The sequence below is a fragment of the Sorex araneus genome, chromosome 2 (assembly GCF_027595985.1).
Source record: "Sorex araneus isolate mSorAra2 chromosome 2, mSorAra2.pri, whole genome shotgun sequence".
Lineage (NCBI taxonomy): Eukaryota > Metazoa > Chordata > Mammalia > Eulipotyphla > Soricidae > Sorex > Sorex araneus.
In genome coordinates this window covers 375,048,729-375,192,907 of record NC_073303.1, presented here as the reverse complement: position 1 = coordinate 375,192,907, position 144,179 = coordinate 375,048,729, and positions in this window count along the sequence as shown.

Genomic DNA, 144,179 nt, shown 5'->3' with positions numbered 1-144,179 from the left:
ATCAAGAAAAGGGGGGGTGGGGGAGGGGCTTCTCCATTCAAGACTGGATATGTGTGGCATGCTTCTGCTCCAGCTGGGAATGCTGTTCTGATCACCTGAGACTTTGCTCAGGTGGCTACATCCTGGTGACTCCGAGAGACACTAAGTCAGAAAGCGTCTCAGTACCAGAATCTGCCAAAGAGTGAATACTGGCAGCTGGGAGGTTCTGAATTCAATGCTTTATTTCACTCCAGGGAAATTTGAGTGAACATATAGACCTAACACCTTTGATCTTCCCATTTAGGAACTTGACTTTCTTTTCTCTTTCTTAAGTCATAATTGTTGGTAAGATTTTGTAGTATCTTCAAAAGTATCATGTTCATTTCAGATTACTTGGGTACTTTTACACTTGCTCATATGAATATTGTTTTCATGATCCAATTTTATAAACAATGATTATATTTTGGGTAGGGGGTCTTTTGTTTTTGCTGATTAATCACTTTTTCTTCTTTCTTTTTTTCTGCTTTTTGGGTCACAACTAGCGATGCACAAGGATTAGTTCTGGCTCATGCACTCAGGAATTACTCCTGGCAGTGCTCGGGGGGCCACATGGGATGCTGGGAATCGAACCCGGGTCGGCCAAGTGCAAGGCAAACGCTCTACCCGCTGTGCTATTGCTCCAGCCCTGAATCACTTCTTATTCTTAGTAATTATTTGGTTTTTGTCTGTTGATTTTTAACACAAATCTTGAACACAGATTTTAAAAGGCTGATGTTTTTGTTGTGGTGGTGGTGGTGGTGCTTTGTGGCCAGCCCTGTACAGCTGTGGGAATACTCTTGGTTCTGCTCTCAGAAATCATTCCTGGAGGTGCTCAGGGGGCCATATGGAATGCCAGGGATCAAACCTAGGTCAGCTGTGTGCAAGGCAAGCGCCTTACCTGCTGTATTATCTCTCTGGCCCTGGATATGTTTTACAAACCCAAAAACTACAAAGTCAAGAGCCCAGCTTCTAGAATTAATGGGTGTTAAAGTTTGATTTTCAGTTACTTTCGTGGTTATTTCATAATATACACTAACACATTTATAATATCACTCACCTTTCATATGTATCTGGTGTTGATATTCTTCAAGAATAAACAAGTTTGAATTAGGTGCAACACAGATTAATATGATACTCTGACGGTCTCTAAATACTCAAAGCTCTTTGACTTTTATCATTTATGTCATTGCTTCCCTGGCTGTTGTGGGTTGAAACACAGCCCCAGGTCTTTTTTGCAGAAATCCCCACTGCCCTAGGACTCAAACTGTGCGTGCTTTTGGAGATAGGATTTTTGAAGTGGCAACAAGTTAAAATAAGATTATCCGGGTGGACTCTTGTTAGAAAAACTGCCATAGTTATGAGAAGGAAATTTAGACGCAAACATGAGCGGAAGGAAGATGTGGAGACAGAGCCGGCAGTATAGGGAGCGTGGGCAGGGACTCAAAAAAAATTTAAAAATCAACACTGCATCTCAGATCTCTAGGTTCTAAAGAGAAAGGGTGTTCGTGCTGTTTAAGGTGCCCAATGGCCCAGTCCTTTGTGAGGGAGCCTGGCCAGCTAACCAGAGTATTCATATTAATAAATGTGCGTGCATATAGATGGCTTAGCTAATTTATATCATTGCACATTATTATTATTATTTGAGATAGATATAGCTTAAGTAGTGCATAATATTGCTAATAATTAAGTAAATACTAAGTTTGACAGGTATATATGTTGACATATATTTATGATCCACATTCGCACATACCTACTGTATGTGTAGATACACACACACACACACACACACACACACACACACACACACACTTCTTTTCTTTTATCTTTCCTCGCCCCAGAATGTCTTTCTATTTCTTCTCCTCCCCGGGTAGAAGTCTGTTCTTAACCCTTTCCAAAAATAGCTGAGTGGCTGATATGCTGTGCATTCTTTTATCTCTCGAGCATCTGCCTTTCTTCGTGGCAAGTGAAGAATGACTTGGGGGTTATCTTAGAGATTCGCATATTTCAGAGCTAGATCTCTGTAGTCTCCAATTTACAGGGTGCAAAATGAAGTGCAATGCCACTTTGAATATTTTTTTCCGTGTCTACCTTCTCTCTGCCTAAAACTTGTAAAATCTCTTTCATCCTTAAACTACAAGATCATCTATAATCTGCTTTATGTACTTTCTGATAAGAAAGATGACCTAGAGTGAGTGCTATTAAATTTATTAATAAGAGAAGTGGGGGTTTTGATGGTTACGTCCATTTGTTTAGCTTTTGCTCTGTGCATATGTCTTTTATTTATTTTTTGTGTGTCATTTAATATTCTTTTCCTAGACTTGCACAGTGGTTCTTCTCTTGTTTGTTTTTGATTTTCATGTTCAGGCCATCTCTGAAGGTGCTCAGGGCTTCCTGCAAGCTCTGCGCTCATAGATCCTCCTGGCAGGGCTCAGGTAACCATCTGGGCTACGGTGGATTAATCTATTGCAATATCTTTCTGGTCTTGCTTCTTTCATTCTTTCCTCTCCTTTTTTTCCAATTCTTTACACTTTTGTTTTCTTCTCCTAGATATTCCTTGCGGGGTTGGAGTGATAGCACAGCCGGTAGGGCATTTGCCTTGCATGTGTTTGATTCCCAGCATCCCATATGGTCCTATGGTCCCTGAGCACTGCCAGGAGTAATTCCTGAGTGCAGAGCTAGGAGTAACCCCCGAGCATCACCGGGTGTGACCCAAAAAGCCAATATATATATATATATATATATATATATATATATATATATATCACTTGCATTTGGTCTTCTGGAACATAAACTCATACATCCTCAGTCATTTTGCTTTCTTAACTCAATCTCTATTGAAATATTCACATTTTTGACACTATTATCTAATATAAAGTACTTTCCTTTACTCAAATCATTCAAGTGAACGTTTGTAAATCTCATTTCTAGCCCATGAGAGAGTATGTACAAGGTATTAAGCAATCAAGCTATTAGTAATGTTTTATTATTAAAACATTTTAGAATTTGAACCACATCATCTCAATGAAAAAGTTTAACTTAAAAATTCATAACGAATCAGCATGCTCCTGAACATGTCATACTCACTCATACTTGGGATAATGGTGTGGAACTCTTGAAACACACTTGGTGTAGTAGCTCTGCAATATAAAATAACAACTCAGTACTACTGTCAGCTAGGAGACCTCAAAAATATTAAGAGCAAAGGAATTAGTAACAAAATAAAAGCCAAAAATGTAATTCAAGAACAAAATTAGTGGTCGTCACAGAGAGTCCGCCTTCGTGTTCGACCAGCGGCCCCCATCTCTAGCTAAGCAATGTTTCTTACTGAGTTGGGAGGTTTGGGATAGCAGCGGGCAGTTGGGCTATGCCTGGCTGTGCTCAGACTTTTCTCCTGGTTCTGTGCTCAGGGGTAACGGCTGGTGCTCAAGGAACATAAGCAATGCTGGGACTAGAACCAGGGAAGGTCACCCGAGAGCAAAAGGTCACTCAAGAGCTCTGTACGGTTGATGAATGCAGTAGATGTGAGGGATCCCACAATCTCCACGCAGCCCCTCTGAGCCCACAATACGCATGAGAACCCTCAGAACTGGGAAAGGAGTGGGAAGCCCCAGGGAGGCTGGGATGACACATGCCCAGGGCTGGCTTCCCTGGCAGACTCGCAGACACTGCACTTGCAGACCTGTCTTGTCTGCGAGACTTTTGTGATGCTCTTATCTTGACTCTAATAGCTTCTTAAAAAATCTTTGATGCTAACTCTTATGATGTTCAGCTGCTTCTGTTTTTTCAAAAACACCATTAATCGCTGCCACTCACATTTCATCTCTGAAACCTAATTTGCTGGAGAAATAGCATGAGCATCAGAGCAAGACAAAATATAACTTTGATGAGCCTCAGTTTTTTTGCAGTTAACAAAGGTGAATATCAATAACTCAGAGATTACTATTAATAGTAGGTGATATGACATTCTGGCACATTGCCATTATATAGTTTATCTGGAATGAATAGCATTTTTTATTGGCATTCATTTAGTTTTTGCTATTCTGTTTTAAAGTAGTTTGTTTTTAAGTATAATGGTCTATTCTTTCAAATTTATAGCTTTTTGTCTGTTTTTATTTGTTCATTTGTTTTGGGTCCACATCCAGAAGTGGGTTTACTCCTGGCTCTGTGCTCAGGGAATCACTCCTGACAGTGCTTAGGAACAAGAGATGGTGCAGGGGATTAAACCCAGGTTGGCTACCTGCAAGGCAAGCACCTTAATTGCTGTGCTCTCTCTCTCATCCTATTCTTTCCAAATTATAGGCATACTATATGTTGACTCATTCACACATGTGTACACACACACACACACACACACACACACACACACACACACACACACCCTAACCTCATCTCCATGCATCACAGCTATTCTCAGCATGTTCCAACGACCCGAACAGATAAACTGCTTTATCTAAGGAGTTTATATCTTATTTCCATCTGATGATAAGTCAAAGGTAAAACTTATTAATTATAGTCAAAATGATTTCTCTGGTTGATTAACAGATATTGTATATGTTGACCTTGGGTAGAGTGTTTTTTATATAGCTCTTTCCAACATTACTATATTAAATGAAACTTTTCCTTTTATAGCTCACTATAGACCTATGCTACTCTTATAAAAACAATGTATCCAATATAAGGGTTGACCTGAATTTGATTAGAACAATGGGATTCAAAGTTACTTTCTTTTAGGTTCTTCTTTCCATAACCTATCAGCTCTATAGACTGGAAAGATTTGGATTTTCTTTATATTCTCTGATCTTGAGTCTTTCATTTGGGTAAAATTAAGTTGAGCATCCATCAGAAACAAAAGGTTCTATATATTGGTCTTATAATTCACACAGGTGAACAACGATAGCTCATAAAAGTGCAAACACCACAGTACACATCATCTCACCTATAACTGGAATTATGACAAATGATTTGAAAAACTATTTAGAGTATAGAGGAGGAAGAATATTCACTTTCCAAATTTATTGAACATTTCAATAGCTATTTAAATTCCATCCATTCTTGTGCTTGTAGGGGAACCATATAGTATGCGACTTTGAACATATACTATCATCTCAGTAAAGAGACTCAATGAGTGTAAATAAGGCAAAGTTAGTGGGTCAAAAAAAGAACAGTAGTTGTAGAAGGTATTTCTATCACAGTTTAATTAGTTGATCATTTTACGACATTTTAAAAACAAAAATATTCATTCTAAATAAAGAAAAATTTTAACGTGTTATAATTTGCCTGGCAAAATTTGGGAGAAATCTAGGCAATCCGATAGGGTAGAAATTCTCATTTGCAAGAGGAAAAAAAATTGTAATCATAAAAAAGCTTTCATTTGGGCTGGAGGAATAGTGTAGCAGGTAAGAGGTTACCTTGCAGGCAGGCAGGGTCGGTCCCTGAAACCACAGATGGTCGCCAGAGCACTGTCAGGAGTGGTCCCTGAGCACAGAGCCAGGAGGAAGCCCTAGACACTGCCAACTGGTCCAAAACAAACAAACCCAAAAGGTCTAATTAGTGATGCTCCTCCTTGAGGAGCATTTGTGGAGTGTGTTGGGGGAAAACAGATAGAACCTTTCCCTCCTTCGGTGACAGGTTCTGTGGCTTAATGAGTCATGGGAGATTTCACAGACCACCGTGACAGGGACCAGGCCAGGCTCTGGTCAGTTCTGACTCACAGAGGCAATTTCTCACCAAGGTTCCATGAACCCCAGTGATTCATCAGCGTCTTCCCTCTTCCGTCCCTCTCATTACCACGGCAATCCACGCCACCAAAGGAGAGTCAGACAAGGTGTCAGAATTTATCTTTCTTCTTTCCCCTCAAATTAAATATCAGTTGGAACAGGTTTCTGTCAGACACAGGTAAATATCAAGTGTACCATATGACATTTAATTTAGGAAACAGAAAGGAAAACAGGATAATTGGAAAACATCTATGGAAGTATCAGACCATTCCATTTATTCTGCATTTGTGCCACGATGGCAGCTCCCTCACAGATAATTAGAGAAAGAGCAATTTCAAAGTTTGCTGCTTTCCTGAGTTCACTTCAATGCTGTTTGAATATTAGATCTCCTTAAGATTAATTTTAGGCCTTCATCATACGGGTTCTCTGAAATTGAGAGGTTAAAAATAGTTTATACAGCAATAATAAGAGATAAAAGTGAAAGGCAAGGGAATCACAAAAGAGGAGGGTAGATTTTTTTAAAGATAAAAAAAATGTGGGGTCAGAGTCATAGTACAGTGGGGAGGGCGTTTGCCTTGCACGTGGCAGACCCAGGTTCAATTCCCGGCATTCCATATGGTCCCCCCAGCACCGTCAGTAGTAATTTCTGAGTGCAGAGCCAGGAGTAACCCCTGAGCATTGCTGGGTGTGACCCCAGAAAGCAGAAAAATAAATAAATAAAATAAAATAAAAGATAAAAAGAATGTCAAAAATGATGACTTGAAAAGTAAAATTCAGAACTGTTTCATTAAATTTATGCCATACTTTATATCTCATAAACTGACCATGGAGCCATGAGATTTATAATCTGAATCTGATTAAATTCAAGATAATGTCAAATGTCTCAGTGAACTCAAGAGAAAAAAGGTGTTTAACATCAATTAACGTAAAATTCTAAGCTTTCAAAGAACCAAAAAGGATTGATAGAAATAAATAACATTCAGTCACAAATCCTGAAAACACTGAAGTCTTTATAACAACTAGTTTTCAAAACCAGTAAAACACTAAATGAATCACCAACCAGCCATTGTTTGAAAACCATACTAAAAAAAATTGCTTTGGTCAAGGATATAATTAAGGTTTAATAGACTGTTGAAACTAATTTTTAATGTTCTATTCAAATGAAGGAACACTATATAAAACTTTTATTGGCCATATATCCTTAGTTTTATTAAGATCAATACCTAGGTCGCAGGTGGGATGCTGGACCCCATCAGTGGTGTAAGGGTCCCATGGCTTAGAGATATGGGGGCAGAGAGCCCAAAACCTCAAGATGGAAACCCCCGGAAGTGCCTGGGAGAGTCAGGACTGATGAAAGATTCTGCTGACCCCGCATGGTAGAGACTTCACGTTTCACCAGCCCCACAAAGCAGCCTTTATCATTCTACAGAGCAAGGGTGATGATCAGAAATGCTCCCCAAAACCCGATTTCTCAGGGAGCCAGAAATCTCCTGCGCCAGCTAGGAACAGTTGTAACCTATTGAGTGTTCTTAGGGTGTTAGTGCTTCACGTATCATCTTCTGAGGAAACCCCATCTAAATGTGGCATCACTTCTCTGGGGGAGAGGCAGGGGCCAACCTGGTGATGCTCCGGGGTTACTCCTGGCTCTGCACTCAGGCATCACTCATGGCAGTGCTCAGGGGACCTTATGGGATGCCTGATGCACCCCATCAGCTGCGTGCAAGGCAAGCGCCGGACCTGCTGTATTATCTCTCCACCCCCTATTCTCGACTTTGGAGCCTGCGGTTCTTATTTTTTTCTTTCTTTCTTCTTGAAGCAAAATCGTTTCATAGCAAGAAATTTACTTGGGGAAATGTTGGGAGAGAGAAAGAGAGAACGTGGGTTTCTCCAGAGTGGAGTCGAAGAAGAGGATAAGGTTATGTGCAATTTCTCCCAATTGTTTTGGACCAGAATTCTCTGCATACAAATAATAATGATATTGATAATAATGATGATGATCATTAATAATAATGATTACTAATGATCTGGGTGCTGTCACAGAGGCAGCCTTGGACTCTCGGTGGTCCTTTTTCTGTTCTTATCATGACCTTTGCATTCTCTCTGATTTATCCGATTCTTCCCTGTGCATCCTTGCCCGGGTGGTGCTCAGCGCTGGCATCTCCATAGACCTCAGTATTTGCATCTCAAAGAGATGTGCTTCTCCTGCCTCTGGGCTGTTTCGGGGCTAGGTGATTTCTTATCTCTTTTGAGTTTTATTATTTCTCCCCAACTTCTTACCCTGGTCCTTCTTATCTCTCTACCTGCAACACTGTCCCCTGCAGATTTACTGCGGTAATTACCTTCCTCAAGAATAGAAATACACTCGTCATTAACTAAAATACATTCCAGTGAAGGAAGATGAAAGGTTGTTATTCCCAATAGAAGGAAAATGATCATAAACAAACAATAACCAAATAAAATGATCAGTTCCAGAAGTTTCTTCCCTTTTCTCTTTTCTTTTCTGGTTTATAGGCCATATCCAGTCATGCTCAGGGCTTACTCCTGGCTCTGTGCTCAAGGGTTTGTCCTGTTGGTGCTCAGGGGACCATAAGCAGTAACTGGGTTTGAACTGAGGTTTGCCATGTGCAAAGCAAGTGCCTTAACCATGGAATTACCTCTCCAATCACCAGGAGTTAATTTTCATAAAAGAATGATCTAGTTATCAAATACAGATTTATTATAAATAAAAGAGAAATGGGGGAGTTGAAGTCCATCTATATTTTAAATGAATAAAACAGTTTTTATAGAAAGTTATCCTGAACAACTTCAAGCGATTCCGTGATTAACATAGCACCATTCACGGGGCCAAGATTACAGCTGTAAATAAAACAGGGCTTGGAACTGCTGCCTTTTTATTTGGTTTGTTTTTGTTTGTAGTTTGGGGGCCACATCCAGCGGTTATTCCTCCTGGCTGGACACTGAAGGCCTGTAAGGATGGAGGGAAAGGAAAGTGTATTCCCAGGAATGACCCACCTTGCAGACCAAGGAATTTCTCCTGGATCTTCCCCATTCGAAGCCTTCACTCAGCCTGTTGCCTTCTCTCCCGGGTCCCTCCTCTTTCTAAACTGCAATCAAGAACCCAACGAGATAGTATAGCAGACAGGGCTCTTGCCTTGCAGGCCTCAGACCCAAATTTTATCCCAGCATCCATATGGTTCTCTGAGCACTGCCAGGAGTGATCCCTGAGTGCAAAACTGGTAGCAAGCCCAGAACTTTGCTGGGTGTGATCCCAAACCCAATATATAAATAAAGGCATTCTGAAGGAATAAACGATTTGCCTGACATAAAAATTGTCCTAGAATTATTTCCCAGTCAGGAGCTGATAAGATCAAAAAAATATCCGGTATCAGATAACAGAGAACATAAAAATGAAAAATTCTAACTATTTTATATGGTAAAGGTGTTTTTTTATGCCAACCTGGGTAAAACAGTAAGAAACAAAGCTAAGGAAAATTGACAATAACAATATGTATCTGAAGGCTAACCTTGTCTGTCTCGTGTATAATCTTATCTGAATAGTGTCTGTCTCTAAAAACCTAGTGTCTGTTACTTTTAAAGTCTCATTCTGGCCACCCCCATTCTGGACTGAGAAATTAGTAAATGTTATTCCGATGGAGACTTCACATTGACTTGGCAATGAAAAGCCAAATACACACAAATATCCTCACAAATATCCTTTCAATTATTGAAAGACAACCGCATACTGTATTTACACCAAGGAAACATTCTTCCAAGAGACTTTGCATCTTAAGGGAGTTCTAGAAGATGAGGACACATTGGCTAAAGCCAGGATTTATTCCTTGGTATGTATATTTGACAATGACTTCCTAACTTGCCATTTTTCAGGGGTTTCTGTTTCACAAACCTGATTTTATTCCCTAACTGTGCCGTGTCTCCCTTACACTCCCGACAAGATCCCCGTAGCTCAATTTAGCTGGAGTTGACTATAAATGTTTTAAATTGCTTCAGAGATGACTCAAAGGACTAGAGTGTATGCTTTGCATACTGGACTCTGGGTTTACATCCCAGTACCTCATGGTTACCTGAGCACTGCTGGATGAGCCCTCCCACAAAATAACACTATAATTCTCCTAAATAAAATGCTGACAATTAAATAGAATATGAGTACAAATTATAAAATATTTCCCATGCTTTCTTTATCCAAGACATTTAGTTAAGCATTAATATTTGGAAAAATCCTCTCCATCATTCCAGTAGATGATACACAGATATTTCAATAAAGAAAATCTAATTGCTAGGGTCATTAAGTATACATTTACTAAAAACTTAATAATAGAATATAGTTTTTGGAACACAAAGAGGGTCTCTTGTAAATTGTTTTATGTTTCCCTAATTTTTTAAAACATAAAACAAATCTATTCTTATTGCAAATAATCCAAAACATGAATAGGAAATTATGAAAAATAAATAATTCATATTTCCTTACACAGCTGGAAAACATTTATGCTAATGTCAGTACCTTAAAGATCACATTGGTATCACAGTGTAATGTTCTTAGGAGCTGAAATCAAGATAACCAGAAGTTCCTGATTGTAGGAAAAGCACTTGTGTTTCCAACTGTGCTTCCCACTCTAGCTACATTGGATGGTCATTTGAATTTTGCAACAAGCCATTTAATTGACATCTAATTCCTCAAACAGTCCATGTTGGACGTTTCTATGACCCTGAGTCTCACACATCCCTGACATCTCCTTGGCTCATTGTTTCCTTTAGGCATTCACTTCCGGTGGTCTTCGGCCGCCAGGAGTTCTGCTTGGGGTGGGGAGGGAAGCTGGAGTCCATCCCCTCCGAGGGGCCCCGGGGAAGACAGCTGAAGACAACTGGAACCTAGCTATAGCCATGCTGGAGGCCCCTCTCCACACGTTCGGACAGGCCTCATGCATGAAGGAACCAGCAGAGGAACCCAGGTGTGTGTAACCCCATCAATGGCCAACATCCAGAGAGAGACTTAAAAGCAAGCTCTCAGAAGAGAGTGATGCAGAGAGTCTCTTGCCCGCATGCCTGGCTGTCTTCCCTGGGGCCCCTCAGAGGGGATGGGTTCCAGCTTCCCTCCCCACCCCAAGCAGAGCTCCCGGTGGCCGAAGACCACCGGAACCTAGCTACAGCCATGCTGGAGGCTCCTCTCCACACGTTCGTACAGGCCTCATGCATGAAGGTACCGGCAGAGGAACCCAGGTGTGTGTAATCCCATCAACGGCCAACATCCAGAGAGAGACTTAAAAGCAAGCTCCCAGAAGCGATATCTTGTAGCCTACTTCTCCCTCTGGGAGAAACTGGCAATCTTCTGAGAGTTTCCTGCCCACATGGGACAGCCTTGCAAGCTTCCTGTGGTGTATTCATATGCTAAATCCAGTAACAAGCTGGATCTCATTCCCCTGACCCTGAAAGAGCCTCCAGTGCAACATCTTTAGGAGGGCTGAGTCGAGATAGACTTCTAAGATCTCAGGGAAAGGACAAAATGAGATGTTACTGAGCCCGCCCGAGAAATTGGTGATTAACGGGATTTCGTGATCATGATCGTGAGGCATTCACTTGTTTATTCTACAAATATTTTCAGAGCACTTGAAATGGGGCAAGCTCTTCTAGACCCTAGGAATAACAGTGGAAAATAAGACTTACGGGAATTCCTTAATTGTGGGATGGATGTTTTAGAGAAAAAATAGAGTCTAAACACCAAAATAATTAAAAGATTCGATGTTTTCAATGGCAAAATGCACAATTTAAATAGGAGACAAAACATTATTTAAAATATTTCTTTTAATCTTCATTGGATTTGCTAGATGGTCTTGGTGCAGACATGAAGTAGGTATTTATGAGATTATAGAGGAGAAATTCGGCTCACAGAGAGTAAATAGCTGCTCTGAGTACTTAACTAGTTGAAAGGTAAGGGGCAATGTGGTCCTTGGAAACCAGGTATTACAAAGCAGGTACAAATAGGTGTTGCCCCTATTTTTCACAAAGTATTGTTTCTAAAGAACAAATTTAAACATCATTTAGAGCAAGGGGGTGTATCATATTTTAAGAGTTATAAAGACATTTTGTTTTTGTCTACAGGACATAAAATACTATGTACAGTGAAGTTTGGATTTTTTTATTGAAAATATGGACAGCAGCTGTGTATAATACAACCTGTCCAATTTACAGATACTCTTTCTTCACAGATGGCATTTCTATAATATTATTTTAAAATTTCAACAACACCCTCTTCCTCAGATCTCAACTAAAATAATATATTTTCTGGAGGCTGTGTTTGACATCTCTGTGCTGTCAAAGTCACTAATTTCTTTATGTTGTATAATAAAAACATAACAGCTATTCTTGAAGCACGCACAGACATCTAGTGTAATCATTGACTTGACATCCAATGTAATAAAATAAGCTTTCCATTATGGCGATGACAATGTCTAATTTTCTTTTTAATTTCCAGGTTAGCATAATAATTTGAATGAAAATACAGAGAATGAATCAATGTAATAATACAGTTTATGACCAATAAGATAACAAATATCTTATGTGACTATAAAATAGAGGTAAGAACCAGAATTTCTAAGATTAAATATTGAGTTTTTATTTTTCCTTTTGCATGTGTTATTGAACTTTGACAAAAACATAAAGTGGGCAAAGGGATTTGACTTTCTGGGACATTGTTGAGTGTCATACATGAATTCTCCCTAAGGAACAAATGATTCTTGCAAATATTTTTAAGAGATTATAATTTCCTTGAGTTTCACTGGTTTCGTGGCAAGAAAGTTAAGCTTAAAAAAAGGAGAAAATGAGTGAGATGTGTTTGTAATATCAGCAGAATGCAGGAAATCTTGTCTGTCAAGGGATAAAGAAAATCAATAGAAGAAGGTCTCAGCAGCTCCTGGAAGAAAATAACATAAAGTATATCAGAAATCGTCTTCATGACTGAAGACACCGTAACATAAGGGGTCAGGAACTGAAAATTCGAGTTAAAGTAAAAAAAAAACCACAATCTTACAAGTATCACTAATTCCTGAGATCCAGGACAGAGATGTCAAAAGCCATGTTTTTCAAAAGGAATGCTTGTGACCTAGTGGTGCCAGGCAAGCATTGATTAGCAGATATTGGAAGGGTTTAAGTATATACATGTTAATTTATGTCAGATGATTAATATATTAGCTACATATGTATGACAGGACAGCAAGAAAGGGAAAAAATTGAAGAAATAGGGACTCAGCAAAATACAGATAAAAGCATGGTGAGAGAAAGAGAAAGAAGAGAGGGAGAATCAAAGAGAGGGAGATTATCTTTAATCCAAAGAGAGGGAGATTGTCTTTAATCCTCATTCATTTATTAGACTTTGATTCCTTCCCTCCCTTCCCTTACCTGACTGCCCCCGTGAACCTGAGCACAGGTCATTTCTGGCTGACACTGATTTCTTGTTTTTTTCCTTTTCTTCAATCTTGTGAACTTAATCAATACATTTTGCTTCTGCCCAAATCCTCAACCTTCATGTTTTCCAACTCTTGGCAATTCGGTTTCTCTTTTAAGTTCAATGAAACCATTTTCATAGGCCACAGATGATGTATTAATTTCAGTGTCCTGATTAAGATGTGACCAGGAAGAGGATTCGATATATCATTGATTAGAGTTTTTGTTTTAATTAGATAAATCCATAAACAGCATCAGTTGCCATGAGGCAGTGATTTTCCCAGTCAGTGGTATTTCTGGCGAGGGCCAGAGTCTTCTCCCTAATTGATCCTCCTCTGGCAAGAATTCTCCCCTCGGCTTTCTGGATGCTGCACCGGAGGAGGTGTGCAGAGTGCAAGCAGCAGGAACTCTTTCTTAGCAACTCCTGCTTGATGTAATTTATTGGAAAGATCTTGAGAGCTCACGGAACTCTGGGAGAATTGAGACTGGGTAGGAATTTAGATGATAAGGGAGCACGAAGCACATCACTGCCCCAAGTGAAAACAGGAAGTATTTCCTCATCCCGCTCGCGCCTAGATTAATGACCTTCCTTTGGTTTTAGCAACATTAGTTCAAGATTTAATGTTCTGCCATGAATGTGGCTCGGGCTACCTCAGCTTGACGCCTTCCCTTTCTCGGTGTTAAGGATGACCTCACCCTTTCATTCTACAGGGGAAGTGAGACATTTAGATTCACGCATGGAATAAATAGAGAGTACTCTACACATAGGCACAGACACACAGACACACTGACACACACACACACACACACACGGTGCTCGCTCTTTTGAGTGGAAAATGAACATTGAGCAGGAAGAGACAAATCCTTCAGACACCAAAAAGTTTCCTTCTAATATTTTCCCAAGAAAAACTTGACCCGAGTCAAGGCAAAATGTCACAAAATGAGTTTTTGAGTGAGTCTAATGGTCTTGGATCTGTACGTGCAGGCTCCTTGGTCAGGTTAGAGGCCTAGAGAAAAGACGTCGTACCTTGGCATCAATATACTGATGGAAGTGGAGAGGTCACACTCTGCACAGTGAATGAGAAGGAAGACAAATACCGCACAGGCGCACCAAGAGGAGGGAAATAACGGGGCAAAGGGAACAGACTGTCTACGTCCTTAGAATCTGACTAGCACTGGGGCTACTAAGGTCGAGAGTTGAGGGCCACGGTGGGCTGGCGGGAGGCAGATTCACAGGCTGGTGGTAGACAAAGTGTCATACGTTGATCCGTAACAAACACATGTGTACACTTTTGTGAACCAATAATATCTCAATAAAAAATGATACAACTAAAAGTGAAACATAAATAAAATCCCCTTGTGACCCCTACAGATTTGGGAGAGCCCCACGCTGTCACACGTGACATGGGGGGAGGAGTCACTCGGGCATGTGTGACGCCTGCACTGAGGCAGACACGTGTCCTGCTCTGTGTCCCACACGGGGGTCGCCACTATATCTCTCCTCAGCCAGGCTTTGACAAGCGCATCCCAGACACGGCTGATGCTCCGGTGAGGCCCATCTTCCTCCCCCATTAAGAGTGCCTTGTGGGGCTGGAGCGGTAGCACAGCGGGTAGGGCGTTTGCCTTGCACGTGGCCGACCTGGGTTCGATCCCCAGCATCCCATATGGTCCCCTGAGCACCACCAGGAGTAATTCCTGAGCGCAGAGCCAGGAGTCAGTCCTGAGCATCGCCGGGTGTGACCCAAAAAGCAAAAAAAAAAAAAAAAGAGTGCCTTGTGCTGGTGGCTCTGTTTCTTGGCCCCTGAGCGTGGACGCTTACGGACGGAGAGCTAGGAGCGACTACCCAACAGTCGGCTTTCATTCCCAACTATCCATGCTATTCCAGTGTTTTCTTTCCCTTTTCTGCTTCTATCACGTGTGCTTCCAACTCAGTGCATTCTGGCAGCGCAGGCAGGTGGGCTTAACATCCTCTAAACGCAAAGGGAAGGCAGAAGAGACTATGAGTCATGACTGCTCACTCTATTTTTATTATTTATTCATTTTAATGTCTTATTGAATCACCAGATTCAATAGACACATAGAACATTACGAAGCTGCTCATGATTGGGTTTTAGTCATACACTGTTCCAACACTCACCCCTGCACCAGTGTAATTTCCCAGCACCAATGTCCCCAGTTTTCATCCCATCCCCTGTCCCCGACAAACACCCCCCACCCCCACCTGCCTCTATTGCAGGCGCCTCCCCCGTCGCTTCTTTCTCTCTATCACTTTAGGTGATACGGTTTGCAATACAGATGTTTAAGAGTTATCATGTACATCCCTTTACCTGCTTTCAGCATCATGAGTGTTCACTTCATCCAGCTTTCTCCTTAAGTGAACCCTAAAATCTTACTACAAAGGTGATATTTCTTGGCCAATACCTTCATTTGTTTATTATATACCTGCTGTTTCTTTACATCATCCTAAAGTTTTAAGTAGGCTAATTTGGGGTGAATGAAGGTTTTCGTGGGCCCTACCATATAGATTAGTCCTGTTCAGAGCTCAAAGAGATCTTGTGTAGGAAACTAGAAAAATAGTGCCTCGTTCTTTTGTTGTTGTTGTTGTTCTTCAGAAGCCTCTGGGAGGAGCCACTAAGAATCTGACCCAACGGACTGGACTCTTGCTCTGGTGGGTGAATGGTTCTTATGCATCCTTACTTTGGTCAGTGATGAGGGATTAGTAACTTCACCGAGTAACTCCCTGGACTGTTTGTATTTTTGTGTGTATGTGTGTGTTTGTGTGTGTATGTGTGTGAAGTCAGGTTATTCATGACCCTCTTAATAATTCTCATTGACCAGTACCTCCCCTCAATGTTTAATTATTTCTAGAAAATTTAGTTTTTAATCATAGAAACAAGGTAAGTGTAGCATGGATATTTGAAAACAGGCAAAAGAAAAAAATGCGTTAACACTTGTACATTTGGGAAAATTTCAAAGGAAAGGGTATGAAATCATTAGTGACACAGATACTATCTGTGTGATCAGAGGAGAGCTTGGATAATGGCATTTCCAGACTTTCAAGGATAGATTAAAGAACACAAAATGTGCCAAAGTCGAATAGTAATGAACTCTCCAAGGATAAGTGGACTTCAGTGGTGGTGACGGTAGTGGGAGTGCACATCTATCTTCTTCCTATTGTATTTTTACTGTATTCAAAGTTATACTTGTTAGTGGATGTTTTTCATTTTAATTAGCAGCTGGAGCATTCTGTCATATAAACATTTATTTTACGAAAATTTCATTCGATGAATAAATAGAGATATTCAACATTTGAGCATTAGATACTGGATAATTATTTCTTCTTTTTGTGTGTGTGTGGTGGATTGGACCACAGCTGATAGTATTCAGGGTTTGCTCATGGCTCTGTGCTCAGAGATCATACCTCAAAGTCTTGGGGGAACCATGTGGGTGCCAGTGATGGAACCAGGTCAACCACATAAAGGAAATGCCCTTCCCACTGTATTAGCACTCTGGTCCTATGGATAATTCTTAACCTAGATGCTTTATTTTATAACAGATAAAAGAATCATTTACTTGTACTAAATATTTAAGCCTCCTTTGAAGGTTATTTCTGAAAGCCCATTACTGCTTTCTTTAAGAGAGCAGTGAATTGTGAATGCGTTTAGCCTTGTTGTTCTTCCAGTAAAAATATGATTAAAAGGAGTTAGGCATTTCATCTTTTGGTTTTATGATGAACATTAGGATTTAGTTTTTTTTTTGAGTAGTGTGAAAATAGAAAATAAATTCTCCAGGCCACCTTTCCTTTTAAAAAATCATTCCTACAATTCCTTCTTTGTGTACGGGCTCAATATGAACTGGACAGGGCATGTCACACAACAGATGTTAGAACACAGATGAGATGACCGGATGATAGAATTGTGGGGGTGTCAGGATAAGTGTTTTGTGGAAGATAGACTGTTTCAGATCGGACAAAAGTGTGAGTTAGGTAATCATAAGGATAAAATTCCCAATGTTAGGTGCCCATTTCAAATAGTATTTTCAACTATCCCTCAACTAGATCTCTTTGATCTAATCCCTCTTATATCAGAGCCCCACAAGAAGAAAACCCCACTTCTTCCCCAAAGGTTTTATAATTGAGTCAGGATATTTAATTTGGAAAAAACATTTGGGTGCATGAAATTCTTCACAGCAGCCTTTTGATCATGTGTCTGACCATATTGAAAGCAAACACTGCACCCTATTTTTAACCATCTTATGTATTTGAAATGAAAAAAAGAATTACTTTCAAATTATGATTATATATGATGAATAAGGGTCCTGAGACAATGTTGGGGTGACATTGGTGATCTCTTTCATTTCATCTTGGCCTTGCAAGCAGAACTCTGTGGGAAGAGCAACATGAAAGGCACATTATTATTTCATTTCTACTGTGCTTCTCTGGTAGATCATCCTGAGTGCTCTCCAAAGAGTGAAGAATTATCTTCAACTCAGGAAACTCTGAAGATATTTTGAATAAAAGATATATGCAAGGCAGCAAAAAGTGTAAACCTGATGGGCAAATAATACATGAAAATAGAACAAAGGTTATGATAGTATCATTTGGATAGGAAACATCTGTAGGAGATCAGGATTTTAGGATGAAGGAATGGAACTTATGAATATGAAATTTGAGGAGCCTACAATAACAGTTCATGTGTCAGAAGCCACAAGAACGAGCGAGAATACATAGTGTATGCATACTGCTTGTTCATGCAGGGCTTTTGGCTTTCTTACCTATTGGCTCCGTGGGTCACCTGCCTGGGTTTTATCTCTCTTAGACCCTGTGATACTCTCCTGAGAGGTGGTACTCAGTGGTCTAATTAAATACCCCTGGTCATGGGAGGTCTTGACCATGCAGTCAAGAAATCCATAGTCGGGCTGGAGAGATAGCACAGTGGGTAGGGCATTTGCCTTGCATGCGGCCGACCCGGATTCAATTCCTAGCATCCCATATGGTCCCCCGAGCACCGCCAGGAGTAATTCCTGAGTGCATGAACCAGGAGTAACCCCTGTGCATTGCATGGTATGACCCAAAAAGCAAAAAAAAAAAAAGAAAAAAGAAAAAGAAAGAAACCCATAGTAACTTTATTCAACAATTACCAAAGGTTGAGATTTCTATAGTAATGAAACTTGTTCAATCTTTGGCAAGCTTCAAGTCTATTTGCTTTCAACACACTCCATATGAAATTAATTATGCACCAAGTTCTGAAACCTGGTGAATCTCCTTTAATTTACACAACTTTGTATATGCACAACTTTCTGCCCCAGAGCAGGATGGCAGTGCCTTTGAGGTCCTATGGAATATTCGATAATATAAGAGGAAGGAGACAAGTTTATTGAGACTGGTACTATTGGGCTGAATCTTAGAAATCCAGGTCTTAGATTTATTGTTTTTCTGGTTATACATGTAGTTGTCTTGGCAAATCCTATAAAACCGGAAGCTACTGCCCTCTCAGTCATTCTAAGGGCAGTCCCTTCCAGAGAGCTTTCTTTAGTAAAATCCTATTCGCATTAGGTTTTCTCATACTCTACTTTCAAAAGCACTAAAAAGTAGTCAGTATATGTCTGTATATGCCACTGTTGTGAGTGTTCCAAACCTCTTGGCTATTGACTTACGGGAGGTAAATATTCTATTTTCAAATTCTCTATTTAACCCTATTAATCAGAAATTCATTAATTCATTTAAACTGTCTCCTAACGCTCTAATTTGTCTTGTCCCGCATCCAACATATTTTAATTTCTGATCACTTCTCACATGCAAGAATAATTTCCTCTCTCCCTATAACCAGTTAGACAAGCTGTTTAGAAGGCTGACTCTAGGCAGAAGTCATTTTGAAAAAGAAAATGATTGTTTTTAGATAAGTCAACTATGCTCAAATAATAATTAAGGAATGACTGTGTATCATAAACATGTTGCCAGTTTAAAATGTATCTGCATTAGTAAGGTCCCAAGGCTGATATTCAAGTATGCAAAACAGAAAAGTGATACATTAATTTGTATAAATTGTATTCCTATTGAAATATTCTATAATTTCTTTTATTTAGATCCTAAATGTGATGACTAGTGCCTCCCTATATGCATGAACTATGGGAAGACAGATAAATTGGTTTTGCAATTTGCCCTTCAAGATATAAATATTGATTAACAAGTTCACCTAATACTTACTTTGGCATAGCATTTACCCTGCACCTGTACTTTGCCATGTCTTAGGAAGACCTTGGGAAGGAAAGACCCGAAGCAAGGTCTGATAGGAGGTGAACGACGAACTGATGAGAACACAGAAGGGCACATATCTACAAGACCAGAGAAGTTTGGTGATAAAGATTCACACAGGATGGTTGACATGAAAAGCACAGCAGTAGATGTGAGCAGTGGGAAGTTTCGAAGGGCACTTGCCTTGCACACGGCCAATGTGGATTCTATCCCCGGCCCCCACCCAGACCCCTGAGCCGACCAGGAATAACCTTTGAGCACAGAGCTATGAGTAAGCCCTGACACTGTCATATGTGTCTCCCACCATCCCTCCCCCAAATAAATAAAAACTCAAAAACCTTCCAATACTTATCTTGAATTTAGAATAAATTCAAATTCTTTCTCTGGGCTCTCCAAAGCCTTTTGTGTTAACTGGTGTGGCCATCTTTCATTATCAAAGGCAGTCGTCTCATCTCATGTACTGCCAGAGGAAATGTGGTTAATTAACACTGGGAGAAAGTGTTGGAGCAAGCAGTCTGGCCGCACCGGCTAAAATTAAAATGACAAAACTTTGACCCAGGACTTCATGTATGGAAAGGTAGACATGATGGAACTGGTCCTAACAGTTATCTACCAGGGTGTCAATCCATCTGTTCTTTGTTGTAGTTGAAATCAATTAAGCAAACAAAGAAACCCTGCAAACAATCTTCTGTTCATTTGGCTGGTTGTTTGATTGGGGGCTGCAGCGCTTTGGCGGGAGTGTTCTCTGCCCGGGCGTGGGTTGCTCTGAGCACCCAGGTGTGCTTTGGGTACGCTCAGCCACTGTGCGGCCTCTCGAGCTTCTAAATCAATCTTAATGTTCATCAGTTTGTAAAAGACTCTAGGGTATTATTCTAAGGAAATTGATTATGCCGATTCCTAAAATGTCTTTGCGATTGATTCAAGATGAATTTGTGTAGGTGTCCGAGGACGAACTTGTCAGGGTAGAAATTGGATGCTTTGGTAGACCGGTGCTGTCCCGCTAGACGAGATAAATCTCTCTGACTCATCCATTAACACTAGAAATATCATTTCCACCATCATTTTTTTCTAGAACTCTCTGCCTAGCTGAAGGGATCCTAAACTGAAGAAAGGTGATGTGCGTTTCAGCCTGAGTGCACTCCAGACTCATTTCCATTCTGTTTTGAAGCAAAAAGGAAAGAAAGCAAAAAAAAGAGAACAAGAAGAAAATAGAGAAAGAGGAGGAAAAAAACCTCAGAATTGATTCATTTTCAGAGGAAGAACAGGAAGAGATTCAGAGAATGAACATTATTGAACAATACATCCTGTAAAGTACAAGTAAGACATATTGCTTATGTAGCACTGTAGCACTGTCTTCCCTGTTCAACTATTTGCTCCAGTGGGCACCAGTAACGTCTCCATTGTGAGACTTGTTGTTACTTTTTTTTTTTCTTTTTGGGTCACACCTGACAATACTCACAGGTTATTCCTGGCTCTGCACTCAGGAATTACTCCTTCCTGGTGGTGCTCAGGGGACCATATGGAATGCTGGGAATTGAACCCGGGTCGGCTGCGTGCAAGGCAAATGCCCCACCCACTGTGCTATCACTCCAGCCCCTGTTACTGTTTTTTCTTTTTAATTATTTTTATATTTTTTATTTGCGAATCACTCTGAGGTACAGTTACAAGCTTATGAACATTAGTGTTTGCATTTCAGTTATACAGTGATCATTTACTCATCCCTCCAGCAATGTCATTCTCCTCCACCAATGTTCCCAGTACCCCACCTCCTTATTTGATATGCTTTTGACATATCAAATATGCCACGTGTAGCTTGCTAGGCTCTGCCATGTGGGTGGGATAACTTTTGGACTCTCCGAGAAGGACGAAGGAATCGAACCCGGGTCAGCTGTGTGCAAGGCAAACACCCTAACCGCTGTGCTATTGCTCCAGTCCATTGTTTACATAGAAACTCAAAAGAAGGAAAGTTAAAGGCAGTTTAAACTTAGCACACTTTGAATTATTTCTAAGTAAATGAAGCCAGGGCTACAGTTTATACAAAAAAAAATAATTACAGTTGGGGCCAGAGAGGTAGTTCAAATAAGTAGGTATTTACCTTGCACACAGCAGGTCCAGGTTCAATTCCCGGCATCCATATGGTCCTATCAGCCCTGCCAGGAATGATTTCTGACTTCAGAAGTGGGCGTGATCCCTGAGCACATTTGGGTGTGGCCCCCAAACAAAAATAAATAAATAAGAATAATTGAAGTGTATTATGCACAAGTATGCAAATATCCCATATATGATCTTGGCTGTCAGTAACATTGTTCCTGTTTTTATAAATCTGAATATCTGTGACAAAATTTCATTTGAGCATTGAGCCAGTGATCCTGATCTGATAATTTTCTACTGGCAGAGTGCATACTAAGATTGAACTTGGAGTTTAGAAGATTACCATAGGAAATCTGAAAACGAAAGGCAGGGATACGGTAGATCCTTATTTAATCAACAGAGTTTGAAAAGTCAGGTCAGAATTGCAGCTCAGATTGAATTCTGCAATCGAGTTCTCTGTCAGCTCTGGTTGGAGGCTAAGGGAAGCCTCTGGCAATATTTGTTCTGACAATTTTCTGAGGTTTCAGTTGATGTTTAAGCTGGAAAAGTTCAACTCTCTCCAGACTTTTCGAAAGTCAACTTGGTCTTTGCTTACAGATCTATCTTTATATTTCATGAGCAAGTTTTCAATGTAATCTTTAGGAAATAACCACTCTACTTACAGTTGGACTTCTGAATTTCAGGTGAAGGATAAGTTTCCTTTGAATCAGAAACATTACGGAATGTATTAATGAAATCTGAACACTGAATTTTAGACACATAAAAATGTTTACATGCAGATGAATGCAGTGAATAGGAGAAGTACTAGAATTCCATTCTGGAACTATCCTTTTTGGCTAAAAACATTGATTCAGGGGAAAAGAAAACTGCGCACTATTTTCTTGAAAAAAAAATTGAGAAAAAAGAAAGACTTAGAAGACACTTGCACTAATATGGTGAAAACAACTGGCCTCTGGTTGCTGATTGTAATTTCTTTAATGTAAAAACTGTTAGAAACCTCCTCAAAGAATAGTATCAAAACTATTAGAGTTAATTAATTCAGAAAATTTGCATAAGATAAAATCAACATACAAGGGCAGAGCAATAGTACAGTGGTTAGGGTGCTCTCCTTGCAGTCTACCCAAATTTGATGCTGATCACCCCATATGGTCCCCTGAGCCCCACCAGAAGTGATCCCTAAGCCTAAGGCCAGTCCCCAAGCCAAAAAAAAATCCGAACAAAATCAATATCAAAAAACCACTGCTGCATTTCTATGAACGAACACAAACTATATCAAAGGAAATTAAAACACCAGTCTTTATCGCAACATCACACACATACTCACACACAGGAAAAAACTTCGTGGAGAAAATGGAAGACTTCAATACTAAAAGCTATAAACACTAATGAGAAAATTTTATAATATATACATAAAAGAAAGATTTTATTTTCATTAATCAGAATAGTTAATATTTCAAAATGTTTATAGTAGTCATAGTAATGGGCAGATTCAATGCAGTCTCCATCAAGGTGTTAATCAATTTGTTACAGAAATAGAAAAATATCTCCTAAAGTTTGCACAAAACCACAGAAGGCCCAGAATAGTCAAAGCAGTAAAACAAACAAATAATGCTGCAGGCATTTTATATCCCTATTTCAAAATATTTGGGAAAGCCACAGTAGTTAAAATAGTGATGTGTTGACATTAAGACAAATACAGAGACTTCAATAGACTAGAATATAAATAAGCTACATGTATATGATTGATTGAATTTTGGTTATGATGCAATGAATATAAAAGTAATAGTAAAGTCTCTTCAATAACTGGAGTTGGGAAGACAAGATATATATATATTTATATGTATATTTGTATAGATCTATATATACACAAAAGACAAAAAAATTGGTCTTTCTTTTATGTCATCAAAAAAAGTAACTCAAAATAGATCAAAGACTTAAACCTAAGACCTGAAATTATAAAAAAATCCTAAGAAAAACTTCATTTTATTGATCTTGGAAATGATTTTTTGCATATAATACCAAAGGCACAAGAAACAAAAACTCAAAAGAGGATAAGCAGAACTATCTCCAACTAATAGTCTTTTTGTATGATAAAGTGAATTATTTAAAAAGTGAAAAGACACTGGAAGTTTGATAAAATATATGTGAGCTATTTATCTGATATGGAGTTGATTTTCAAAATATATAAGAACTTATACCTCAGTAGCAATAAGAATCAAAATCTCTGCATATGGACAAGAAGCTGAAATTAACCTTCCCCCCCACCCAGAAAACATGCAAATTACCAGCAAAGTATATGAATAGGTACTTAATTGCATTAATTCTCTGGGAAACACAACTCAAAACTATAAGGTCTGATACTTTTTAGATATTTTTGCACTGTAAAGATTTTTCAAAAAACAAAGGTTATTTTCAAAAACCAAAGGTCAAGACTGACAAGACTGTGAAGAAAAGGGAGCATGTGAATATTGTTTGTGAGAACATAGAATTACGTATCACAGTGGAAACCAGTGTTTAGTTTTCGCAAAAAATTCAAAATAAAAACTACGAAATGATTAAGCAAATTTAGTGTACTCTAATTTATTTACATATTCTTTGTAGTATTTACAGTGACCAACATACAAAGAAAAATCCAAATATTTATTATTTTCCAATATTTTCCATACACACATATCACCAATATTTTCCATACACACATATCACCAATATTTTTATTGGAAAAATTTTTATTGGAAAATATTTTATTATTTTCCAATATTTTCCATACACACATATCACCAATATTTTCCATACAGACATATCACTAAGAAAATGTGATATGTATGTGTGTATATGTGTGCATATTTATATTTGTGTATATGAGACATACGCATGCATATGTACATATATATGCACATGATGGGATATTATTATCTGTGGAGAGTCTACCATTGTGTATGCCAGTGTGAGTCAACAAGGACAGTGATATGAATAAATTGAATGTTATTGTTTGCATACCATGGTACCTATGATACAAGGTATATGTACTTGCAGGTTTAATTAAGTGGCTGAGTACATCTTATGTTAGACAGTCTTACCAAAAGTAAAAGAGCAAAAGGGAAGTTTGAAAATGATGGGAACCCTGATCACCTGGTTGCTATAGCATCATGAATATGCATAGGTTCAAATCCATCAAACTATGTGCATTCAAGAGGGGCAGGTTTTCTGTACAGCAATTATGATAATTGACGGAAGAGTCAAAGTTCGGGCTGGAGATAAGACAGTGAATAGGGCGCTTGCCTTGCAAGCAGCTAACCTGGGTTCAATCTCAGGCATCCCGTGTGATCCCCAAAGCCCACCAGGACTGATGGCTGAGCTCAGAGATAGCAGCAAACCCTGGCTCTTCCGGGTACGGCCACAAAACAGCTACAAAAAAAGGCAACGTCTTGTTTATTCATTTTAAGGTAGCAAGGCTTTGAAAGGGGACAGGGCATTTTGTCTTCAGAATGTTGGCCTCTAAACCTCTGGAAACAATACTTTAAAGTACTGACCGCCTTTAAGCAAAGAAGGAAGACAGGGCAAATTGAGCTCAGATCTGGATAGACCAGGGCATGAGATATACCTAGAGAAAACAAACCTTTTAAACAAAGGTTCACCCCAAACAGCTTTGAAAGGAGCCAACAGCAAGTACCAACTGTACAGGGAAATAGTAAGAAAACAATTTCCAGTGCATAAAATAAGGTATTTAATGGAGGAAAGCACTCAATTCTAGAAAAATAAATATAAGATCATTTTATATATGTTAAGGAGGAAAGAAACAAAGTTAAAAATAAGGTTGATTACTTGGGAGTCCAATTGCACCCTCTTGAAAGAAATAGGGCAATGGCCTATAATTAAGCATGAAAGGCGCGTTCCATGACTGCAGAGATAAAAGACTACATAAATTCATGCTTCACTGCTTGGAACATTTGAAATATGGCTAAAATGAATATATATTAGAGAAGACATCTCGATGTTTTTTTAGATATAGTTTTCAAATGGATTGAAAGCAGCTTCAGCCCACACACCTATCTGTTTCCAAGTAAAGGGATGAAGAACTGTTAAGAGGAAGTCCATTTCCTAGAATTCATTATCCTATCATAAAGAGAAGTGGAATCAGCCACCATGGTCCAGGAGTTTTTGGAAAGGTATCCCCTTCATAAATGACCTGCTAACTGGTTATTCATCCCAGGGGAATTTCTAGAAATCCAAGAAGCTATTCCACATCAGTTAGCATATGAGATAGGATGTGGATGCATAAAATTAAGTTTTCTTTCAGATTTAATGATTGTGTGGCACAAAAGGGAAAGCTTGGTAGAGTCAATATTCCTAAATAAGTTCAGCTCCACAGTGACTGGGTTCTGAGTCACAGAAATAGGTTGACTGGTTTTCTGACCAGGGGGATTCCCTAGTGATTATCCCCACAGAGTTTCCCTCACTTGTTTTCTGCTCTAGATTTTGGGGGCATAATGAACCAAGCTCTAGGAAAATAATTTTTCCTGGGATCTCAGTTTTAAGGGGTAACAATTGTCTGTTTTTCTTCTGAGCTTATGGGTATGGAGACAGAGATTGGCAATATTTGACGTATTGACAAATCTTTTATTGTGCTTTGAACATGTAATTTTAAAAAAAAAATAATTTCTTTGGGGGCTGGAGAGATAGTATGATGGGCGGGGTGCTTGCTGAGGATAGTAGTGGAGGTGCTGAAGTAAACTTTGGGCTGAGATAAAGATGAAAATGTGACACCAAGACTGAAGATGATTGCGGGAATGATGACAACCCTCAGCACGAGACATCTATACCATGCCAAGGAATCTTCCAAGTAAAAACACTCATACACCAGCGTATCCCAAGGAACTCATGCTGGTGATCTGCTCAGTGTTAGGTGAGGGGACTAGGAGACAGGTGAGGGGACTGGGAGACAAGGAGGAGTGATGTGATAGTTGCCTGAGGTCAAGGGACTCTGACGCAGCTCTTTCTCCCAGAGTCCACAGGGTCACTCTGCCACTGTTATGACCAGTCTTCTTAGGAATTATTGCACTCCTCTCATTAATTACTCCATATCATTCATTGTTTGCAGGAAACTGATTTACCCAAAGTCAGACCAGACACATTTGCTGATGTGCATGGACATTTTCAAACCTGTAACTCCATTACGGGATCCCCTCCACTCCCTCCCACATCCCGGGGGAAAATATTGCCAAAGCGGGAATTTTATAACTAAGAGTGCTGTGGACTTCCTCATTCCAGTGCCGCCCCAAAACCAAGACATGCTGATCACAGAGTCCTTGAACAAGTCATGCTATATTCAAGGTACATTGAAGGCACCTAAAATAATGGGCTCCAGCAGCCAAGAAGGGGGATAGCCAGGTAGTACTGAGTGATATGTGAATGCAAAGGACATTCTTTAATAACATTTTGAGGAATAAAAGCAAACATATCACTGAATTTGTGTTTAATCTAAGTATGCACACATTCTTATTGTCCCCTGTGTATCTGTGCAGAGACCATATGCATGTGTGATCACATCTCCATATGTCAGCATGTAGCTCTACAATAGACACATCCATAGTTGGTGGTATCAGCATGGATTAAAAGATTATAACATTGGATAATGCAGAATAAAGGATATTTTTATTTCTGTTGGTTTACCTAGCTATGGAAGCTTGTTCCCTGGTATGCAAAGATTAAAATAAGATAATGAGGAAGATTTAAAAAAGTGTTTCCTAATAAGTAATAAATACGAAATGATTGCACATTTGCAGTTGATATAAAACTACCTAGGTGGAACCATAGAAAATTATGCATCTCTATACCAAGTACATTGAGTATAAAGTTAACTTGTTTCAGTTTTAATATTTCATGGTGCTGAGGATCAAACCCAGCACCTCAAGTGTGTAGGGGTAATGGCTCTCTTACTACTGAGCTACATTCTCTGCCCCATTAAATAATTTTTGAATGGGTAAAGTGGACTAAGCAAAAGTAACCTCAAAAATTTAACCCGGAAGCTGGCTTTTGTAGGGGCAAACAAAATAAAATACTCGAAACAAAATCCAATTTTCATATTGTGCCAAGTACTTAGTGGCCCATAATGAGGAGCTAATAAATTTCAGTATTGCGCCAGTTCTATTTACAAGTTGCTATAAAACCTTTATTATGAGAGCTGGAAAGGACATCATTTCAAGTTCAAAACCAGGGGGAGGAGATAAAAGAAGAACATCCAGGGAAAAGGAGCCCACGAAGCAGGTTTATGAGCCTCTGCAGAGCCTGGCTGCACGCTTAGCCTCAGTGTTGGGCATGATTTGCCCAGTTTCCCAAGGGCTTCTTTTTAGGAAAGTTGGAATTCCCCACTCCCCCATTAAAGGGTCTGAGGCCACCCAGGGCCCAGAGAGTCGAGTGGAGTCCCCGAGTCAGACTTGCTTTCCGGTTGGCTGAGCGGTGTGCGACCCGTCTGGGGGTACACACTCTCCTCAGCCCTTTCCCCAGCTTTCCTGTGGTAAATGCTTCCACTACCCCATAAGGCCTTGACCCAGTTTCTCCCCTGCCCTTTTTCCTTCACTGTGCTTGCTCCTGGAAGGGTTCACTCACCGGAACTAACCAAGACCTTGCTGGGGACTTGAAGCTAAGGAGAGAAGGAAGAAAGATCTGAGTGCCCAGGACAACGAGAAACCGAATGCGTGTGGAAAAAGGTTTGGAGGAAAATGATTTAGTTGTGCAATGTGTGTCACTGTATTACTGTATCACTGTCATCCCATTGCTCATAGACTTTCTTGAGCGGGCACCAGTAACGACTCCATTGTGAGACTTGTTGTTACTGTTTTGGCATATCGAATACTCCACGGGTAGCTTGCCAGGCTCTGCCACACAGGCGAGATATTCTCTGTTAGCTTCCCAGGCTCTCCGAGAGGGATGGAGGAATCGAACCCGGGTCAGCTGCATGCAAGGCAAACGCCCTACCTGCTGTGCTATCACTCCAGCCCTTTTGAAGAATAAATTAGGAAAACCTAAGTTCTTAACCATCAGGATAATTTTCTGCAGCACAGAAAATCTGCTTGCTCATACCGCCCCATTTAACACTGCAGCAAGAGATGTGAAGGTAAGTAAGGAGCTGTAGCTTCAGGAAAGAAAGAACGACTCGGGCTGGCCAGAGTGCACTGAGCAAGGCGCTGGCATTTCGGTGGCTGAATTCCAGCATTGACTGTCAGCCTTGGGGTCCCCTAAGAGCCACAGAAATGATCCCTGAGTTGTATAGAAAGAATCAGCCCAGAACAATGTTGGGTGTGACCAAAAATCAAAACAAAAAAAGAAAGAGCAAACTCACCCTGGGGATTCTCCACTCAGCGTCGTGGGGAGCTTTTCATCCCCTCCAGAGGAGTGCCGGGGACCACCGTCCCTTCCAGCGGAGGCCTCTCTGCACCTTTGCCTTGTCTGGATGTCTCAGTTTGGGCTTGTCAGGAGGGGGCCTGAAAAGGGGCCCGTCTGTGGGAGCCGTGCACTTGGGGGTGTCCCGAGGGCAAATGGTCACGCGTGCCTGTGCTGTGGTGTTGTGTGTGTGTGGGTGGCGGAGAGGGGGCTGTTGAGACACAAATCTGAACAGTGGAAGCGGGTTTGCAAGACACGGAAGCTTAGCGCACCCTCCCCTCCCCCATCCCCATGGTGTTGGGAGGGACCTTGGGGCTTGGGGGTGGGCGGAGAGAAGTGATGGCAACGAGGAGCCCCCGAGGGACTGTGCCCCCAGGACAGAGGCCCGGGGACGCCCTTGCCCGTGCTCCCTGTGAGGCTGCGGCAAGGGGCAGCTGCCCACGCGGGGGCCTTCCCGGGCACTCTGTGTCCCAGGTCACGCCTCCCCCAGCCCAGAGTGCAGCATGGACAAAGGGCAGCTTTGCTCAGTGGCTTGTCACGAGCTCGGCGGGAGCCCGGAGCCAGAGAAGCACCATGACCTGGGGCAGGAAAGGCCCCCCCAAAAAAGAGACAGGTGTGCCAGGCCAGCGTGGGGGGGGCAATGGTCAGTGCCAAGGAGACGCAGACACCTGCATTTGCTCTGAGCGCCCCAGTTAAGGGACAGCCGGCTGCCGGCTCTGAGAGCGTCTGCACCCGGGGTGGGAGGGGTCCTCATACGGCCAGCTGCTGGGGCAGGTGGGGAAGAGGGGCCGGAGGTGGGGGTTGCTGGTTCAGAGGACTTGATCTTGGCAACAGGGTGTCCTGGGGTCTGGTCCCTGAGCAGAGCCGATGGGACTGCTAGTGTCAGAACTAAACCAGTGTAGTTTGCAGCTGTCGGTGAGAGCCAGTCCTGGCAAGGGCATCAACTGAGTCTCTCTCTCTCTCTCTCTCTCTCTCTCTCTCTCTCTCTCTATCTATCTATCTATCTATCTATCTATCTATCTATCTATCTATCTATCTATCTATCTATCTATCTCTATCTCTCTCCCTATCTATCTATCTATCTACCTATCTCTATCTCTCTCCCTATCTATCTATCTATCTATCTATCTATCTATCTATCTATCTATCTACCTATCTCTATCTCTCTCCCTATCTATCTATCTATCTATCTATCTATCTATCTATCTATCTATATCTCTCTGTCTCTGTCTCTCTCCCTTTCTCTTTTTCTCTCTCTCTCTCTCACTCTCCCTTTATCTCTCGTAACCATCCACCACCCATTTATTTGCCTCTATCATCTATCCCTCCATCTCTCCATCATCTCTCCATTTCTCTGTCCATTCATCTACCTACCTAGGATGAATCTGTAATAGGAACGTTTAAAGGTCTCACTGAATTTTCAACTCTGAACCGTTAGGGAGTCTATCTCAATTACTTGGGCAAATTATAAAACCCAATCAACTCTTGGGGTCGGAAGTATAGTTCAGAGCTATAGCACTTACTTGCTCTAAAGGGTCAGCACTTGATTCCTGATACCACACAAAGCAAGCCAAAACAAACCAAAAAAACCCCAAACCGACCAACCGAACCAACAAAACACCCAAAACAAAATTATTTCAACAAGATCTTATTTGTAACACTCATTCTACTAAACGCCAAGCCAATAATTTATCCCAGTAACTACTGTTCTCACATTTACCTTATGTTCAGCCATAGGCTTGGAAACATTTTACGTTTAGCCTGATTCATGAGCACTGCTTTTGAATGTCATCATGTTTCCTTTCAGTGAAGCACGCACAAAGCGCTGTTGAGTTCAGTTCAGTGACAGCCCCTAACTTTTTCCCCCTAAACACCCACTAAGTTCCACTGATACAACTATAGGAAACAGTCATAATTATAATCACCATTATAGGAAATTCTCAGAATCTTGGTAGGAAACACTGATACCCAAACCCAGCAAGTTTCATAAAGCGTATTGGGAAAACGTCCGGAGTGCTATTTTCTGAGCTTGCCCATTGGCTAGTTCAACATCTCCCCACCAAGTAGCAATCAGAGTCAGGGGGCTTGAGGCACCGTCGCGATGTTTGGAGTGGGGGAGAGCAGTTAGCCTCGGCGAGCAAGAGAACATGCCGTCGATCAGTCATCCCTGTGGGGTTTTAGTTTTCAGAGTTGCGCCATGCTGGAATCCCCTAAACTGTCTGGATGAAACATGAGCTAGGAGGAATGTGTGGAAACAAGAATCAAAGCCAGACTGAGATGGTCCGGGCAATCGCTTACCGAGTGAGTCCCTACTCCCTTCCTCAGACGGCAATTGGCGTGTCTCTGTCTTCTAATGTTTCAGAAATGACTCATCTCGGAGAAGTCACCTGCCCACCAGTGACCTTGCTAAAAGGAAAAAAAAAAGGCAAAAAGAGCATCTACCTTGTTAGGTTGCTGTTTTGTTTTTTTACATTCGGTAATTTTTTTGAGTTTTAGTTTTTGGGTCACACCCAGTCAGTGATGCTCAGGGATTACTCCTGGCTTTGTGCTCAGGAATTAGCAGGCCATACGGGATTCTGGAGATCAAACCTGGGTAGGGCATGTGCAAGGCCAATGCCTCACCCACGTTACTCTCTCTTTAGCCGCTATCTCATTAGTTTTATCATAAGAATTGAATAAGAGATGCAAAAATTTAAAACTCACCATAGTGCTTAAAACGTAGTAATACTTTAGTAGAGGTAATTGACTAAAGGAAGAAATTACCATAGAAATAGGCTATTCTCAGTTGCTAGAAAAATGGGGTCAGAGGTTCATAATCTCACCCAAGTTCACTCAGATCTGTAGGGCATAGCTGAAGTTCAAACAGATGTGGTTCTGACTCCGCCTTTGGGACACAGCAGTATTTATTCTCCAGTCATCTTCACTACTCTTGTTTCCGGTTTCATAGAATCAGGCTCTCCCCGAAGTGATGGAAGAAAAGGTGTGCAACTCTGCGTGAGTTACTTGTTCATGGATTTCACAGTTAGTTAAATATTGGGTTCTGCTTACCTAGTTTTAAGTGCTATGTGTGTGTTTCTTCCCAGCAGAGGTATCACCTGCGATTCACCATTACAGTCTTTACCTGGTGAAATAAATGGGCTGCAGAGATCTTCATAGTCATCATTTTTTACCGATTTAAATTATGATGTGAGGTGAGAAAGATCCCATCGACAGCCCTCTCCGTGGCTGGGCATCACAGATGCTCTTCAAGTATCAAACAGTCTTTACCAACCAAGGAATAAAATATTGTATAAACAACATGCACTGGAAACCGGACACTTTTTAAATAAAAAAAATTCAGATTTTATATGACAATTTTCAAAGGCAGAATATTTTAAAATAAATTCAAATTCTAAAGAGAACTTGATTATTCTGTTCTATTTCTAATCACAAGTGTGGCACCAAGCCTGATACATATTTTTCATCATCGGCATAGGTTTTTTTGTCACTTTGCAGAGAACCCGATTATTTCCTCAACAGTTTGTAGCCATCCTTACCCCTGACCACAGGGAACTCAGCCCACTCTGGCTATAGGAAGTGCTCTTCTTGGGTGTACCCTTTAACTGCATTTTTCATTTGCTAAAGTACTAAAAGGAGCAAATGAAATACCTCTTTGAAGTTAGAAGTAAAATTCAGTTTTACAGAACAGTAACATGAAGCTGTTTTCCCCAAGGGCTTTGGGGATTTGCATGAAAAAGTACATGTCAGGTTGTATTTTTTCTTTTCCTTCTTTTTTATTTTTTCTTCTCTATTCTTTTTTCAGCTGCAATGGTGGTGCTCAGGACTTGCTCATGGCTCTGCACTCATGGTGGTGCTCTCAGAGGGCCACAGAGAATGCTGGGAAGCTAACCTGGTTCAGCTGCCCGCAAGGTGTGTGACCACCCCCCTGTACTACCTCCTCAACTCCATTTTGTACTTTGTATTTTTATTTCATAGATTTCTCTTTTGAATCTAGAGAGGAAAAGTCAGTGATCAAGTGACATGGTCATTGCTCAAGAAAAAGAGAAAAGGCAGCTGGAATAGAGAAGGGATCACTAAGAAATTGATGGCTGGAGGAATCAGTCCGAATGGGAGATGTGTGCCGAAAGTAGATAATGGACCAAACATGATGACCTCTCAGTGTCTGTATTACAAACCATAATGCCCAAAAGTAGAGAGAGAGTATGGGGAATATTGTCTGCCATGGAGGCAGGGGGAGGGTGGGAAAGGGAGGGTATACTGGGGATATTGGTGGTGGGGAATGTTCACTGGTGGAGGGATGGGTGTTTGATCATTGTGTGATCTCAAACATGAAAGCTTGGAACTGTATCTCATGGTGATTCAATAAAATCACCGTATCGCTGTCATCCCCTTGCTCATCTATTTGCTGGAGCGGGCACCAGTAATATTTCCATTGTGAGACTTGTTACTGTTTTTCGCATATCGAATATGCCACAGGGAGCTTGCCAGGCTCTGCTCTGCGGGCGAGATAATCCGGGTAGCAAAATAAAAATAAAATAAAATAAAATGGAAAAGAAAAGAAGGAGGGGTAGCAAATGACCTGCCTTGCCCTGTGGGCTGCAAATTCCAGCTCCAAGGCCACCACATGCTGGACACTCTGCTGCCTCAGGTCTTCAGCATCACGACCAAGTCTGAGCTGTGAAGGGTCAGGAGCGTGGAGCACTATGAGCCAAGGTTGAGCCCCGCAGCGACTCGGACACCCAGTGACCACGTCAGCCGGAACGGACCCAAGACGACAAATAAAGCTGCGTGATGCTCGATCAGTGACCGTGTGTGAGAGCCCCGCTGTGTTTGCCCCTGGGAAACGCCAGGGTCAAGGACCACAACCAGCTGTGAGGGGGAGCATCACAGCAGAGCGTGGAACTGAACCATTCAACATCGGAACAATCACTGTATCACTGTGATCCCGTTGTTCATTGATTTGTTCGAGCGGGCACCAGTAATGTCTCCATTGTGAGACTTGTAACTTGCCAGGCTCTGCCCTGCGGTCGGGATACTCTTGGAGGCTTGGCGGGCTCTTCCATAGGAATGAAGGAATTGAACCTGGGTCGGTCTCACGCAAGGCAAGCACCCTACCTGTGGTGCTATGCTCCAGCCCAAGGCAATAAATACACTTAACATTTATACCATTTAATAATTCCTTTGATTTCTCTATTCTAAAACTCATGTCAACTTTATATAAGGAGTTTCATTTCTTTCAAGGCATTACTTTTTATATTTAAAGTATTTTACTTGCATTAACATAAGTAAAAAGATGATAAAAAAATCCTTACGTCATGCATGTTTTTAAGGAGAATACATCCAGTGTTTCACCACTCTATTAAGAATAAGAGTCTTTGCCTGCTCTTAGCAGATAGATGCTCCCCATGCCCCTTCTAGAAGTTTCTTTCTCTTGCTAATGTACTGAAAGTTGAGTTTGTGGAAAAAAATCATTTCCACATTAGTTGTTTTAGGTGTAGGTAGTATTGCTCAGGCTGTCTTTAGTTTTCACAGTTGAATTTCATGAAGCTTCAAAGGAAAGTCTAGCCATTTTCACTATACATTTTTGAGAAATAGAAGGATTACTTTCCGATTTGCTCTGTGAAGCTACTATAACCGACCTACAAAGAAAATACAAGAAACGAGTATAGCATACCACATTTCTATAACATCAATACACACATACTTAAGTACAGGCATTCAGCAGTATTCAGAATATAGAATATAATTCATGCTGACTTCATTGAAACTTAGCTTGGAATGGTCAGGTTTAGTATTTGAAAATGAATGGGATCATTTATCACTGTAGAAAAAAATAGAAAAATACTTGACCAGGTGCTGGAGAAGAGATAGTACAGCAGGAAGGCACTTTCCTTGCACCTGATAAACCGTGATTCAATCCCTGATACTGCTCTATTGTCTCCTGAACACTGCTGGGAGGGGTCCCTGAGAACAGAGCTAGGAGTAAGCTCTGAGCAACGTCAAATAAGCCCCTAAAATAGGAAAAGAAAAAAATCAATAAAGGTATCAAAACAATACGAGCAAGAAAGGGAAGGGAGTAAAAAATGAAGTAGTGAAAAAAAAAGAAAAATAAGAAACAGGTAAGCACTGTGAGTTCTTCATCTCTCCTGCATATTAGCCGATGTATTGTATGCAAATATCTTCTCCCATTCTGTTGGGAGTCTTTTTTTTTTCACGTTTCTTTTATCATGTCGAACCTTTTGATTTTGGGGTAGCCCAATTTGTTAATTTCTTGTTGCTTGTTTTCTTGTTTTGGGGGCCATATGTATACTGCTCAGGTTTATTTCTGCCAGGAATTACGCCTGGCAGTGCACAGGGGACAATATGACGTGTTGAGGATCAATTCTGGGTCAGCGGAATCCAAGGCAAAGGCCCTACCTGCTGTCCTTCTGCTCCAGCCCCTAATTTGTATATTTTTAATTATAGCAGATATTTCCACAGAGGACATATGGATAACCAATATGTCTATGAAAAAGTCTTTATCATCACTTATACTCAGGGAAATCCAAATGAGAAAGGCAGTGAGATACCATAACAAACCAGTGAGTATGGCGAATATCAAGAACACTAGGACCCAGCCGAGAGAAGAGAGGCTTCCTGCCCGGTTGGCAGGGATATGGAGTTCAGCCCCCATGGAAAATGATGTGGAGATTTCTTTTAAAAACTGAGAATAGAGACCCCCTGTGATGCAGAGATTCAACTTATTGGCATCTACCCCCAAAACACAAGAAATATTAATTTAAAAATATAGATGCACATTTCGAACCCAGGACCTTCAGATTATGAGACTGACACGCTGCCTACCGCTGTAAGGAGGCAACCCTAGAGCCATAGCAGAGCGGGTGGGGCGTTTGCTTTGCACTCGGCTGTCCCGGGTTCAATTCCACCGACCCTCTCTGAGATCTCTGCAAGCTACTGAGAGTATCCCGCCTTCACAGCAGAGCCTGGCAAGCTACCTGTGGCGTATTCGATATGCCAAAAACAGTAACAAGTCTCACAATGGAGACGTTACTGGTGCCCGCTGGAGCAAATTGATGAACAATGGGGCAACAGTGCTAAAGTGCTATATGCACATTTATGTTCCCTGCAGCACTTAGTGTAGACGCCAGGATATGGAACCAACCCAAATGTCCAATGACTGATGAATATAGAAAAAAGATGCAGGATAAGAACACTGTAATAATTGAATAGCGTGCAGTCATGAGGAATAAGAAATTGTGGATTCCGTTATAACCTGGATGGAACTGGAGAGCATCATGTTAAGTGAAGTAAATCAGAGAAAGACAAATACCAGATATTCTTGCTATCTGTGGCATACAAAGTGACAAGATAAGAAAATGGAATATAGCAAATGCTAGAGAATCCTTAGCCCTGTCTTTCAGAAATAAGAAGGCCAAAGAAAGGAAGTAATGTGGAAAAAGTGAGGATGAGATTGATGATACCTAAGGTGGCCAACTAGTGAGGTTCTTAGAAATTTTCGAGGTGCAGGAAGTAGCACTGTAGCACTGTTGTCCTGTTGTTCATCCATTTGCTCTATGGGCACCAGTAATGTCTCCATTGTGAGACTTGTTGTTACTGTTTTTGGCATATCGAATACGCCATGGGTAGCTTGCCAGGCTCTGCCATGCAGGCGCGATACTCTGGTAGTTTGCTGGGCTCTCCTAGAGGGATGGAGGAATCGAACCCGGGTCAGCCGCGTACAAGGCAAATGCCCTACCTGCTGTGCTATCGCTCCATCCTAGTGAGGTAAGTATGTACACCAAAGCAACAAGAGCTAACATGAGTGTTAACATGTGACTCAAACTATAATTAATTGGAAACACTGGATAAAAATAATAACGTCAGGGCCAGAGAGACAGTAAAGAGGGCAAGGCGCCTGCTTTGTGGACAGCTGACCCATGTACTAAATATTTTTCCCCAAGCAATGCCAGGGCAAGGCAGGTCATTTGCTGCCCTTCCTTCTTATTTTCTCTTTTCTTGACACACTGACCATGTCACTTGATCACTAGCTCTTCCTCTCTAGATTCTAAAGAGAAATCTATGAAACAAAAAAATAGAAATTGGAGTTGAGGAGGTAGTAAAAGGGGGGAGGTATACATAAGTTGCTGAGCAGGGCCAGGAGTAAGCCTGGAATTCAGCAGGAGATGGCCCCAAATGAACCAAAGATGAAAATGTCTAACAATTACACAAAAGTCCTATTATGCCCAGAAACTATCTGAGTGCTTTATATGATGTAAAGTAAATTATTCCACATTTCAATTATGATGCCAACATATTCGTTTACAAAACCTGTTCATTCCTTTGCACTGACTCCATAGGGCCAATATACAATTTTTAGTAAAGCCAAGTTGTATTGACATACAGAATCAAAAAATATAGATGAGATAAAATATTTTTTCAGAGTACAAAAGTCTTGAGAGATGTTTTCACTAGTTTTTACAATACAGCCAGAGTACTCAGAATACTTGAGCCAAAGTTTTTCAGTTCTGCTCTGTGTTAGGTATACATGGTGCAATGCCTCTCTTGGGTCACCGCACTTCTAAATTTTCCTGACATTTCTCGGGGAAAAACATTTTATAAAGATCACAAAGGAAATAATGACTAGGGCAGCATTTGTATACTAATGCTTACTGACATCAGTTTTTAGAAGCTCATATAAAAGTACTCTTAAGGGCATTATTTTTTATTTGGCCAACTTTTTCTTTCTTTCCTTCTTCTTTATGCACTGCCATTATTTTGTAATTTAATGCCCAAAAGGGTTTTTTGCTTGCAATGATACAGAATGCCATTCTTTGCCAAAACCCCAAAGTACAAGTAACATTTTTTGAAAATGTTTTGAAATTATGAAAAGCTTAATGACTGACTATATTTTATATCAGTCCTATTTTAGGCACCCTGAGATCAACCATAATTCTTTAAGCCTACATTCAGCCACTAGTTCAATGTGACTTTCTTAGCTTCAACATCATTGTGAATCTCCTTTCCCACAATTCTAATTAAAAGCAAAAGATAAAGACAAATTAAAACATAAATGCGTACTCTAAAAATAATCCCAGAAGCAGATCATTTGAACATTTTGCTCCATGTAAATCCTAAAATCATATTGGCCATACTAGAAACACAAGGAGGCACTCACAACTTCGTGCATAACTTACTTTAGGATAGTAAAATATTAAACTTAAGCAGAGAGTTTCTTGCCCGTGCGCCTGGCTTTCTTCCCCAGGACCTCTCAGAGGTGATGGGCTCCAGATTCCCTCTCCACCCCGAGCAGAGCTCCTGGCAGCCTAAGACCTCCAGGACCTAGCCACAGCCATGCTCAAGGCCCCTCTCCACACGTTTGGACAAGCCTCATGCATCAAGGTACCAGCAAAAGAACCCAGGTGTGTGTAATCTCATCAACGGCCAACATCCAGAGACTTAAAAGCAAGCTCCCAGAAGCTCAAGGCCATGAAGCGATATCCTATAACCTACTTCTCCCTCTGGGAGAACCTGGCAAGATACTGAGAGTTTCCTGCCCACATGGGACAGCCTCACAAGCTTCCCATGGTGTATTCATATGCCAAAGCCAGTAACAAGCTGGATCTCATTCCCCTGACCCTGAAAGAGCCTCCTGTGCGGCATTGTTGGGAAGGACGAGTAAAGAGAGGCTTCTAAACTCTCAGGGATAGGACGAATGGAGAGGTTACTGAGACTGCTTGAGAAATTCAACAACCAATGGAATGATGATGATGATTATGAAACAGGGAGGAAGAAATGTAAAGTATCATCAAAAGTGTATAGACATATATCAAAGAGCTAATAAAGATTAGCACCATACCTCGGGACACCAAATATTTTGTTTACCCCAAACTACTAATGGACTGATATTTTGATTATTTTCATGAGAAATAAGCCCTATAAATAGAGAGTCTCTCCATCTTGTATACCCAACTTGTCTTTGAGTCTCACTGAAGTGGAAGATGACTAGAGCCACTAGGAACATGGAGGAATGTTCCAAACGCAGAGAGGAGAGGCATCTGGGTGGCTCGCTGACAACCAGTTTAACCAAATGGCAGACTGAGGGCATTACTAAAGCATGGTAGAAGGATCCATGTACTTCATTCCCCCAAACGACAATAAGCTGAGACTAAGTGGCTTAGGAAATCCCAACACCCACTGCTGATTTCTGAAAGAAAAAGAGTGGGAGTAAGAAACAAACTAATGAAGTCCATTCCCAGAGCAAAAAAAAAAAAAAAAGATTTCAAATAAATATATTTATGTTTATAGGAAAAAAACAAAACTTTTAGATAGAAAAAAAGTTATTCATTTCTTTTTGAGTCACACTCGGCGATGCTCAGGGGTTTACTCCTGGCTCTGCCATCAGGAATTACTCCTGGCAGTGTTCAGGGACCATATGGGATGCAATGGATCGAACCAGGGTTGGCTGCGTGCAAGGCAAATGCCCTACCCACTGTACTGTCTGTTGCTATAGCTCCTAAAGTTATTCTTGAGTAATACGTATTAATAAACTTCCTGTTCTTATTTGCAAAATGGAATATTGAAGTAAAATAGGACAGATTGACATTTTGAGACCAAACAATGCAAAATATAGTGTTCTGTGATTATCCAAACAAATTCTGATATTGAGGAAAAATGGCTTTTCACGCCAATAAGGCAAAGGAATCTCTCATAATGCATTATGTCTGGAAAAAATGACAAAGTGCAGCAAGTACAGTAAATCCAAGAAAAAAATAACTGCCAGATAAAATGAAAAATTGAACAACCATGTTATCAAATCTGTGATTACTGAAAATAGCTCTCAAACTCATTGCAATTTAAATGGAAGTTTAAAACAAGGCACAAGGAAATCAACAATTTAAAAATTAAATTTTGAATCAATTGTGCAAAATGCTTTTTAGAGGACAAATTTTACCCAAAATGCATAATTACAAGCTTTTCACAAAAAAGTAAAACAGTGACAACTGTCTATTGTTCAAAGTGACAGAGGTTATCTGTTATTTGCCTATTTACTTATCCTCCTGTCAATCTTTCTAATTATTTAAGAGCATGCATCTTTTTCCTAATTTTCACAAAACTTTAAAAATCCTTAACCATTTACTAAATGTAGAAAACAGAAACCACTAAATTTAAGAGATGGAATCACACAGATCTATTCCCTGAAAATAAGGAACATATTTATAATATTGAAAATCAAAACTTATTCAATTATTAATTTTGAGAGTTAAGACAAACTCTAAATATTCATTATTCATTGCAGCACTCAGAACAATAGCTAAGATTTGGAATCAACCTAAATGTCCAACAACAGATAAATGGATCATGAAGATATCGGCATACAATACAGCTGTAGGAATAATGAAATGCAATTTGCTGCAACATAGATGAATCTGAAAGATATCATGTTAAATGAAGTAAGCCAAAAGAAGAAAGATAAACACAGGGTGATAACACTTACATATGGTATTTAGAACAACTGGATGAGGAAATAATGGTTTAAGGGGGGAATGTTGACATCACCTTTCCCCAGAGTACAGGGAGGAGAAGGAAACAAGTAGACTAGAGAAAGAAAGTGGAAGGGGAGAAAAAGCAGATGACAAGAGGGGAAGAGGGGATTCAGGTACACTGAGAAATGATAAGGCAGATTCAGCAACACTGAGATCATGAGACCCAAACTTATCAACTGAACCTAAAAAGGTGCCTGTCATGAATGCAGGCTGCGGAGGGAACAGGGACATTGGCAGAGGGAAGGTGACTCTGGTGGGGCTTTAGTATGGAATAACTCAGCCATGAACAACTTTATAAATAACAATGCTATACTAAAATTAAAATTAAAAATTACCCATAGATTAAAAAAAACATTTTCAATGAAATTTCAAAATAATCTGGGTTTGGCATTGAGGTACAGGATGGGTGACAACACATTGACACTTGTGACATTATACTGGGGTCAAAAGAGAAGCCTGAAGACCCAGGAGAGATGTGGACTCATCTACTTAAACAGAACAATGAGCATCTGAGCTTTGGGTGAAAATCTTTCATATGATTCCCAAGAACCCATGAGTTTAGGAATAAATCCACTTTTGCACTAACTGGGTTAAAACAATACAAAAACATTTCCTATATGTTTTTTTTTCCTTTTTTTAAATACTCATCCTCCAGAATTGAAGTGCCTGGGTGAGCTGAGTGGTTGAATAGGGCATTTTCTTTTTTTTTCCTAGTAATACAAATGCAGATCTTGTCTCCTATTTTGAATAGTAGTTAACACTCACCATCTCCTTGATTGTTCTTCTGTTATTTAAATCACCTTTTCTGATAAAGGAGGAACATCTCCTTTCTTGCATAAAACAATTGAACAAAGCAGTAAGGGCGACAGTAGTAGTCATTGATACTTACCAAATGCCATGCGTTATGCCCAGTTAGTTGAAGATTGGCCTCATATATAGAGTTTTTTAATTTCCATCTAAGAGACAGGGAAAGAAACACATTACATAGGTACATATTTGTATATGTGTCACTATACATCCTTTTTATATATATGAATATACATATGTATATAATGAATTGCAAAAATTTATATGACTGTTAAGAAAAAAAAAGTTGAAGTTGATTTAGATACCTCTTTTCCCCCCTGATTAATAGAAATGTGCTTAATAGAAATGGGGGGGGAAGAGAGAGAGACAGAGACAGAGACAGACAGAGAGACAGAGACAGGGAGAGAGAGAGAGAGAGAGAGAGAGAGAGAGAGAGGAAGAAATTCACCTAATTTCTGTGTGAACCCACTGATAATAAGAATTCCTTAAATTAAACTGAGATATCTACACGGAGAAGAAACCTTTCTGCAGCCATTCTCATACATAAAGATGCCCGGTTTAACGTTGACCATGGCAAGGGAACCATCACAGACAGATTGATGAGGCATATATTCCTGTAAGTGTCATACAAGTGAGACGGGTATCTGAGTGGAAAATAAGCTGGTTTTGAATCTGCTTCCAAGAAGTAGCAGCTCAGCTCCTGTCTCTCCCTTAGGCGGAAGGACCTTGTTCTGGTTCTAGATGTGACACCAGGTCCAGGAAAAATGCCCTTGAATTTCCTGTTTCACTCCTGTCCCCTGATGACTCTTTCTCTTTTTTTTGAAAGTCATTAGGACATATTGACGCTGAGTCAGAGATCTGATATGTGTGAGTGAGTCTGATGGACACTTTGGTCTTTTGTGTGAGACCAACTTGATTCTTTCTCTTTTTTTTTTGAAAGTCATTAGAAAATATTGACGCTGAGTCAGAGATCTGATATGTGTGAGTCTGATGGAACACTTTGGTCTTTTGTGTGAGACCAGCTAATACACTGAGGAATTGGACGCCACACTCTAAGACTGGGCCTGTGCTGGCATCTGTTAGTTTTATCAGACCCTGGTTCCTGTGTCATGGTAGCACACAGGGTTCTCTGGTTCTTATATACATCTTATTTTAGTCTGATTAATTGGTTCATGGTGGCACAGTCAATCTCTCAAAAACCCTTGTGCTTCGATTCTGAAGAAAACTTAATCTCCATTGTCCTAATACAGAAAGCTTAAGTCTATACTTTACAACATTTCTTACAACAGAGATTCTTGGGTAGAGTAACGCAATATAGAAATTCTTTTCAATATGGAGACCTTGGCCAGCTCAGTGGCAAAGCTCTGTCTTCAAGTGTGATTGGAACCTCTACCGCGGGCACTACCCAAAATACACTGAGTCTGTCACTTTGAGACCCACAGGTCACAACCCAATTCGTGATCTGCAGCCACAACCCTGCGTAAAAGGGAACGCCCAATCCTGGAGGACTGCAATGGGAGCATTTGAGCCCCTCAACCCAGTGTGCACGGCCCCTCTTTCACTCCACAACACCGAAGGGAAGGAAATTTGAAAAGAAAAAGAAATGGTCTCTGAATATGGTGTAAACTTTTCCCACTAATACTAAAAATCCAGACAACTTATAACAAAAATTTCTGTCCTAGCATTACTTTTGTTGCTGTTGTCTTTGAGCCACACCCGGAAATGCTCATGGGTCAGTCCTGGCTGAGCACTCAGGAAGTCTGCTGCACTCAGGTGTACCTGGTGATGTTCAGGGACTTTATGGGATGCCAGGGGTTGAACCTGGTCAGTCGCATGCAAGGCGGACACCCTACCACTACACTACATCATAGTGCTGGCCCCTCTATCCTGGCAGTGTGAAAAGAAAACAGTCAACATTGACAAAGTAGATCAGCAGTCACTACTCATATAAAAGCTTCCCCAGAAAATCTGTAAAAAATTCTGTAATGGTGAAATACTATTTGTTCCAAATTTTATCAATTTAACATAATTTAAAGTGTTTCTCTCTTCCTCAGGTTCACATAGAGAAGGACTTAATAATTTCCAAATTCAGAACTTATTTAATTACTATACACATAAAAATTGAAAAGAAATCTCTTTTATGTTTAATAAATATATTAAATAAACACACATTGAAATTCTGTTTTGTCTAAGGCCAAGAGGAAGATGGAAAGATACCAACTAAGAAATCTTGCCTGAGAGAGAACCGAGGCAAAGGGCAGAGCTGAGACTCGGAGCCTCAGGTGGAGGGATGGACCAGCCCAGGATGGGAAAATGCTCCACTTACCTTAGCGGAGTTGCTTTTACACCATTTTTCTCCCAAACTTCCTCCATGGCGCTTTCTATGTACACGAGTTCATTGCTATGTCATTGTCAAGGAAGAAAGTCGGGACCATTTGGTGTCCACCTTCATGACTGGATCACAATCCTCTTTTCCTCCTGAAGTGTCTCGACAGCCAGAACTCAGCTTTTTCTGGGCCTGTGCTGGCATCAGTTAGTTTCATCAGACCCTGGTTGCTGTGTCCACAAAATGTGTTTGGCCATAACGATTTTGGCTACTTTAGGGTTAGTGACAGAGTCATCATCTCTTTAAATGTCTCTTCACTCCATTACTTCCTGGGAACTCTTTGCCAGTATCCCCCAGCCCCTGATATGTCTACTTGAGTCCTCAAACTTATTAGGTTTATGGTTCCCTTTTCAGAAAAAAAATGCGTTACTCAGTATGCCCCTGAAGATACACCTTCTTTAAGAGACCAACCCAAATCACTCCCCACCCCACCAAACCACATCCCATTACTACAATCCTTGGATGTGCCATCTCTTCCCAGGATGTGATCTTCTTTGTGTGGGAAAGACTGCTATAGGAAAAGAGTTAGCAGTATAATTCACTGCAAGTTTCAGTTAAATTTATGGACTCTTTTACCTACAGGACTTCACACATGCTTTATTGCATCAGTTCAGAAGAATAAATTAAAAAATATTTCTAATTACTTAGTTCCCATGGTAAGAAGGGAGCGTCTGAGAGTGGCAATGGCAAAGGAAAAAAAATGTTTAAGAAAGAGAACTTCATTGCTAAGATTTTCAATTTTTACTTTTAAGCTCTCTCGAAGCATGCCAGCATGTCTAAAAGGAGGGTGGATATAATTTCTTTGTGTTTACACTTGCATACAGTAAGTAAGATAGAAATGAGATAAAAATTGGGTACACATGAAATGTTGTGTTTGAAATCCTGAGGAAAGGCAGTGGCCTTCCAAGCCACAATGAAATCCGGTGGGTGGACAAGATCACTTTCCTTTTTTGGGCAGCCAGCGCTCTATTTTTACTAGAACACGTGGATCCTCCAAGTGTACCTCTGAAGTTTGGGGCACGTTAATGCAGCCAGACAGTAATCCATTGCTAAGATCATTGGTTTGATCGTCTACGAAATAACTCAACGATGGGATCCGATGAGAGAGTAATATAGGAAAAAATGCTCTCGCCTCAGGGTGATGATCATAAAACGTGAATTCTAATTTCATAAAATATTTGTAAGTTGTTTCCAAAGTGATGGCAAATCTAGAGCACGAAGAGCAAAATGCAGAAAGGATGCTTCTAGAAGCTTCCTGTGCGAGTGGAGGCTAGAAGGATTTAGGGAGAGAGACTTGTGCACAGAAATGAACCATGAAAGGCGTGGTGTTGGCATTCGGCCATTCTTCTGCTAAAAGCTTTGAACTGGTTTTTAGTTGTCAACTGTGGCCCTTAAAGACCACAGGAGTTACAGGATCTGCGCCCACAGACTCCTCCAGACATGTCCCAGTCCTTGGCCAACACTGCTCTGACCCCAATGTCCCTAAATATTCCAAAAGAATAGGTTTGGGTTTTGAAACCTTAACCTAGTAGGGGCATACCTACTAAGTCTCTTTTTCCTTCTTCTTCTTCTTCTTGGTTTTTTTTTTTTTTTGTATTTACTTCACACATTATCCACACATAGCCACCTCCCCAAAAAGCAACGAAAATATCTGGGTTTCCACCTAAGAGCAACAAACTACATCTTTTACACATGGGATGTTCTTGCCTGCCCTGGTGTGATGCAAGATTCCAAGATCTTTCTGTCTTTGGGAGGGAGAAATATTGCTTTTCTGGGTTAGGTGAGTTACCCTTAAAAATCCAGTCACAGTGCTCACTTAACATGAAGCTACCTAAAATCTTAGCTAACTTCCAGTGACAGGAATGTGAGAAAACAGTGGCAAGGAAGAGAAAGAAGAAAATGGCTGATGTACGCATAGATGACAATCAAGGAGGGAAATGTGCAGAGCTGCTCCGGGCTTGGTAACTCGTGATGAGACAGATGCAGATATTTTAAGCTTCTTTTTTTCTCCCATTGCGCTCACATATTTTCTTTACCTCAATCGAGGATTACATTGGTAGAGTGATCTTAACCGTTGCTTCATGCCTTTTAATGCTATGCTCCTAGGCAATAATAGATAATTGAATAATGTATTTTGGACATCATCATTGACTATGCAGTTATGAATTCAGGTAATAGCATTATTATTCAACTACTTTTTTTAACATCTTATTTGCAAAAGTAACATTAAAAGAGTCAGAAATAGGACTCCTGGGTAGCTGAGGACAATGGTGTCAGCATAGCTATATGATTCCAAAAATATCCTTCCCAAACTATAAATAAAAACTGAGAAGAAAGTAAACTACACACAAAGCTACACCCTCAGCATAGCTTAAAGACAGAGAATGCTGAAACTACAAAATGACTTTGAGAAAAACAAAACCAGAAAACACTCACCAACTTTCATCATCCTGCTTTCTCTCACTTTGCAAAGCTATCCAGTTCAGCTCTAGAGCTTGGTGGTGAGAAAGTAGATTTTAAAAAGCTGGGGAAAGGCAGGAAGGGCAGGTAATAAGGTGGCTGAGTTGTGATTTCAGAAAAGGAAGCAAAACAGAACAAGCCCTCCCCCCAACCCCAACCCCACCCCCAATGATTAAACCTATTGTAAATAAGAAAATACTGAGAAACTGTCCAGCTAGCTCTGGACACAGACTACAGAGAAGAGCCTTCTTAAGGCTACCAAATTTGAAGATTCACATACCCATTAGTCACTGTCGCTCTTAGCACTTCAGCTAGGACATAGAATCAACCTAGGTTTCCAATGACAGAATGAGTGGATAATGAAGGTAAGCTACACACCATGGAATACAACACAGTTTTATGCAGTATACCGTACTTGCAGTATCATGAAGGGAGTATACACAATGGAATACTATGCAGCTACAGGGAAGGATGAAATCATGCAACCCTCTGCAACTAGGACTAAACTGGAGGATACTAGGTTAAGTGAAGTAAGTCAGAAGAAGACAAATAACAGGTGATCTTGCCTGTGACTTACAGGATGAAGGGATGAGAGGTATTAAAGTGGAGATACTCCCTTCTTACAGCTTAGGAGAATTAATATCAAAATAGCAATACTTCCCAAATCATCATACAAATTAGATGCACTCCTGATAAAGAGACCCATGAAATTTTTCAGAGAAATAGATAAAACACTCCTGAAGTTCATATGGAACAACAAATAACCTTTGGTAAAAAGAAGATGGGAGGCATCACTTTTCCCAACTTCAAACTGAACTACAAAGTGATAGTAATAAAAGCAACACACACTGGAATAAAGAGAGGCCCTCGGATCAATGGAATTGTGTTAAATATCCTGAGCCAGACCCTCGGGCATGTGATCAGTTAATCTTTGATAAAGGAACAAAATATATGACGTGGAGAAAAGACAGTCTCTTCAACAAGTGATGCTGGGAAACCGGATGACTCCATTAAAAAAAATAAATGAAGTCAAAGCTCTAACACCATGCACAAAAGTCAAATAAATGTGAATTAAAGAACTTAATATCAGACCTGAATCTAGAAGGCACATAGAGAAAATGTAGGCATATTTCTTCATGATGTTGAAGGTAACGGCTACTTCAAGGATGAACTACCACTGACCAAGAAAGTTGAAGCAAAGATAAATAAATAGGGCTGCATTAAAGTAAGAAGCTTCTGCACCTCAACAGAAATGGTGACAGGGTACAATAACAGCCGATAGGATGAGAGAAATTATTTACCAAACACTCATCTGGGAAGGGGCTAATATCAAAGATATATGAAGCTCTGATAGAACTTTACATAAAAAAACACCCAATCCCATCAAAAAATGGGGGAAAGGATGAACAAAAACTTCCTTAAAGAAGAAGCACAAATAACCAAGAGGCATATAAAAATACTCTATCACAAAACAGGAAGATGCAAATCAAAACAATGAAACATCACTTCACACTACAGAGACAGGCACGCATCAAAAGGTACAAGAACAGCCAGTGCTGGCATGGATCCAGGGAGAGAAAGACCCTTATTCACTGCTGGTTAGAATATTTACTGCTTCAGCCTTTCTGAAGAACAGTATGGACATCCTTAAAAATTCTAGGAATTGAGCTTCTGTTTAACCCAGAAATGTTCTTCTTGAAATATACTCCAAGGGCCCTGGAACAAAATGGAGAAAAGATGTTTACTCTCCTATATTCCTTTCAGCTCTATTCACAATAGTAAAAAATGAGCAACAACCCAAGGGTTCAATAACAGAGGATCAGATAAAGGAACTCTATCACTTCACTGTCATCCTGTCGTTCATCAATTTGCTCGAGCAGGTGACAGTAACGTATCCATTTGTCCCAGCTCTGGGATTTTAGCAGCCTCTCCTTACTCGTCTATCCCAACAGTGCCATATTGGAAGCTCTTTCAGGGTCAGGAGAATGAGATCTGTTATTGTTACTATTTTTGGCATATCTAATATGCCATGAGGAGCTTGCCAGGCTCTGCTGTGCGGGTAGGACATTCTCAGGAGCTTGCTGGGCTGTCCAAGAGGGACGAAGAATGTATATAAGAGAATGCAAGCAAGTATGTTAAAAGCAAAAATACATGTGCTGCTCTAGGTACATCGGTGGTCTAGACTACAAAAGGTCACTCTGGGAGCTTTGTTTTACAGTCTCTGGATTTATCTGGCTATTGATGGGATTACATGGCACCGGGGGCAGTTTGTGGGTGTGACTACCTAGCTACTGGAAAATGGGGGATCTGGGTGGAGAAGGCCCAGTCCCAATCCAAGCAGGCTTGGAGATCTCAGCCCTTGGTCCCACACACCTGGGTTCCTCTGCTGGTTCCTTCACAAATGAGGCTCGTCCGAGTGTGTGGAGAGTGGCCTTGAGCATGGTTGTGTCTGGGTTCTGGCAGTTTTCGGCTGCCGGGGGTCTGTTTGGGGGGAGGGGGCAAGGGAAACTCAACCCACCCAGCTCCGAGGGATCCTGGTGAAGACAGCCTGGTTCAGGGACAGTAGATTCTGCGGTCATCGCTCTCTTCCTACATATACACAATGAAATATTACTCTACCATAAGTAAAGATAAACTCTTGAAATTTGCTGCTACTTGTAGGCCTCTAGAGTATATCATGCTGAATGAAGTTAATCAGAGGGAGAGAGAGTGACACAGAATAATCTCTCTTGCATCAGGATACAAAGAAACATATTGGTGAGATAACAAATATACAAAGACAATGAAAACAAAGAATATGTGAAACATCCCACCCAGGGAATAAGACAGGGAGGGGGCAATATCTGTAGTTGTAGGAAATATTAAATTGGGAGAGGAGGGGTTGCTGAAAGATGGTGAGGTGTTATGATGAAACTATCGGCAACAGCACTGTATTTATATATTTATATAAAAGAAAATGTATTATACTTATTATTTATTAAATTTATTATATTTATTATTTATGTAAGAGAAAGCCAGGCGCTTGCCCCCATGCCTGGCTGTGTTTCCAAGGGCCCCTCAGAGGGGCTGGGCTTCAGTTTCCCTCCCTGACCCAAGCAGAGTTCCCGTGGCTGAAGACCTCCGGAACCCAGCCACAGCCATGCTCAAGGCCCCTCTCCACATGTTTGGACGAGCCTCACGCATGAAGGAACTGGCAGAGGAACCCAGGTGTGTGGGACCCGGGGCTGAGACCGCCAAGCCTGCTCGGATGGGGACTGGGGCTCTTCCACCCAGATTCCCTATTTTCCAGTAGCTAGGTGGTCACACCCAGAGTTTGTCCCTGTTGCCATATAATCCCACCAATGGTCAACATCCAGAGACTATAAAACCAAGCTCCCAGAAGCACGTGGCTGCAAAAGAGCTGCGCAACATCTTATAGCCTAGTTCTTCTTTTGGGAGAACCTGGCAAGCTCCTGAGTTTCCTGCCCACATGGGAGAGCCTCACAAACTCTCCATGGTGTATTCATATGCCAAAACCAGTAACAAGCTGGGTCTCATTCCCCTGATCCTGAAAGAGCCTCTAATGCGGCACCATTGGAAAGAACGAGTAAAGAGAGGCTCCTAAAATCTCAACGCTAGGACAAGTGGAGATGTTACTGAGACTGCTCGAGAAATCCAACAATCAATGGGATGATGATGATGATGATGATGATGATGATGAAGAAGATGAAGATGATAAAAGAAATGAGCCTTGTAGAAAGAAGCATACCATTGGAAAGGAGGCAAATGGGGGGAGGGGGCATTGGTTGAGGGAAGACAGTTCCCTGGTCAAGGGTTCAGTGCAGCAAAGTTGTCTGCCTGAAACCTAATCATGCATGACTAAATCTCATGCTGACTAAAAAATAAATTTATTTTTAAAATGGAGGGATACCTTGATTACCTTTGACCTAGAGTATAGAAGAGAGGACAGGACAGAAGACATTGAGGGGGTGAATACGCAAAGGTAGATGAGAGGTAGGAGGGACAGGGCTGAGGGTCTTTGGGCACACTGCTGGGGATGAGTTGTGACACATCTATGTGTCTGGACCACAGAGCCACCCATACTGCAAGCATGACGTCCAAGGACCACAACCCCGCCTCAGAGAGGTGTCTGTCAAGGGGACAGGCTGGGTGCGGGAGGAGCCTGGGGTTATTGATGGAGGGAAGTTGACACTGGGGGTAGTATTGGTGTTGGGACATTGTATGTCTGAAACTAGACCATGAATAAATTTGTGAATCATGCTGCCTTAATAATAATTAATTGATTTTTAAAAGGCCCAGGTGTCGTTTAAACTGCAAGAGTGGAGTTATTAAGACATGCATTAAAGGGAACACATAATTTAAATGAGGAATCTGACATATGACTTCGAGGGAATAAGGGGGCGGGGAAGGAAAGAGAAACACATTTGACAACTGGGCTGCGAGATAAAAATGCCAAAAGAAAAACAGGGTCCTATAGGTTCTTTCAAATAGCAAGATAAAGTTGGATGACTCCAAGGTAGAATTCTTAGCATGCCAAAGCACACCCCACAGCAGAAATCTCAGATAAGATTGGGTTTCGCCAAATTGAAAGAAAGTTATTCACTAAATGACATTGTCAGGAAAGTGAAAAGAAAAGCTCAGAATAGAAGAAAATATTTGCAAATCATATGTCTGATCCTTGTCTTATATTCAGAATATAGAGGAAGTTCTGACAGCACACGAGACAAAAAACCCAAGTAAATAATGGGCAAAATACCCGAATAGACATTCTGACAGAGATACTCTCTGTACAAATGCTTCCAAGCACATTTCATAGAAAAATGCAAACGAGTGCTACACAGAAGCAGTTCTTGCTACACAGGGTGGGGACAAGGGGGAACAGGAGTGAGTGTAGGTGAGAATTAGGAGCACTTATCTCTTACCTGTTGTTGATGGGATGGTAAAACAGTCCAAACACGTTTGAAAGTGGCTTTAAATTTCGGATTTCAATTATTAATTTGCTTCACCAAGGAGGCAGGGTATTTATTCATTTATTCACCTGAGTTTGAACTCTATGAATGCATAAAAATATTGTCCTTTGATTTGCTGCTGTTTTCACTATTGAAAAATGCCCAATTCTGAGCCTGTTTATTACTATTTTTATTCTTGTTGTTTTAGGGTTCACACCAGGCAATGCTCAGGGGTTACTCCTGTCTCTGCACACAGGAATCACTCCTGGAGTTGCCCTGGGGGACACTATGGGATGCCAGGGATCAAATCTGAATTGGCTGCACGCAAAGCAAGTGCATTACTCACTGTACTATCTCCTCGACTCTAATAAATAGTTTTGAACATCTATGTGGGGACACACACACAATTTTCTGTGTAGGATGAAGGACACTTAGTATGAATGTGAACAATCTTTTTTACAATAGTGTTAATATTTACTATTTTGATGAACACAGTTGCCAGACATCAACAACACAGCATTCAAGACTCTCCACCAATATCTTTGTTGTGTCCAATCTATTTCTTCATACCTCCTGCCCCTCTTTGTAAGCTTACAGCCAATCTTATTATCTTGCCAATATCGTCTATTTCCTTGTTTTGTGCCTCTATGTATTGCATGTAAGTGATATCACCTAGTAGTTGTCCTTCTTCCTCTGATTTACCTGGCTTAACGTGTCTCCCTCCAGTTCTATTCAAATTGCATTGTACTGAAGAATTCATTTTTACCTTTGCCTGCATAGGTGTATATATATATACACATATATATATGAGATATATGTGTGTGATATCTATATGTGATATATCCATATATATCACAATTCTTTCTGCAATCATGCTTTATTAGAAATTTGGGTTTCTGGCTACCATATTCTGGGTATTATAGTAAGTGCTGCAGTAAACATAGGTATATGCATTATCTTTTCAAATAACATTCATGTGTTTTTGGGATAGAGGACAAGAAGTGGAATCACAGGGCACATGGACGCACTATTCTTAGTTCTTTGAGGAATCTCCATGCTGCTTTCCATAGAGGATGCACAAGAAAACATCTTCACCAACATGCTTTTAGTTTTTTTGATATGTGACATTCTAACTTGCGTGAGATATTTCACTGTTGTTTTGCTTTCCATTTACTTAATAATAAGTGATTAAATAGACTGATAAAAGAGTGCTCTGGAATGGTAAAAATATAAATACCCTGAGACCTGCCCTTTTGTTCTTGTGTATCTTCTCATGACAATTTAAGATATATGGGAACAGGAAAACTTCATCAATGTTCCTAGCAGTTCTACTCAAAGAGACCAAAAAAGTGGTCAAAGCCATTGGTGTATTAATGCATCAATGCTGATTGTAGTATGATGACTGAATAAATATCAAATGCATGCCTATTTAAATGTTATTTCTAACAAAAGGAAAGCTGTACTGATACATTCTATCATTTAACATAGATATTCATTGAAAATATCTAGCTAATATTTAGACCATAGCTGGAGGAGGGGGAAGTGTGTTGTAAATGTATATAACTATTCTTCAGTTAGGGCTCCTATTTTTGTGATCACTGTATCACTGTCATCCTGTTGTTCATCGATTTACTTCAGTGGGCACCAGTAATGTCTCTATTACACTCATCCCTGAGATTTTAGCAGCCTTTACTTACTCATCTTTCCCAACGATTGGAGGCTCTTTCAGGGTCAGGAGAATGAGACCTATTGTTACTGTTTCTGGCTTATAGAATACTCTGTAGGTAGCTTGCTAGGCTCTGTTACTCTGGGTAGCTTGCCGGAAGTTTCATTTAATTTTTGTGATAAGATATTCTAAAGTAAAGTGGGTATGCTATTTCTACAGCTTTAAAATACAGTGAAAAAAATATGGGACACAGAAGCTAAAAGGGTAGATTTTATTTTATGTAAATTATATTTAGATATAAAAATTAAATAGATAATTGTAAAGAGCTATTGACTTTCACAGAAATACAGAGATAGATGGATATGTGAAAATTATATACAAATATAGTACATACAAAAGTCAAATTGTATTTAAGAATTATGGGAGTAATGATCCCTAAAAGAAAAGACTAGCAACATTAGCTAACATTTAAAAATGTGAAAGATTCATAACAAGATTTTCTTATATGCAGAAAAAATGTTAAGAAAACCTAACTATTGGTTGGGCTGGAGCAATAGCACAGCAGTAGGGCATTTGCCTTGCACCAGGCTGACCCAGGTTTGATTCCTCCGTCCCTCTCGGAGAGCCTAGCAAGCTACTGAGAGTATCTCTCCTGCACTGCAGAGCCTGGCAACCTACCCGTGGCATATCCAATATGCCAAAAACAGTAACAACAAATCTCAAGATGGAGACCTTACTGGTGCCTGCTCGAGCAAATCGATGAGCAAAAGGATGACAGTGACAGTGACAGTGAACTATTGATTACATTGGAATTTATAATGTTATGGGAATCACCAGACTGCACAGTTTTAACTTTATTTAACTTTGTGTACTTTTTTTTTAGTAAAGCAAGACAGTTTTATTGAGCAAAACTTACTTAAAAATGTGTGAGGCTGGAAAAGGAGATGAATACCTGTTCCAGAGAGAATACAGCTTCTCCGGAGAAGTAGAAAGCAAGCCAGTAAAGATTTGGGTTAAAGGAAGAACACAGGATTCAGAGAGTGAGTTAAGTGTCTAGTTTACACTTACTTTTAGGAACGAGGACCAGGTCGCTTGGCTTGAACTAAGCCAGTAAGGTAGCAGAGGAATCCTTCTACAGGGGTTAGTACCCTGCCACTGGATTCACACGTGAACTGCAACATAGACTCACACTTGGCTTTAGGAGAGAGAATGGCTATAACTCAATATTTATAAAGATATAAACTATTTTATTGACTAACTCAATATTTATAAAGATATAAACTATTTTATTGACTGCTGGTTCAACACAGCATGGTTAAAGACAAGCAATTATCTTTCCTCCTGAAACATGCCATGGCGGAAAGCGATCTGCCCTGTTCCTCCAGTAAAAAACAGATAGGGTAGAAAAAAGGCAAAAACAAGCCCAAAACTTGGCTAATCAAGCCTTTCTCTAAATTCAGAAGATCAGAGGAATTCGTTAGACACTGGGTCACAATGAGTTGTCACTCAAGGAATTGATACAATCAAGCTACACCAGATCAAGAGAAGTGAGTTTCTGGACCAAGCAGCACTTTAATTTTAATATTATTATTTTTTTTATTTTATTGAATCACCATGAGATAGAGCATTACAAAGCTGTTTATGATTGGGTTTAAGTCATACAATGTTCCAACACCCATCCTTCCACCAGTGTAATTTCCCAGGACCAGTGTCCCCGGTTTTCTCCCCATCCCCCAAATATCACACCCCACCTTCTCCTGCCTCTATGGCAGGCACCTCTCCTCTCTCTCTCTCACTCTCTATCTATCTATCTATCTATCTATCTATCTATCTATCTATCTATCTATCTATCTATCTATCTATCTATCTATCTCTCCCTCTTTCTCTCTCTCTTTCTCTCTTCTCTCATTTTAGGCATTATGGTTAGCAATTCAGATGTTGGAAGGTTATCATATACAGCCCTTTACCTACTTTCAACACCCAGTTCTTGTCCAGAGAGATCATTTCCAACAAATGTTGTCCTAATGGACCCTCTGCTATCTTAACTACCTTCCACCCCCTGCACCCTTGTGGTAATTTTTAACCATTGACCAGTCCTCCTAGGATCGAGAGGTTCTTGAGGTGAGAGGTGCTGGCCTGGAGAAGGCAGTCCTTGCCCGATGTCTGACAGAGGAGCAGCGTGTGGACATAATGGGATTCCAGAGTGACTGAGAAGTTGTCCTCCCCACTCAGCCTCATCTCCACAACTCCTCGACTGAAGAACAGCTAGTGCAATTGTTCTAGAAGCGAGGGAGGATTTATCAAGGCAACAGGAGGCAAGTCTTTGTTTCCAAGGAGATTGCATGCAAGTTGATTGAGGTAAAGACACACCAACCACAATATATAGGAATTGTGAGTTCTACAAAACTCTCTGAGGAAGGAAGATGAGGATTGGAAAGCTATGTTATGTGCTAGCTTATGAAGCGACTGACAGCTTTCACTAGTAACGGAGGGCTCTGCAGGTGCTCGAAGGTTTGGGCCATCTAAGGGGACTGTCATGAACAAGGACAACGTCAGTGGATTGGCACTAAGGGAAGCAACTGTAGAGAGTTCAAGGAACTTCCAGGAAGTCGGAGCTGAAAAATTGTGAGCACTGCGGAGGGAGGTACTATCAGATCTGATCCAGAACAGCCTGAGCACATAATATTAATATCCTTAGTTCATTCTGATTGAACTTGGAAGCATCAAGGGGTTGGAATTTGGCCCTGAAAGTGACATATGATTATGACTGCTGTGTGAATATCAGAGGGAGGGAAAAAAGCAGCAGAGAGATTAAATAAAAAGTTACCGCAAAGCTCCAGATTAGGGCTCATGGTCACGTCTAAACATAAGAAGTAACAATTAGATTCTGGTCTTTAACCTTTTTATCCCAGTAATGGAGAGGTTGAGTGATCATCTTTATAAAAGAAGAATACTCATAGGAGAGCAATTTTCAAATTTAATATTAATTTATTATACCAATTTGGACTGTGCCATTATCTATTCAAATGGACTAGTACTTGGTTATGCAAATCTGGGGTTTGTTGAAGATGAGTGACCTGAAAATACATATGGGAATAATAAATAGGACTGACTTGAATTGCTACATCCAACTCAGACAGCTCAGATAACTCGACCAATAGCAAAATTTACTATTAATAAGAAGTTGCAGCTAATTACCAAACTAAAAATGGAAGCATTTTTCTTGAAGTAGTCTGGACCATCTGACAACACTTCTGGTAAATAATTTTTCTGTTTCTTTTTTTAAGACACAATTAGATCTCTTGCTAACAGACAAGGTGTTTGAACAATGAATATATACAGTTACTTTTTATACAGAGGGAGCCATTTTCATTACTGAGAATTCCACTCTCAAACTCCATTAATTACAGTTTGCTCAGCACTCTTCATTCAGGAATTCTCCCACAAATCTATAAAGTCCAACTCCTTTTCACAATAAGAAACTTTTGTTGGACCAGTTTTGTCCTGCTACAAACAAGCTATAAAGTTTTCCATTGTTGCCTCCCCAGTAAATTCAGTTACTACGTTAAGCCAGAGATCTATCTGAGATATTTAAAAAATATCTGATTCAGGTCATATATTAATTTTTAGCTTCCCAGGAAAAGAAGGTATAAGTGACAGCATCACTCTTAACATTTTCCTTCCCATGCAGAATTCAACACAGTGTACATGTGCTATATACACTTATGTATATATATATGTAAATGTGTACATTTTCTAATTATAGATAATCATGTAATATTATAATTACATATATGATTATAATTGCATATAAAACTTCTCCCAATTAACTAATTTAAGAAGAAGAGCTAGTGACAGTGACTTACCCATCCACTCAGGGAGAAAAATACTAACGTAGCAGACTTTGCTCCCAGAGATCAGCCCCAAGTCACTGGAGGTGCTTCTGTTGAGGCCATCCAGAGGGATGATCAGTGAAGACAGAGCACCCTTGCAAAGTCTATCACTTCTTACAACACATCTCTAATGAATATTTTAGAATTAAAGTATTATCCACGTGGAGATGGCCAGGGAAGTCCAGGCTCTAATTCTCCCAGGCTTCTGTAAGAGTACCTCTCCAGTGGGTACACTTTAGACCAGAAGTTCCCAAACTTAGTTGCCAAACTGCTCCCTTTTCAGAAAATATATAAGCAAGCCCCTGTGAAGCACACCCCGATGCACATGGACCCTATCTGTGTCATTCCAGCACCTCCCTGGGGACTGTTTCGCCAACTTTCGGAATCGTTGCTTCCACACACATCCCTCTTCCTCTGGCTTACTTCACCCAACACTCTGTCTTCCAGTTGCAGCCATGTTGTAGCCAATCACATGATTTCGCCTTCCCTTACAGCTGTGTAGTGTTCCATTTTCTATCTATACCACATCTTCATGATCCACTGATCTGTCGTTGGACATCTAGGTGGATTCCAAACCTTACCTGTTGCACTGAGTGCTGTCGTGAATAATGGTGTGCATATGTCCTTCAGAAAGAAAGTTTTCTGTCCTGGGCTAGATTCCCTGAACTGGAGTTGCTGGGTCAAAGAGAGGCTCAATTTTCAGTTTACTGGGAAACCTTTATACTATTTTCCAAAGGGGCTGAACAGACAACGATCTCACCAGCAGTGGATAAGAGTTCTTTATTCACCACATCCCTGCCCACACAGACGGTTCCCAAACACAGGATACATCACTTATCTGTGGTGTTGAAAGTAAATGGGTGAAAACAATTCAGTGATTTAAAGGGGGCGGTGCCTAGTTCACTCTTGGTCCCAGAGGAAAAGGAAGAGAAGGAAAGAAATAGAGCAGAGGGGAAGAGGAGAAAGATAGATGGGAAGCAGTGGGGGCAGGGGTCAAGGGGTATCAAGAACTTGTGTGGGGTTAAGGAATTACGGTAGAGCAAAACATCCAAACCACACAGTCAACAGCACCGAAATCAAGAGACCCAAACTAATACCCAAAGACAAAAGTTACCTGTCAATAGGGCAGGCTGGGCCTGGGTGGGGTGGGGCGGGGCACCGTCGAGGGAGCTGGGCACCCTGGCGGAGGGAAGTTGATGCTGGTGGTCCAAATGTTGATGAAACACTGTATGTAAAAAATCCAACTATAAATACCATTTTTTGTTTTGCTTTTTGGGTCACACCTAGCGATGCACAGAGGTTACTCCTGGCTCATCCACTAAGAAATTACTCCTGGCAGTGCTCGGGGGACCATATGGGATGCTGGGAATCGAACCTGGGTTGGTCACATGTAAGACAAACTCCCTACCCCCTGTGCTATCACTCCAGCCCCTATAAATAACTTTCAAACTCATAATGCTTTACTAAAATAATATATTTTTTGGAGAAAACACATCCCTCAAATACTTAGAAGGAGAGGGGTATGTGTATATGCACACTTGTATATGGGTGTAGAAACACACATATAAGCTCAAATCCCAGCATCACCTGACCATCTGAGAATCTCTGTGTGCGGCTAGGAAGGAACCCCGGGCCAGCAGGATGGTCCATTTGGCCTCTGGCACTGCAGCAACAAATAACATTTGTTTATCATTGCACTTGCTGTCTGAGTGTCACTGGGAGTGGCCCCAGGCATCCTGAGTACCGCTTGAGAACCCACTTCACACACACCCCTCCCCCAGAAAAGAAAGAAAGAAATGGAAGGGAGAAGTTCAATATCTGTAATTAAGGCTTTTTCTTCTTTTTTTACTTTTTGGGTCACACCCAGAGATGCTCAGAGGTCACTCCTGGCTCTGCATTCAGGAATTACTCTCCTGGCAGTGCTCGGGGGATCATATGAGATGCTCGGGATCGAACCCAGGTCGGCAGTGTGCAAGGCAAACACCCTACCTGCTGTGCTATCACTCTAGCCCTGAAGTATTCTTATATTTATGAGCTTATATGTGTGTTTCTACACCCATATACAAGTGTGCATATACATATAATTTATTGCATTTCTATATTTATGTTTATTATGGGCTGGAGCAAAAATACCTTATTCTGCGTGGATCAAAACGTTTTTGTTCTTTTCTGGAGAGATTACACTTGTAGCTGCTCAGGTCTTAGTCCTGACTCAGAACTCAAGGATCATTCCTGGTGGTGCTCAGGGGAGCATGTGGGGTGCTGGCTATTGACCTTGAGTGGAGTTCTTGAAAGACGAATGCCTTTCCTGCTCTACTTTGTCTCCTGACCCTGAATTAAAAATAGTTATGAATTTCTAATTATGAATTATGAAATCTTGTTCAAAGATCGAACAAGATTACTTTGGATTAGAAAACCTGAGCCCTATACTTGTTTTCCCTTGCTGGGTGGTGCACTCTCTACACCTTACCAATTGGAAACAGTGCAGAGTCATCATTCCAGGACTTCTCATAGCTTAAACAGGAACTCCACTCAGAGATTCGAGAGCCTGAAATTAAGGATCTTCAGGAACCGTCATCTCATCTCATGCTCATTGTTGCATTCTTCTAGGTTCTTCCTTTGTAATTCCTTGCTATTGCAGGTCTGATGTTTGCAACATACTGTGATCAAACATTTCCCATCACGTGACTGTCTTTAGGAAAGAAATCCATATGTTTCTTTGTTGCTGAGGTCACTGAATCTATTTTTCATTGGGAGGGCTGATTAAATCAGACACACCAAGCATAAGTTCTCATTTGATTAGGTCCAAGAAAACCCAGCATGTAAAAATAAATTCTAAAATTTCGGGATCCAAGGATCTCAGAGGCAGTCCTAGACTTCTGCACCTGTGGTTACCAGAGGAAGAGGTGGGAAACAGGACAGAGTGGGGAACAACAGTTCCCGCAAGGAATTCAGAGGGAATGTCGGGGCGCCTGTTAGTACGGGAGTATCTGAGTGTTTTATTCTTTCACTCCAAGATGTGATCAACTGAAAATTCCCCCCTAGTCTCAACCTAATAATTTGCATAACAAATGTTAACTCCCCAAGCCAGTTCATTTGCTGTGACTTGATTTTAATCAATTAAATCATCCTGTATGATAAATGAGATTTTGACTATATATTGCCATTATATACGGTGGCTATTTATTTGTACTTACAACATTTTCTAAATCTAAACACATCTTTCCCCATGTCTTCCTTTTCCTGTTGTTCTTCCAGATACACCTTAAAATAAAAACAATATATTGTCATGTTGCCTCCAAAATGACATCAGTTTTGTTTCGATTCATGGAAAACTTGCATAAAACATGAACTTGGAAAAGTTTACATTCATAATACAAAATCCACCTATATATGTTTTTTGGTTTCTTTTTGGGGATGGGAGATTCTCAAGTGATCCTCAGGGACTGAGGTCCCTCCTTGGCCAACAGGGCTGGTGACCCAGGGGCAGATGACAGCACCACAGCCTACTAAGGATGGAACACTACTTGGATGCTACAGAGCCACTAATTCTACTTTTAAAATTTTATTTTGTTTTTATAAAGTTGTTCGCAATCATTTATTGCATTCAATATTCCAACAACGATCCCAACACCATTCCACCTTTCCACCACCATATTTAGATATTTTTTCCACCCGACTCCCAAAACCTGCCCCCAAAGCAGGACCTAAATAATTTATTTTGTATTGCTTTTAACGAATAATCTGCTAAAAGTGATGCAAAAAAGTTTCCTTAGAGGAAAGCATGTGAAGATCGTTGTATCTTACCCTGGAGCTAAGAAGCCCTTGTAGAAGAGATTACAAGCATGTTGTTAAAGGTTGAATTGGCTGCCTTCTAGTTTACACTCCATCAAATGTGGATACTCTTGGTATCAGTGGCATATCTGTGACACTAATTCTAGACCAAGTCATACCTGTGTCATGTCATGTTGGGGCTGGTGTCTGGGGCTTGAACTCACATGTACTCTAAGCCCTATTTAGTGAGGTTTTGTTTTCTTTTATGTTCTTTACATAGACATGCCGTCCACAGATATTATTTGTTATATCTTTATAATATAATAAATCTTTATTATATTATATTGGGCTGGAGCGATTGCACAGCGGTAGGGCATTCGCCTTACATGTGGCCAAACTGGGTTCGATTCCTCCACCCCTCGCAGAGAGCCCGACAAGCTATCCAGAGTATCTCACCCGCACGGCAGTGCCTGGCAAGCTACCCATGGTATATTCAATATGCCAAAAACAGTAACAACAAGTCTCACAATGGAGACGTTACTGGTTCCTGCTCGAGCAAAATCTATGAGCATATTATATTATCCAAATCTTAATTAGGATAAAGATTTATCCGAATAACTTACAACAATCTTAATTTCAGTGACCTCAGGGAGGTAGGAATTTTGAGAAATATCTTCATGGATTTAATCACTTTGGCTTTGATTTACTGAGAATCAGAGATGAACAAAATCCCCCTCTGTGTTGAACGGATATGGGCCTGGTGATAACTTACTGACTCAGATGCCAATGTATAACACTGAATCCTGGGAAAACACATCTTCCAAGGCAAAAAAGGACAAAGGCAAGTTTAGCCAAGAAATTTCAACTGAAAATCCTAATCTCCATGCTGCCTACATTCTATTATCTCCTTCCCCTGGTAATCCTCAGGATTGGGGAAAGAGCCTTCACTCCCGATTCTGTGCTGCATTCAATCTCCAGACAGCAGTACAAGATCTTGTTATGTCACCTGCATAATTGGCTCTTTTTTTCAGCCACGATGCTAAATGAAGCACAATCCAATTTATTTAATTGCATTTTGATGATTCCTTAAAAAATAAATGCTGAGGGTGACCAAAAGATAGTACAGTGAATATTCACTACTCCGGGTTAAATTCCCAGCATCACTGAGCTCCTTTACAAGTGATCTGTGAACAGAGCCAGGAATAAGCTCTGAGCACTGCCGCTGTGCCCCAGAAACTTAGTTTGAGAGTATATATGTGTGTGGCCCAAAGACAAACAAAAAATTATTTTGATAAATGAGTATTCTCTAGCATATATCTTGTTAGTGATTTTAAACCTTGAAGCTGGAGTTAAAAACATATGCTAGCATTAATTTGGGATTATTATTAAATCTTGCTTATGTTGACAATTATATACCATATTTATATAGCCTGCTGTGTCTAATAAAAGCTTAAAAAAGAATTTATATTGTTTGAAAATCATGAAACTCAATACAAATCTCACTATGACATTTTTATCACTATGGGAGATATTCTATATCATTAATAAAGAACACCTGCTTAATTGGCACTAATGGAATTATTTTAATAGAAATTGGAAATCAGTAATATAAAACTTGAGATAGGTTAAATTTCAGAGCTAATGTAATTTAAAATGCTTCCATCACAGAAATGTAAATGCATGCTGTCACACTTGGATTCTAATAAAAAGATACTGAAAATGAGGGCTGAATGTATCTAGGTTTAATGAAATAATAATTCTTTACAAATAACTCATTTTAGCTTAACAGTGAATTAAGCATTATAATGTAATTTCAAGGTGATTTTGAATTGATTTGCATAGTCCACGGTTTCAGTTTAATTTGTTGTATGTTTTATTTTTATTTATTTATTATTTTTATTTTATTGAATCACCGTGACAAAAGTTGCAAAGCTTTCAGGTTTAAGTCTCTGTCATATAATGATTAAACCCCCATCCCTTCAGCAGTGCACCTGTTCCCCCACCAAGAACCTCATTATGCCCCCCTCCCACCCCCCCTGCACCTGAGTGGCCAATGATCTTCACTTTATTCTCTCTATGCTTTGAATACATTCAATATTTCAACAGAGAACTGACTATTATTATTTGGAATTTTCCCCCAACAACCAAACCTGCTGAAAAGAAATCATTTGATAGTTTGTTTTCCATTGCCGAGAATGAAGATTATTGGAGGTTTTGGATTTCTGTTGTTTTAGCTCAGCTGTCTAGATGCATTTCTATAAGTCTCGGGTGCCAAAATGGGTTGTAGACCTCCTGGATCATAGTCTTTAAGGAGCAGAGGGGCCGTGTAGTGCATGGCTGCTCCGGAACTCATCTGGGCGGAAGGCGTGCCCGTAACACCCCCATCCCATGATCTCTTGTGCGCCAAGTCACAACAAGCAAGTACCTCTGGGTTGTGAGTCCTAGAAAATGGCGACACCACATGGGTGCTGCTGCTGCTGCTGCTGCTCTCTTCCCCGTAGAAGGAAAGCGTTGGGAGAGAACATCCTTCCCCCTCCCTGGGCGGCATGGGGTCATAGCTCAGCTTACAGTCTAGATGCATTTCTACAAGTCTCTGGGTGCCAAAATGGGTTAGTAGGCCTCCTGTTGTATGTTTCAAAGAGTGGGATTTGTATATGTAATTTTGAGATATTTCTATTAGAGATGGAGATGGTATAAGTTTATATTATAGAGAAAAATACCAATTATTCAGAAAAATTATTAAAAAATTTTAAGTACCTTCAAATTTTAGAGAAATGGAGATATTTTCTTCTTTTTGTCATAAAATATATTCCACTTATTGCACTATGAAAAATGTACATAATCATAATCCTACAGTAAGTAGGAGTTAAAATCGACATACTGGCATTAATTATTAGTAAGTGCACCTACAACTAGTATAAAGAAGAATATTTTTGCATGTATGTTTCTTTGTAAAAGCACATTTTGCTGATGGAAAAGCAGAAAGGTCATAAATATACATTGCAGCTTTACAAATGCATTGATTTATATGACAGCCTCTTTGTTATTTTGCCTTTTTTATTCATTTGAAAATTAAACTTTATATTTTTGAAATACATGTCTTTTGTGATGCAGATGTACTTTAGCAATTTTCTGAAGACTCTGGATTGAAGTTTTTCTCTTGTGATAGCCTACGTATTAAGTTTTACAAGACTCTAAATAAAGAATTTATCACTTTTTGTGATCAGTAGTTTGTTTCCTCGAAGATAACCTTTCACTTCCCCAATTTCATGAAGACATTAGCTGCTGTTTTCTAGAAGTCTGGGGTTTGCCTTTTATGTTTAGATTTTGCATTATCTGTAATACATTTTGTAAGAAACAGTGCAGCTTAATCTACAACTCATTCATTCCATCCAGTGTTGATTCAGAAGCTCAGCCCTATTTGTGGAAAGGTCATTCTTTTCTCTGAGGGATTGCCTTGATTTCATGGTCAAAAATTCCATCAGATCCCCAGAACCAACAGGAGTGACCCCCATAGCGTCAGGGTGTGGCCTCACTCACCCTTCAAAAACTCAATGTGGAGGTCAAGTTTTGAATTTATTGCACAATACATTGATATTACCTATACGCTAGGACAATAAATTTATTTGTAGCTGCATATAAATTCTCAAAGTTACATAGTATAAATCCTTCCATTTTATTTTAATACTCAGAGATGATCTGTTTTAGGTTTTCTATTGCAACTGTACAATCATACACAAAAAGCTAAGTCATTGGCTAGACAAATTCATAGACCATTTGGTACAAAATTCACATCTAAAACTCACATCTTCCAGTCAATATGCTGGTACACATTTCAACTTATTTAGTTTTTCTTTAATTTCCTTGACCACTAGCCTTACATATATATTTTTGTTTTTGTTCTCTTGGAGGGGGTGTTGCACTTGGCAATGCAGAGGGATTATTTCTATTAACTTTAAAATTTTAATGCATGTGACATCTTGTGTAACTTTTCAGTCTTACACACACTTTATCAATTATATTGCTGCCTGTGTTTTAATATCTTCTATATTTTTATTCAACATATCACTATTCTATGTGTTTTGTATCGTTGAAAATAGCCTGGCTTAATTGTTTTTCTAATTGTAGCAAATAAAACATGTTATACTATATTTGTATTTTTGTTACTGAATTTTTAAAAAAATTAGCAAAGATTGTAAAAGATTGAAGGAAGTTATTCAAATCATCCACAATATTTTCATTTGCTAAGACTCCTATGCAACAATTTTAAGAATAAGCTACTTTAGAGAATATTTTGTACCCTGTATGATAACCACTGTCACTATCATCCCACTGCTCATTGATTTGCTCAAGCTGGGTAACTTCTCTATCATGAGACTTGTTACTGTTTTTGGCATATCCAATACGCCACGGGTAGCTTGCCAGGTTTTGAGGATGGGCAAGATACTCTCGGTAGCTTGCCCAGCTCTCCGAGAGGGGCGGAGGAATCGAACCCGGGTTGACCACATGCAAGGCTAACGACATACCCACTGCCCTCTCAATCCAACTCTAATGGATAAGGCACTGTCCTTCTAAGCCAGAGATTGTTTTTTGATTGTTTTTGAATCCTATTTGGGGTGGAGGCAAAAAAAAGCCTCTATGATAATAATTATCTTAAAGCTTAAGGGGAGGATTATGATCTATTATTACAGAGACTCCCAGTCTTAAGAAAAGACTGCCATATAATGCAGTGTCACGCTGACATTTTTAACTTTGTGTGCTTAAATAATTTATTTTAGTACTCCAAGATCAATACCATTTTCATTTGCACTTCAGTATAATTAAATATCATGATTACTTAAATTGAAATTTCCTTCCTATCAATTAAGCAATAGTTTGAAATAGAACATATGGCAAAACAATGTAAAGATTGTTGCAAATTAGACTTATAAACATTTCATTATGAAAGTAAACACACAAGTAGATTTTTATATGATTGAAACATAAAAGTTAATCGTTTTAGTTTATAATATCATTTAAGTCTTCTATTCTGTTTGCTACATTTCTATAAAGTATGAGTTTATCAGGTGAATTTATATTTATAAAGCTTCTGGACTAATTTTAGCCATCAGATTTTGCTTTCAATCTGGAGTTACTTGTTTTTTAAGCATGGTTATTTATCTGATTACATTTATGAGCAGAATGTTGGCCTCAAATTAGTTATTTCACCAACAAAATGGATTTATTCAGACATGCACAAAAAAGGAACTGGGAAGTAAGGGTTCCTACTGATACCAGCAAAACTTCCGTGCAACAAGAGAACATGCTTTTATATACAGAATGGAAAGGGCATCATTCCCTGGCTGAGCTCTTGCTGGGAGAGATCTAGTCCCATTTCTCCCCTGGCACTTCCAAAAAGCATCATTTCCCAAAGGTGACACGGGGCGGATTTTTTTCCCTCTGGGTTGTTTTTCCCAAGCGCTGTGATGACCCATGTGTGATGCCTTTCCAGCTTCTCTACTTCCCTGAAATGGGGTCTGTAACTAATTTTCTCAATACCTCAAAGTTGAAGTGCGGTGCCCTGGAAGATGGATAGACTGAACTGCGCTTCCAGTTCAGGCAGCGCCTCGGGACTTCCTCGTGGGTTTGGCTCACGAATACACTGAGGATGCTGAATCAGAAAATCTTGATTCGAAGCTTCTGGTACCTTTGGGGTAGGGAGGGGATCTTGGCAAATGGAGAATGTGGGCAGGAGAGGGTTTCAAAGCTAATGTCCGTGATTAAGCGACCTGCTCCCTGTCATTTTACTATTCAGTTTTAGTTCACCCGGATATGCCCAGGGTTTCCTCCGCACTGTGCTCGGGAGTCAGTCCTGGCGGGCTCCAGGGTGCCAGAGGGCAGGCAGGCAGTGGAAAGCGCCTGGCAGCAGCAAACAAGTCCCTTCATCCCCCTTTCTGTCTCTTTCCTACTTTCCCGAGCACGGGGTTTCTGATAAAACATCCTAGGGAGTATGAAATTCCAGGGGCTCTTACTGCAGCACCTTCCCATTGGCTTATTTCAAAAAGCACTACTTGTTGTATCAGCAATATATATATACAATATATATTTACATATATATTAGCATTTTTAGGCATATATGTACATATATCTTCCAGTTTGCCTGCATTACTAGTAGCAAGCCGTAAAGTGCAGTAATGGTCATATTTAAGTGTCCTTTTAAGAGGTAATATTGTGATTACCAAAAAACAAAATTGCACTCATGATAAATCATGCACTCTATATAAGTCATTATATTTGGTGTTAGAGTATTGAGTATATACTTTGGCTCAGTAATATTGCAGTGCTTTTCCTCAAAATCAAAGAAAGCAAACAGTGTTACAATAATGCTCATAGTAAGATTTTTTAAAATAAATAAAATTAGAACAATGACTTGTAAGTAAATATGGCACAAATGTTTTTTCAAATTAATCACTTAATCCAACATCTTAATCCAATCACATAATCCAATATCTTTGTCGAATATCAACTAGGTTACTTAATTTAATATCTTTCACTACTTCTTACTCAAAACTGGAACTTAAATTAATTTCCCAGTAAAGCAACATAATCTAACCCATTGTTTTGCTTTTAATTGAATCTGCAGCTTTTCTCTGTGTCAGCATTTAATTTCACCAGGGTTCTCTTTAAAACTGGTTTTCAAGGTCAGAGAAATAATCAAGGGGTTGAGATGCATGTATGCATCTAACTCTGTGTCCCCGGCACTCCGTAAGGGTCCTCTCCTACACATTGCCAGGAATGATCTCTGAGCACAGAACCAGGAGTAAACCTCTAGAATTGCAGGATTTGGCTCCTGCCAATCTGCCCTCCTCCCTACCCCCTCCCCCGCCTAAAAAAACACAACACCAGCAAAAGAAGGTTTCCATATAAACCAATAGCAGTTGCATTAATAAGTGAAACTTTCCTGAAAATAGAATCAAAAGTTTTCAATTAAATAAAGAAGTTTGATTTCTATTTTATCTCCATCCATATGTGAGCATTGCACTTATCAGTGAGCACCAGAATTGTTGCTTTTGAGAGAATAAAATAATATTACTTCTATCAAACTGTTATCACTTTATGTTCTGTAACAAGCTAAGTGATTCATCTTACATAATCTTCCATTTAAGAACAATCAAATGAACACACAGATTCAAATGAATAACTTGGGAAATTGAAATTAAGCATTGAGATAATACTTTCCTTTTGCTGTGTGAAAAGAATAGTTTGAATTGAGGTGTGTAGGAAAAACTGAACGATTATTTTCTTTTTTGTCTTGCAAATGTCACTTAGGAATGAGTTGAATGTCCCCAATGTAGTCAGACTTATCTTACTAAATAACTTGAAGTGTTTTTTTTTAAAGTGTAATAGTATTCTAAGAATTTAACCTTATATTTTATTTATGTTTGGAGGTTTGGACCATTACTGGTGATGCTCAGGGGAGGGGGGTATTCTGGGTCTGAGCTTGGGTGTGACCCCTGGTGGTGCCAGGAGAATGTTTGTGGTGCCAAGGATCTTGTGTAGGCCAGTGGCATGCAAGGCGATTGCCCTACTTCCTGTACTATCTCTCCAGTCCCAGAATTTTGCCTTCTAAACTCATTTATGTTTCATTTAAAACCTGTTTGTTCCAACTTGAAAGAGGCATCCGCGACAAAGGAAGATTGCTAAAGTAAGCTTAGACCTCCCAGCTGTACCTAATCATGCAGAGTTTCTTCCAAACTTAGCCAACTCCAACCGGGGCACTCACTGAAGCCTGGCTGTTAAAGTTTGGGTCTCGTGATTTCAGTGTTGTTGACTGCGATTTGGATATTTAGCTCCGCCATTCCTTAACACTAATGGAATATCTGAATTCCCTTGTCCCTGGCCCCCAGTTAATTCTCGTCTACTTCTCTGTGCAACTCCCCTCAACTTCTTTTCTTCCCCTCCCTAAACTCTAGGGCCTAGAGTGATCTAGTCTTGCCCTTGCGTACCCTCATCTGGTTTTTCTAAATACCACTTAATCGATATTGTCCTGTGATTATCCCTTTTAGTGTACTCCATTAAACAAGTTGTCTTCCAGTTCCATTTGCAGTGAGTGGATCCGAATTGAAGATATTATGTTAAATGAAGCTTATTCTCTTTCTAATGTTAGGTGATGGAGAAAACACACAGAAAAACAAGCCAGGATTCTATTCTCTAGAAAAGTTTTTACTGCATTACCTGTGGCATATTCGATATGCCAAAAAGAGTAACATCAAGTCTGACAATGGATATGTTACTGGTGCCCATCTTGAGCAAATTGGTGAGCAACGGGATGACAGTGCAGTGCAGTGCTACTATAAACGATGAAAATAATAGGGTTGTTCCATTTATAATTTGGTGTGGGGGGTGTTGTATAGTGTGGTCTTGGTGGCCCCAAGTATCACACATGCAAACCTGATATTTTGCTCTGTTCTAATCCACCACAAAGGTGCCGTGTGCCCTGGTGATGCTGGGGCCACTGCGATCCACTTAATGGGCCAAAACCTGGTTCTTAAGGGGCCACCAGGTATACTTGTTGGTGACTAGAGTCTATGTGGTGACAAGACTAAAACTGGTATCTCAGTCTCGCAAGGCATATCCCAGCCCTCTGAGAGCTCTCCAGCCCCAGAGTAGTAAGTTCTATGGCAAGGATTTTAGTAAACTATTACTGAAAATTGGGGCAAAGTAAGCAAGTTTGTCGGTGAGTAAATGAGGACAGTAGAAGGAGATGTTTGAGCTTCAAAATGGAAAAGAGGAAGCAGGCCAGAAACTGCCATACATAGAAAAATAATCCAAGACTAACATGAAAATGGAGAAAATAGGAAATAAATAAAGCTATTTACAGGTAGCAGTTAATGTTGTACCCCCATAAAATCAGAAATCAATAAGCACAACTCTGCACATATCCTTTTTTTTTTTTTTTTTTTTTGCTTTTTGGGTCACACCCAGCAATGCTCAGGGGTCACTCCTGGCTCTGCACTCAGGAATTACCCCTGGTCATGCTCAGGGGACCATATGGGATTCTGGGAATCGAATCCGGGTCGGCCGCATGCAAGGCAAACGCCCTCCCTGCTGTGCTATCGCTCCAGCCCCTGCACATATCCTTTGAAATTAATATTTCTCTGGTTTTTGGTCTGTACTGAGAGGTAGAATTTCTGGGTAATACTGAAGTTCTATTCTGACTGTTGGGAGTCATCTCTATTAACACTGTTGTAACTATAATCAATTAACAATATTAATGAAGGATATAGTTTTGAACTCTTCCACAGGAAGCCAGTTATGCAAGAACATGGTCTACATTTCCTACGGGTTTGGTTTGGGTGTGACTCTGCGTGTGCCAGATGAATGAGCAGAGCTTGATCGTAGACCACATGCTTTGCATGCTTGAGGCCTAGGGTTCGATTCTTGGCACTGCAAGAAATACAATATGAAAAAAGGTGGTTCTATAGTATAATGTTAAATAACTCTACAGCGTGATGTAGATCCATGTTCCCTTCACATCATCATTCATTTTTATAAATTTTGGGGGCTGGGGGGCCGTATCCAGTGGAGCTCAAGGCTGACTCTCGGATTGATGATTCAGTCACTCCTAGCGGGACTCTGGGGACCCTCTGTGGCACCCGGGATGGAACTGAGGTTGACTGTGTACATGGCAAATAGCCTGCCCTCTGCACTATCCCTCTGGTCCTTCTAATGTTTTCAATGGTCTCATCCCCCACCAAAATACAAACTTGGAAATTCATTATTTAAATACTGTTTTGTTTTAATTACTCACTTAAGGAAACAAATGGAATCCACACCCAATAACTGCTTCAGAGTTCTGACAGTAGAGCAACTCATACAAGACATTAAAGAAATTCCAAGAGTCCCTCACCCAAAGACATTTCATCTTGTATGACTGTGCATTAGCACCACAGCTCTTTAAGAACATGGCAGAGAGGAAATAGATGAGAATATGAGCCCCCATCACCGCAGACACACTTCAAGTCTATTCCAGTAACCTGGAATGCTTTCGCCCAGTTCCAGCTGGCCAGATCACTATTCTTGCTGTCAAGATGATAAATGAACCTCAAGGTTCCACACATTTATCATATCTGGACTCAGCCATTATACTGTGCTTTATCTGAGCATTAACGCAGAAGGCAAATAAAACTGCAATAAGCAAGAAATAGATTGGCTCAGCCATGAGCAGAAGTAAATCCTTCATAAAGTTAAAGGTACACATTCCCCACCACCGTGACCCACACATGAGGCATGCGTTAAAGGAGTCGGCGACATTTTATGAGTGACTAGTGTCTTTGTGTTTCTCATAATTCTTCTCTTAATGAGTCCAATTTCATCAAGTGCTGACTCTCGTACACTAGTGCCATCCTTGGTTAGACTATTATGTAAAGAAGTGATAATCTTGGGAAAGAAAAGGGGTCATTTTAATCTTCAGGAAATTGATATAGGGCAAGTTAAGTAAAGTTAAACATTGGCAGTAATTTCCTCCGTCTTTTCTAGAATACATAGTCTCAGCTATCGCTCTTTTCTCAATAACACACTTTCAAAAAGGTTCTTTCAAAGCTGAGGAGCGGTCTAGTCTGCACATGGCATGTTACATTCGTAGGATTTAGGGCAGATGTCTTCTGAAATTCTTTCTATTTGTAAACCTATAAGTCAAAAGAGATTTTCTTTTTTTTTCCTTTTTATCTAGTTGTTTTTTTTTTTTTTTGGAAAAGTTGCACTGACCTGCACAGACTGGACAATGGGGTTCACCCAAATCTTCAAGCTTTTCACACCTTTCCTATTTTAAACTCAACTGTAACTTCTGAAATCTGCTTCCCAGCAGGTGGGAGAGCAGACCCCCCAATGAGTGATGCTTTTGTCGTCCAGGTCTGCCTACATTTGGAGGCTAAGTGGGAACACGTTTTCTTTATGGGAGGCACTAAGTAGTAAAATTGAGCTTGATCTTGCAGAAAATACAGTGACACATTCTCACAGCACAGAGAGATATGAGGGAACTTAAAATTTTATACTGTCTTATCATTCAATTCTGAGAAGAAGAAAAATGAGTGAAAAACTAAGGAAATTTGAGTGCAAACAATTTTAAATTATGTTAATACAGAACATTATGAGTTCTTATACTGACAAGAATATGATTAAAGAAGTGCTCCTTAGAATATGCCAAATATCTTAAAATATAAATTGCAACATTGGAGAATATATTTCTATATAAAAACACTCACAGACATTGATGCCTATGTAATATTTAGGCAGTTCTTGGTAAATTTGGAGTAAAACTACTTTCTATGACAATGCATAAGTTATTAATATCTTAATGCTATTACAAAACAGACAGTATATACATATACACAAATTCCTCACAGAATTTTAATAACAAAGTAAAAAATAGAATGTTTTCTAACTTGAAATCAAATGGTTCAACATAGTCACTCTCTTTATATTTTCTTAGATAAGAAATAAATTTATAAGCAGCTAACTCAATTTTTGTAATCATTCATCGATGTTTTCCAAACTGTGAAGCTTATCCCTCCCTTATGCTACAATCCAACTTGTGGCAAAGAATTAATTTTACTTATATTTCTGGTCATAATTAAATAAGGAACATGATTGTGTATGCTACACAAAGCAACTAAAAGTTGGATAAAATTGATTCAACTGCTTTAAAATTACATGTTGGATAAAATGCCATTCAGTGCTATAATAAAGAAGTGAGAAAGAAAATAGTATCAACTTATGGTTTTGGTATCTTGCTGAAGCAGAAACTTTAACAAACACTTAAATTTGAATTTTTTACAATAGACATATTTTTAAAATTTATGTTACTTCATTTATGTTATAGTAAAACCACATTTGTCAAATGCTATCTTGAAAAGAGGTAGTGTGAAAGAAAATAAGCACAAAATTTCTTAGGGTCACAGAGTTGCTCAGAGTAACCTTTTAAGATCTTTCAGTTTCTGTTTTATCTTATTCCCAGTCTATTAAAAGTTTCTCTTTTTTTTACCTCATGAGTCTAGCTAGTGGTTTGGAACCGTTATTTGTTCTTCTGAAAAATCAGCTCCTATATTCATTGACCTTTTGAATTATTTTTCTTAGCCTGACAAGCTACCCTTGGCGTATTTGATATGCCAAAAACAGTAACAAGTGTCACAATGGAGATGTCACTGGTGCCCGATCGAGCAAATCGGTGAACAACGGTATGAGAGCGCTACAGTGACAGTGTATATCATCTATCATGAAGGGATGGGTGTTTGAGCATTGTATAACTGAGACTTAAACCTGAAAGCTTTGTAACTTTCCACATGGTGATTCAATAGAAGAACAAAAAAAGGAAAAAAAAGAATGAGGTCAAGCCATCCTGAGTTGGTCGCTGTCACTTTTCTCTGAATGTTTGCAAAGGTCAGCAATAGTGAGGGTTCGACAGAGAGTGGTCAGTTCATAAAGATCATTGGTCCAATTACGAGATAACCCAAGTCTAACATTAAATGCAGAATTCAGGACATCTAACCCAGAGACATGAGAACTTAGATTTACACCAAATACCGCAGGAAATGTTCATTCAACTTTATCGAAGTGGCCCAAAATTGGGAACAGTCCTCATGTCCTTCAATGAGTAAGTAGTTAAACAAGCTTGAAATATGCATACCATTGATTACCACTCAGTAATAATAAAAAGCAAAAGCACTATCGAGACAGGCAACAGCTGGATGATTCCCCAGAGAATCAGGCTAAGTGCAAAAAAGTTAGTCTTGAAATGCAGAATTATAGAAACAGGGAAAAAAATATTTCCTTTTTTCTTCTTACTTTGGGTTTTATTTGTTATTTATATAGTTTCCTGTGTTGTAAGAATAGGTAATTAATTTGAGGTTTTTGTTGTTTTCTGGTAGAAGCATATAGTGATATGAACTTCTCTCTAAATACTGCTTTTGCTGTGTCTCATAGATGCAGTACCAGGTAAGTCTCTCCACTCTCACTACTATTCTTTAGCACAGTATTGGCAGTCATTACCACAAACATTAAGCAAGATAAATTTTTAAAAGACATCTAAATTGAAAAAAAAAACCATAAATATTCACATATGCTGATACTTTACCTAGAGGACACCAAAACTTTCTCAACAAATTTTTCTCAACATCAGTTTTATTTATATATTTACATTTATATATACAGTTTGCTCCAATGAGGCACGGTTGGGAAGGACGAGTAAAGAGAGGCTTCTAAAATCTCAGGGCTAAGACGAATGGAGACATTACTGAGACCACTCGAGAATACCGAGGATCAATAGGATGATGATGATGATGATGATGATGATGATGATGATGATGATGATGATGATGATACAATGAATTAGATAAGAAACAAATTAATACAGGTCCATTTAAATGTGTCTACCAGAACATCAAGTATCTAGAAATCAACAAAGGAAATAAAGGACTTGAGCACGGCCCACTGTGGATCTCCTACTGCCCTGCTCTTCCCGTTTCTACTAAGTCTCCCAGGAGCTAAGATTCATGGAAACACGGTTCCCACAACTGGAAACTTGGGCTGCCCAGCCAATGCTCAGGAAGCCGCACCCACACCCCAGGGCTTCAGCCACGCCAAAGGACTCAACTCTGTAGAGATGTCAACCTGTGAACAATTTCAGGTGCCCCAGCTGTAAGCTCGTGCTTTTTGGAGCTGGGGTGGGCGGTTCCCCACTTCCATACTTCCGGGAGCCCCGGAAGCCAGGTCCATCTCACACAGACGCTGCCATGTGGACTCACTGGCTCAGACCAGAGATGCTGAAGTCTCTGGACACCTCCTAAGGTGGCAAATTTAATAAATTCTTAGACAAGGACTTAACAACCCTGTGATCAGATATAACAATTTTCAGGTGAATTATTTTTTAATATGTATTGCTTTTAACATTTCAGCTTTGTTAGCTAATCCATTTTATCAACAGTTGTGGCTTTTTTCTATATTATGATAAAGAAAAGACTTATGTTTAGAAAACTATGTCACAATTTAGAGAACTAGAAGATGACACAAGGAAATGGAAAAATATTCTGGATTCGTGGATTAAGAGATTTGACATTTTAATAATGGCCTTCTAGGGCTGGAGCAATAGCACAGCAGATAGGGAGTTTGCTTTGCACGAGGCTGACCCGGGTTCAAATCCCAGCATCCCATATGGTCCCTCGAGCACCACCAGGAGTAATTCCTGAGTGCAGAGCCAAGAGTGACCCCTGAGCATCTCAGGGTGTGACCCAAAAAGCAAAAAATAAAAAAATAAAATAATAAAATAATGGTCTTCTTACCCAAAGTATTAGGTGGAGTCAAAGCATACTCTATAGAAATTCCAATGACATTCTTAAAGAATATACAAACTTCACTATAATTTGTAAGGAACTTTAAATCTTTCTGAATAGCTAAAGCAATTCTTCAGGGACAAGATGAGAGGCATTATGCTATAATATAAAGCTGATTATGTTATAATATAAAGCTCTAGTTATCAACACAGTATAGTACTGAAATAAAAGAAGACTTTCAGATTAATGAAAGAAAACTGAGAACCCAGAAGTCAACTCTCAGCTGTACTGGCAGTTAATGTCAAAGGAGCTACAGTACGTGGAGGAAAGAGAGCATCTTCAGTAAATGGAACTGGGGAAAATGGTTAGCCACATGCCATAGAGATGAAATTGTGATTCTTGTCTCACATCATATACAGATATTAATTCAAAATGGCTTATTTTTATTTAACTTATATTTCTGGTCATAATGAAACAAAAACATGATTTCTGTACTACAAAAAGCAAGTTAAAGCTGGGCAAAATTAATTCAACTGTTTTTATAAAATACTTGTTGAATAAAATATCATTGAGTGCTATAATAAAGAAGGTCATGTCACTATAGATTTTTACCAGGAAGCAATATTGATTCTACCTCAAACACCTGTACTTACTAACATAAGAAATTATGTTAAGAACAAATAAAAGCCAAAATAAATAGAAGGAAGGAAATAATTTTTTAAAAAAATCAATGGTATACAAAGAAAAATAATTCAATAAAAATAATTCTTCCTCAAAAAAAGATGCACAAATAAATTATAAGCATATGAAAAAGTTCTCATTATCACTTATTACAGGGAAATGCTAATCAAAATGATTCTGAGATTGTAATACAGTAACCATGTTATTTGGATTAAAATTTTAATTAGATAATTAGATTACTGATTAAACCCATCAGCACTTCTTTTTTTTTATTGGGGGAGCAGGTTCGTTTGGTTTGGGGGTCACACCCAGCACTGCTCAGGGCTTCTTCCTAGGCCTGTGTGGAGGGATGACTCCTGCTGAGGTTTAGGGGACCAAACATGGTGTCAGGGATTGAACCTGGGTCAGTTGATGCTAGGTCAGTGCCTTGTTTGCCATACCATTGCTCTAGCTCAGAAGTATATTTGTGAAGTAAGAATAAGGTATATTTATTAGGTATATTAGGTAAGTCTTTTTTTCACCTTCAATGTATTTTTTTATGGCAGCTGAGAAGAGAACTCAGAAAAACTGGAAATTTTAAAGTGGGTCAGTTTTTCTCAGCTTGCTTACCTACGTATGAAATCTTAGTAGCACATACATTGTTAATATATTCTTTTGGTGGGGGAATATTCCAAGTTAACATGTGAAATTATGCATCAAATTGCAATGCACACATATGGTTTATGTGATAGGCTCCTATTTATGTAATCGTGAGGAGTTAAGTGATATTTGTTAATATTTGAACAAAGCTGTTTTACTGTTGGGGGAAATATTATATTTCCTTTGAATATATGTGCTTTGCATTGTATATGTTTACTTTTGATATACTGTAATTAATATTAGCAGCCAAAGAGAAGCTTCCGCATCTAATTTTTATTGTTCTGCAAATGCATGACTGTTAATGCCAAGTTTTAGTTCAAATTATCATAATAGATTATGATTACTCAGGCTTTCAGATTTAAACAGATGATTAATGTAGAATCTATTTTAAATGATGAATTAGGGTGTTTTATAATGATACTCTTTTATCACCATGATTTATCATGTCTTTCCACTAATATAGTCAGGTTTCTGAAAATTTACAACTTTTGGGTCAAAAGTGTGTGTTTTCATTATTTTCAAAGTAGAAAAGCATCATTTAAAAATAAGGTAGACATTTTAAGCTATGAGAATATTGTAACTGCTGGTCTTGATTAGAATATCAATTATTGACTCATTTAATTGTGTTGCCTTTAAGATTATTGTGTTTCTTTAGATTCCTTTAGATTTCTTTTGATTTCTTTAGATTCACCAGGGCTCCCTGGAGGGGACGGGTTGCGTTTTCCTCCCCTCCCTGAGCAGAGCCTCGAGAGTTGAAGACCTCCGGAACCAAGTCACAGCCATGCTCAAGGCCACTCTCCACATGTTTGGACGAGCGTCAAGTATGAAGGAACCGGCAGAGAAACCCAGGTGTGCGGGACCCAGGGCCGAGATCTCCAAGGCTGCTTGGTCTGGGACTGGGCCTCTTCCACCCAGATCCCCTATTTTCCAGTAGCTCGGTGGTCACACCCAGAAACTTCCCAGGGTGCCGTGTAACCCCATCAACGGGCAACATCCAGAAACTATAAAACCAAGCTCCCCGAGGCTTGGTTTAATAAATAATAAATATATAATATTTGATATTATATAATATTAAACATAATATTAATTAATAGTCTAATATCTAACATCTAATATTATATTAATATTATCTAATATCTAATATGTAATATAGCCTAGTTCTACCTCTTGGAGAACCTGACAAGCTATCAAGAGTCTATTGCTGGCTCAGGAGAGCCTGACAAGCTCCGCATGGCGTATTCATGTCCCAAATACAGTAACAGATATTATACATACCTCTCGGAGAGCCCAGCAAGCTACCGAGAGTATCCCACCAGCACAGCAGAGCCTGGCAAGCTACCCGTGGCATTTTCTATATGCCAGAAAGAGTAATGATAGGTCTCATTCCCCTGACCTTGAAAGAGCCTCCAATCATTGGGAAAGACAAGTAAGGAGAGGCTGCTAAAATCTCAGCGCTGAGTGTAATAGAGACGTTACTGGTGCCCGCTTGAGTAAATTGACGAACAACAGGATGACAGTGATGCAGTGATACAGTGACAGATTCCTATAAGGAATGGAAACACTTATGAGTTAATGTTTAGTTCTCATTAAGGATCAAGACTGTAGAATTATTTACGTGATCTATCCTATTTGTTTGAAATGACTTTGGGAAACTGAGTGGGCATTCTACAACACCTTGAAAGTAAATAATGGGATAATTTAACTTTTTTCTCTTTGTTATTTTGGAACCACCCTTAGGTGTGGTTCAGGGGCCATTTTCAGTTCAGTGCTTGGGACCGACTCCTCCACAGAGCTTTGAGGACCACAGGTAGCAGGAATTGAACCTGGGAATTCCATCCCAAATGTGAAGCATGTGCTCCCGTCCTTGGCACCATCTCCCCCGTCAGGAGGAAACATTTTTTTTTGGTCACACCTGGCAATGCACGGGGGTTACTCCTGGCTTTGCACTCAGGAGTTACTCCTGGCAGTGCTCAGGGGACCATATGGGATGCTGGGAATCGAACCTGGGTCGGCTGCGTGCAAGGCAAACGCCCTACCCGCTGTGCTATTGCTCCAGTCCCCAGAAGGAAACATTTTTAAGAGCTGTTTTAACTGACATGAGTGAAATCTGTTATTCTTTCTGAATACCCTTCATGGAAGAAAAGAAAAAAAATTTGGAAGCAGTTTATCTGCCATTTATTCCAGAACTCATACATCTTCTGAATGTATCTATGCTTTGGGGGCTAAGCTCGCTGTGTTCAGGGCTTCCCCAGGCCCTGGCCTCAGGGCTCATTCCTGGCAGGCTCAGCAGAACATATGGGGGGCAAGGGATCGAGAGATTGGACTGAGGTTGGCCACCTGCAAGGCAGTGCTTCACCTGCTGTCGGATTCCTCTAGCTCCTCATTCATGTATTTTTAACATTATTTTGGTATATCGAGACATCATTGTTGCATCAAAGCCAGAACAAATACTGTGCAATAAGTGAGATTTAGCTTAACACCTTAGATATGACTGTGTTCCGCCTTCTAAAGTACTGTTATTCTGGGAACAGATTTGATGAGGGGAAAACAATGACTCAATCAAAGATGTCCTGGTGGCTCTACCTTTCAGCCACCAAGAAGTAAATCCTAGACCATTAGCTCTCTCGTCATATGCAGTTTAATGGCATGATAAAGAAGCAGAAAGAAAGTACAGCATACAGCCTACCTGGGTAAAATTTCAGAGACCCCATATGGTTTCCTGAGTATGGTCCAAAAACTAAACAAAAAAAAAAGCAGGGATGTTTTCATATAATGAAAGCTTCTGTTCGTTATCTACATACCTCAGTAGGTATCTACATAACTCAGTACCTCAGTAAGTACCACATGGCCTCAGATTTTGTTTAGTGGGTTCTTTCTCCACCACGGCATGGAGAAGTAGAGCCCCAGTAGAGAGCAGAGATTTTTACCATCTTGTTTTTCTCTCTTTTGTCCACACCTGGCAATACTTGGGGATGACTCCTACTTCTGTCCTCAGGGGTCACCCTTTGTGGTGCTCAGGAGACCACATAGAATGCCAGGGATTGAACCCAACTCAGCTCTGGGTTGAGGCAAGGCAGAGATATTACTTCCATTAATAGTGTATTATTTCAAGGAAAACCATAAGATTCTATCATGGATTTTGTCATGAAATCTGTAATACTTAGACATGAAATGCTGTAATGTTGAGCAAAAAAGGCTCAAAATAGAAAGCAAACAACGTGGCAGTTAGAATTTGTCTGGAAGAGTAACAGAGGAGAATAAGGAGACCCACAGAGGTATCACTTGTATCACTTGTCATCCCGTTGATCTTTGATTTGCTCGAACAGGCGCCAGTAACATCTTTATTCGTCCCTGTCACGTGCTAATGTAGCCCAATGGCATCTGCTCACTCCAGGAACACCAAGAGCCTCAAACTGTTGGTTTAGGGTCTTGACAAAGAAGTCTGACCATCTTGTAGGTGGGTGGCCATGGTGTCTCTTGATGCCCCGTGGAATCCAGTCAGTAACAGCTCTAGTCCAGTGGTCGTCTCTGAATCGCATTCTGTGTCTAGCCTAGCTGATTTTTGATGCCTTGGCAAACAAAACAGCGTCCCTGATTCTTGATTGTTGAAAAAGTTTGGAACTCTGGATTCCTTCTCTTATTTGAGTGAAACTTGATACTCCAAGTATACCTCTTTGGGATACCCGAATAGCATTCTCATCCTGTTTTCATAGAGCCCAGGTCTCTGAAGTGTATGTTAATGCAGGAAGAATGGTGGAGTCAAAAAGATGTGCCCGGAGCAGGAGGTATCACTCAAAATCTTTAAGGAGCCCTCCAAGCCATTGGATCCAACTTGTATGTGTGCTGAGGAACGCTCCTTGAGGCTTAGGATAGAGCAGCTTTGAGTAAGGCAGAGGCTGATTGGAAATTGTGGAAGAAGCTCTAATAAATCAGTGTGTAGTTGTTCCTACAGCTCAGAAAGACAGCACCTAGAATGGCTCCAAACCAATGCCCAAAAGGTAAGAAAAAAGACTTCAATGGGATTATCTGTTGTACTTTACACACTGACAATCTGCAGATTATTTTACACCAAAAACCCTAAATACTAAAAATATTCCTTATATTCTTAAGAGTGTAGTATTCACGATGTTCAACATACAATAAAAATTAGTAGACATGCAAAGGAGCATCGCTGGGTGGAGAAGAGGAAGATGAATTTCAGAAACCAGAAGCAGATGACCTAGATATTGTCATTATTAGTAAGTGATTGGAAAGACCTTAAATTAAGTAATTTTAACATGTAATAAAAAGGATAAATATGACAAATGAAAAAGTGGACATTTCAGAAGAGTAATAAAAAGTACAAAAAATTAGAAATAGAAAATTATAACATGTAAATTTAAAAATTCACTGAGTGAGAAACAGAATCACTGTCACTGTCATCCTGCTCATCGATTTGTTTGAGCGGGCACCAGTAATGTCTCTCATTGTGAGACTTATTGTTACTGTTTTTGGCATAGCCAATACGCACGGGTAGCTTGCCAGGCTCTCCGAGAGGGGAGAAACAGAATAGGGATAAACAATAGATCACTGGACTTAAAGCTTGATGATTATTATAAGCTATTGTGAAGATCAGAAAGAAAAAAAGGATGAATAGCTTCTTGGAAATTCTATGCCAAAGAGTAGCAGACAATAATAAAAGATCAATTTAAACCTATTAGCAAAGAAAGAAGTAGGAGGAAAAAATAAGAAATATTGTCTTGCCATTTTGGTAAAGAGTTTATAGGTCCAATAAGTTCAGGACAGAGAATCACTTATAGACACAACAGAGTCAAGGTGCCAGAAACATAAAAAAGAAAATGTTGAAAACAGCCTGGGGTTAAATTACCAACAGGGACGCAGTGACGCAGATTGTCACTGACTTAATGTCTAAAACAATTAAGGTCAAAAAAACATGGATCAAAAATTTAAAAATTGAAACTAAAAAGTCAAGCCAGAATTCTTTATTAAGTGAAAATATCATACTAAAAAATGAAAGGTGATTTAAGGCATTTTTGGAATCTCAATGAATGTTAGCCTTCATCCTAAGAGAGCTGTGATACAGGAAACAACGAGGGAATGAATAAATTTATTTTAAACTAAAATATAATAAATGAATGGATTCCAGATGATAGGTCAGATTTATAATAGTAACATAAAATGCCAAAGTCATAGACTTTTTTATAAATGCAAATGAATGTATGTAGTATATTTACGTGGAAATACACACTTATTTTATCTCACATTAAAATTCATCTTAAAAATTTTAGTTTAAAAATATTTTGTAATTTAAAAAATTGTAAAATCTATTGGTCCTGTCACCACACCCTACTGAACTGTTTCAGTCCATTTTTTCTGTGTGCACACCTGACCTCAATTATGTGGTTAGAATCTTAGGATAGTTTTTCTTGGATATTGTCTTTTTGTTTGTTTGTTTGTTTGTTTGTTTTACTATATACAACAAATGAGTAAGATAACCTGTGATCTGTTTTTCTCCTGTGTGTTGTTTTGCTTATCAGAACCCACTATCATTCCATCTATTTTTGCTTTACCTTTTTATGGCTGACTAGTATTCCATTGTAGACACACACATGCATGTATGCACACACACATACCCTATAGCTTCTTCAGCCATTCCTCTGTCATTGTTTATAAATCATGAATAGTGTAAACAGACCTGCAATGAACTTAGATGTGTCTTGTAGCTTTTACAATGAGTGCTTTGGTCTGAAAGTCCCTTGACACACTGTTATTTCCAAACATTGGAATGCAATTCCATACTTCTCCAATATTGAACGGATTTAGTGAGTTGGTCCTAGGTAATAGAATGCACAAGAGGGAATGTTTGATTCTGAGTTAATCAGAATATGAAGTTATCTTTTAAACACTTTTGTTTAGTCACCATGAATTACAACATCATCCATGACTGGGTTTCAGGTACACAGTGGTCTGACACCAATCCTTCATCAGTGTCTGCTTTCCTCCTAGGTAGGCTTTCTTGGCTCATCCCCGCTGCTTTTCCTAGGAGAAGCCAGACATCTTGTCATGAGTACACCAAACAATTTCTAGAAATTTATGATGAAACTACTAAAGCTTCTGGATAAGTAGTACCACAGGCAAAACATGTAATAATCTGACTTGTGGCAGACTACTTGATTATGACCCAAGCTAAACAAGAATACGACACACAAAAGAAAATGACAGCTTGCTATTTCTCATGAGCACGAATGCAAATTTTTCAACAAAATTCCAGCAAATTGAAGTAAGCATCAGCCAGATCAGAATTTATGTCAGACACAGAGGTTTGCTCGATATATGCAAATAAATGAGAATAATATTATATATCAATAAATTATATATAAATATATAAAATCATAAAGACCAGGGCCAGAGATATAGTATAGTGGATAAGAAACTTAACACATAAGGTCCTCAAAACATTTCCGGGAGTAATCCCTAAAGAACAAGCCTTTGCACAACCGGGTGAAGCCCAAATGCTTCCCCCACATCATAATAATTACAAAGTATAAACACAAAAAGTTTATAATGATGAAACTTTATGTCATGTTCATAATACTGAGAATTAACAGAATTTCTGATAGAAATGCAATAAAATAAACATATTTGAATGTAACATATCCATTTACTATGATTTAATAGTTAATATCATACTTGGTGAAAGACTGAAAGCATTCTTTTAAAAATTAGGAACAAGAAAACGTCAACCACTCTCTCAGTTTTATTTCAATTAGAGTTAGAGGTCTTAGCCTAAGTACTGGGACATGAAGAAGAAACAAAAAGAATATAGATTAAAAAGAAGTGAAACTATCACTACTTGAAGAGGCTATTGACAATTTGTATAGAAAATCTTAAGCACTCAGGTAAATAATTTAGAAAAAATAACTAATCCAGCAAAGGGATAGACTAAAAAATCAGTATGCAACAATCTGTTTAAATCCTAATACAAGTAATGAGTGAAAAGAATAATCACCAAGAAAGCAGCCTCATTTACCATGGCATTGAAAAATAATTGATTAGGAATGTTTTGCAAGAGTAGTTTAGGACCCAGTTAATGAAAAGTATGAAAAAAAATGAGAAAGATGCATGTGCAATCTTGAGCTGGGGTGATACCAGTTCGTGCTCCACCGAGATGCGACATGGGTGGCCACACATTTGTGCGGCTGCTCTACTGCTGATCGACCATGATCCAGGGGTCAGCTGACCATGATCCAGGGGTCAGCTAGACTACTTTTGGTATCAGCAACTGCTTCCAGCAATGTCTTTAGACTGTGAATTAAGCCATAGCTCCATGCTGCACCAGGAAGGGAAATGATGCAATTTCTAACATAAATCTCCCTGGACTTAATTATTAAAATACTAAAATACAGAAATCCTAAACTTCATATCTCTTCATTCTCAGCAATCGAAAACTAATTATCAAATGCTTCCTTGTCAGCAGGGCTGATTTTTTTGGGGAAACTCCAACAACAATAGTGAGTTTTGTGTTGAAATATGGATGTAATCAAGGTAAAGAGAAAATGAAGTGAAATTTATCAGCTATGCAGGTGGGGGTGGGGAGGTGAGGGAGTGGGAGATATACTGGGGTTTTTGGTGGTGGAATATGGGCACTGGTGAAGGGATGGGTGTTCAAGCATTGTATAACTGAAACATAAGCCTGAAAACTTTGTAACTTTCCACGTGGTGATTTAATAAAATAAATAAAAATTTAAAAAAAAATTAAAAAAGTATGAGTCACTGTTTCAGTGACAGGTGAATGCTGAGAATGCTATTAGGGTATCCCAAAGAGGAATCAAAAAAGCTAGCTGGGAATATCAGGTCTCACTCAAGTGAGAGAAGGAATCCAGAGTTCTGACCTCCTCCGTTGACGGTCAAAACTCAGGGATGCTGTTTTGTTTGCCAAGGCATCAAAAATCAGATGGGCCGGTCATGTAATGCGATTCAGAGACGACTGTTGGACTAGAGCTGTTACCAACTGGATTCCATGGGACGTCAGAAGACCTTGTGGCTGCCCTCCAACTAGACGGTCAGATTTCTTCATCAAATCTCTGAGTGAACAATTTGAGGCTCTTTCTGATCCTGGAGCGAGCAGGTATCATTGGGCTACACTAGCTCGTGACAGGGACAAATGGAGATGTTACTGGTGCCCACTCGAGCAAATCGAAGATCAATGAAACTACAAGTGATACAGTGATGAGTCACTGTTAAAGATCTGGAACAAGAGATAAGAGATGGGAAGAAAATTCATGTACATGGACCATGAGAACTGAATTTGGTCAAATTTCTAAAACCAATAGATTTATTGAATTCAAACGCACTCGACGAATGGTCTAGAATTAGATGTCACATCCTCCAAGAAGAGTTTCCAGAGGATTAACTCTATAAATAAAACTTTTTGTTTTTAGCACCTTTTCTTATATTTTCTCTCCTAGTTCTTACACCTACCTGACATTTTCTTAAATGGTATTAAAATGTAGGAGCTACAGTACAGCAGGAAGGACATTTGACTTGCGTGCAGCTGACCCGGGTTCGATACCTCCGTCTCTCCCGGAGAGCCTGGCAAGCTACCTGTGGCGTATTCAATATGCCAAAAGAGTAACAAGTCTCACAATGGAGACGTTACTGGTGGCTTGCTTGAGCAAATCGACGAACAACAGGATGACAGTGCTACAGTACTAAAATGCCTTTCTCAGGGGCTAGAGTCATGGTGCAGTGGACAGGGCATTTGTCACGCGTGCAACTAACCTGGCTTTGTCCCCTGGCATCCTGTATGGTCTCCTGAGACCTTCATGGAGAGGAGAGATAGAAAAAAGCCCTGAGCACTGTTAGGTGTGGCCCACAATCCAACCCCTCCCCGCAAAAAAGTCTTTTTCTTCAGAGAGGATAAAAAACTTGGAGGCAGAAACTACATTGTGCTTTATTTCCTCTATGGCAGCATAAATGCGAGGCATGGGGTTCATGCTCAACCAGTCATTGTGGAAGGAAAAAACATATTGTTTTAGTCAGAACAATGAGGTCAGAATTTTTATGGAAGTGGCATTAAACTTAAACCTTGTACTGAAATAATGTACGTTTTATAACTCAAAGTTTTCCCATTTATGAAATGTTTTTCCATGTCTTAATATGTTTTTTAAAAGAGTAATTGTTACTTTTCGAAAGATCTTAGACTCTGAATGTCATTCTAAGACCATAATTTATGTTGTCAGTATGATGGAGTATTTTTCTCATTTCTATTTTGCATCTAGTAATTTTAAACAAAATATTTAAGTCTAACAAATTTGAATTATCTCATGGACTTTTAAATGTAAAATAAAACCGGTAGAAAATAGTTTATTGTGTACTTAATATCTGTAATTGTGTTTTATTTTCTCTTCTTATTTTTTGTGATAATCTACTAGCTAACTTTTAATAGCAATACAGCATCCCACTGCTCTCTTTTTCTAGTATCATTTCTATATTTCTTTATTATGTTCTTTTTAGTTACCCTCTCCACCCCCTGCCTTACTCCCCCCTCTACGATTTAAAGTATTTTTCCACACAAAGTCTAAGATTAATTGGAAATTGTACAGCTTTCCTCCTGTACTCAAAACTCTCTAATGAGGTTGAAAGTATGACTTTTTATTTTTAATTTCAGAGAGCAAGTCATTTTATCCCAAAGGTACAATGGTAACTTGTTTCCTCTTCTTTCTCTATCCTGTTAGAGACCTGATAGGAAGGTATATTTTGTATTATCTGGAGTTGGGCCCAACAATGGGTGATTTTCCAGCTGGAAATCTTATGGAGAGTCGAGTTTGAGAGGATGAAGCACGAAGATGTCTTCCCTGGGGCCAGCAGTTTAGCAGAGGAGAGATTGGAACTGGAAGTGGCTGTTGGTCAGGAGCACTTGAGAAGCTGATTGTGAGTCAACCCCGAGAGTACCCAGAACAGGAGGAGCAGACCAGGGCAGACTCTTCCAGGAGTCTTGTGATGGTCCTGGTGTGTATGTCCTGGTGTTTCTGGCATCCATCTCACCAAACTTCTCACTCATCCCTCCCCAGAAATGCTGTTTTCTAAATGCTCATCTAACTGAAAGATTTGCAACTGTCTTTTTAGACGTTCATTCAACCAGGAACTTGTGAATGACAGATATAGTTCATATTCTTTTTTTTTTCTTTTTTGGGTCACACCCGGCAATGCACAGGGGTTACTCCTGGCTCATGCACTCAGGAATTACTCCTGGAGGTGCTCAGGGGACCATATGGGATGCTGGGAATCGAACCTGGGTCAGTCTCGTGCAAAGCAAACACCCTACCCGCTGTGCTATTGCTCCAGCCCCATATTTCATATTCTTTTATAAGACTTTTCTATTATTATTTGAAAATATGGAAGATTACATAAAAATTTTGAACTTAATAAAAGTAATATATTTAGATCTACTTACAATTAATTGATAGACTATAATAGCACCATGGACTTTTATTTGCATCTTAGATATATTAGTGATTTAATAAATATTTAATGTGTTATGTCTAGTACTTGATATCAAGAAAAAGTAAATTAATTTATACATAAACAATTGACTTGTAATTTAGTTTTTAAAGATGAAACATTTATATTCATATTGAAAAGACCTTGAGTTATTATAATACTGGAAAGAAACTTCAAACCATTCAGTCTCTGGTAAGTTTTAAGATATGGCAATCACCAAAGTACCAGATGGCACGATTACAGAAAGTAATCAAAATTTTATGAGCATGTAGTTGGAACTTTAGGAGCTGTTCTTTTGCTCTAACGGTGCTGGAAATTTTAGTGAACTCGGTTAATTATAGTTTTGAAAATATATTAATTTTAGAGAGTCACAGAATTCATCCCTGAGGGTTAGAACTTAATCTGATAGATGAGTACAAATTTAAAATATCATTCCATATGATGACAATAATGTCTTTATTTAAGAAAAAGAAGCGATAGAGAATAAATAAGCCTCAATAGGAATGAAGAAATGATCTCTCTTTAATATGTTCCTCTTGTCCCTTGATTCTTGTTGTGCCGTGATAGATCGTGGTCCCACTGTTAATTGTCAAAGTGTTTAAATGATAGGGCACTGCAAAAATGAGTCATAGCTTACAGTGCTCTCACCGTCCCTGGGTTGCCGTTACCTACTCAGGAGCTCTATTACTTTCCCCAGCTCTACCCACGGGCTCAAATCTCAGCAGGATGTGTGCTTATTGTCAAGGTTAAACAACTTCACTTCTGCCCTGCAACTGCCATTAGATGACGGGAGGAAACCAATTAGTTCATGTTATAACTTGTCCCCGGCATCATTTGGAAAGGAAGTCCTTACACATGATTTAATTGGAGCAAAATCATTTCTATTTCCAACAAATCTATAAACCAGATCAAAGGCTTCATATCAACATAATGACTCGTTGGATTTAATATACTTTTTGTATTAGTATGAGCCCTGGAAGCTTCATAGTTCTATAATTTTTGTAATTACTTCTATTGCCAAAACTCTTCATTAAGTTTGATCAAGAAAATCACTGATATTCTAAAGACTACTCATCAAGTATGATAGACATTAATTCCATTTCAAGGACACTTACAAGAAGACTAGATCTTTTTCCTCTATTATCTATAAAAGCAAAGAATAATAAGGAAAATAAGGTAAAAGAAAGGAAAGGAAAGAGAAAAAAAGAAGGAAGCAATGAAGGAGGGAAGGGAGGAAAGAGAGAAGAACAGGAGGAAGGAAAGAGGGAGGGAAAGAAGGAAAGAAGGAAGGAAGAAGGGAAAGAGTAAGGATGAAAGGAGAGAAGGAAGAAAAGAAGGAAGAAAGGGAAGAGGAAGATAGGAAGAAATGCAGGAAGCAGGGAGAGAGGAAAATAAGGAAGGAAGGAAGAACTCACAGGCTCACAAATTAATCTGCATTCAACTTATGCCTTGCCTTTGGCTTTAGTAACCATGAAACCCTTCAATATTTTTGTCAACAATCCCATTTCCTGGCTCTTTTTTTCCCCGACCTGATCATTTATTCTGTAATGATCAATGAGGTGCCAACATCTGTTGCCGCGCGCAGTTCTGTGCTCTGGCACTGCTGAGCTCCCCCGAGTTAAAGATTTCCGGGACAGGTGGGCACCAAGGGTAGGATGGAAACCGCCTCTCCAGCAGGACAGGACTTTAAGGGTGGTTAATCTCTGGTGTCTGAAGCATGACCCTGTTTCTGAAAGTCTCGTGAAGAGGGAAGATCACAATGGACATTGTCAGAAATTTGGCTTGAGCTCCCCGCAATAATGACTCTAATTCTGAGTCAGGGAAATCAATGTGCTTGTTCTCCCCGCAACTAAATGCATATGTGCTAATTATGAAATAACGGTGTAATTGGAAGTGTTCCGTGTGCCCTGTTGGGTCAGTTGTCCCTGTTGTCTCCGTAAGTCTCCTTTCTGGCCTCATAGTGGCATTTCAAGTTCCCTGATCACAGTTCTGTCCGTGCATCTAACAGTTCTTAAAATAGCTACCCTCTTCCGTTTCCCCTAGTGTACAGTTATTTTTGTAAAAGTCTGAAGTAACCTTTGGGGGAAGGATCAGGGAAATATCTATCGTACACACCTACAGTGCTCTTAGTACCTCTTCTCAAGGCATCCTGGCCTTCCCTGTATGAGGGCTTTGTAAGTCTTTGAACTTATTTTCATGGGAAAACTGGAGAGCAAACTCGATTTTCTTCCTATCGTGGCTGATGTCACTCTATTCCTTGTTTCCTTTTTTACAGTTATCCTTGAAGACCACTTTTTCTGCAGGTTCTCTGAGACCTAAGGATTATTGCTGCTGTTCATTACTCCAAATCCCACAATTCTATTGATATTGGGGCAGCAGGAAGACTTTTTTATGTACAGCCAAGATGCTGACACTTCTAATCTCGAGCAGTCCCTCAGATTCAGGCAAGGCTGCCGGATCTCTCATTACCTCCCTGAGGGATTGTTTCACTATGGGTCTTTTTGGGGAATATAGTGTGGACAGGTTTATAGAAGAACTTAAATTTCCATCTAACATCTCTCAGTATTGCTTGGTGCATTCTTCCATACTTGACTCATTTCCATGACTACCTTCTGTCTTTTTCCAGAGAACATTATTGTCCCAAAACTTTGCTGAGCCTTTCCAGGAGTTGATGAGCATGGGTCAAGATGCCCAGCTGTAAGAGTGAAGAGTGTGATTTTTTTCCCCTGTGGCTTTTTGGGCCATATCCCGCAGTGCTCAAAGCTTACCACTGGCTCTGCACTCTGCACTCTGCACACCCGAAGGGGCTCAGGAGACCCCGTGGCCTATCAGGATTTAACCCAGTCTGGCCATATACAAGACAAGGGCCTACCTGCTATACTGTATCTCCATCCACAAGAGGGTACTTTTTTATCCTTGGAAAGTATTTGCCTCCCACCCCTGAAATATTTAGATTTTTATCCTTATGTTTGAAATCTAGAAATTTTCAAACATTCTTTAGAGTTCTTCATGTTGGGTTAGATGTTCAATATATTGGGTGTGTTGGTTAAATATTGATTCAAGGGTTTTATTAATTTCTGAAGGTTTTCTTGCATTATAGTTTTCAATATTGGCATCATTCTACTTGAGATTTTTTTCTTCAAGAACGTTCTTAAGACTGTGGTCCTTTACTTTCTTCTGTTGTCTTTATTCTATAAAATTTATCATTTCTCTTTCAATGTCACTTTCAAAATTTTCTTTTTTCTTTCATTTCTTTTTAGATTCAGGCAAATTATTTTCTCTTTACTTTTTGAACATTTTTGTTTGCGGTATCTGATTTGAGTTGGTCATTTTTCCATGGAGACCAGAGCGTCCCTTGGGGAATCCTAATTCAATGACTGCCTCCTAAAACTAAGTCAGATTACTTTGGCAAAACTTCATTGTTTACCTGCCTTGGTACATGCAGTGGTAATTAGATTCTTTCAGAGTTTATGGTCTCTTTTGTCTTGTAGATGTTTACATTTCTTTTTTCTTTTGTTTCCTTTTAAGAATCACATTCTAAAAAGAAGCACTTTTCTGTTTTGATTTATTTTCTTTCTTCCTGGACAAGTGTTTCAGAGAATCTCTTACAATTATCGCTGCCTTTCAAAATAAGGAATACTCTTTAAATCACCAGAACTTAAAGTTCCACCCCACTGTAATTCATGACCTTCTGAAATATGCTTTTGTTTCTTGGAGGGGAGGGGTGCCACATGTGATGGTGCTTAGGTCTTACTCTTCCCTCTGTGCTCAGGAATCTGTTGACCATGATTGACCATGTTTGGCTCCTGGGATTGAGCCTGGATCACCTCCGTTCAGGGCAAGCACTTTGCCTGCTGTTCTATCTTACCTGCAGCCCCAGTCTTCCTGGACACTTTGTCAATATATTGGAGATTGGGAGGACTTTACTCACCCCAGTGACAGTTTTCGATCAATTTTTCCATCAATTGGACAACTTTGCTGCCTTCTTTCTATTTCCATGAAGTTTTCAATTCTCTCTCTCTCTCTCTCTCTCTCATACACACACACACACACACCTAACACATTACAAGGAAAGTTTAGGGAAGGAGAGGGAGTACCTGTGGGCTGAGATGTAGTGATACATTTTTTTCCTGTGCTTACCCACAATCATTTGGAAGTTTCAATATTCTCTCCCCTCTAGTTCTACTGAATGAATTATGTTTCAGTGATCATGGTTTCTGTTTTGTTTTACTTTGGGTGGCCAAACTCAACTGTTCAGGGTCTTTTCTGACTCTATGCTCAGGGATCACTCCGGGAAGTGCTCAGCAGATGCTCATATGGGATGACGAGGAAGGATCACAGCTGGGTCAGCGTCCTGCAGGACAGGCCGCCCACCCGCTGTACTGCCTCTGGCACTGGCTTCAATGGATTTACAAGTTTCTTAAGTCTTAGGGATCCTAATGTCTCAGAGCAAGACTTTATGAGGCTCCTAATCGTTGGTTTATGTCCATGGATGAGGCTCTAGTTCAGTTTAAGCTTTTGTTCCTGAAGGAGTTGATTGTTGATTACAGCTTTGCTTATCTTCACTACGAAGATCCAAAGATCCAGACAATTGACCCCCAGGACCCACCCTCCCCAGGACCATGCCATCCAGACAGCTGCCATGAATGAACAGCTTCAGGGTGTGAGTCTGATCTGGTACCGCACATTTTATTTTACTTTTGTTTTTATTTTTTGGGTCACACCTGGCGATGCTCAGGGGTTACTCCTGGTTCTGCACTCAGGAATTACTGCTGGTAGTGCTGAGGGGAACAGATGGGATGCTGGGGATTGAACCTGGGTCGACTACATGCAAGGCAAACAAACGCCCTAATAGCTGTACAATCTCTCTGGCCCCAAGATCTGGTACTGTTTAACTGCAATTTGTCTTCATTAAGCAACAGACAAGCATGAGCCACTGGTTCTCTAGACTGACATCTATGCATTAAATATACTTTAAAACCATTTACCAATGTATTGACTAGTGTATATTGAATAACATAAGAGTTATAAGCGAATCTATTGGCTTCCCTGTTCTTTCAGCAAACTCAGATCCAAAGGGAGCCATTTACAAAGCACACAAGATTCCTAGCATGGCTCCGGAGACCAAAGCTGCTGATTTGCAAGAAGCATCCACAGTCGGGGCTGTGAAGTCCACTATAAAGTCCACACTGTCCGTCTCAGGCCAGCATCCCTCCTGGGAGGGTCTTGGCGGGATATTTAGATAACTGTTGGCTAAAATGCCAGGGCTGAGAAGAAGCCTGTTGACTTCTCTCCACTATTTCTGGTCACCCTACTCAAGTGTCGTTGCTGTGTGTTATTTTTCACGTGGCTATGCCCACCGTGGTGCCGCAGAGTGCCGAAGCTGTCACTCAAACGATGTGTGAGAGGTCAGGAGGAAAGCCAGTGAGTAATGTATTTTTAGAACAAGACCAGTTGCGTTTCTGAGAGTGCTCATAGTGATAAGAATCATGGGAAATAACGAGGAGCTAAGTTGCTTTTACCCGCTCCTCCAAAATTAAGGGATGCAAGCAACTTGAAACAAGCTGGGGGGAAAAAAAATAAAGTTACTAAAGGAGAGATTCCAGAGCCTGTTTTTCTCCTACTCGCCGAAGAACAAAACATCTCTTAATAACATATTTATCTCTACAGGGAAGATTGCTGCTCTTATCTCAGAGGAAAGTGGTTTTTAAAATAATTAAACTTTTTGTTTCTGAATTGCTTTCACATTTCAGAAAAATTGCAAATATTCATATTTAGTCCCTACATACCCTTCAACAAGTCTTTGCGTTGACACGTTTTCACAGCTTAGAGCAGCACTGGTGCCTGGCGGTGCCCACTCCCCGCTCGAAGCATCTTCTCGCTTGGTCCCGGTTGTGCTTTTCCCGTTCTGGCACCTTCTCTGGCACCACACGCTGGATTTAGCTGTTGTGTCTGCTTAGCACCCACTGGTCTGAGCAGAGTTCTTGGATTTCCCTCCCTATGGCCTGGCAGTTCTGAGGATTTTTCTTGAGTCTTTTGTACCATGTCCCTCGATTTGTGCCTGTAAGATTTTTGTCTCGTCATTACACCGAATTTTTGTCTAATTTCACACCACAAACATGATGAGCCCCAAACTCCAACTTCTTCCCAAAGAGTCACCCTCTGAGCTGACTCATTCCACAAACAACCTTGGTTCATCTTGATTTCCTTGCGGTGCAGGGCTAGGTATTCTCACTATGAAGTTCCTGTCTCTTATTCTTCTCGACTCTAGTATTCAGAAACCAAGAAACTTCTTAGTGTATTACTTGTAATTAGCTAAAGGATTAAAGAGGCAGCCATATATATGTTTCCACTGGAGAGCTCTTAGCTGGGAGAGTGGCTGGATAACCCTTGGGAGTGGTACCCTGCGGTCACTCCTCCAGGGGGAAGATGAAGTAACCCCCAGGCTCCAGCTTCTGTGCTGCGGAGGACACAATTCTTGTGGAAAGTATGACAACTTTCTCCGTTTTCCCATCACAATTTGCACCATTATATAGAGATTCTCTTTTCTGTCTTTATTGTGCCAAATTGTGGTTCTTGGAACACTGAGCCTCTTCAAGAAGTCAACATTTTATGAGAAAAAAAAGACTGTCATCCTGAAATAAATCTGCAAAACATAGGTTGAAAGGTTAAAAGATTTTTTTCTTTTTTGCACATAACTTTCACTTGTTTAAATCCATTAAAATTTGTTAAAAGTGCTAACTCCTGAGAATAGAGTTTGGGGACTTTTTCCTGAAAATAAGAGGGATCACTCAAAGAACTAAAATAATTCAGGTTGAAGTTGTAACAAAGGGTACAGAAGACAGTGTTTTTATGTCTTTCTGTTCCAAATGTAGAGTAAACTTGTACAAATCATGTTCATCTTATAATCACTCCACTATATTTTAAAGAAACAGATTATTTGTCCAGATTGATTTTTGGATCATCACAAAATTAGAGGATAGTACTGTCGTCCCTTGTTCATCAATTTGCTCCAGCGGGCACCAGTAATGTCTCCATTGTGAGACTTGTTGTTACTGTTTTTGGCTTATTGGATACTCCACAGGTAGCTTGCCAGGCTCTGCCATGCAGGCGGGATACTCTCGGTAGCTTGCCGGGTTCTCCAAGAGGGATGGAGGAATTGAACTCGGTCGGCTGCGTGCAAGGCAAATGCCCTACCCTGTGCTATTGCTCCAGTCCTTCACAAAATTAATAAAACAAAATTTGCACTTTCTTTACCTACCCCTTGCTGCCTGTCCCCAATTGCCAACACCTCACACCCCAGCGAAGCGCTTATGACAATGACAGGCCCACTCCAATGCTTCGCTGGACTCTCAAATCGATATTTTGCACTATGGTTTACTCTTGGTGGTGGATATTCTGTGGGCTTTTGGCAGATCTATGTTGCAAAATCACCTAATTATAGGATTGCACAGAGTGGTTTTGCTGTTCTAAAATACTCTGTGCTCTGACTATTCATTCTTCTCTCCTTTCAAACCATAAGAAACACTGATTTTTTTTAAAGCTTCTCCCTCCATAGAGTTGATTTCAAAACATCATATACATATAATCCTATGTACTATTCTCAGAATGCCTTCTTTATCTGAGTAACATTAAATTTTTTTCCCATAATTTTTATAGCTTTATAACTCATTCCTTTTTACCTCGGAATAATCCGTCTTATGAACATACCATAGTTTATCTATAAACTCTGGGAGGAAGCCTTGGTTGCTTCTAAGTTTTGGCAGTTGAAAAAAAACATTCATTTTTAGCTTTTGTTTTTGGGTGTAGGTTTTTATTTAATCTGGTTCCCTACCAAAGATAATAATTGCTAAATCATATGGTGAGAATATGCTTAGTTTTGTGGGAAACCATGAAGCTATTTTCTAAAGTATCATTGTGTCACTGTCATCCTACTGTTCATCAGTTTGCTCCAGTGGGCACCAGTAATGTATCCATTCGTACCTGTCACATGCTAGTGTAGCCCAATGGCATATTGGGGACTCTTTCAGGATCAGGGGAATAAGGACCATTGTTGTTACTGCTTTTGGCATATCGAGTATGCCACGGGTAGCTTGTCAAGCTCTGCCGTGCGGGCGGGGTACTCTTGGTAGCTTGCCAGGCTCTTGAGAGGGACAAAGGCTTTTGGGGCAGCCTTTAATCGCCTTGACAGGTGTTCCCAGACAACCCAATGCAAGCTTTGGGAGGACTGGCATGTTGTAACGGTCTTCACACTTACAAACACGCACCTGCCTGTGTCTCTGGGCAGCACCTGGGACATCTGCAGCCTCAGGTTGATCTCCTTGAGGTTGATGGAGTGCACCCAGAGGTTGTTGAGCAGCTGGCAGAGCAGGACCCTATGGAGGAGGGTCTGTGTCAGGTCAAACACCTGTTCTGATTCCTAGGTCACCTGGTGGTTGGTTGACAGCACCCTACAGTGGATGAGCCACTGAGTGCATTGCCGCCATGGCTCTATGTCCGACCGCTGCTACCACAGTTTCTTCATGCCCGGCCAATACCATTCTGTCCGAATCATGCAAAACAGCCAGCGATGTCCATCAGGAATCACACGTAGAGTTCCAGCAGGGATCACGCATAGAGTTCCATGCCTGGCGTGCTGAGTCGTGCATTATCTAAGGCGAGATGGTGAGCTGGGTTCGGAAGAGCGTGAGGAGTTTGGGCGGCGTTGGTGCCATCTTGCCTCTAATCAAATGTGGTGTGCTAATGATGGAAAATGAGCAGGGAGTGTCTTATGATGTGTCGTGCGGCTACGAAAGCGGCTGCAAGGTTTAGGAGTATGTACACTCATACATGAAGCTCGGCTGAGTGTGGAAAGCGGCCTGGAGTGTGGAGGTGGTTGGGTAGTGGAGGTTGGCTGCCAGGGATGGGCTCTCACTCATGTCATAATAAAGAAACCAAATTATTAAAGAACATAGGAACATCATTTTTATTTTCTTTTTGCTTTTGGGGGGGAAAGGTTGACACTCAGTGATACTCAGGGGTTACTCCTGGCTCAACATCCAGGAATTACTTCTGGTGGAGCTTGGGGGACCATATGGGATGCCAAGGATTGAACCTGGGTCAGCCACGTGCAAGGCAAATGTTCTACCCACTGTACTATTGCTCCATCCCCAGAACATGGAAATATTCTTGAGTAAACAATTTATTATTGTATAGATCTAGTGTCCCTGATGGTCTTTTAGAATCAATACATTCCTATCCAAATCCTCAAATGATTATTTGTAGGATTTGTCAAATCATTTGTACCATGATTAAGTGATATATTAGGGGAGGACATTCAACAAGAATAATCTAGTATTTTCACATCTAATAAAGTACTGGATTTAGTGTGCTGCTAATGAATATGGAGTTTTTCTCATATTCCCCAATTCTTTCATACACACATACAAACACATGAGAATTAAATTTTTTTCTTTGGTTTTGTTTGTTAGGGTAGGATTTAAAAACTATTATAGTTAGAAAAATAACCAATGGAATAAAATAGAGAAACTTGAACTAAACCCAATCCTTTATATAAGCCTCATATGACAAACCTGGAACTCTGTATCAGGGGAAAAAGGGCAAAATATACAATAAACAATAAAAGAATAACAAAATATTGACATAAGATTAGCATGGTGGATGACATGAGTAATGATGTATTGTTTCCTACATTATTAAAGATAGGACTAGAGTGGACTTCTTGATTATCTTGTTTGTTACATCCTTGTTAGCATTTAGTTTTGAATTTTTACCATACTTACAGGTATTTATAGTGATCTCATTGAAATTTTAATTTATAATATATTAATAATATATGGTTTTGAGCCCTTTTCATGTGCTTATTTGCAGTGTGTGTGTGTGTGTGTGTGTGTGTCCTTAATGAAGTGTCTGCTAAGGTTTTATGTGCTTTATCTAAAACCAGGTGGTCCATTTTTTACTTGCTCACTCTTAAGAGTTTTGAGTATACTCCGTATGACAGTCCTTTATCAAGTATGACTTTGGAAGAAGTATTTTCAGTTTTTGGCTTATCTGCTAAAATTCGTGGTCATGTCTTTCATAGAGCAGCACAGTAAATCTTAATGAAGCCCAGATCTTCACTGCTGTCTTCCATGTATCAAGTCTCTGATATTGTATCTAAGTTATCAACAAAGCTGTCTATTATTCTCTAAGAGAGTCAAAGCTTTGCATTTCACACTAAGGTTTACAATTCATTTTTGATTAATTTTTAAAGATGTGAAGTCTGTGTCTGTGTTTATTTTCAATTGTTCAAATAATCAATTGTCTCAGCACCATTTTTTTTTTAAAGATACCCTATTTTATTTTTTAGCCTGACCATGTTGCTATTGTCCCAAATTTCCAAATGGGATCAGATCACCATCTCCTTCATGCAAAATTCTACTTAACAGAGCGGGGAGGAAGTGCTGCAAAATTAAAAAAGAGAACTCCCAGAACGACCACCAACTGGGAGCTCTTTGGCACTATTGCGGCAATATGGGAACATCGATGAGGAATACAATCGACTGGTTCAGCACCTCCATGATTATGTGAGGAATGCCGAGAAAGCCACACAGATGCCTGTCTTCGGAAACTCTCAAGCTCATTGGTCAATGTGGTTTGGTGCCTCAGGCAATCACAAGCTAACGTCCTAGCTCGCAAAGCTGTAAAGAGAAGCAATAAAGGAAGAGCTCAAAGAGAGAAGAGCAGCAGTGTTGACTGATGTGGCAGAAGCCAGACAAAGAATTCTCAACGCCCACCTATCCTTTGCCAACTATAAGACCAAGATGACTGCCCTCCAACATCCTGATGGATCTATCACATCTTCCAGAGGGCAATGGAAAAGGTTATCCATGACTTCTATTCAGATCTCTTTGATAGCCACATCTACCTGCCCACATACAAGATTGCACAGGATGGATTTGTCATTCCCAGCATTCTCCCTTCCGGAATCTGACATGCCATTTTGTCGGTAAAGAGGTATATAGCACCTGGTTGAGACAAGGTCAGACCTGAACACCTGAAGAATCTGCCACCAGTACTTGTCTATACACCGGCTCAGCTCTTCACAGGCTGTCAGAATGCAAGGTTCCATACCAATGGAAAACCAGCAGGACCATTCTATTGTATAAGAAGGGAGATATCCACGACATGGGCAACTATTGCCCAATCTGCCTGTTGTCCCTCATCTACAAGTTATTCACTCAAGTCATCCTGAAAAGTATTGGCAAAACACTAGATGAAGGACAACCATGCGAGCAAGCCGGGTTCTGAAAAAGATTCAGCATGATTGACCATATCCACACAGTGACCAAGTTCATTGAGATTTTGCAAGAGTTCAAGATGCCACTCTGTCTAACATTCATTGATTTAAAGAAAGCCTTTGATTCTGTTGAGACTAAAGTGGTCATCAAAGCTCTAGCCAAGCAGGGAGTTCAAACTCAGTACATCAGGATCCTCCGTGAGCTGTATTATGGATTCACCACCAGGATCTCACCATTCTACAAGTGATCATCGACATAAAGAGAGGGGTTTCGCAGGGCAATACCATTTCACCAAAACTCTTCAATGCCACCTTTGATGGTGTCATGTGATGACTGGAATGGGAAGGAATGGGAGTGAAGTTAGATGGTCGGCAACTATACCACCTCCGCTTTGCTGATGACATTGTTCTAATAACACCAATCATTAGCCAAGCAGCACAAATGTTGACCGATTTCAATCGTGAGTGAGGAAAGGTTGGACTACAGCTAAATCTCAGAAGATAATGTTCATGAGAAACAGACTAGTTCCTGACATCCCATTTGCTCTCAATGGAACAACCATCTCTGAATGTAGCAGTTATGTGTACCTAGGTCAAGAACTCAACATGACAAATGACCTCTCACCTGAGCTGCGCAGGAGGAAGAGAGCAGCCTGGACACCTTAAAGAGCATCAAAGAAGTTATAAAGAAGACAAAGAAACTCCGGCTTCAGGCACATCTTTTCGACTCCACCATTCTTCCTGCACTAACATATGCCTTAGAGACCTGGGTCCTATGAAAACAGGATGAGAACGCTATTCAGGTCACCCAAAGAGGAATCAAAAGAGCTATGCTTGGAGTATCACGTTTCACTCAAGTGAGAGAAGGAATCCAGAGTTCAGACCTCCATTGACTATCAAGAATCAGGGATGCTGTCCCATTTTCCAAGTCGTCGATAATCAGATGTGCTGGACATGTAGTGCTATTTAGAGGTGACCACTGGACTGGAGATGTTACCAACTAGATTACACAGGATGTCAAAGACCAAGTGGCCACCCACCAATGAGATGGTCAGATTCTTCATCAAGAACCAGAACAAACATTTTGAGGCTCTTTGTGTTCCTGGAGTGAGCAGATGCCATTGGGCTACATTAGCATGCAGCAGGGATGAATGGACACATTATCAGCTCCTGATCAAGCAAACCGATGAGCAATGGGATGACAAGTAATAGAGGTGATATCCCATTTCACCACTGCATTGCCCTGTTCTTTATCAGAGATCGGTTGAGTATTTGTAGGTCTGTTTCTCGGTTCTATGATGCTCTTCTATTTATCTTCCTTCTGAATATCATATTGGCTTGATTACTGTCACTGAATTATAAGTTCTAAGTTTAAGTAATGTCTGGCTCCCAAATTTATTCATTTCTTCCAACTTTTGGTTGCCTATTTGTTTCTTTTGCCTCTCCTTTTAAGTTTGTGAGAAAGATTGTAAATATCAGTGATGCTTGTGGAGGCTTGATTGGGAATTTCCTTGAATCCATAGATCAAGTAGGAAAAAGCACAGTCATCTATATATCCATGAAGGTGGGTTCTCTACTTATTTACTTCTTTTCTTATACCCTGTCTATTTCTAGTTGTCCTTGTGTAAGTTTTGCACAAGCACATATACACAGATATGGTTTGGGGGGTGACATACACTCAGCAGTGCTAGGGGACTACTTCTAGCTTGGTACCCAGGGGTTCCTACTGTCAGTGCTTGGGGATCATATGATCTTGTGGATTAAATTTGGGGCTTTCCCATGCAAAGCAAGAACTACAGTCTTTTGATTTATCTCTCTGACTCGTGTATGTGTGTGTGTGCCTATGATTTATACCTAATAATTTCATTAAGGGGATGGAAACATTAATGGCATTTTACTTTACACTTCAAATTCTATCTACTCCTTGTTGATATAGTAAAATAACTGCCTACTTTTAAATGAGACTGGAGCCATAGCACAGCAGGTAGGTTGTTTGCCTTGCATGCAGCCGACCTGGATTTGATTCCTCCGTCCCTCTAGGAGAGACTGGCAAGCTACCAAGAACATACCGTCTGCATGGCAGAGCCTGGGAAGCTACCCCTAGTGATTCATATGCCAAAAACAGTAACAACAAGTCTCACTATGGAGAGTTATTGGTGCCCGCCGGAGCAAATCGATGAACAACGGGACGACAGTGCTACAGTACTACTTTTAAATGAATCATTTAGGGGTCATAGATATAGTTAAAAAATATACAAGTACTAACAAATTTTAGGTATGTATCAATAAATAATAACTTTACAGACTCAGTTTTCCACTAAAAGTCTATCTTTCATCAAAGAATTGTCTCCTTTCAAATGTTTAGCATTCTCTATTTCCCCATATGCCTTTATCTTAACTGCTTATTGGTCTTCTAGGCCATGAACTTATCTGTGTTTTATCACTGTATCACTGCCTCACTGTCATCTCTTTGCTCATCAATTTGCTCAAGCAGGCACCAGAAACGTTTCCATTGTGAGACTTATTGTTACTGGTTTGGGCATATCGAATACTCCACGGGTATCTTGCCAGGCTCTGCTGTGCTGGTGGGATACTCTCGGTAGCTTGCCGGGCTCTCCGAGAGGGATGTAGAAATTGAACCTGGGTTGGCCGCGTGCAAGACAACCACCCTACCTTCTGTGCTATCACTGTTTTATAAGTTCATTTATTTTATTTTAATATAAACAATTTTGCAGTGAAATCAGAGTTTTCCTTTCTCTGACTCACCTCACCTACGTCCCAACCTTCTTTTTGTGGAGTCACCCGTTCACAAGCCAACCAGCTAGCATGGGTCAAGGGACTCAGGCACAGCTATGCTGAAGAAATGAGCAGGAGAACAAGGAGAACTCTAAGGCAACGTTTGTTCCTCTGTCACTCTCTCTTACGCCCTAATTTTCTCGCCATCCTGGCAGCCCCATTTCAGGGATAAAAGTGCTTGATGTTTTGTGGGCATATCAGCCACACTGCGCTCAGCTCCATCATGTGTTCGAATGCTTAAGGGAGGGCCGAGGTTGAGGCCATCTGTGTCTGAGGGGTGTGGGATCCCTGAGAAGATTCCACCTCCTTCCATGCTGGCATCTTCCCACAGCCATTTGTGGGGGTGGCTCATGTCCCCATGCAACCTCTCACCCTCCAAAAGCTTTTAGTGCTTTATACCCGATTAATATTCGATTGTGCATACATACCATATTTCAATATATCAATTATTTAATCAATGGGTATGTAGGCTGTTTTCAACTCTTGGCTCTTGTGAATACTATTGCAATATTATGCCATAGAATCATGCTATCATCACATCAATTCCCAGAGAATTTTTTTTAGGAGGGCGGTGTCAAAGTAAAATATTCTTACCTACCTTCATACAATGATGTATGATTTTAAGGAGTATGGTAGACAGATGGAGCTATGTATCTGATTTCATGATTTTGACTGAAAGGAAACTCAAGTTTTAGTAAGTAATTAAAGAGGGAAAATCAATAGTGTTGCTGGATCTTGATCCAGATGAAATTCTTCAGAATTTGTAAATGCAATGGAAACCTGTTTTTCCTTTCTCTTTGACCCATATATACCATGGTAAAAATGTTCTGTCAAGCTCATTTGTAGTACATTTTAATTGAGATAACATTCAATTATAACATGCACATTTCAGATTTATATCATTATAGCGCCAAAGCAAATATTCATGATATTCATGGCCTTGAATATTGTGAAAGTACGCTTTAAAATTGTACTTCATTGATTTTGGCTTTAAAACAGCTTTTAAATTTTCAATTAAATATTGTTGCAAGGGAGTTGCAGAGAGACACAACCAGGCGTTACTCAGAGAGGCAGAACTGGGAGTCTTGAGTATAGAAGTCAAAGACTGCAAGCCCAAATAGCACCCCAAAGAATGTGTGGTCCCCAGAACAGTAAGGGAGAAGTTCATATCCTAGTCAGACAATGGATACAAGGGATAAGGAAGTGTGGGAGCTGGGATCAGCAAAGCAATTTACTGAAGCAAAATAAGCCAGTTTATGGTTAAGCTGGCTTACGGTCAAGAACAATTGGCGTGAGATGATGGGGGATGGTCATAATGAGGAGTCGTGATTTCGGGAGCTGAGCAGTTTGTTCATGGGCTGTACTTGTTAATGGAATTCTCCTGACCCTCGGAACAATGGACAGGAGTTCCCTTCCTGCTGACAGGCTGCAGGGAAAAACAGAGGGAGTCCCTATGTCAGGAGTCTTTAGCACAATATCACTGTCACTCTCACTATATCACTGCCATCTTGTTGCTCATTGACTTGCTCGAGCGGGCACCATATTTATGCACCATATTTATTAATCCCTTTCATTTCCTCAATGTTGCATTGAGATATTTTACTTATGTTTCAAATTTGAAAATATTCATATAATTGGTCATAAAAACTGATATCAGGGGCTGGAGCGATAGCACAGTGGATAGGGTGTTTGCCTTGCATGCGGCTGACCTGGGTTCGATTCCCAGCATCCCATATGGTCCTCTGAGCACTGCCGGGGTAATTACTGAGTGCAGAGCTAGGAGTAACCCCTGAGCATCACCAGGTGTGACTCAAAGGTTAAAAAAAACACAACTGATATCAAATTTTCTCTTTTGTTCTCTTTTCTCTCAAGAAAGAAATCCTGTGGTGCAGAGTGCATTTCCGTTATAAGACATATACATATTTTAACTTTAAGGTTGTTACAACTTAGTTCTTTAAACATTAAAAAAAGATTACTTATAGTTAGTATTTTAACTTGCAAGACATGTTTGTGGAAATGAGAGGATGAGAACCTATTTCAGAGTGTAGGATTTTTATTTTTGAGCCTCAGAGATAATTCAAGGATTTTTTCACTTTAGGGGTAACTGACAGAGAAGAAATTCAATTCATTGCTTAGGATTAAGGAGGCCAAATTAATGATTTAAAGGAAAGAAATGAGGACATGATGATATAGTGCTGAAATGTGCACTTACGGGTTTCTTTCATCTAGAGGGATCAACATAAAATGCAAATCTCATAGAGAACAGCTTCTTCAAATACTACTTAAATGTTCTTAACAAGTATCCTATATGCCAGACATTGAACTTCTACTCTTGGTCATATAGTAACCGATATTGCCAATATGTATGCCTATGGTAACAAAAACATTTTTTTTTCAAGAATGAAACTATTCTCTTCTTTTGTTCCTTTATTGATTTTTTTCAATTGAATCACCGTGAGACACAGAGTTACAAAGCTGTTTATGATCAGATTTAAGTCATACCATGTTCCAATACCTACCTCCACTCCGGCAAGCTACTGAGAGTATCCCGCCTGAGTTTCTTCAAGCCCTTGCACGGCCAAGCCTGGCAAGCTCTCCGTGGCGTATTCAATATGACAAAGACAGTAACAAATCTCACAATGGAGATGTTACTGGTGCCCACTCAAGCCAATTGATGAGCAACAGGATGACAGTGCTACAGTGATACCTCCCACCAGAATATATTTTCTACCGCCAATGTCCCCAGTATCCCTCCTGTCCCTCCCCAAATCCTAGCCTACCTCTATGGCAGACTCTCTCTCTCTGGCCATTATAGTTTGCAGTACAGATACTGAGAGGCCATAATGTTTGGTCTTGACCCACTTTCAAAACACATCTCCCATCCAGTCTTCCAGTGATCACTTCCAGCCATTATTGTCATATTGGTCTCTTCTCTATCCCAGCTTCCCTCTCTTGAAACCCTTGAGTCAGGTTTCCGACACTCTCCTGGCCCTTGTTTCTACTGTCTTTGGGCATTAGTCTCATAATTTTTTTATATTCCACAAATGAGTGCAGCCATTCTATGTCCATCTCTCTCCTTTTGACTCATTTTGCCCAGCATGATACTCTCCATATTCATTCACTTCCAAGAAAAGTTTCTGACTTCAGCTGCAGTTTTCCTAACAGTTCTATAACATTCCATTATGTAGATGTACCAAAGTTTGTTTCATCAATCATCTGTTCTCAGGCACTCAGGTGGTTTCCAGATTCTGGCTATTGTGACCAGGGCTGCAATGAACATACAATTACAGATGTCATTTCTGCTATGTGTTTTTGCATCCCCAGGATGTTTCCAGATGTGTTATTGCTGGGAAAACAATTGTTCTGAAAGCCTGTACTGTTAGACACAATACTATTTTTAATTATCATTATCATGTAAAAAATCAATTATTGGGCACCAGAGAGACTGTACAGTGAGCATTGCACTTGTATTGCATGTGTAAAATGGGTTTGATCCCTAGCATCTCGTATACCTCAAGCCACACAACAAGTGATCCCAGAGCCAAGAGCGTAAACCCTGATGCCACTGATGTGACTTTACCACCCCTCAACAAACAAAAATAAATATCAGTAATTAACAATTTACATTTTGTTTTATGAATCAAACGAGTTTTAAAGAGCCTAAAGATCAGTCAAACTAGTCAATGTGTTCTTAAAGTCGACTGGTCAACCTTCTATCTATTCTTCCAGTTCAGGACATACTAGCCCTTGGTTTGTGATCTCTCCTCCTTCCTTTCACTTATTGCTGTGCAATGACTGAAGTGTGTAGATGCTTGGTTCCAATGCTCTCCAAGAGAACACTCCATTATTCGTGCTCAGACATAGTCTTCATAGGGGAGGGGTCTCATTTCTCTTTGATGCTCCAGGATCGCACACTTGTGTGTTCCTGAGATACCACTGCCTTTCTCTGCCTGAAGTTGCATCGAGCAGAAAGGTAGACTGTGCTCAGCACATATGGGCACTGCCAGAATCTCAGCCTCATTGTTTCACTGCCTCTTGCTTCAGAGTTTCTTCAAGCCCTTCTGTGTATAGTTCCGCAGATGATTTCTTTTTCCCACTTGTATACATCCTGATTTAATGCAATGTAACATCTCACTCAATTCAAATACTTAGCTGAGTTGTACTGAGTTCAATGCTCCACACTCATTTCTTAACAATTAGGGAGCATTAGACCAGCCTAATAACTTTTTCATATCTTTACCTCATAAAAAATCAAGACTATAAATTTTTCCAATTCAATACTGATTATGTTTTGATTTCCGTAAACTCTAGCTTGAATGTGGCACTTAAATGAATGATCACCACTTTGGCTCTCTCCGGATGGGTTGGTTACAAAGATTGAAAAAGTCCCAGTGACTATCCAGGAGGCAAGCTAGTTTAAGAGAAATTCTTGTTTATTTATTTAGTTTCAGCATCACTGTTCTCTGCACCTAATCATGATGGCTATTCATATATAGATATACACATATATATTTTCTTATATATATATATATATCACTGTATCACTGTCATCCTATTGTTCATTGATTTGCTTGAGTGGGAGCCACTAATGTCTGAATTTGTCCTAGCCCTGAGATTTTAGCAGCCTCTCTTTACTTGTCTTTCCAAATTGTGGCACATTGGAGGCTCATTTAGGGTCAGGGGCATGAGACCCATCATTGTTACTGTTTTGGGCATATCAAATATGCCACAGGGAGCTTGCCAGGCTCTGCTGTGCAGGCAGAGTACTCTTGGTAGCTTGCCAGTTTCTCTGAAAGGGAGAACTAGACAATAAGAGGTCAGGAGCATTGTTTTATAGTCTCCAGATCTTGGCCATTGATGGGATTACATAGTGCTGGGGCAGTTTGTGGGTGTGACTGCCAAGCTACTGGAGAAAGGGGGATGTGTGTGGAGGAGGCCCAGTCCTGATCCAAGCAGGCTTGGAGATCTCAGCCCCAGGTCCTGCACACCTGGGTTCCTCTGCCGGTTCCCTCATGTGTGAGGCTCATCCGAGTGTGTGCAGTGGTGCCTTGAGCATGGCTATGGTTGGGTTCCGTGGGTCTTCAGCTGCCCAGGCTCTGCTTCGTGCGGGGAGGGGAAACTCAACCTGACCCCCTCCGAGGGGCCTCTGTAAAGACAGCCAGGCATGGGGGCAGGAGACTCTGCATTGCTCTCTTCTGGGAGTTTTGTTTTATAGTTTCTGAATCTTGACCATTGATGGGATTACACACCATTGATGGGATTACACAGTGGGGGGGGCAGTTTGTGGGTGTGACTGCCAAGCTACTGGAAATATCACTGTCATCCCATTGCTCATCGATTTGTTCAAGTGGGTACCAGTAACGTCTCTCGTTGAGAGACTTATTGTTACTGTTTTTGGCATATCCAATACACACTGGTAGTTTGCCAGGCTCTGCTGCATGGGCTCGATACTCTCGGTAGCTTGCCTGGCTCTCCGAGAGGGACGGGGGAATCGAACCTGGGTCGGCCACGTGCAAGGTGAACACCCTACTTGCTGTGCTATCGCTCCAGTCATAAATAGCATAGGACCTAGCAATTCCTATGATTGACGCCTATTATGACGCCTGACTTAAAGGACGAGACTGCTACAAAGGACATTCTGTAGGTGAACTTAAAATATTCTCTTGCTCTTTGAGTGGGATGGTGCATTATGACAAATGTAAAGTGAAAGCAGGCGACTACTGCATCTAAAGCACAGTGTGGTTGTGAGAAGTGGAAAGAATAAGGGGTAGCTACAGAGTTCATATGTGGGAATCACACAGCCAGGGAGCTACAAAGGTCCAAAGGCGACAGAACAAGGGAACAGCTAGATCCACACAGCTCCGATGTTGGGGGCAGGAGTGTTGAAAGGGAATGCGTCGGGGCACTCGGAGGTAGGGAGGTGCACTGGCATGGAGTGTGGTGTGGGAATTCTAGGCATGAGAAACCATTATTAACAGCATTGCAAACCACAGAGTCTCAATCCATAAATACGATTTTTTAAAAAAAGAATAAAGCATAGTGTGAAGTGTCTGTTGCGAGCTTGTAGTTAAAAGGGCAGCCAATGGAGGATGCATTGAGATTCCTGACATGCACGTTCTGGGAAATGGGGAAATGAGCTTTCTTTAATTTTTCCCCCTCCCACCCCAAAGTCTCTTTAATTTGATAACAACAAGAAAATAATGCCAATGCACTCTGGATCTCCAGCTCAAAATAAGAATTTTACTAATTTAAATTTGTTTTCCTAGATGGTTTTCAAGAGCTGAATTTCATTACTGTGAAATAATATCTGATAAGTATGAAGTCTCATACATGTAGAATCCTCTTAACTAAGGCAAATATTTTCTTTCCCATGTCTCCAGGAAAAAGGGATTTCATCAGACCAAATGATGTGCATTCTTCTTAATGCTGGAACTACATTTTAAAATCAGAGTGGTGTATAAAAATTTCAGTTTTTTTTCCACTTTAGTGATTCCTAAATAGATACGTTCCTTCTAACAGTTTCCTTACAAGTATTTAAATGACAAGAACCCCCAATTTCTTGGGTGTTGCTATACATTTTATTTTATCTAAATGACAAATTGTTTTATGCAAATTGCAAACTCATTCACTGAGCTTGTTTGCTAAATGCAGACATCCATGTGTCATGATGATTTCTTCCTTATAGTGCTCAAAATCTATCAAATCAATCTACAAATGAAGGAATTGCCATAGTCTTAAAGAGACATGAATTAAAAACTTGTGTCATAAATGTCATTGAAAATACTCTAATGAGGAGAAGCCAAGTCTTTATTTCTGGGAATGAAGAGATAGTACAAGGTTAAGGGGCTTGCCTTGATGCAGCTGATATCAGCATGACCCCAGGCGTCATGTCCAGACCCCCAAACACCACCTGAAGGGATTCTGGTATGCAGGAGGAAGGCCAGAGTAACCCATGGGGTTGCCCACAAACACACAAAATGATTGTTTCTCAAAAAGGATTTTACCCTGCCCTTCTGTAATCCATTTACAATTATCGTAATAATTTAACAATTATTACAATTAATGACTGAAAGGCTATTCTGAGAGTAATCACATTCTGAGGTAACCCTCAGAAGATTAATTATTAATGTCTTTATACTCACTAAGAATACAAAATCAGCATTGTCACAGGTCCTTCATGGCTTAGAAAAACAGTAACGGGAGAGATGAGTATCTCTCAATGATTAAAGAGGAAAGATAAATTTAACTTGATTAACACAGAGAAGAATGATCCAAATAAAGTCAAACAATTGAGATTTTTTCATTCAAAATATTGATGGTTTTATTTCTTGTGACGTAAAAGCACAAAGGGGCAATCTTAATTCTATCTTCATGAGATATAGAAAACTTTACAATAATCGTGACATGCCAAAATAGGCATGTGACATGATAAAGGCCAAAAGAGAGAAAATAACAAAATCCAGGCAGAACATTTTCTGAAATGTGCAATAGGGCCCTTTAATTCTCAAATATTTCTATGCTGTGACCCACATTCACCACATAGTTGAGATCTCGAGTTTAGAGAAAACCGATGAAAAGATTCAAATTATTTTATAAATCACATAACTTCTTTGTGAGGAAGTTCGGACAAATCTAGTATGTTAGGTTTTGGAATATTAAAATATTTAAATTTTATCATCAGATTTCATCATCCCCAGCCCAGAAAATAGATGAATAAATGTTCAGTATCATTGTACGACTGATACTCAAACATGAAAGCTTTGTAATTGTAACTTACAATTCAGTAAAAAAAAAATTCTGTAATAAGTGATGCATGCTGCTTTAGTAGTGATCATGACAGAGTGGACACTTGGGGTCTGGAACTGTACTGAAAAGTGATCACCAACATAAATTTGGAAGGACACACTGGGTTATCTAAGAGGAAGAGTGAGTTTGGAGGACTGGTGGAGATCCAGACCAGAATAAACACAGATTTGCTGCATTTTGAAAACAGTATGTTCAGAACAGGAAAGGGGGCTGGTGCAGTTTCTTGGAGGGCTTTCGGGTCATGCTTAGAAGCTTGAATTTTATCATCAGCAAATGTTAAGTCATTGAAGAGTTTGGCGCAAATAGCGACAGAAGCACAAGGAACCAGGAAGCACAGATGGCAGTGTAGTGGCCTTGGAGGTAAACCATGAACGCCTTAGGAGAAGGCAGTTGGGGATGGAGAAAAAGAAGGCAGTGCATGTAACACATAAAGCCTGTAGAATTTGCACATGTACACATTTGTACATACATGGGCAAATACACCTGGTAGTTCTAGTATTGGAGTGTTTCCATACTGTAGTTTCCTCATTAATCTGGAAGGCAGAGATGTTGATCTCTTGTTTTTACATGAAACCAATAGCAAACTCTTATGTTTGTTTATGCTGCTTCTCAACATAGTTATTAAAACTGGGGCTAAGCAGCCTCTGGTGAAACAGCAAACACCAGAGTCACATTGGGGCCAACTCAGCATCTCTGAGGTAGAGCCGTTCTGTCTGGGCACCCTGCGGTGATAACAGAGGCACTTGGGCACCCAGGCCCATTGTTCTGGCGGGTTACCTGGGAGGGCTCATGATGAGGGTAACAGGACTGTAGAACTGGATGGAAATAAGCGTGAGGTTTAGTGTTTTAATGCTGCAGCACCTCGCACTTATACTTGGGTTGGCAAAACTCATGTGATTCCCACAATGTATGTTGAGTGGGTTTGTGCATCAGTTGGACTGGGAAAGCGTGAATGGTTGGATGGTGCCAATCAGCAAAGGCCGCATCAGTGAGAACAGTCAACCAATGAGCCCTCAGTATCCGAGTGAAACATGAGACTCATTTCTGTGCTAAGAAAGTCACTCCGGGTACAAAGCCACTAAAATTCATACCTGCCCAAGAAGTGGAAAGCACTGGAATGGGACCCTAGGAAACTGTGGGTCATCTCTCTGAAAATATCCTTTTACTTATTTTTTTAATTGTGGATATTGTTAAGTAGTGGTGTGGGTGTTTCTATTAGAATGGAAGGGGTTGAAGTGAAATATCCTTTTCTATTTACTCTGATTTACTCCATGTAATATTGGCTTATGCTGAGTCAAACTTAAATTTCAAAGAAATACACAGTCTTTTAAACCAGTTACCTCAACACTAACCTTGGCTCTGACTTTGGCCTTAAATAAAGGCCAAGAAGGAATTTAAACAGTTGAAATATTGTGGCAGAGAGAGACACAGTGTTGTATCATCTGCAACTTTTCTATCCAACTCCTGTTCCCTCGAGGTGCCTCACCATATTGCCGAGACAGACGCCAAGTACAGATGTGTCATTTCATCAAATTGATGTCAATTATTTTTAAGGTATGTTTCATCAGGCATCTACTTGTTTTTTGGTTTTTAACATACCATTTTTTTAAAAAAAAGCCAATGAAAAAATGATGAAATCCTTCTTTACTTTAAGAAGGATAGGATTTCTAAAATGCAATACTTTAAAGAGCTAGACTTGCAGTTGAAAATGGGGATGAGAAAATCAAACTTGCTTCATATGCTCCGAAGTCACCGAAGGCTATTCTACTGGTTCCATGCATTGGAACGTGAACATGAAGTCTGTTGCATTGTCAGTATAAAATAGCCATCATGAAATGGGCTACTTGCAGAATTCATAGATGGTCTAAAGTTGGAGAAAAGGTCTAAAATCAGCTTAACAGATGGAAACTGGCTAAAGTAATTAAGCATTGAGAATTCAATCCCTTTATACACAGCTGCACAGAATTTTAAAACAGACGTTTGACCAATAAAATCAGGCAAAGAGAGAAACACATTTCTTCTGACACTAATATATATTTAATATAGTCAAAGTGTTCTCTAGCTAGTATGTGAACTTGAATATTTCGTTAATAAGAAACTTTTATTTTATCCCAGTGCAATCTGCAAAGTATGATTTTTGAATTCTGAAAACAACTGTTCTGTTATTTTTTATTCTTGGTACCTTGCATTTTATTTAAGATATAAAAAGAGGCTTCTCTAGTTGAATCCATGAGTCAATTCAACTGTCAGATAATAAAGAGATGTAAATGAGCCTGTTATAATTCAAACAGGTGGCCCTGAATAAAATATCCTATTGATGATACTGTTTGAGAATGTACTTCTTTGTTATTTCAAAATGGGAAATTTGTAACCATAAATACTGTAATTAGAATGGGAGAAGTATTTAGACACACAAAAAATCTAATGTATCTAATTAAAATGTTTTTATCATTTGATTATCCTCGATATAGCTTTTGTAATGCATTATTACTGATAGTGGTTGAAAAAAAGATTGGGTACATAAATGAGAGGCGGAGGCTTCACTTTCATCTAAGAATTCACGGTAACTCGTATAGGACCACGTCATGCAGAGAAGGAGAGGAAGGGAACAGGCCTAGTGAAGGTAGCTGGGGGCAGCTTCACCTGTGTGGGCAGAGTAGCAAGCAGAGGGTGGCAAAGAATTAAAGTTTGCCTACTGAGAAGTTGCTAAGAAACAACCCTCAGGTTTGCCAATTTGTCTGTTAGGTGCTTCCTGATGAGCCTAAGTGTTTGTTAAGGAAAGATGAAGATATATTCATCGTCTAGCTTTCTTATTGTCTTTTCATGAGTGTTTTGTGCTTCTCATGTAGATTTGCTTCCTTTGGTTTGTTTTTTTTTTTGGGGGGGGAGGCCCACACCCCAAAGTACTCAAGGCTTACCCCTGGTTTTGAGCTCAGGAATCACTCCCGGCAGGCTCAGGGGACCTTGTGGGACATTGGGGATCGAACCTGGGTAGTCCACATGCAAGGCAAACACCCTACAAGATGTACTATTGCTCCGGCCCCACCCGTAGATTTACTTCTGGGAGGGATTGTCAGCTGCAAGATCCTACTATTTCATCATATTAATAATGTTAATATTATTCTCACCTTCTTCAGAATTCCCAGAGCCTCATCATATTTCGTGAGTAATTATTTTGAAGCTGTTCATAAGCATGTTGATCTTGCCCACTTTCTTCTCTGCACCTGTGGTAAGCAGAAAAGTGGTTCCCCAGAGATGTTTAGATTCTTCTCTCCAGAAGCTACAAAGACATTCAGTTTCACAGCAAAGGGGCATTGAGATTGCAGCTATAATTATGTTGCAAACTCCAGCTCAGAAAAATGATCTTATCCAAAGAAGGCCCTCAAAAGTGGGCCAAGGAGGCAAAAGAAAATCAGGTTGCTAGGGGAGCAAGGTCAGAAAGCTTTAACTTGCTGACAGGAGATGAGAGAATAGGGTCATGAGTCAGGAAGAGAGGAAATCTCCTCAAGGTGGAAAAGCAAAGAAAATCAGTTTTTCACCCTGACCCTACTGAAAGGAATTAGCTCTGTTGACCTCTTGATTTTAGCTCAGTGTGACTCACTTTTAATTTCTCAATTAGAATTGGAAGAACATCAAAATTATGTTTTTTAAGACAGTATTCCTCCATCATATAATTTCTATTGGTAAACTATATATATACAAGTATATATACACACATATATAACCATATATGCACATATATATTAGTATGTATGAATTCAATGATCTTTCATTTATATTGGACTCTAGTCAAAGTCTTATAAATATCTTTCAGCTTGGGTTGTTGCAACAGAAAGCAAAGCTTCAATGCATATATGTAGAGCTCAGGATAAAAACATTAAGAAGGATAAAACATTAAGAAGGATAAAACATAAAAACATTAAGAAGGATAAAAACATTCCCAGGGGCCTATGAACTCCTTTCTGTGGTCATGAAAAAACCATCTTCCATCAAGGTGTTCAGAATTATGTTTTCACCCAAATCTCCTGCTGCTGAAATCAAGACTAAAAGAAAATACCACTTCTTTAAACCTACCAGGATCACCTGCAACTTAAGATTCTTTAATTAACTCTGGGATAAAAGGATTTGGCAGTGTCGGCAAAAATGTCAGCTACCCTTGACAAGTCAGATGGGGAGATTCTGGACCCAGGGATCTCACTCTCAAAACCCTCCTCACCTTGGGAGCATCAGATACTCCATCCTTCAGAGTTTGGCTCTGTTGCTCCCAGTACATTATGGTCAGGACCCCAAACATCCTTGATCCTGGAAAATAAGCAAACCCATTAGTATATCATCTATAAAAATGAATTTTACATAGAATTATTTTTGTAATACTTCAATCTCACTACTGTTGTAAGATTCCATTTCTTTTCGGTTCTTGTTTTGGTTTTGGGTTTGGGACACATCAGGGGATGCTCACGGGTTAGTTACTCCTGGCTTTGTACTGAGGAATCCCTCCCAGGCTACCCAATGGGGTGTTTGGGATAAAATTCTGGCCCCTAATCATATTTATTTTTAAGCAAGTTGAAAACTTGCTTAAAAAGGTACACACCACCTTCTACCCTGTCATATAAAAGAAAAATATTCCTTTTGATATTGAAAGGGAAAGCAAAGGTAGGGGGGGTACTAGATATTTTGTCATAGAATAATGTGAATACATAAAATAAGTTCAGGAATGGGAGCAGTTTTACAATGCAGGTCATAAAATCTTTGCTTGATGAACGGTACTTGTTCAGAATTAATGTTCACAGTTTCTGAAATTTGTGTCTGTCATTTAGATTGAAGTGATTTCACTCTAGATTTGCCAGTTCACTTAACCTCATGATTCTCTCCTATAATGTTTTGTCATTTTTCAAAATTTCAATTTCTATACTGCTTTTCGGCAGCAATGATTCACTACCTAGGAAATATGCCCGAATATGTTATATCATAAGCAAAATCTTCCATTACTTAATGCTTTCTGTGAGATGATTTTCCATTGCCTAGAGACCCTGGTACAAACTGTGTATTCTGGACCATTTCCGAATTTAACCGTTGAAATGGGGCTGATTCCAATGTACTATTATATCTTTCAAATAAGTGAAACATAATTTATAAATATCAGAAGTAAAACTGCTAAAATTGATTTCAAAAGCAAAAATATTCTCTTACAGTTTTGAGATTGGAAAGGAAAAAGGAACTAGAGTTGTTTATCAGCTACCTGGGCCCAAATGTTTCATTAATTTGTGCTGTTTTGTGTGAGTCATAATGACCAAATACTCACAATCACTTTGGGACACAGGCAAATGGGAAATTACCTGCCATGTTTCTGTTTCCACTTGCCTGATTCACTGACTACACAAGTTCCAATGTCCAGTGGATGGTTCCTTGCTTTCCATTCCTTAGTTCTAGGTCATGTGGAGCTCAAAACCATATAACCCAAAGAAAAGCTACTTTATTTGTACATCACATAGATCCTCTAAATCATGAGTTTTTTAAAACAATGAAGTAATTTTAGATTTCAGTTGAAACAGAAGAAATATGAAATATATATCTCAAAAAAATCTGCACATTTTTAGTAACTTTGCCTGTTAGAGATATTTAAATAATGAACTGACTAGAAGAATTAATAAATTAATGTGATGTGTCAAAATGAGAGAAGTGAATCATTAATAGGCTTCCTTTTAAAACCTGATTTATACAAATCGAGGCTTCACAACCAGTCTGCATTCAGAAATTCAAGAAAAAATATTGAGAGTTCAAAAAATATGGAAAATAAAAAAATTACCTTTAAACTTGTCCCCCTATATATAGGTGAGTGTGCGTGTGTGTTTGTGTTCGTAAGTGGATGGACACAGAGCAATAGTACAGTGGGTAGGGTGTTTGCTCTGCACTTGGCTGGCCCCAGTTCGATCCCTGGCATCCCAGGTGGTCTCCCGAGCCCACCAGGAGTGATTCCTGAGTGCAGAGCAAGGAGCAAATCCTGAACACAATTGAACCCCCAACTTGCAAAAAACTGGCTTTCTCAAGTAAAAAAAGTAGGATTTTTCTATGGCCCTGACTCTCTCTCGTTTCTCCGATCTAAACCAACGGCCTCGCTTTTTCAACTCTATCTTGTTAACAATTCTCATGTAACCTGCCCACCCCCTCCCTCCCCAAACTTTTCCCTCTATTCAGCACCACTCCCCAGGTTCAAGGAACAAATTGTTCCCAAGGTCACCACTTGAATCACTGTAGATATTAATCAGGGTAAAGTGCAATCTTTCCTCTTTCCTTCTTTTGCAAACCCTAGTTTTGGGTAGACCTTCCTACAGAAGGTGACCGCAGGGTTTTGTTTTTAATTGATTCAGCATGAGATAGATCATCACAAAGTTATTCATGATTAGGTTTCAGTCATACAATGTTCCAACACCCATCCCTTCACCAGTGTGCACTTCCTATCATCAATGTACCGAGCTTCCCTACCCCACTTCCCCCATCATAGAGAGACCTTTCTTCTGTCTGTCTGTCTGTTTATCTGTCTGTCTGTCTGTCTCTCTCCTTTTGTGCATTATGGTTTGCAGTATAGGTACTAAGAGGTCGTTGTGTTTGTTCAGGGCATTCAGTATTTTTCTTGGGAAGGTATAGGTGGAGTAGCTTTATATCACTGGGTGGTAGCTTTGGAATGTGGACGGACAGCAGGGTTTCTGGAAGGATAGAGAGATGGGGGGGGTAGTCCATCTCGACCCCGAGGAAGCCGGGAAATTTCAGTCACAAACTTGCATACCCAAATTTTCAGGAGGTTAATAACTCTGTGAAGTTTGTCCCAAGGCAGTGCAGTCCAGGTGGGAGCACTGTGGAGATTTTGGATTATGGGAGCAAGTGGCTGCCAGGGTCTCTGTTTGTTTGTATAGACATTGGGCTGACCCGACCCCGCTAATCTATCCTGGTCTGTTCAGCCTGGTCTGTGTGAGCCGGAGATTAAGTACAGCTTTTGCTCTCTTTCGAGATTTACTTATGAGTCTCTGAAGCAAGACCAATAACTGAGCTTGTCTGGCTGAGTCAGAGGTGGTTTGCGGGTGTGGCTCCCACAAACCTGGCTTTTGGTGGTTTAACTTCCTGTGAAACTTGGTCCCGAGTTGTTGGGATCCAGCCAGAGGCCCAACAGCTATTTGGGTGCATCAGGAAGTCTGAGGGCTGCTGACTCATCGGCCCGAGGGCCCAGGTTGACCTGGTAGTGGTGTTGTGCTCCACAGACCCCGGTGGCCTTGGCAGCAGGGGCCCAGCAGGGACCGGGACTGGAGCCAGGGCTGCTACCGTGCACCGCCGCCTGGGCACTCCGGGGGGCTGCAGCCACCAGCCCAGCAGAGCCTGACCAGGGGCCACACGCCCCCAGCCTGGGTCTCTAGACAGTTGGTGCTCAGGGTGGTTTGTAATTGTAGGGTAATTAGTGACTGTAGCATAATACGCTGCTGGAGGGTCAAATTGAGAAGAAGTGGCAGGGGCTGCTGGGGCCCCATAGCGGGACTCGGTGCCGGTGCTGGGTTGGACCCAAAGAGTCCTGTTCACACATGTTCAAACTCGGTCCCCGCCCATAGCTCTGAGAGCTGCTGTAGATCTGATATCCTCACGTGTCCCACTCCGGGCGGGCACTCCGTGGCACACACCTCTCCCTGAGACAGAATATCCAAGGGGCACCCACATTCACTCAAGCAGAAGTTCTGGGGCCCCGCTCCGCTGTTCAGAGCCAGGAGAGCTGCTGTCCCTCCACCAGTTTTTTTTAATTTTTCTTTTTGGGTCATACCCAGCAATGCTCCGGGGTTATTCCTGGCTCTGCACTCAGGGATTACTCCTGAGTAAAATCATATGGTGCTCGGGGGACCATATGGGATGCTGGGAATTGAACCCGGGTCCTCTATGTGCAAGGCAAACGCCCTCCCCGCTGGACTATTGCTCCAGCCCCCTCCACCAGTTTTTTGCCCCTTGCCATTGGCCACTGTGATCTTGACCATTCCCCCTTGGGCTGTCAGTTCTGGTTTTAGTCACAGTTCTGTAAACTATTTGCGTTTTTTGGTTTCAAGTGTATGGTCTAAAGTGTTAAGTGTGAAGGGTCTAAAGTTTTTAAAGTGTTAAGGGTCTAAACGTATAGTAACCTATGTCCCAATGACCTAATTCCTGATCAGCTCATCTTTCTTTTTTAATTTTTGGGGTGCCTTTCCATCCTGGGGACAGATTTCTGTCTCATGGTTCTTTTGTTCCATATCTATATAGGCACTACTACATTGGGGGGCATTTTATGTTATTATTATAATGTGTTTGAGTAACAGGCAAGGCAGAGATTTGCCCCTCATTGGAAAGAAATTGGCTGATCCAAAAAGCTGTTTGGAAAACAAATAACATGCTTTGGAGTTTAGAGATTTAAAAGGAAAACTAAGTGGTCTTCAGAAAGCCGTTACAATGATACAGCTTCGGCTTATACAGAAAGCTTTCCTAATTAAATTTAAAGTGCTTTCAAACTATAAATTAAAGGATTAATCTAGAAGCCATTAAATTCCTAAGACAGTCAAATTTAAATTTCTGTCCTCAGGTGATTGGGGAAGTTAGAGTTATCCTTCATTAGTTCAAAATATTTTTAGCAATTATTCTGGAAATTAACAAATAAATATACAAATGCATAGTAATAACGGGATGACTTAAGTTGTTTATGGCATAGTTATCTGAGATTCTTTCCTGTTTTTACTGGGGAACTAATTAGCATTCTCACATAGATATTCATCAAATCTTGATTTGGGGCAGGTGATAAGCATAAAAACAACAGAAGACAAATATTTGCATGTAAAACATCTGCTTTCTCAGCCGAAGTTCTGAACTGTATTAGTTTAGCAATAAGAATATAGCCTACAGAGGTTCCATCAGGACTCAGTGTATATTGAGGTTATGCCCTTGAAAATGAGTTTACATTTACATATTCTCCACATGGTAATCTTCAAGCCTTTCTTTTTTAAAAAAGTAGGCATAGATAAGCTAACATGATTCCATAACATTTGAATAAAAATTATATGAACTGTCATGCCAATAGTTATGCTAAATTTGCTTTTCATCACACTAGAATAATGAGTTAAGTGCCAGATAATGGATATGTAATGAATATTTCACCTCGGCAGAATTACTTTTTATTTACCCAGAATTCTATAAAGGTAATGCTTGCCTATTCCCTTTGCATCTAGACATAGAAAACTTGGTCAAAATGTTGAAGCTAAATCCACCTCTACCTTGCCTTTATGCCGGTGTTCAAAATTACAGAAGCAAGATTTATGTAACTTGTGATTGTAGCATAATTACAGTAAAGGATTTTCTAAAACTCGAACCCAATTTTGGTAAGGACTTATGCATAATTTAATCTATAGTGCTTTAATTCAACACATATATAAATACAATTAATACTACAACAGAATATGATACACATTTCCAACTTATTATCTTTACATAGCTGATATTATTATTATTATTATTGTTATTATTGAAGACAATTATTATTTTATGGGCCCGAGTGGAATATTCAATTTGTCTGGTATGCTACCTTTCAAATATTTTGTACTGAAATATTTGTTCTTTTTTCAAGTCCTTTAAAATTAGTCACACCCAATGTACACATATATATATGCATATATATATGGTGAACTTGTTCCATACATGATGTGTCTTTTTTTTTTCTTAAAGAAATATTTTATTGAACCACCGTGAAAACAAGAAAAAAAATACAAAGCTTTCAGGTTTAAGTCACAGTCAAATACTGATTAAACCACCATCCCTTCACCAGTGCACCCGTTCCACCACCAAGAACCCCAATACACCCCCCTCCCACCCCACCCCCATCTAAGTAGCTAATGATATTCCCATTATTCTCTATATGTATTGAGTACATTTTATATTTCCATACAGAACTCACTATTATTGATTGGAAATTTTCCCCAACAATCAGGCCTGCTGAATAGGCATCATCTAATAATTTCTCTTCATTGCTAAGAGTGAAGACTTTGAGTCCGCGCGGCCGCAATAGCGACTGCACGGTTTTGGGTTTCTAATATTTTAGCTCAGTTCACAGTCAAAATGGATGGCTGCAAGAATCCGCTCTGGTGCCCAAATGGGTTAGGAGACCTCAGGATCACAGTCAATAGGCGAGGAGGGTCTGCTTCTCGTGCCGCGGCTCTCGGTTCATCTCTGGGTGGAAGGCGCGCCGGGAACGCCCCCCCTCCCAGGACCACCTACAGGCTACGTCACTAAAGAAAGTCCTACCTCCTGGTGGAGGGGTCTTAGAGGGTGGCTCTCACCGAGTGGCTGCTGCCGCTGCCGCCATTTTCGCTCAGAAAAATGGAGTGGAGAGGGAAAAAAATCCCTCCCCGGGCTGCACGAGGTTGTAGCTCAGTTCACAGTCAAAATGCATGGCTGCAAGAATCCGCTCTGGTGCCAAAATGGGTTAGGAGACCTCAGGATCACAGTCAATAGGCGCGGAGGGTCTGCTTCTCGTGCCGCGGCTCTCGGTTCTTGTTTTTGACTGAAGACTTTCCTGCCTTTCAATGTACTCTGATGATCACTATTGATATCCTTTTGAACATGAATTATTTTTTTGATGAAAATGTTCCTGTTTTCTCTGTGTCGTGTTTCTTTTCTTTTCTCTCTGTCACTCTTTCTTGAACACGTGATGGAGGGAGTTTATGGACAATGGTGATTTCAGAGGAAGAGTCATTCTTCTTGAATTAACACTGATAATCCGCAAGTGGTTCTGTAGCACTGTGTACGGCAGCTAGATTTGAAAACAACTTAAGTGAGTTAAACAGATGGGTGGATATGGAGACTGTGGCGTATATACAAAATAGTTATAAGAAGACCAAAATCCTTCCTTCCGTACTAGCATGGATGGAACTGGAGTTGGTCATGCTAAGTGAAGTAAGTCACAAGGTGAAAGGCCGGGTGATCTCACTCATGACTGGTGTATACGGAAAGAAGGCAAAGGAGTAGGCATTAGCTCATGACTACAGATCAGGCTTACCTAAATGGGAAGGGAGGAAAGAAGGTGAGGCTTCTCTGGACATCTGTGGAGAGAGTCACTTTGGTGGTAGGTATGGTTTGGTACCATTACTCCCTTAGAGACATTGGCATATTTGTGAACCAATGTTACCTCGAAACATCAAAAAACAAAACAAACAGAGACTGTAATCAAATACTTTGTCTAATAATGCATCTGGGTGTTAATGTCTTAATTCTAGAGAAATTAAGGGGGTCCAGAACTCACCATTCTCAGGCCCTAAGGTTACAGCAATAAGGTAACAGTATTCCACCCCACCACTCCATACCCACTCCATACATGCAAATGGCATGAATGCATGCACACGCACACACAGCGTGCACATATGTAGAACTATAGCACTGTCGTCCGGTTGTTCATTGATTTGCTAGAGCGGGAACCAGTAATATCTTCGTTGTGAGACTTATTGTTACTGTTTTTGGCATATCAAATACGCCACGGGTAGAGGCAGACCCGGGTTCAATTCCTCTGTTCCTCTCAGAGAGCCTGGCACGCTACCGAGAGTATCCCGCCTGCACGGCAGAGCCTGGCACATATGTCATATGTACACACAAAAAATTATAGAAGAAAGACGTCTCTGGCAACGAATCAAAGTTGGTATTGTCTAGAAACTTTGACCATGTATGACGAATCAAAGTTGGTATTGTCTAGAAACTTTGACCATGTATGACAGAGATTTTTAAAACAAAATCTTACTTGTAGACAAAGCAGTTTCAAATCAAGGAATTAAATGGCATACTCCAAGTTCATGCTTGACTCATTAGGTATAGATTTAAAGAATTAAGTTTCTCCTTTGCAATATTCACAATTATAAGAGCTTGAAAAGAGACATTATAATATTCACGTCTTGAACAGTAATCATAAAGAGTTCCATTCAAGTAGCCTTCAACTTATCTGCTCTTTATTTTTCCTTTGTGCTTATAGGACCAACAGGGAGGAGCACTCTTTTATTCCATTATTTGATTATATATTTGTCTGAGGAATCTTGTCGAGACTTTCTTATTAGTCTTCTCTGAATATGTTGAAGAATAAGGTCACACTGGCTACCTCCACGTCTTAAATAGATGCCATTAAGTTCAGTTTATGCAGGAAGGATGCTGTGAGAAGAATAGTTCCATACATTTCTTCTTAAACTTTTGTTACTGTTTTGTTTTGTAAGAAAAACTTATTGCTTGTGCAAATTGAACTCTTTGTTCTTAATATTTATAATTACAGACACATTAATGTTACATTTCCAAATGTTGGCTGACACTTCTAAATTAATTTAAGAGGCACACCTGTCACTTTATTTTTAATCCTTTTCTCCAGAAACACTGCATGTGGTTAAATCTGATGGTGTTAATGTTTGGTGTGAGAAAAAGGTTAAAAAGAGGCTTCCAAAGTAAATTGCTGTTCTTAAAAAAAGATTATCTTATTCCTATAGGTTTCTTTTAAAGGGGCTGAAAAAATTTTGTTTTGGTTTTAATAAAAGAGTGAACTTCATCAAAATAGCTTGACCAGCTTAGAGGAATGGTGTATGGTAGTTTTATGTATTTTATTGATTTTGTACAAACAGCAATTTGGGTAACTTCTATATTCAATAATGTGTTAGAGAAGTTACAATGTTTATTTGGCACCTCCAACTTCATATCAATATCCTGCTGCTAAGAGAATAGATCGCTTCTGTGAAGAGATAACATATCTCTATGGAAGTGAGAATTGAAGCTAAAACTAGCATATGCAAACATGTTGATTGGATAGCAAATACCCAATGCATGGCAAAAAAGGAAAAATTCAGGAAGATAAAAAACATTATGATGTAAAGAAATGTTAGGAAGGTAAAATGTTGTACTCTCAAAAACTTAGCACCAAATGTGTTTCCTTTGCCCCTTTTCATGGGCGGTGTTCAGATATTCTGGGGATATTCGAATATTCAGATATTCCAATCAGTGTTCATATATTCTGGGGACCCCTCCAATGACATTTGGCTAGGATGACTAGATTCAGGAGACATTCTGGTGGTGCTTGAGGACCTGAAAGTAATACCTGGGGGCTTAGGGGATCTTGTAGTGGCACAATCAATCTAGGACATTATATCCTTGGTTCTGAAATGTGCTTTAGTGTATAAAAATTTAGAGAGAATCTTCAACTATCATCTTATGTGTGTTAAAAACCAAATTTATATTTCTCTTATTTAAAATTATGAAGTCATTGTTTACGATTTTCAAATACTACCAAAACATGCAAGTCAACTAAAAAGGGATGTTGATTTTCATTTTGCTCTTTGTAATTTAGGAGGCTAGAACTATTGGAAATCATAGCAAATGTGATGGGACTACAGCTATGTCTGGAAAAATATTGAGTGATCCATACTTCCAAAGTATTGGGATGGAAGGATTTTCAATTAATTTTTAATTTGATGAAAACATCTACAGATACATTTGAATACACATGGTTATATGCAAACACATTAAATAAATAATGGGGCTGAAGTGGCCAGTTAAGGACAAGAGAATGAACTGGATATTTTAGGATATGGAAATGCAAGGGTTTATAGTGGCAGATCAGTGTCAAAGGCCCTTAGTGGAGGACCAGCACAAAGAAGAGAGAATAATGATGCCATGAGGAATGGAATGGAATGGTGGGTAAGACAATCAGTTTGAATTGGGGATATAAATAAATAAATGCAGGGCTACAGTTAAGAACATGAATTTTCAAGGCCAAGCTTCCAATGTTTAGCTACCAGTTTGAAAAGTTTGTTCTTTATGAGGATATTATAAATTTTTCAAGCAAAAACATTGTTCTAGCAGTAAAATACAAAATGGCCCAAAAGTGGAGTACACCGGAACTGAGGAGGGTGCTTTTGAATTGTTAGATACAGATTTTCTCAATTAAAAAATGGTTATATAGTTCACTAATGTTTTTGTTTTGAAAATATGGATATGCAACTCATGTTGAAGATAAAGGGCATTGTATTGAAGTGCAAATAGTTAGAGTAAAATCTATGCCACTGATTTATAAAATGCAAAATTCAGTCTAGTTTTTAAAGACAAAACTAATGTGTATAGAAGTTCACATGGTTGGAACTGACTGACTGATACTTTCTATAATTATCTTATTCCAGCTTAGATATTGGAAACCTGGTAACATTTTAAGCGATCAAAAGTCTAAAAGAATGCTCCATTAACTCAATACTCTAATGTGAAACTACAACCACCATTTTTAGTAATTCTATATTTTCAACTTTATTTTATTAAACAATTTGTCTCCTCATTAATTTTGAAGCAGGAAAACTTTGACTGGTACCAAGAGCTTCAAGTTTCTGAAAGCTTAATAAAGTTTGGGAAAGAAAATCAATATAAAAAATCAATCAAGTTCCAGAAGCACCAAACTATATTAAACCTGAAGCTAACATCATGTTGGTTTTAACCTATTTTTCACAATTAAAGATATTACCTACATGAGTTACGATTTCAGAATTACATTTTATCACTCCTTACCCATTACATATCTTCAAACAAATGTCTACAAGTGTAGAAGAAAGACAGGAGTACACTAAGGTGAATTTTGTCTTTTTGGGCACATAAAATGATTGACTTGCATAGGTCAGATAAATATTAATTTATTTAAATAATTATTTTTAGCCAATGGAAAAGTGCTTCAACAACTGGAAGCATTTGGGAAATGCAAATATACTGTCTCGATTAAAATCAGCTGACACAGTCAAAAGACCATATGCCTTTGTGTTCACACAGTATTTAAAACTTTACAAAGCCAGCTGGCTTTATTTCATAATCTAATTACATATAAAAATGTTCTACTAAATATTGCAATGCTTGTCAAAATGACTTTAAATATCTTCTTTTTCCTAGTGCTCCATTTTATTGAATTTGCATGTTTCATAATTTCATCCTTATATTTTCTGCTTTGTCTTTTAATAAAAAATAATTTATTTCACCTAAAGTATTTTGTTTTGTTTTGAAAATTTGCATGGACATTATGTGAGTTAAAAGTGAAGTAATATCCTGAGAGTAAGGCACATATGTATATGCCCATATAGACTTTTGTATATACATGGATCTAAGCGCAAATAAAGAGCGAAAACTCTACACATTTTTTTTTCAAAGCAGGAAACCTCCCTCTCCCTCCATTTTATGTTTCTTTAAACATTGTTCAAACCATTTAATTTTGATAAAATATCTTTTTGTGTGTTTTTGGTGCCAATAATCTCTTTTCTTTGGGTCCAGCTCTTTGGTTTTCACTGCGCATTTGGGAATTTGTTTTCTTGATGACTCTAAAAACGCTGTTGTTATTTTACCATTTGCATGATGTAGAGCCAACATATAAAATATAAATGATGTCTGTGTAGCTGGATGATTGGGCATATAGGCAATTACATAAATATACCATCTAATTATAAAATAGTCTTGGATAGGAAAACCAAGCCATTAAGTTAAACTTTTGGAAGTCATGAGAAAATGTTTTATTCTTTTCTGAATCCTAACTTAAACAACACAGCTCAACAAAATAGCTTTTTAAAAGTAAACTTAAACAGAATAAATATATTGCTGTATCACTGTCATCCTGTTGGTCGTCAATTTGCTCGAGCGGGCCCAGTAACGTCTCCATTCATCCTAGCCCTGAGATTTTAGCAGCCTCTCTTTACTCATCCTTCCCAATGGTGCCACATTAGAGGCTCTTCAGGGTCAGGGGAATGAGACCGATCATTGTTACTATTTTTGGCATATGAATACTCCACGGGGAGCTTGCCAGGATTTCCTGAACCTAGAAATCAACCTGCTGAAAATTTTGTGACAGATATCGACAGCATTTCTCTGCATCTACCTTCCCCTATCAACCCTGTACTTCCAGAAGTCCTGGAAGTGACATCCACACCCCCAAAGATGCTGCCAGTCGAAAATTTAACTCCAACTATACCATCCAGTTAAAATTTCTGGACTGACTGGAGCAACATCTTCGAACTCTGCAACAATGATAATTCAGTAGTAGTACACCAGATTGAATCTTGACAAACCAAACAGTGAAAGCTTGACCTATAACAACACCTTAGTAATCTCCCATAATCTTGCCATAAGGACTTCAAGGTGACATATAACAATATACACTAATGTTCTTCTAAGTAAATACTTTTGGATTATTCAAGTTAGAAATTGATAACAAGCAATATAAAATGAATTATTGTGGGCCTGCCCTGGGGCAGTTTCTAGGAGTGGTTGGGAAAATTGGAGACATATATAACAACACTTTAAACTGTAAAGCAACGTAAATATATCAGATGATTCAAATTTTAAAAAGAAAAAAATATTTTGTATTGATCTTGTGTCTAAAGTCTAAGTTTGACTGAATATTACAAATATCTGATGAAAGAACAATGTGTTCTATGAAAAAGGAACTCAAAATATAGTGTATCTATTTTATTCTTATAAGTCATTTTATCCTATATTGGTCTATTATTACTGGGTTTAGGAGAAATTCAGGATCAGAGAAAAATTGAACCTGAATTGATTGGTAGTTTCAAATTTTATGTTTCTATCTAAGTTTAATAAACCATCTAAATCTATAGATATTCATCTAGAAAAGTGTAAGTAAAATCATCTGCTATGGTTGTATGACACAAGGTAAGGTATAAAATCTGGTGCTGAGTGTGTTCATCAAAGATATTTAGCAAATGAAACAATAAATACTGTTGACATTGTCTTTACATATGAGTACATTATATGACCTTCATTTTATCATGCAAATAATATCTATTACAGTATTTTCTTTTATCTAATATATATGACTAAATCTTATTAATCCTCATGTGAATTTGTTCTCTGAATAACATTAGGGTATCCCAACCTCTGTATTCTGTAAACTGTAGCTTCTCAGTCAAATTCGCTCTTTGATTTAGCACACTGGAATTTTACTTAGAATTGATAAACTGAAGGAGTCTGTTCAGGATCAGAGGATGATGACTGATCTTATCCTTTCTTGCAGCTACCAATTGTCTATATTCATTGTGTGCTAGGCACCTCATAATCTATGAAGATGCAGGCATGTCATTCAGTAAACTTTCCTGTGTGCATATCTCTGTCTCACAGGAAGGAAGGGAAAAAATAAACAGTGCAATTTATAAATGCAGTGTTAAAAGTCTGGCCTGAAGAATAAAAGTGCAGGCACTCAGCTGTCTTGGGTGTCAAAGAAGGCGAAGGAGTCTCTTTTTGGACCATGAATGTCAAGGAGACAGGAAGTAGAAACCTTTTCAGCACTTCAAAATAGAAATCAGCACCAGCAGAATGGGAGGTTTTCTATCTAATACTGATGCAAAGATATGACAGCAAGTATGAAAAAGACAATTAAAAAATAATAAGGTAGTCTGAAAACAATGATAATGCTTGCTCCTGGGATCTCATCCAGCGTAATTGTGACTGAGATTTTAAATAAATTTTATGCAATGATATTTAATATCATCTGATCATTATTTCCCCAACCTGATGTACGAAAAATTGCAGCTCTAAAGTAATTCCTATTAAAACTGATGTGACATTAGTGTTCATTTATGTAATTTTACCACTTGATAGGTCATTAAAACATCTCTGTCAAAAGTAGTTATATGGTACAAATGTAGTTTTATGCATATATAAAACAATTAAAATGAATAAAAAAATGTATTGCCATAAGGCTTGTCTTCACAGAGGCTGAGTGCATTCCCTTCCCCCAAAAATATGCTACTTCTAATATTTTCCTTTTGTCTGAGCATAATAGGCACACTGTCTTCTGTTTGTAATTATTTGTTAGTATAGACAATCACTTCTGGTATTTTCATCTATTCAACAGCGATCTATGTATATCAAACACCTTTTACTAACGTTCAGGACATTGAGTTAGACACTCGGGTATGTGAAAGTATAAAATGTCTAAAGCAGTTGCCCAAGATTTCAAATCAACTTATGAAGCTACAAGTAGACTTAAAGAAGTCAGAATGGGTTTAGATGATCCTGATTTTTTCCCTGATTCTTTCATTTTGATTGCTTAGCTTTTAGCTATAGAAATGAAATGCGTGAAAATGCAATCATTTGCAATCTAAAGCTTTCTCTCCTTTTACGATTCTGTCAAATATTCTTCCATCAGGGATGGGTCATTAGTGGCTATATCTTCAAATCATGTGATGTGTTTGAGTGGCTGTCCTGGCTTTGTGTCCACTCAGGGGCTGTGGAGATCACACAGGCTTAGAGGACATTTCTCCTGTCCCTATACTGACGATGGCTATCTCAGGCGAGGACCCTTCCAATGTGCTCAACCCCAAACCTTCCTCAGCTAAGCACATGACCAGGCTCGTATGCTCTGGTGACAATCTGATGACATCTAGAGGGAAGAATGAATGCATATAGAGAAAAATCCATGAGTTCAAAAGTTTGGAGAGTCATATAGAGAACTAGTAAAGCCCTAGTTTATCAGTACTGACAAAGGTTAACACAAAAAGGCAAACAGCATCCTAGCTAAACGTATTTATTCCAGTAAAGATTTTAAAACGAAAAATGATTCAGTTAAAGAGATTTTGAAATATAAATCAAAACGAAGCCAAAAGTCAAAAATAAGTATTTCTTAGTTATTTTTGTTTGTTTCTTGAAGAAAAATTAGGGCGCCCACTTATTTTCAGCTCCTTGTGTTAAAGTGTAGGTTATCAGTTATTTAGCAACTCATAATTCAGATTTCATGATTTTCCAATGGCCTTACTGTCAGATCCACATGGGAGTTGCAACGACAGTTCATCCTTCACTGTTTTGAGAGTTTTGATTGAAAAGTATTTTCTATTACCATTAACTAATGCATTTCTTTGTCTTCCTCCTCACTGTTTAATCTTTAAAGGTACCACCTATGGTTGATTGCTTTATTAGCTCATCTTTTTAAAAAAGGCACACAGAAATAATATGATTTTTAGCAGCTTTGGTTCAGCTGTTCATCATTTTAGATTAATATCTCTATATAGATGTTCGTCACTGGAAGTCTAGTTCTGGCCTTTGACATACATAACCTCTTTTCAAATGTACACACATTCCTAGAGGCATAAACCATCAAGTCCAATTTTTTCGCCAGTTCTGTAGTCAGGAGAAGGCAGACCCAGGGAAGTAGAGAGTGACTGCCTCATCCATTTCCCTTTCCCGGCCAATGCCCTACCAATGTATTCATTTCTTTCCTTGCCTCCTCCTGCTTGAAATCCTGGTTCTATACAGCTGGGTACACAGAGTGGATTCTGACGCTCATATTAAGATGAATAATATAATTCAAATTCAACGTCTGTGTATTCATCTACAGAGTACCAATGTGAGACCTTTGCATTTCTCTTATCCTTTTATTCTTTCAGAGAGGGAAGGATTAATGAACCCAACATCTCTCTTTTTCACACACAGGGGTGGAATCTGCTGTTCTAAAATCTTAGTGGGAGCCTGCCTGATTTATGAGAGAAAGGAAAATCTCCTCCGTTAAAGCCACTCGGCTTCAGAGGGTTCTGTCCAAAACCATTTAACCTCTGGGTTATCCCTGACATGCATAGTTGGAAGGATCAGCAGGACTGGGGAGCAGGCATCATTCAGAGGTAATTGAGAGGGGCACTAACTGGCTCCTTTTTCACTGACCCTGTTAGGAGCAAGAATAGATAGCTGTTGTCAACATGGGCCAGGTGATGGGGGTCAAAGCTCCTGTTTTGGTTCCACAATTCCAACATCATTAGGACTTTGAGTGCCCCTAAGTACTCTTCATCCAGGGTAAAACATTTAAGTTGAAAAGAATAATGAGTGTTCAATCAAATTAACCAAGGTGGCTTTACTTTTTACAATTATCCATTGCTGCCATCTGTAGAAGGACCTTGTAGATATAAGAGAAGCAGCAAGACAGCCTAAGTGGCAGAATGACACAAAAATTTTAGACGGGAGCATGTTCTTTCTCTGTCCCAAGGAAGTTCAGGTGAAAATCTGTGTGTGGGAGCCGGGTGAGTTTCCTGCAGAGGGCTCGGTGTGCGGGTCATCAGCTGCAGGTTCTGAACCCGAGGAGAGCAGATACCTCTGTGTACAGCTCCGTCTAGACCTTTGTCTTGGAAGGCAATGGGAGATGTTTTTCTATATTCTCCATGAGAAAGCCTCATGTCCTCTGGGCATTTATCTTCCTGCTCAACGACACACATCGTTTGTAAATACGTATTGATTGTGAAGATAAATTATATTCTCCATTACAATTGGAATTTATTAACCCAGAAGACAGATGGGGGAGGAGAGGGGTCAAAGTTCAGTGGCAAAGGAGAAATAGGGAGCCGAGGTACAAGATTCTGGCACCTGGAAAGTACACAAAGGTCAATGCCTCCTAAACATGTAGACCAGATCTCTTTTTCACTAACCCATAGCACGTGAGGTGTATTTCCTCTAACAGGGATTGTATCTTTCTCTTGACTCTCCATACAACGATTGCTTACTTGGTGTTAAAGCATGTCAGATAGCACAATAATGAGACCTGAGAAGAATTACTTGTGAAACAAGGGAATGAAGGGAATGATTTCTGGGGGGAAGGGAATGGAATGATAGTGGTTTTCTTCAATTAGATTTTCTATTTGCTGAGCAGAACTTTAATTATGTATTTCTTAGTAAATTGACAATTTTCTCTCATCCAGACTTTTAAGCATAGTGGGAAGATAACAGAATACTTATCTCCGAGTGGTGGCATTTTGAGAAGCTTAACTTTATGCACATAGATTTTAGGCTAGATTTCAAAAAGGCAGTTTTTAGCTAAAACACATGGACATTTGTTGCTTATCTCGAATCAAAGAGGGTTTGGTCAGTCAAGGAATTGCTGCATTGACGTGAAGGACGTGTCCAGAAACCCATGGATACATATTCACAGTGTTATTCCTGCTTCATCATTATTATTGCAGACGTGGTTTCAACTAGCAGTCATCCAGCTAGGCATAAATGGTGGACAGTTGGGAGAATAAAAATAAATAAAACTCCCTTTCCTCTCCACTAGCCCCATATTCTGGAAGGCAAGGTGAGCGCCTAAATCTATCATTTGAAGCCAATAATGTAAATGAGCTATTTGTCAAATGATAGTATTGCTAAAAGAATAAAAAGCCTTTCTGCCTAAAAGGCATGACGTGAAAAGCATTTGATGTCTATTTTCTGGCCTGTTCATGAGAAGTGCTTGGACACGGTTGGCATATCGACAGAAAGTTCCGTGTTAAAGACTGTTCAACACAAGCACCTCAGAATAAATTAGAAAAGGAGCTGTTTGGTGAAGCAGAAGTTGAAGGAACACAGGGCATAGATAACTGCAACAGTTATCCAGTTTTCTTTCTAGGAGCAAAGACACATAATAGATGCACAATTGAAGACAAAGGAGATTTAATTCATGATGTCTGGAGAAAAAATATTCACTGCACATATTTTTTTTTCCAGCCAATACTTATTGGAAGGGTAGGGATTATAGGAAATGGGTGAAGATGGTCACACTGCACATCAGACTCAGTGGAGGAGAGGAAAGGTGGGTGCTGAGTGCTATTTGCACTGCAGTAACATAGGGAGTGCAGTAGAGCCTTGAGAGCTGGGACAAAGGACTGAAGGGACGAGTCAAGAAGTCAGGAAATTCCTTCCAACCAAGTCCTGGAATGTTCTCTCTGTTAAGACAGTGGGGGCGAGGCACAGGATGCAAACTGTGACAGGTCAGGGTTGTGGTCCAGGTTGCTAATTCCAAAGAGAATCTGCTTTGAAATAGGTCGTAGTTCGAAGAAGCATTCAGAAACAAAAGGGTGTGGCTTATCATTGATGTCATAAAAAAAGACTCTGCCAAGTACTCTCCTCACAGCAAGGAACCACTGGTGCCGGTGCCACCATCAGCTCAGAAACCACTCAATGTCTTAGACATACAATTAGCTAGAACATGCTTGTGAAACATCCATCAATAATTGTATTTTCCTGTCTTGTGTATCCTTTATTTTTTTTAGTATTTTTCAAATTTTTTTTATTTTATTGAATCACCATGTGGAAGATTACAATGCTTTCAGGTTTAAGTCTCAGTTATGCAATGCTGAAACAACCACCCCTTCACCAGTGCCCATATTCCACCACCAATAAAAACACAAAACACCAAAAACCCAGTATACCTCCCATCCCTCCCCCCCCCGCCTGCCCCAAACTGATAAATTTCACTTTACTTTCTGTTTACTTTGGTTACATTCAATATTTCAACAAAAACCTCACTATTATTGTTAGGAGTTCCCCACTAGAGTCAGACCTGTTGTGAAGAGGCCGTGGCCGCGCGGTTTTGGATTTCTGTATTTTAGCAACTAAGTCCAGGAAATTTCTTCCAAATATTGGATCATTGCAAGCTTGTAACTCTCATCTGTGGTCCTAATAATATGGCGGTCACCACGCCCTTCACTTCGGCAAAGAAAAAGGAGAGAGAGAGAGAGAGAGAGAGAGAGAGAGAGAGAGAGAGAGAGAGAGAGAGAGAGAGAGAGAGAGAGAGAGAGAGAGAGAGAGAGAGAGAGAGAAATACCTTTCCCCTCCTGGGCAGACACGGGGCCGAGGCTTAGTTCTCAAACTGGAGAGTGTCCTCTGTATCCTTTAAAGACAAATGTCTAAAGATTCCCATAGTTCCAAAGTCAAAGATGCTGCAGATGTGTAGCTGAGGAGTTCCCTTGGATAATAAAGAAATAAATGAAACAGTTCAGGGGTGCAGGAACACTGGCACCGTGAGGCTTTCTGGCTCCGAGTGGAGGGGAAGTTAACAAAGGAGTAGGCAGCATTTCTGCTTCTGTTCTGGTTGTTAATGGGAACGAGTTGTTAGATAACACCATTACCAATACTGTTTATGTTGATGTTATTACTATAAATAAAACCAAGAGGTTTGCTATAAATTTTTATCATGGACAAGGCACTGGCTGCTCTATTCATATTCATGTATTTCACAGTTCTAGCTCTTCAGTGGATTTCTTCAGATGTCACACAAAAAAAATCTGTTTTTTTTTTTAAAAAAAAACAGCTATTTACTTCGCAAATAAAGTCCTAAGGTGCAAAGGCAAATCAGCATGGTGTAATTGGTCAGCTGGAAGTAACTGACCCGTCTGGCCGCCTCCTGACCTGCCAGCAGATCAGGCTGGTGGTGTGAGTAATCCAAGTGGAATTCACAAACATTGTTTCTCTCATATGTGGGAAATCTGTAGAGAAATTTTGCAGGGACTGATGTCAGAGAACCTGAGACTTGACTCCAGAATTGAGTTTAGGAAGGTGGGGAGGGGTGGAGAGTAATCGGGCAGGGAGCATGGGACATAAGTTGAGGGGATTCTTGGGCACTGGACATGGAATCAGATCATTCTACACACAAAGCTATCATTCGCAACGTAAAGCACGTGTCAAGCAAAACTGAGGAAATTTTAGAACAATGCAGGCTGGTATTAGTTTGTGGAGAGACATTGGAGTCCTTCCCCAAAGCCAAGATCAGCCTGATTACCTCCGTGGACAACCATGTACTTTTGAAGATTGGTCAGTGGGACTCTAACCATGTCGCATTCCACATGGGAATGTTCTCTTTTAGCAATAGGTATTCAATTTTAACAGACTCACTACATGACTAAATAAATAAACATATATAAATATATACATAAATATATAAATGAATATTCAATGACTTAGATATATAATTCTGTATTAAAAAATGGCATTAAAGCATCTTTGGGATGCCAGTGCCTCTGTTGATGCCATGGAGTGATCCTGTGAAAAATGAAGTTGGCTGCATGAGATTGAAACCCAGGGGCCTAGTGGGTCTAAACTCCAGCCATGCCCTGTGACCATTCTCATAGGAAGGCTTGGCTCGTGCTGAACCCTCTCCGTTACTTTCCCCCTAGATTTCGTTTCCGTCTAGCTCATTCTGACCCCTGTAGAAAGTCACTTCCTCGTGGCTACTGTGTGGAAGCAGGTGGTAGAGAGAGTTCCTGTTCTGTGGAATCTTTGCCCAGGTCTCGAGGGCACGATAATGCAGTGTGTCCACTTCTCATGGAGCTGCCTACTTTTTCCAGGGGAGTCTAGCCCTCCCGAGCCAGATACCCGACCTTGGATATTTGCGGCACATGCTTCAAAAGTAGCCCGTTTCTAACCACGTGGTATAACTCAGATGAAGTCTTCTTAAAGGAATGGTTGGAGGAGAGCTAGAGTGATGAAAATCTGGCTATGTGGGAGATGACTTGTGACAGAGACACTAGGACAAGAGTCATACCATCTTACATAACTGAAAGGCTGGCTTGAACTCACGAGAAATACAGGTGTTTCTATATAACTGGTTTGTACTCAGGTTTTAACAGATCATACTACTAACATTACCATAAGCACATATTCACTGTATCACTGTATCACTGTGATCCTGCTGTTCATCGATTTACTAGAGTGGGCACCAGTAATGTCTCCATTAGTCCCAGCCCTGGGATTTTAGCAGCCTCTCCTTACTCATTTTTCCCAACGATTGGAGGCTCTTTTCAGGGTCAGGGGAATGAGACCTGTTATTGTTACTGTATTTGGCATATCGAATACACCATAAGCAGCTTGCTAGGCTCTGACGTGTGGGTGGGAGACTCTCGGTAGCTTGCTGGGCTCTCCGAGAGGCATAACATGATCCAAAGTTATTACATACCCATTCAAGTTTGAAAGCAGGGCATAACTGGGTAGAGGAATGCGAGGTGTGAAAGGGGAGATACTTAGCTCACCCTCAAGCCCAGAGTACAGGAGAGAGACAGACAGGGAGGAAATGAATCGAGGTGGAAGGAAGAAGAGGCAGATGGGGGACAGGTGTCCAGGCCTTGAGCATATCGACTGCAGGATGCGGGATAAACTGGGGACACAGGTGGAGGGACGTTGACCCTGGTGGTGGGCTTGGTGCTGGAGCACTGTATGCCTGAAACTCAACTATGAATAACTTTGTAAAACGTGGCACCATAATAAGAGAAATTAAGGACATATCTAAGTATGAATAAACATTTCTGCTATAAGTAACAGATAATGCCCAGATAATACCATAAATATGTCTTACATATTATATGTAAATGAATGTATATTGTAGAATAAAAGTGGTATATATGGGCTGACATAGACCCTGCCCAGCCAGCGGGGCGTTTGACCAGAAAGGGAGTTTTTGGAGTGGCAGGGGTGCAGGAATCACTGACCAAAGGGAGGCCAAGGCCATTTCCCAGGCAGTAAGAGTTGAGCCAGAGAGAGAGAGCTCCCTGGTGATGGTTGATGGTCTCTGAATGTCCTTGGTGTAGCTCTCGTTTGCTTCCCTCCGGCCGGCTGGCCCCATACTCACTCTGACTCCTCCTGACCTATACGGTTCTGCACGTCCACACTGCCCCGCTGGACCCGGGCCAGGGCTTGCAGGAAGCAAGCGGGTCTGGCTCTGCTGCACCCCTCCTCATCCAGCGCTGTGTGGGTCTGGGACTGTCTATTCACACACCCTCTGGGCGTCCCGAGGTTGAAACTCTGCTTCTTTGGCAGGCCCGCTGGAAATAGGTCGCGGGGAGGTAGCTTGCTATGTACAGTGCCATCTAAAAACAGATTTCTTCGTTCCCCAGAACTGTGGCCAGCTGGACGCTTCCTATATCACAGCATTAACACACGCACTGCTGCCCCCGCGTTTGCAGCAGCCGGGTTTCAAATTCCTCTCTCTGCTCGCAATCTGCCGGGTACCAAGAGCAAGGATTCACTGCACCCATTCATCCTCCCCCTCTCTCTGCGGTCTGGGGAGTATCTGCCCGCGCTGCCTTCTGCGACACCCCCACCCCGGCTCTGCGCTGAGCTATTTCTAATCCGCATGGGATTGACAGGATTTAATTTTCTTGCTTTAATAATAAATGATTTTTTTTCTGGCCCGTGCTAGAAGTTGATGGCTTCTTTTGTTTTTGTCTGTTTCTTGGCAATTTTATCTCCCCATTCATCTTGTATTCTTTTGCGAATGATGCTTTCTAGCTAAAGGAAAAAAAAAAAAACCTCTCCATTTTATTATCTTGGATTTTTTTTTCCTGGACTCTGTCTCTTTTTCTTTTTTTCTCTTCTCACATTTTCCTTTTCTTGTCTCATTGTTGTTGTTTTTTATTGTGTTGTTGTTGTTGTTGTTGTTGTTTTCCTTTTAATATTTCTCACTGGAGATCTGTGCCTTCTGTTACTGTTGCAATTCCTACAGGAATTCACTCTTATTATTAAATCTGTCTTAATACATTCAGGATTCTCTTTGGTAGTCTGATACAACATAGTCTTTTCATCTAGGATTAGGCCACACAAACCACCGTTTTATTGTTGAAAGGAAATGTTTGATTAAGAATTGATTAAACAAGGCATTGGCCAATGCTGGGTCACAGTGCATGGCCCGTATTCAGCCCTGCACAGAGACAACTGCACTCTATGTTGCAAGAAAAGCTTTTGGAGACACCTCCTTAGGAGATATTTCTATATTGGGAACCCATTCCCCCTGCTCTTTTATCCTTGAAGTTGGTTATTCTCATTTATAATAAGGAATATCGCTGCCTCTCTGCCCTTACTAGTTCTCTTATAAGGCTTTCTGCATGGCTTGACTCCACTGAAAGGTACATTCTAGTTCTTTCAGAATTTCATGTTTAAAATCTCAGTTTGGCTTCAGTGCAATTAACAAATTATTTGACAAAATGAATAAATTAAACCCTTAATGTACAAATCCCGGTTGGATAGCTTTTATAGCCATTTTGCTTTTCTAGAATAATCTCAGACTTACAAAATACTTCCTGTGTGGTCTGGAACAATAATACAGCAGATAGGATATTTGCCTTACATGGGGCCCACCCAGGCCTGGTCCTGGCATTCCCCTTGGCCCCCTGAACACTGCCAGGAGTAATTCTGGAGTGCAGAGCCAGAAGAAAGCCAGGAGCGATCACCAAGTGTGGCCCCAAAACAAAAACAAAGCAAACAAAGTATTCCCCAAAGCCGCAAAGCTTCCTGTGATATCTGTTTTTCAGTTTGACCAAAATGGAAAGAATGCAACAGGTGGGTCTCTAAGAGATGGACCTTTGGACACTGACCCATAAATATCCCCACACTCATGCACATACCACACTCAACACAATTAGTCCACATTCCCCGAAGTTCCCACACAACAGATAAAGAATATGTGCAGGAAAGGTAAGAGTCTCCTGATGTCCCCGTCATAACTCCCGTGGATCACAGCCAGGAGAGTTAGACCAGAACACACTCCAAACTAGATGAGAAAACCGAGCCGTATTCAGCCTGTCACCCTAAGATCTGAGTCTGTCTGCTGAGACAGCGGGTTAATAACAGAGCACCCTAGAGGGACGCTAACATTTGGTCTCATCTGAACTGCACGGGACCCAAGACAGCTCTGCTCCTTTAAGGAAGAGGAAATGCCTGTCCTGAGGGTTTACTTCCAAACAAACCTTCCTCTAGGAATAGAAATCCCCCATTAGCTCTTGACCCTGACCCTCCCCCCCGCCATATGGCTCTTCTCTTGAAGTTAGTCCACACTGTTATCTGGACAGCCTTGGCTGTCTGCTTGAAACTCCTGGGAATTTCTCTGAAAAGTTCCTCTCAAGAGCCAGAACATCAAGCTCCATTTAAAGGGGATAATTTAGTCACTCCAGTCTGTGGAGTGATAGCACAGCAGGTAGGGCGATTGCCTTGCATGTGGCCGACCTGGGTTCGATTCCTCCATCCCTCTCTGAATGCCCGGCAAGCTGCTGAGAGTATCCCGCCCACTCAGCAGAGGTTGGCAAGCTACTCGTGGTGTATTCGATATGCCAAAAACAGTAACAACAAGTCTCACAATGGAGACGTTACTGGTGTCCACTCGAGCAAATCGATGAACAATTGGATGATAGTTCTACAGTGATAATTTATTCACTTTGCTCAAATGCAATCTCTTGAGGATATCTAATAAACTAACAATTAATAAAATTAAAACTAGGCAAATTTTTCTCTAACAAATCTGATTTCCACATGACTCTAGAGGAAGATTCCCGAAATTTTTATGTAAGACAATTAAGTCTGACTTCAAAAGGGAACCTTAAATGGGACATAGTAAAAATGTAAAATATTCCTAGTTTGTGTTTCCGTCAGTTATTTTCCCTTTAAGAAGACTGAGCATTTTAATTTTCAGAAATTTTTGTAAAAACTGTGCATAAAACATATCAACCTTAATAAACTAGAAATACTTGACTAATCACAATTATACGACTATTCTTATAAATATATTTTTAACTTATAGAATATGATCATAAACATTAATAGAGATATTTGGGAAATCTATAAACATTATAGAGATTTTTGGAATTTCATGATATAATAAAACTTGTATGTCTAGAAAAGTTAGATCTTAGATAAAATATTAAAAGTGTTTAGTCCACAGAAGGTTTTATATCAGATTTGCAATTTGAATGACTAAACATGATACTTTGGCACTGTTTTAGATTCTGCGTCTTTAAAATTATATATACAGTAAATACCTTTTCTCCTATCACATTTAATAAAACCTTTGTGGTCACTTGGAACTCAGTGATGGCTGTATAATTAATAATTTCAAGTTTAATGTGTACCTTCATTGAATTGTTCTTTTCATAGCTTTTGACCTGTGTTCCAAGCAATTGAATAAAATATCTGTACTTTCCAGAAGATAATTAAAATGTTCTTGCTATCTAATTACATTGTTAAATTCATCTTTTAATGTTTGCATTAACCTTACCCAATGTTTAATACATGATTATAATGTTCAGATTCTATCATATATACATGTAGTTTTTCTCATCAGTCTCAAACCTAATGACTAGGATTAGCTTAAGTAATTACTTGAATAAGAAGGCTAGACATTGCATGATATGGCTGTCTGAGACCATCATTTTATATCATTATTAACAGTTATGAAAAGACATGATTTTCTTAAAATACATAAATTCACATTTAAAAAATATTTGATTTTTATAAAGTTGTTCACAATAATTCATTATATTTAGTATTCAAACATCAATTCCACCACCATTGCACCTTCTCACCACATTTTATATGCTTCCACCCCAAGTCCCAAACTGTAGTCCCCCAAACAGAACTGAAACAATTAATTTTGTATTGCTTGTTATGAATGATCCTCTAAAAATGGTCCAGTGAAGTTTCCTTAAAGGAATGTGTGTGACGATTGTTGTATTTCATCCTGGAGTCATTAAGCCCTTGTATAAGAGATTACTAACATGTTTGTTGAACCCAATCAAATGTTGTGTGCTACTTCTGTTATATCAATAGTTTAGAATATGAGAGCGCCAAGAATTCTAAAATTTAGAGTACAATTATACAGCAGATTCATGCATGGGTGAGGCCTATATTGCTTTCTTCCGGGAGCTTTATTTCTGAGTCTCTGGATCATGACTGTTGATGAGATTATATGGCGCTAGGGACAGTTTGTTGGTGTGACTGCAAAGCTACAGTCAAACTTGGGAGATGGGGGCCGAAGACCCATTCCTGCTCCAAGCAAGCTTGGATATTTCAGTCACAGGTCCCGCAGACCTGGATTTTTCTGAAGATTCACTCATGGGTGAGGCTTGTCTGAGTCTATGGAGAGCAGCTGTGAGCATTGTGACGATTGAGTTCTGCAGGCTTTCGGCTGCCAGGGTTCTCTTGGGGTGGTAAAGGAAACAACCCTCCACCCTCTGAGTTGCCCTGCTGTAAACATCCTGGTTCAGGGTCTGGACATTATCTCTAAATTCACAGTTTTGAAAATATATCTTGTTTGTAGAATAATTCGTAAAGTAGTTCTTAACATCCCATATGTAATTTTAGGAAGAATTCACTTTACTTCTCATTTTATTTGGGATAGAATTTTATGTTCTGAAACAAAAGTGTTTTATTACTTCTGTATTGATTTCTTGATATACTCAATATATACTTATGCATTTGTAGACCCAATTTAAAAATTCTACTTCTTTAATATTTTTAAGTCATAACAAAGGTCAAGTTCAATTTGGTAGACATTAATTTAGTGCCCTGATTTGGTAGGCACTACAAAGGATCCTGAAGCATATAAACAAGAACAGAAGACAACCAAACCCAGAGACTGGTTTGGTATTCTTACAACCTATGAATAGATCATTTCCACCTGATATGGAAATGTCGAAATAACAAGTATACAAGAATGTAGAGAAAAACAGAATACTTTATCCAGTCTGGAAAATGTCAGCAAAACTTCTTGAAAGAGAGGTTATGTGCTATATATTCTTCAGGAATGAGATCTTCATTTGTTAGGGAAAGTAATTGAGTGTCTAATTCATAACATCAACAAAGAATAAGAAGGAAATTAATGAATAGAACAGTATGCCCTTTAGCAAGGAATGCTTCATGAAACAAAAAAGTAGCATATCAACCAATGAGATGTCTCAATTACCCTTTGCAGACTTTTTCAGGAGGAGACTTTTGGGTTACACTCAACAGTGCTCAATAATTACTCCTGACTCTGTGCTCAGGGATCTATCCCTGTGATACGGGGGATAGAGGCAGGGTTAAGTTGCTCGCAAGGCAAGCCTAAACTTCATTCTCATCTCTCTGGCTCACTCTTAGGAGAGTTTAAAAAAATCATACTTGGTAATGTTTCTAAGAGTGCATGAAAGTATCAGATAACTGAGCATTGTAATATTTATTTAGAAGGGCTTTATAAATATGATCTCATTAAATCTCATTACCTCTATGAAATTGATGTTATTATGAAGCTTAGTTTACAGCTACAATAAAGCAGTAGCACTTTGTTCATAAACTTTTTTACATACGTGTGTCAGTTATTGCTTCAAACCCAAGTAGCTTGTCCTAGACTCAGACCAAAGGGTGTTGTTCTCTCATTCAAAGTCATGCCTCTTCTCTGTCTGTCTAATGACTGACTCACCAGAGGCTAGTACGTGAAGTAGGAGGCAGGGACTAATGGACTCAGGAGCTAGATCTCCAATCCCAAGATCGGATCTGCCTCTTACAGGTTGAGACATGGGGAATCTGATAAAAAAGTGCTCATCCCAAATGCCAAAGGAAATAGCTGGCAATCCCAGTGGAGCCTCACACATGGTGCTGGATATCAGTAGAGAATAAAATATACAAGCAGGCCGTGACAATGTCTGATCATTCTTAAAGAATCACCTCCTCTTCTTGGAGCTTCTTCAATACAAGGACAAACATCTCTTAGAATTTCCCTTGTCACATTAATTTTTATTTGGGGGGATTTGTTCCTTATTCCTATATTGATTTCTTTAAAGCTCAAAGGTGCTCAGGGATTACTCCTGGTTCTGTGCTCAGGGATCAATTTTGGCAGGGCTCAGGAGACCCAGGGGACCATAACAGGTGCTGGGAATAGAATCCAGATCAGCTCCGGGTAAGGCAAGTGTCCAACCAACTGTATTAGCTCTCCAGCCCTGCCACATTGATTTTGGAAGCTACTTGATGATGCTTATAGCATTTATTTTATATCTATTTATTATAAGTCTCCTGTTCATGCTTATATTTATTTCCTTGCCCCAATTAAAGAATTTTTCTTATAACTCTTTATTTTTCCTTAGATTTAAAAAGGCCATTCATGTAGTGAAAGGTTAGCTAATGTGCACGTTTTGCTGATGTAAACGTTGCTCATATGTGCAAGAGAGGAAGAAAAGTAGACTTTAAATAATAAAGATTTTGTCGACTATCATGAGTAGTTTCCGAGATCAGACGAGATCAGCGCATTCAAGGTGGTATGGCTGTAGACGAATAAAAGAAGAAGTGAATGTGGTTTTACTTCAACCATGTTTGGCTTCCTAATACTGCAAGCCACAAGTATCCCAAACACTGAACATGACTTCACCGACTCAAAGGTGTGCAGTTTTCATTAATTTAAGAATTGGGTGAGATGACTACATCACTCTATCACTGTCATCTGTTGTTCATTGATTTGCTCTAGCGGGTGCTATTAACGTCTTCACTCATCCCAGCTCTGAGATTTTAGCAAACTCTCCTTACCTGTCCTTCCCAAAGGTGTATTAGAGGCTCTTTCAGGGTCAGGGGAATGAGACCCATCATTGTTACTGTTTTTGGCATTTCTAATATGCCACAAGGAGCTTGACAGGCTCTGCTGTGTGGGCAGGATACTATCAGTAGCTTGCCAGGTTCTCTGAGAGGGAGAACTAGGCTATAAGAGGCCTTACGCTTCTGGAATCTTTGTTTTATAGTCTCTGGATCTTGGCTGTTGGTGGGATTACATGGGCCAGGGCCAATTTGTGGGTGAGACTGCCTAGCTACTAGAAAATGGGGGATCTGGGTAAAGGAGGCCCAGTCCCGATCTGAGTAGACTTGGGGATCTCAGCCCCGGGTCCTGTATACCTGGGTTCCTCTGCCAGTTCCTTCATAGGTGAAGTTCATCTGAGAGTGTGGAGAGTGGCATTGAGCTTGGCTGTGGCTGGGTTCTGGAGGTTTTCAGCTGCCAGGGCTCTGTGGGGCGAGGAGGGAAACTCAATCCGCCCCATTCTGAGGGGGCCCCGGTGAATTCATCCTGGCACAGGGCAGGAGATTCTGCATCGCTCTCTTCCAGGAGCTTTGTTGTATGTCTCTGGTAATTACAGAGGCACCCAAATCTATGATACTGATAGTTCACACTTCTCTTCACCACCACTACAATGTCCACAGCCCTCCCCCACTGCCCCTATGTTCCTCCAGCCTGGGTAGAACTCTCCTTGTTCTTCATGGATTTGGCAATCAGTACTGTAGTACAAGGCCCAGGGTTTGATATTGCTCCATATTGGTTTCTCCTATTGTTTCTTCTCACTATATTCCACAGAGGGGAGATTATATTGTAATTTTCCTTCTCCCTCTGACTTCACTTAGCATCACACACTCCAGTTCTGTCCATGTGGTAGCAAGCTGCACAATTTTGTCTTTTCTTAGAGCTACATCACATTCAATGTTGGATACACACTGCAACTTGATATACTGTTTATTTTTAGTAACTTTACCCTAAAATCAAGGTACCTAATCCTTGGGTGTACCATTTAAAAGAACTTTGACCTTTTGCAAACTAGCCAGGGAAAAGTATGACTTAAACTTGATAAGAGATCCTGTGTGTCTCCAATACCCCAATGTAATTTTAGGAGGAATTTCTAGGGGTGTGTTTACATAATCCCTCTGGAATTTACTTAACCTAGCTCAATTTCTGACGGTGACAGCCAGTGGTGCTCAGGGATTTCTCTTGGCTGTGCTCTCGGAGATAACTTGACAGGGCTTTGGGGAATACATGTGATGCCAGGGATCGAACCTGGGTCAGCTGCATGCAAGACAAACACCTTATCTCCTATACTAGTCCTTCAGCCACAAGCCCAGTCCTATTTTCAGTAAACTAATTGGGCTGAAGGGGTAAGGTGGGTCTAATAACTCTGAAGGCAGCCGAATCTACATTTGATTTTAATTCACTGTCTTTTCTGCATTTGGGCTTGATTCAAAATGTCAATACCAGGTTGCAGAAAGCCAATAGACTCCCTACAAATCTCTTTCATTTAGGATTTTTTTTTAGCTCTAGTGATTATGCTCACCATCATATTTCAGGCCTGGTTGGTGGAAGTACACAAGTTTGTCTATGGTCTTATGAGGTCATGAGTCCTCTCTTCCTAAGCCCAAGCTTAATGTTCACAGGCGGCATGCAGCCAGGGTCCAAGTGAAGGTGAATATAATTAGGCTTGTCTGTGACGGGAAGTTCAAGATGACAGATGCTCTAAAACCTTAGCTCTGTTTGCTAATCACTTCTGACACCTATGACATGGAACAGAAACCACAGGAAAATCCAGATGCTGTATCTTTGGATATAGAATAATTCTGTCCCTGAGCCAAAAGCCCAATCATCATTCTGGGTACTCAAAAACTTGTAGCACAACAGGGATCTTTTCTTTACTTTTCAATTAAATTAGCATAAGTTAAAAGTATATTTGTAACTTATATTATATTATATTTGTATTGGCATGCAATTTTCCAAAATCAATTGTTTGGTGAAAGATTGAGAACAGGTATTCCTTAAATTAGGAAATTAATATATAATTAATCTATATTTTATAATATATGTATATTTTAGTATGGGATTCTATTGCAATTTCTCCCTATATCTTATGTTATAGGGCTTATTCAAATTCATTCATGACTTCAGCACATTTGCTCCTAGTGGTGGTTCCAACTATGTGAAGATAAAACCAAACACCGAAACCGAAAAGTTTCAACAATAAATTAAAATTACTGGAGAATGGAACCATGTAGTAAAATTGAAAGCATTAATTATATGTGATGAAATCATGATCTTGCGTAAATTTCTCCCTATTTTTATGATATACATTTAAAAATATTTTAAAGACATGAAGCTCTCTTAATGTCTGGGACAAAAGTGCAGTGGGTAGGATGCTTGCTTTGCACATGACTGAGACCTGATTTCAATCCCAGGCACCCCAGGTGGTCCCCTAAGTGAGCTTGTCAGGAGTGATTACTGAGTGCAGCCAGGAGTAAGCCCTGAGCACCAGCAGATGTGAACCCCAAACTATTTAAAGCAACAACAACAACATCAAGTTCTATTCAATTATAAAGAGCGAAGATATGTTCAATCCCCTTAGCAAAAGGAAAGAAAGGGTGTTGGGGCAAGGATCCCGGTGAAACTGATGACAGAGAAGGGAACTCAAGAATTGGAATCCTACGGCTCTACACTTGATCTACCTCAGTGTACACACTGGAAATATGTCAGGAACTCTATACTCATGAAGTTGGAAAATTTGTCTCCATGACAACACTGCCTATTCACATATGCTGACTTAAGTCTTCCAGTTCCTGAATCCCCAGGTAGCATTACACTGGCTCAGGTTATCATTGTCCTGGCTTCAGAAATCTTTGCTTAGAGTCGCACAGTGAGGACTGCAGCACCATGATGAGGCATCATGGCAGCCTGAAGAGAAACAATTGTGAGAAAATGGGCAGGGCAGAACTAGATTCAGGAACAGCACCTTAACCTCTAAAGTTATTAGCTAAAATTACCCCTATCGAACTCTGTAAGGGAGCTGACTGGCCAATACCCTCTGTCTACCAAGTTCATTTTTGCAATAATCTATTTTCTACTTCTTTTCTTTTTCAAATATTCTTTATTTTTTGACACATCTGCTGTATGACTTTGTCTACTACAATTATCTACTTGCAAATTACTGAAATTAAACACAAATTACTGGGTTAACATTGTACGTGTCTAATAGATAAGTGGGCTCTACAGACTTTTTTTATGAGTTCCAAACTTATTTTGTAAACTTTTATGTCACCTGGGGAATCGCCAAATAGTCCAAATATGCTTCTTTCTTATCATTCTCGCTGTCCCGTGCTTGAGGATACATCCTTTGATGGCCCTTTGAAGTCTAATAATACTGTTTTTCTACTCTCAATCTGCAGAAATCCAGGAGTTTAAGCATAAAATGAGTAAGTGGGATAAAATGCTGCTAAATTACAAGAGCTAAAGTTTTTTTGCTTTCTCTTTGATCTCAAGTTCAATAAATACCCCAAATGGAAGTGTTACATTTTTCTTTTTAAAGAAAATTGATCAAATAATTATATCCAAAATCATGCATATCTTACAGCTAATATTTCTGTCCTGTGAATCAAGGAAATCCTGACTCTGTACTATCAAAACCTCCTATCTAA